At 39.8% G+C, this 121,896-nt stretch overlaps 7 protein-coding genes and 2 pseudogenes across 7 annotated transcripts; 6 read left to right on the plus strand and 3 right to left on the minus strand.

The window, feature by feature from the left end:
* Positions 1–5,588, plus strand: part of LOC124864140 — a 7,154-nt pseudogene extending 1,566 nt beyond the window's left edge.
* A 70-nt stretch (positions 5,589–5,658) lies between these two features.
* LOC124864394 (testis-expressed protein 2-like) lies at positions 5,659–20,930 on the minus strand. The gene is made up of 11 exons (XM_047359171.1): positions 19,665–20,930; positions 12,602–12,802; positions 11,973–12,252; positions 11,683–11,864; positions 10,798–10,998; positions 10,035–10,134; positions 6,932–7,064; positions 6,707–6,844; positions 6,405–6,614; positions 6,165–6,285; positions 5,659–6,070 (listed from the first exon to the last, which is right to left on the minus strand). The coding sequence occupies exons 1-11, from the start codon at positions 20,871–20,873 to the stop codon at positions 5,924–5,926; spliced, it is 2,922 nt and encodes a 973-aa protein (XP_047215127.1). The 5' UTR covers positions 20,874–20,930; the 3' UTR covers positions 5,659–5,923.
* A 6,371-nt stretch (positions 20,931–27,301) lies between these two features.
* Positions 27,302–31,048, plus strand: LOC124864392 (annotated as a pseudogene).
* Positions 31,049–37,872: 6,824 nt separating this feature from the next.
* LOC124864387 (40S ribosomal protein S2) lies at positions 37,873–40,361 on the plus strand. The gene is made up of 7 exons (XM_047359165.1): positions 37,873–37,976; positions 38,254–38,391; positions 38,464–38,553; positions 39,271–39,378; positions 39,458–39,791; positions 40,058–40,149; positions 40,237–40,361. Exons 2-7 carry the CDS (start codon positions 38,257–38,259, stop codon positions 40,315–40,317), a joined length of 840 nt encoding a protein of 279 aa, XP_047215121.1. The 5' UTR covers positions 37,873–37,976; positions 38,254–38,256; the 3' UTR covers positions 40,318–40,361.
* A 19,194-nt stretch (positions 40,362–59,555) lies between these two features.
* LOC124864381 (heparan sulfate glucosamine 3-O-sulfotransferase 6-like) lies at positions 59,556–79,093 on the plus strand. Its single transcript, XM_047359159.1, has 2 exons — positions 59,556–60,358; positions 77,910–79,093. The coding sequence occupies exons 1-2, from the start codon at positions 59,841–59,843 to the stop codon at positions 78,526–78,528; spliced, it is 1,137 nt and encodes a 378-aa protein (XP_047215115.1). The 5' UTR covers positions 59,556–59,840; the 3' UTR covers positions 78,529–79,093.
* A 13,592-nt stretch (positions 79,094–92,685) lies between these two features.
* LOC124864390 (acylpyruvase FAHD1, mitochondrial-like) lies at positions 92,686–93,752 on the minus strand. Its single transcript, XM_047359169.1, has one exon. It carries the CDS (start codon positions 93,659–93,661, stop codon positions 92,999–93,001), a length of 663 nt encoding a protein of 220 aa, XP_047215125.1. The 5' UTR covers positions 93,662–93,752; the 3' UTR covers positions 92,686–92,998.
* A 1,000-nt stretch (positions 93,753–94,752) lies between these two features.
* Positions 94,753–100,226, plus strand: LOC124864141 (hydroxyacylglutathione hydrolase, mitochondrial-like). The gene is made up of 9 exons (XM_047358811.1): positions 94,753–94,795; positions 95,255–95,439; positions 97,773–97,837; positions 97,914–98,031; positions 98,128–98,236; positions 98,328–98,431; positions 99,736–99,837; positions 99,940–100,019; positions 100,127–100,226. Exons 2-9 carry the CDS (start codon positions 95,335–95,337, stop codon positions 100,224–100,226), a joined length of 783 nt encoding a protein of 260 aa, XP_047214767.1. The 5' UTR covers positions 94,753–94,795; positions 95,255–95,334.
* Positions 100,227–103,806: 3,580 nt separating this feature from the next.
* Positions 103,807–108,148, plus strand: LOC124864388 (hydroxyacylglutathione hydrolase-like protein). Its single transcript, XM_047359166.1, has 8 exons — positions 103,807–104,108; positions 104,364–104,428; positions 105,140–105,257; positions 105,332–105,440; positions 105,579–105,682; positions 106,553–106,654; positions 107,666–107,745; positions 107,924–108,148. Exons 1-8 carry the CDS (start codon positions 104,004–104,006, stop codon positions 108,033–108,035), a joined length of 795 nt encoding a protein of 264 aa, XP_047215122.1. The 5' UTR covers positions 103,807–104,003; the 3' UTR covers positions 108,036–108,148.
* A 4,404-nt stretch (positions 108,149–112,552) lies between these two features.
* LOC124864377 (cytosolic Fe-S cluster assembly factor narfl-like) lies at positions 112,553–118,764 on the minus strand. Its single transcript, XM_047359150.1, has 11 exons — positions 118,689–118,764; positions 117,935–118,030; positions 117,502–117,645; positions 117,283–117,412; positions 117,065–117,199; positions 116,666–116,784; positions 115,517–115,646; positions 115,358–115,430; positions 115,134–115,271; positions 114,761–114,918; positions 112,553–113,008 (listed from the first exon to the last, which is right to left on the minus strand). Exons 1-11 carry the CDS (start codon positions 118,752–118,754, stop codon positions 112,767–112,769), a joined length of 1,431 nt encoding a protein of 476 aa, XP_047215106.1. The 5' UTR covers positions 118,755–118,764; the 3' UTR covers positions 112,553–112,766.
* Between the last annotated feature and the right edge of the window lie 3,132 nt (positions 118,765–121,896).

A 121,896-nucleotide genomic window follows, 5' to 3' on the forward strand; every position in this document is an offset into this window, starting at 1 on the left:
AAAAACACATTGGTATGAGGTAAAATCTTTATTCTCTAGGCTGGGATAAATCACTTTCTGGGTCCAATTAAACCTTGGTTTCATGACAGTTAAGTCTTCTTTATTCTCCCTCTCTCCTTTATTGGTTGTACGGTTCCCGCTGACTGGGCCTCCTGACCCGCCCCAAAGCTTTGACCCTTTTCTTTTTTTTACCCTTTTCCCCTCTAGCTGTTTTCTACTGTCAGGACTTGGCAATGATTTCCTTGTTTGAAAGCGAATACGTCTCTTGGACGGGGCCAAACACCAAATTAGAGTGCCTAGTCTGTGTATCACTTTATGTGTGACACTTGGACACTTGTAGCAGCACTAGTTAATTTCTCTTGCTATTCTTCGCCTGGACGGTTGCAGCATCATGGTCAGTATTGGGACGCAGTTTTGCTTACTTTGGGATTTTTTTGTTGTTGTTCTTGATTTCTGGTCTTGGTATTGTATTATGTCCTTGTCCTTCACATGAAAGCATTTAGAAGTAATAAACTAAATATAAATTGTAATTGCTGTCACTGAGGAGACCATGTGAAATTAGTGGCTGGTTATGTAAAGTGCTCTTCATTGTCTGAGTTTTACCTTGGTGTGAATTTCTGGTTCTGATTTGGACACAGATTTCATATGAGACCTCTAAAGCTAAAAGACGCCTTTGCATTATGACCTCTGGTTTTAATTCAAGATTACAACTTAGCACTACTTTTATTAAAAAATATCAGAATGTGAAAAAAAAAATTGTCAAGTAGTTTAAATAGTGTAAACTTTGCCTGGAAAAGAAATGTTTCAGAGCAAATTTTATCTGTCTTATGGATGTTCAGGATTTTTCCTGCTTCTATTCAGTGCTGTTGATGGTGTTTTTCAGTCTCATCGCAAGTTCCACGCCCCACGCCACGGGCACATGGGGTTCCTGCCCCGCAGGCGCAGCAAAAAGCACAGGGGTAGGGTACGCACGTGGCCCAGAGACGACCCCAGCCACCCCGTCCACCTCACTGCCTTCCTGGGATATAAGGCTGGCATGACCCACACTCTGAGGGAGGTGCACCGCCCTGGCCTAAGTACGTACAGCTACTTTAGGGAAACTACCATATGTATATTTCTACAAACATTACATTTAAATGGAATGTGTCAATAACAGTAGTGCATAAAAGTTGTTCAGCTTCTAGATTTACTTCCATGAAGTTCTATCACAAAAATGTAGTTACTGTGTGCTAATTTATGTCATATGCGTGGTCAAATTACCTTTTATCTTTTGTATTCCATATTGAATTCATAGTAAATATTACCATTTTGGTCAAAAACATACACAAAGTCATCATAAGCATGAATTTCAAAATAATTTTTGTCTTTTAGTAATGGATTTGAGCCATTATTTCCAAAGTGGGAAGTCAATAAACTTTTAAAATCTTTAAAAAGTGTAACTAGGTCCATACGTTTGAATCTATAGTAATTTTCTCTGAACCAAACAGAGTCATAATTAAACATATGGGTGTCCACATATAAAGCCCACAATTACTCATAACCCTTGTAGATTTAGGTTTAAATTAATCTTTTAATTTTCTCAACATGTTTCTTCTGACTGGGATTAATATTCACTTTTTGGAGTGGTCCAGCCAAAGTCCCGACTTGAATCTAATAGAGAATCTGTGGAAGAAGCTTAACATTGGGGTGATGGCAAGGAGGCCTTCCAATCTCAAAGGCTTAGAGCTCATCACAGATAAATTGTCAGAAAACCAGTTGAAACATGCAAAAATCTGCACATGAATTACAATAAAGGTACAAAAAGAACATTTAACACAATTTTTTGATGTGTATCTAAATTTCTGACTGGGACTGTGTATATGTCCAATAAAATCTTTTCCGTTTGTGTCTATATTACAGAGATATCAAAGCGAGAAGAAGTCGAGGCTGTCACCATTATTGAGACCCCTCCTGTAATTGTGGTGGGGGATTGTGGGTTACATTCAAACAGTCCGGGGCTTGCGTGCTCTGAAAACCATCTTTGCTGAGCATCTCAGTGACGAATGAAGGCATCGATTTTATAAAAACTGGTGCGTACAGTGGTTCGTTTATCACCTACACCAATGCTTAACTGAGAGACCAGCTAAAACCCGTCTCTTTCACATACCTACACTGAGGTTGTCTGTGTTTCAGGGTGAAGAGCAAGAAGAAGGCTTTCACCAAGTACAGCAAGAAGTGGCAGGACGAGACCGGAAAGAAACAGCTGGATAAGGATTTTAATCTGATGAAGAAGTACTGCTCAGTCATCAGGGTTATTGTTCACTCTCAGGTGGGCTAAATCCAACTGTTCCTCAGTGCCATAGTGTAATGATAGCTAGTCAACTCTCTTCCTTCTCATCCACTTCAAAAGGAGCATGCTGACCACATGAGATAGACAGAACAGCTTTTAAATCCTTAGCATGTTGGCTTGGACCACCGCAGTGAGTCTGAGGAGAACTTTGGAGTAACATTTCAAATATTAGTTTAAAAATATTTTTCAAGGTCAATCCTGGCACCTAAACCAGATTATTCAAAGCTTGGAAAATCCACAGATCTTACAAATGCTTCATGGGTCAATTTTTCGCAGTGTTGATAACACCTTATGCTTTGGAATATGACCTCTAATAACTCTAATTATAGCTGTTGGAAAGCAAGAGATCTCTCAAATGGACAGGTGACATAATAATCCGAGACTTCAAAGCTCGTTTTACTACTAATTCCTTTGTTTCCAGATGAGACTGCTGCCTATAAAGCAGAAGAAGGCTCACATCATGGAGGTGCAGCTGAATGGGGGCACAGTCCCAGATAAAGTGGACTGGGCCAAGGAGCACCTGGAGAAAGCTGTGCCCATTTCTGCTGTCTTTTACCAGGATGAGATGATTGATGTCATTGGAGTCACCAAAGGTCATGGCTTCAAAGGTAGGAACTGTGCTGTAAGTTGTTGCAGTAACAGGGCTGTCCATAGTATACAGGAGAAGATACTGTAGACTGTATCTCTGCCTTCTGCTTTTAGGAGTGACAAGTCACTGGCACGCAAAGAAGCTCCCCAGAAAGACCCACAAGGGGCTGAGAAAGGTGGCCTGCATTGGTGCCTGGCATCCTGCACGCGTGTGCTTCACTGTAGCTCGGGCCGGTCAGAAAGGCTATCAGCACCGTACTGAGATCAACAAGAAAGTAACCTGATACCTGATCACAATAGTTTATTTACATTTTCTCAAAATGATAAATATATCTCCAAATAGAGGTTCTCTATTGTGTCCTCAGATATTCCGTATTGGCAGAGGTGTTCACATCCAGGATTGAAAGGTGGTGCGAAACAACGCCTAACTACGACCTCAGCCAGAAAACCATCACTCCAATGGTACTCTCTGAATTCAAGTCACTGCTTAAGATAAAACTCATGTTTTTGTAGCACCCTCCCCCTTTATTGGCACTCCTGGTAAAGATGAGTAAAATGCCTTAAAATAAATCCAGTTGTCAGTTCACTAGTAAAATCTTACCTTACATAGGAAGATTTGCTGCAATTCTGTGATCGTGAGATTTGAACTTTGCTGTTTCTGTTTGGATTTTATGTGATAGGCCAAGACAAAGCATGGGATTATTGTGAAGTGAAAGCAACAGTATACATGGTTTTATTTAGAAATAAAAATCTGTAAATTGTGGCAGGCCTTTGTGTGCCCTTTACTCTGATTCACATAAATAAAAAAACCAACTGCTTTTAAAAGACATCTAATTAGTAAAACTAACACTGCACATCATCCTGAAAGGTGGCAGCATTATTTGGGCAAACTTTTCTTTATTAGTAGATGAAGGAACGAAATACAGGAAAACCTGTTAGAGGTGGCAAAAGACTTGGTTCTGGGGTGACGGTTCACCCTCCAGCAGGGCAGCAACCCTAAACATGCAGCCAGAGCTACAATGCTGTGGTTTACATGAAAGCATCTTCATGTGTTAAAATGGCCCAGTTAAACTGCAAATGAGAATCTCCAATAACACCTAAAAGTTGCTGCTCTCAACTCTCTTCCCAGTTTGACTGCACTCGAGCCGTTTTGCAAACAAGAATTGACAAAGAACTTCAGCCTCTAAAGGCACAAAGCTGGTAGAGACGTACACTTAAAGACTTACAGCTGTAATGGCAGTAAAAGGTGGTTTTGCAAATATTGACTTCGCTGCTGAATACCAAATGGATACCACATTTTCCAGTTTTCTTCTACTTTATAAATGTGCACTACTTTGTGTTAGTCTATCACTTTAAATCGCAATAAAATACACAACAAAAGAATAACAATTTGTGGTTGTAACATGACAAAATGCGAAAAAACAACCTTGCAAAAACATGGGTCCCATGTCTAGCCCTGTTCGTTTCATATGCGTACGTTTTTAAATATTGTTCTAACTCTAACAAATGGGATCATGTTTTTGTGGCCATTTTTTGACACAAAGATTAATACCTGCTTTACTGGAACTTAAACAGCATGTTCCTTTGTCTTTTTATTTTTAAAAATCAGCTAAGTAGGCCTCTTTGGTCTGCCATATTTGTAACTCAGGGAAACAGGAAGCCATGGATTACTGAGTCATGTTCCTTGGCACTAATAAAAATCTCTGAAATTGTAAAGCAGAAATTTAAAAATGCCTCAGGCTCCTATTTATGTAATTATTGGAGAGACCATGTGTGTTTTTTTTTTTTACCTAAAAAATCCTTTTTTATAATCAGTGAGAGAAGGATACTGCAATGAAAGATTTATTTATTAATTTCTTTACACAGATTTTTACCAGAGATACCAATAAATGTGGGCGGTGGTGTTTAATCTGATTCTCCCCAGATAATTTTTGCATGTAGTAACTTATTATTCCTACTTGACATTTAATGAAAAATGTATGTCTTTTTTTAACATATCCTACGTTTCTTAATCATACAACAGATAATAAAGATAAATTAGTTTATTAATAAAGGTAGTTGAGGTGTTTTTTTAGTTTTCTTCCTAATAAAATGCAATATATGTCCTGAGCTGTCCTGATAAAAATATTTTTCTCCATTGTCTTCTTTTCTGGATTTTCTTTCTTTAGGGGAGTTTTCCCCGCTATGGTGAAGTAAATAATGATTTTGTGATGGTGAAAGGTTGCGTTGTTGGCCCTAAGAAACGTGTCCTCACACTCAGAAAGGTGGGAAGACTTAGTTTTACACAAAACGTACAGAGGAGTACGCTGTTAAACCTTTCTCTGATTTTAAATACTTAATAAACACTTAAGTTAAAATTGTATTTTAACCCATTTAAGTATGCGTGTCCTCCCACAGTCTTTGCTCACACAGACATCACGCAGGGCCAACGAAGCCATTGAGCTCAAGTTCATCGACACCACTTCCAAATTCAGCCAGGGGCGCTTCCAGACAGACCAGGAGAAAAGAGCCTTTATGGTGAGAGGAAGAAAACTTGTGTTCACACTTAAATCTAACAACTACAATGCAAGAAGCAAATGTGTCATATGAATATTGAATATATATGAATATATTTGCACTTTAGGGGTCTGAAGTTTTATTTTTAACACTATAACCTCCGCTTTATTCATAGGGGCCACTGAAAAAAAATCCTCTAAAGGCAATGCCTTTAGAGGAGGCCTGAAAGAAGGGCTAAAATTCTTACAGAATAATAAATTTATTTTACTTATTCACAATGTGGTCTTTTTAAGGGGGCAGTCATCCTGGTCACTAGCAATTCTGACGGTCCCAAGGTCACAGTTTCACTTCAGCATGGATTCAGGAAGCATCTTTCCTGCGCTAATTACCAGGTCATTTAGTATGACCACCAATCTGCTGCATCCTAACGCTCTTTCAAACATTCATCACAATAGATGCACAACATCTAGTTTTCTTCAACATAACATGCTCTGCAGCCACGAGGTAGTGCTATTCTGACAAGTATTCCTGAGACTCCATGGAAGATTGGTGAGAAGATGAAATCACAGAAGAATCGCTGGATGCAGGCGGTTTTTCCAGGCCGGAGGTCATCAGGGGCAGATATAAATCATCCATGTTGGGCATGACGAATACTTTCTGTTCGGATACAGAAAGTATCAACATTTACTAATTAGTGAAGACATTATGAAATCATCTCACGGCAACACAGATGCTGAATTGAAGGACTGACCTGGAACTTACACTGCAGTTTTTTCTCAATCCACTCTGTCACATGAGTGAAGGTGACTTCCCTCTCTCCAAGCATGGGGCGCACATGGAGGTCTAACCTTGGAGGCTCCCGGAAACTGTACCTGAAACCAGACAAATGTTAGTGAGGAACGTGACAGAAGGAAAAACCAAACATGCAGTTTGTAGTAAATTTATGCATATGAAAAGTTTAAAAAGAAGTCAAGGCTGGGAAGGTAAGTACCATATCCTATCAGTAGGAGGAGGAGGTATGTTTATAGTAAGCGTTCCAGAAAGCTCCAGGACCTCCACACTGAGCATTAGAGGCATGTTGGAGACCTCAGCTATTTTCTTCTTGATGTACTCATTTTCTGTGGCCTTTTGGAAGTATTTGGATTTTGCTATCTTGTCCACAAATCTCAGGATTTTTCTGCCTGTGCTACCGCCTGTGTGCCTGTAACGCATCAAAATGGCACAGATCCATACTTTTACACAGCTGAGCTGCTGTTCATATATGATTTATTCATGTTTATAGCAAAAATTTACCCATCAGCTGCTGCAGGAGTATTTTTATCAACTAGTGAACTCTGTGGATCAGATGGGGGTATTTTGTCTTCATCAGAAGACCCAGCACTGGAGGACTCTTCATCGCTATCTGCCAATATACACCGCCTCGGCTTAGAGCTGAAAAACAGTTGCGTGGGTTGCTGTGAATCTCTTTTCTTCATTCAACCCAAGCATGTGAAATAGGCATTTTTCTTGGAGGCTCACCCCATTTGCAGGTTCTCAGGAATGCTGTGAGCTTCACCTTCTCCCTCTTTGCCAAGCTTACACAGGTTCATCTTAGTCTCCAGGGTCATCTGAAGGCAGCCTGTGTACACTAACTCCACGTCCAGCCACAAACCTGATGATAAAACAGGAGGAGGGAGTTAAGCAGCAGGGATACATGAGGTTTCTTGGAGCATGAGTCAAAAGATCCTCTTGATCTAATCTGGCTGGAGAGATGTTAGATCAGTAACGCGTGGGTTCAACATGTCATGGAAACCTTGATTAAGAGGATTGCAAATCACTTCACTAAAGGAGACAATGAGAGGCCGCAATTCTATTTGTTACACAACAAATAAGATTATGACCTGAACCAAGGGAGTGTGCTTGTTTAGCTTGCCAATGGTGGTCCTTGTACTGCCTTTAGTGGTACTAAGAATCCATTTTTCATCCATCCATCCATCCATCCATCCAGGGTTCCACCCCGGACAGGTCACCAGTCTATCACAGGGTAACACACAAACAACCATGCACACACTCATTCATACACCTAAGGGCAATTTAGAGAGACCAATTAACCTAACAGGCATGTCTTTGGACTGTGGGAGGAAGCCAGAGTACCCAGTGAGAACCCACGCATGCACGGGGAGAACATGCAAACTCCATGCAGAAAGACCCCCCGGTCGGGAATCGACACCAGGACCTTCTTGCTGCAAGGCAACAGTGCTACCAACTGCGCCACCGTGCAGCCTAGTTATGTAGACAGGTCCTTCTCAAAAAATTAGCATATTGTGATAAAGTTCATTATTTTCCATAATGTCATGATGAAAATGTAACATTCATATATTTTAGATTCATTGCACACTAACTGAAATATTTCAGGTCTTTTATTGTCTTAATACGGATGATTTTGGCATACAGCTCATGAAAACCCAAAATTCCTATCTCACAAAATTAGCATATTTCATCCGACCAATAAAAGAAAAGTGTTTTTAATACAAAAAACGTCAACCTTCCAATAATCATGTACAGTTATGCACTCAATACTTGGTCGGGAATCCTTTCGCAGAAATGACTGCTTCAATGCGGCGTGGCATGGAGGCAATCAGCCTGTGGCACTGCTGAGGTTTTATGGAGGCCCAGGATGCTTCGATAGCGGCCTTTAGCTCATCCAGAGTGTTGGGTCTTGAGTCTCTCAACGTTCTCTTCACAATATCCCACAGATTCTCTATGGGGTTCAGGTCAGGAGAGTTGGCAGGCCAATTGAGCACAGTGATACCATGGTCAGTAAACCATTTACCAGTGGTTCTGGCACTGTGAGCAGGTGCCAGGTCGTGCTGAAAAATGAAATCTTCATCTCCATAAAGCTTTTCAGCAGATGGAAGCACGAAGTGCTCCAAAATCTCCTGATAGCTAGCTGCATTGACCCTGCCCTTGATAAAACACAGTGGACCAACACCAGCAGCTGACACGGCACCCCAGACCATCACTGACTGTGGGTACTTGACACTGGACTTCTGGCATTTTGGCATTTCCTTCTCCCCAGTCTTCCTCCAGACTCTGGCACCTTGATTTCCAAATGACATGCAGAATTTGCTTTCATCCGAAAAAAGTACTTTGGACCACTGAGCAACAGTCCAGTGCTGCTTCTCTGTAGCCCAGGTCAGGCGCTTCTGCCGCTGTTTCTGGTTCAAAAGTGGCTTGACCTGGGGAATGCGGCACCTGTAGCCCATTTCCTGCACACGCCTGTGCACGGTGGCTCTGGATGTTTCTACTCCAGACTCAGTCCACTGCTTCCGCAGGTCCCCCAAGGTCTGGAATCGGCCCTTCTCCACAATCTTCCTCAGGGTCCGGTCACCTCTTCTCGTTGTGCAGCGTTTTCTGCCACACTTTTTCCTTCCCACAGACTTCCCACTGAGGTGCCTTGATACAGCACTCTGGGAACAGCCTATTCGTTCAGAAATTTCTTTCTGTGTCTTACCCTCTTGCTTGAGGGTGTCAATAGTGGCCTTCTGGACAGCAGTCAGGTCGGCAGTCTTACCCATGATTGGGGTTTTGAGTGATGAACCAGGCTGGGAGTTTTAAAGGCCTCAGGAATCTTTTGCAGGTGTTTAGAGTTAACTCGTTGATTCAGATGATTAGGTTCATAGCTCGTTTAGAGACCCTTTTAATGATATGCTAATTTTGTGAGATAGGAATTTTGGGTTTTCATGAGCTGTATGCCAAAATCATCCGTATTAAGACAATAAAAGACCTGAAATATTTCAGTTAGTGTGCAATGAATCTAAAATATATGAATGTTAAATTTTCATCATGACATTATGGAAAATAATGAACTTTATCACAATATGCAAATGTTTTGAGAAGGACCTGTATATATATATATATATATATATGTAACTTATATATATATCCAAATGACATTGGAGATGTCCTCAGTTTCCCTCTTTGAAAGGTTTCTAGATCACTATGTCTTGGCTCCTCCTTCTTTCTAATGAACTTATCTGTATCGTCTCACTCTATCATCAGTCGTACTTAAGCTTGTCTTTTTCTGCAACACTCTGCCAGATTTTTGTCTGCCAAGTTTGGATTAATCAGGCTCACAAACAAGCAGATGTTTTCCGTGTCTGAACTTTAAGTTCTGGTAAGGATGCGTTCTGACCCCAGGAACTGTTGTCCTTGCTTTGCATAGGTTTCGTTTGGAGGTAAAACATTCACCTTACTGTTAGCCATTTAATTTTCTGCTTTCAAGTAAGGTAAATGTATGATGATCTTCCTTCTGAAAAGTTCACCAAGACAATATCTGACCTAAACTTTCTACATGTCTACAGTTAAAGCAACAATTACAAATATTGGCACCTTAGGGTCACGAAGTCCTCATTGCAACAATCTATTTTGAGGGGTTTTTGTACACTTTATCAAATATGCAACTATTTTCGCATTGGTTTGAGTATAACAGAATATTAATGTTGTGTGTTGTCCTATCTAACCCACGTCACACTGGGCCAGACAATTTAGTTTTCCTAATGTATCTTGTACCTGAAACACAGAGAACCAGGGTTGAAATAAATGTTCAAAGTTCCTTGTGCTGGTATAAAGCATACTTTACCTCTGCGGTCCAGTGTAGGTTTTGATGTGGTTAAGACCTGAGGAAGGCAGCTTCCCATGTCCAGATCAGCCAGCGTCAACTCGTTCATGAAGTAAGGAAACTGTATGAGGCAGGAGAATTTCATCTGTAAACATAGTGTTTTAATTTCAAAGTAAAAAAAAAAAAATTAAAGAGGTAGGTATGTTCCTCTAACACAAACCAATGAGCTGGAAGAGATAGCTGTAGTGTGGATGAATGTGTGCATGTGGGAGACTAAAAGGGATAATGTGAGTCAAAAAGAAGAGGGAATGAGTAATGGGGGATGCAGCGTCATCATTTCTCTTTTGTGAAATAGAAGGTCTCCACCTGCCTTGGAAACCTGGAAGAGCACATTTTCAGCAAAGGCTTTCTCTTCCATGTAAACAAAGAGCTGAAGAGTATATGTGAATATTGTAAAGTCGTATTACCTTGACCAAAAATAATGCTTACAAGAAAGTGTTTGCTGCTTGCATGATATTAAAAATAGTTGAGAATCTCGTTTTGACTTCAGCCATCTATGTATTCTGGATCAACCTGAAAATCCTTGAACATTTAATGTGCATTGACTGCACTGTATCATTGTATCACTGTGTCATTGTAATGTTTTTCCTCGTGTACAGCGCTTTGAGTGCTTTGTTGCTGAAAAGCGCTATATAAATAAACTTGACTTGACTGGTTGATGGATCACATATTTAAAAACAACTGCCAAAAACACCACCGTTACCATCCATGACATGTGCTTCACCTTGATCTTGCTGAGTTTCTTCTGGATTTTGTGAGCCACCTGATCGGCCCAGTATTTCTCTCTAAGAAAGTCCCAGAAAATCCTCCCCACCAGGGAATTTATCCAGGCGGGCTGGCCGTCTGCAGAGCATCCACCTGGCTCAGTAATTGCCCCGGAGTCACCTCCAGCTTCACTCCCAGAAGCACGATCTTCAGTGGAGATCTGCAGAAAATACCAAGAAAATTGTTCCTATATAGGGTGACAGAAATAGCTGTTCAATCTGGTACTTGGTTTAATCACCAATTCCCATCACAGTGCATTGCAAAATAACTCCTAGCCCTTGAACGTTTTCACATGTTCCCATGTTACATCAGCAAACTTGTATTTCATTGGGATTTTATGAGATGCCAACACAAAGTTGCACATAATTGTGGGCCCCTTTAATGTAATACCCCTGAATAAAATTTTGAGCAACCAATTGCCTCAGAAATCACCAAATTAGTAAATAGAGTGTACCTTTGTATAATACAGGTGGACTTTCAGAGGCTTGCTAGAAAACAGCCTCCAAAGCTTTCAACATCTCTTAGAGCACCTTTCAAGCCACAATCTTGGCACAGCTCTAGACTTACCAAGACATTGCCATCCACCTAAACTGACTTTAGACTTTTAAAGGCCAACCTTCAATGTTTTAAATTCCAGCTTTATTCCTTTTAATTCTAATTAATACCTGCAAATTCCCATAAATCCTAAGGGTAAGTTTGGAACTTGGAACCCAAGGTTTAATACATCAATGTTTGTGGTTGTGTTGACAAAATGTTAAAAAGTTTATGTGGTATGAGGTGGTTTTGCAAGGCACTACTTTTGTAATTTTGGCGCTAAAGCTAAGTACAAATGTAGTTTGTGAACCTTTTTGCCAGCTGAGGGGCTTCCTTTGGCACTGCAGCTGGGGCTGGGCATGGGACTGTATCTATCTGAGTCAATCGGCTGCATCATGTAGGTGCTGTAGTCCAACAGCGTTCTTGTTTTAATCGATAAGTCAGGAATCTCTTCTGTGCCTTCCTTTACAGCCTCTCCTCCACTCTGTGCTTCTGAGTGACAGACAAAAGGTGACAGTTGGTTGATAAATCCCTGATTGTTTGCATGCACCTTCAGCAAAGTAAGATAAAGTGCTCACTAGCTAAATATGTTCTTATTACCTGCGTTCTCCTCTGTGTTCGATTCACTTTGGACTGCAGCCTTCGAGGCAGATAGAAGGTGCTGAAACCACTCCTCTTTCTCTCTTCCTGTGCGGCCAAACAGATACAGAGTGACAGAGGACTGATGGCTGGGGATGGTGGACCTCTCTACTGTTTCACCCTCCTCCTGCTCTTCCAATAGGCTGTCCACCCCCAGCTCCCCCTCAGCCAGAGTGATGCAGATGGGGTACTTCTTGTTCCAAATCCTCTTGCGAGCTAAACCAGGAGGCACCAGAGACACCTGGGAGAACACATTTGCATCAGGCACTGACAAATAGGAGTCATTTCCATTTTATTTTCCATCTCCTAAACCTTCATTGTGCACGTTAAAGGGATGGCATGCAAAAACTTAATTCGGTCATTAAGCTGAAAGGGTTTATACCCTCTTCCGGGCAGGGAGGTCAAGTGTATTCAGTGCATCATCACTCAGTCCTGTAGGTCTTTCACCTCCGTGTTAGGTGACAAAGTGGACGCAGACAGGTCAGTGTGAAAAGTTCAATTCAGAGGTCACCTCAGCTTTGTCACTTACCTCACACTGTGGCCTGTTCTTCTGAAGTGAATAGGTTAGATTTAATTGTTAAAACATTCACCTTACTGTTAGTCAGCTGGTAAGTACGGGAGTGCAAAAACACGGACTTGTGGAGTGGCTCATTGAAAGTTGCCCACCGGGGGATGTTGGCATGGGGTTCTGCCAAGCGCAGCCGGCTGCTATCCAGCGTCACATACACTGAAAGCATTATGGAGGGGTGAAAGGTATCAGGATCGTAGCTGTGCGCCTCATTCATCCAGCCCTGGAAGTAAGCAAACAGGCCTTTAAATCTCAAATAATACACAACAATGCAAGGAAGAAGAAAGAAACTGTGAATTGGTTTTAAAGTGTCAACAATGGAGCAAAATGTAACAGAACAGCTCAGCAGGAGGGGAAACATGAGACCCAGCGGAATGCATTCATATCCGATCACAGTGGATGTATCTGAAATGTCACTTTGTTTATCTCAATAGCTCTGTGTTCATTATGACCTTCTCGATGCTGCTGAACCTGCAGAGCCTGCAGGCAGTTTGTTAGACAGAAATAACCACAAAAATATTCTATGAAGGACTGCTTGTGCATTACAGCATCTCACATATCTGCTATTGTGCAGACTGTCCCTCATGCAAAGATCATTATATAGCTGCAGGCTTATTTTCATGTAGGCAAATAGTTAATGTGACAAAAAGACAGCCTTTAAGATGATCATGCGCAGAGATAACAGAATATATAGCCACAGTAATGTCTTTTTAGAGGTTGTGCATGACCTATTGTAGGTCAGTAGGTTAACTGAAACAATATTAAGATGGAGATATTTTGCAGTTAGTTATATTTTATACATTACTTTTTCTGCTTGCAGGATGAAAGTCAATATTAACTCACTGTTTCACAATAATGTGTGCACTCTGACCAATGTAAAAAAGTGAAGTATAAGGAAAGAAATGCTTCAATTATACTGTATTTATTTTGAAAAGATTGGTTGGGGCACTTAAAAACATAAATTTTTTAGTGTGAGATTATCTTATTGCAATTTTACACACCTTTACTGGAAGAACCAATCCATATTGTTAGGACTGTATTTGTTGTATTTGTTGCATTTATTTGGCATCCTGGAATCTCCGCTGCAAGACCCAAAACTCTCCAAACTGACCACTTTCAGAGATTTAAAACAGCTTTTAAAGAAAGTGTCTAATGGATGTTTGTTGCTGTTGCTTTTATTGCTTTAGATATATCTGCCAGGTTCTGGGAGTTGCTGACTTTATTTTGTGCCTGCTATTAACTGTGCTTCACCCCTAGGTGCCGCCTGTGCTCTGTTGGGTTAAGGACATGTGTTTCCATCTCCGTGATCAGCTGGGAGGTTTTAAAAGGAGCATGCTGCCAGCACTTTGACGCCTGAGTGTTTTGCCTCTGTGGTACATTCAATTGGCCAAAGTAAACGAACTCCATGTTTATGCTAAGCCTAGACTTATTGATCTTGTCCTTACTTGTTTCCAGGTTCAGTTTTGGACACAGCTCAAGTTCCTTTGAAGAACCTACCCGCCTTCGCCTTTTCATGCCAAGAATTCAAGTTTGGATATTCGGTCAAGCTCCGCTGGCAGCAACCGGACTCCATAACCTCAGCTTCCTCCAAGCGAACCCTGTCCACCCTCCAATGAGCGGCACCTCTGGACTCCATCTGAAAGAACGCACCGAACCTAAGTTCTGATCCTTGGGAAGGATCAGTCAAACCTACGTAACCAGGCTTATCAAGCTTACCAAACCCGGAACCTTAACAGTAAGATACATTACACAGCAAATCCTAACTGTTACAATCCACCACTTACCTGTTACCTCTCCATGCAGCCAAGGAGTTCCTGTCCTGGACCACGCCTTCCATGATCCTGTGATAAAATAAACGCTTTAAACTTTTTGAGTGGTTTCTGCATGTGGGCCAAATCGGCAACAAACAAAGTGACAGAACACTCAGGCCAAGCCGACCCAGCAGAGACACTTAAAAGAACTATTTCCGAACATAGTCACCAAATTCAGGCTCAAGGTTCATCTCTCCGCTCACTCCACGAACAACAGAAACAAGCTAACCAGCAGCTTGAACAAATCTCCTCTCTCTTGCAGCATATCCTCAGTACCAAGGACTCCTCTTCGCCTGGTGGTGCTACCGAAAGTCCGCTGTCTCAACAATTACTTCTTGGACGTGACGTAACTTCCCCTAATCCGGAGTAATTTTCTGGAGAAATCAGAGACTATGGAGGGTTTCTGCTACAGTGTAAGCTGGTGTTCAACTGGTCACCTCAATCTTTTCCTCACGATGATGTCAAGATTTCATATGTCCTAGGGTTATTAACTGGAAAAGCACTTCGGTGTACAGAATCTAGATTTACTGATTGTAATCAGTTTGGATGCACCTATGATGAATTTATCAAAGAGTTTAAACAAACATCTGCTCAAGAGACTGATCAGACTCACATTTCACGCCGTCTGTGGAGCTACAACAACAGAAAAAACCTTTAACTGAGTTCTCCATAGATTTCCGCACATTCGCAGCAGCTTCAGGTTGGAATCAGTCGGCTCTTAAAGCCATATTTTTTCAGTCGTTGGATGAGGCCGTAAAGGACGAGTTAGTCCTGTTGGATGAGCCTAAAGAATTAAACGATTTCATTGCCCTAGCTATAACAATCAATGCACAAATGAGAGAGAGAAAAATAATCTGGTCTGGGCGTCTGGTAAATAAACCACAATCACCCTCAGGCTCTAGATCTACTTCCGCAGCACCTCAGCCGCTCTGTTCCGCAGAACCAGAACCCATGCAACTAGGGAGGACCAGACTTGTGGTTCAGCTGATTTTGTGTTTACCTGCCGACTTCGGCCAAAAGGGGGGGTCCGTTGACTGTGAAGGGGAAGGCGGTGCACTAACTTTGTAGCTCCAAGACCCCTAGATTTACCTTGCCTGCCACCTTGTTATTTAATAATGAACTTATCAGCCTGTCAGCCCTAATCGATTCTGGTAGCGATCAAAATTTAATTGATCAAATCCTAGTCAGTAAATATCAAATTGAAACGGAACCTCTCCCTACGCCATGTCAAGTCCAAGCTCTGGATGGAAATTCTCTCTACGGCATTACCCACCAGACCAAACCGCTCAAACTGATAATATGAGGTAATCACAGAAAATATATTTCGCTTCTTGTTTTTCCCATTTCTCAGAATTCTGTAGTCCTAGGCTTTCCCTGGCTGCAGATTCATAATCCTCATCTCAACCGGGCAGAAGTTCGAGTCAAATCCTGGTCATCTAAATGTTTTTCTCTTTGTTTACAGTCAGCTGTTTCACCTAACATCCCGGTTATGGACCATAAGGGGGAGGAGCCTTCAGATCTCACTCAAGTTCCCTCTGAATATCATGACCTGAAAATGGTTTTCAGCAAATTCAGGGCCTTCTCTCGCCCTCCTCACCAACCCTATGACTGTGCAATTGATCTTCTTCCTCGAGCACCTTTACCATCAAGTCGGCTATATAATATTTCTCAGCCTGAATGGATTACCATGGAGAAATATATTTCTGAGTCTCTGGCAGCTGGAATCATCCATCCATCATCCGCTCCACTTGGTGCTGGTTTTGTCTTCGTCGGCAAAAAGGATGGATCATTACGCCCATGTATTGATTACCGTGGACTTAATCAAATCACAGTTAAGAATAAATATCCCTTACCATTACTCTCATCTGCTTTTGAACCAGTCCATGGTTCCACTGTGTTCACTAAGTTGGACTTACGAAATGCTTACCACCTCGTCTGGATTCGCAAGGGAGACGAGTGGAAGATAGCATTTAAGATGCCCCTAGGGCATTTTGAATATTTGGTTATGCCATTTGGACTTAGCAATGCACCTGTAGTGTTTCAGGCGTTAGTGAACGATGTGCTGAGAGATTTTTTGAATATATTTGTTTTCGTTTACTTAGATGACATTCTCAACTATTCTAAGAACATCATCGAACATCGCCATCATGTCCGTCAAGTCCTGCAACGTCTCTTGGAAAATCGGCTTTTCATTAAAGCAGAAACATGCGACTTCCATAAGAGTTCAGTCACCTTCCTGCGGTTCATTCTAGAGGGTGGACAGGTACGCTCAGATCCGGACAAAATCAAAGCAGTCCTGGAATGGCCACTCCCAGCTTAACGCAAACAGCTCCAGAGATTCCTTGGATTTGCACATTTCTATCGGAGATTTATCCGCAACTATAGCCAAACTGCTGCTCCTCTAATTGCATTAACTTCTTCCAAAATTCAGTTCAAGTGGAATCCGGAGGCCGATCGAGCTTTTCATCTATTGAAGCAAAAATTCTCTCAAGCGCCCATTCTGATCCACCCTAACCCAGCCAAGCAGTTCACATTAGAAGTAGATGCCTCAGACATGGGAATGGGGGCGGTACTCTCTCAAAACTCTGACCTTGATAAACGGCTTCATCCTTGTGCATTTTTCTCCTGCAGATTATCAAACGCTGAACAAAACTATGATGTGGGGGACAGAGAACTACTAGCCATCAAACTGGCACTGGAGGAGTGGCGACATTGGCTGGAGGGTGCCGAGCATCCTATTTTGGTATGGACGGATCACAAAAATGTATCCTATCTGCAATCAGCTAAGCGGCTTAATTCATGTCAGTTCCGTTGGTCTCTTTTTTTTTCCCGATTTAACCTCTGCCTTTCTTACAGACCTGGCTCTAAGAATCAGAAGCCTGATGCCCTTTTCCGTCAGTTTTTGTCTGATGAGTCCGAAAAACAACCTGCACCCATCTTACCTCCCAGCTGCCTTGTAGGTTCACTTGGGAGATTGAGAGTATAGTCCAACAAGCTCAACAACATGAACCTGACCCTAAGACCGGACCACTTAACCGTACTTTTGTTCCCACCTCTGTTCGAGCGCAACTTATCCACTGGTTCCATTCAACTAACTTTTCAGCTCACCCCGGAATCAGTCGGACAGTGGCTTTGATCTCCAGGAGATTCTGGGTGCCGTCACTACACAAGGACGTGACTGAATACGTCAAAGCGTGCGCCACATGCGCTCAAAATAAGCCAACTAACCAGCCCCCAGCAGGTTTGCTCCAGCCCCTCAGTATCCCTGCACGCCCTCGGTCTCACATTGCCCTAGATATTGTTACTGGACTGCCTAACTCTCATGGAATGACCACAATCCTCACTATCATAGACCGCTTCTCCAAGGCCTGTCACCTCATTCCTTTAAATAAATTACCCTCTGAATTACAAACTGCAAACCTACTAGTTAAACATGTATTTCGGCTTCATGGGATACCACAAGAAATCCTCTCTGATCGTGGTCCCCAATTCACCTCCCAAGTGTGGAGACAATTTTGTGCGGCTTTAAAAACCAAAGTTTCCCTGACTACAGGTGACCACCCACAGTCCAACGGTCAAACAGAGCGCATGAATCAGGAACTAGAGAGCATCCTTAAATGTTTGACTTCCTCTAACCCCATAGACTGGAGCAATTTTTTACCTTGGGTGGAGTACTCACATAATGCATATATCTCATCTGCAAACGGTCGTTCCCCATTTGAGGTTTCGCTGGGCTATCATCCACCATTGTTCCCCGCCAACCAGAAGGAGATAGCTGATCCATCCATCAGACATCACATTTGCTGCTGTAAGCGGGTTTGGGATTCCACGGTCAGGGCCCTGCAAAGAACCGCACTCCAAAACAAACACTTTGCTGATAGACGGCGCCGGCCGGCGCTTCTATATCAACCTGGTCAAAAGGTCTGGCTCTCATCCCGGGACATCCCACTTAAGTCTTCTTCATGAAACTCTCTCCTAGATTCATTGGTCCTTAGGAGATATTGTCTGTTATTAGTCCCACCACTGTTCGCCTCCGTCTCCTGCCCAGTTTCCGGATTCATCCCACTTTTCATGTGTCCCAGCTCAAACCTGTGGCCACCAGCAGGTTTTGCCCTCCGGCCAAACCCCCTCCACCCGCCTGGGACTTTCAGGGGCATCCTGTTTATTCGGTTCGCCGCATAGTGGACTCCCATCGGCGGGGTAAGGGCTGGCAATACCTCGTAGATTGGGATGGTTATGGTCCTGAGGACCGTTCTTGGGTGCCTTGGTCATTTATCTGCGACCCTTTTTTAATTAGTGACTATCCTGCTTCTCTTGGCTTATCTGGGCTGCCAGGTGGCGGCCGTTGAGGGGGGGATGATGTCGGGTTCTGGGAGTGGCTGACTTTATTTTGTGCCTGCTATTAACTGTGCTTCACCCCTAGGTGTCGCCTGTGCTCTGTTAGGTTAAGGACAGGTGTTTTCCATCTCTGTGATCAGCTGGGAGGTTAAAAAGGAGCATGCTGCCAGCACTTCGACGCCTGAGTGTTTTGCCTCTGTGGTACATTCAATTGGCCAAAGTAAACGAACTCCATGTTTATGCTAAGCCTAGACTTATTGATCTTGTCCTTACTTGTTTCCAGGTTCAGTTTTGGACACAGCTCAAGTTCCTTTGAAGAACCTACCCGCCTTCGCCTTTTCATGCCAAGAATTCAAGTTTGGATATTCGGTCAAGCTCCGCTGGCAGCAACCAGACTCCATAACCTCAGCTTCCTCCAAGCGAACCCTGTCCACCCTCCAATGAGCGGCACCTCTGGACTCCATCTGAAAGAACGCACCGAACCTAAGTTCTGATCCTTGGGAAGGATCAGTCAAACCTACGTAACCAGGCTTATCAAGCTTACCAAACCCGGAACCTTAACAGTAAGATACATTACACAGCAAATCCTAACTGTTACCACTTACCTGTTACCTCTCCATGCAGCCGAGGAGTTCTTGCCCTGGACCACGCCTTCCACAATCCTGTAATAAAATAAACTCTTTAAACTTTATAATCTTTTTGAGTGGTTTCTGCATGTGGGTCATATCGGCAACAAACAAAATGACAATTTCGCCTCATTTGTGTAGGTTTATTAGGTTTGTTTTAGTGTCACTGTTTGTGTGAATAAATTCCTCTCAGAAAGGAGAGCACAGGTCTTAATGAGTTTAACTTGTATAAATAAACTTGCACAAATTAAATAACTAAATAAAAAAAAAGAAATAGTAACATTTACTACAAGTGTCTCCCAGGAATTACCTCAATGATCTCTGTATCCATGAGCTTTCCATCCAGCGGATCCACGTTCATGTGTCTGGACCTGCTTTGACACCCCTGTTTGCCTCTACTGCCGGCGCATCGTGGGGCAAACACAAAGTCCACCACCAAGCCCAATATGAAGCCGTATGCAATCCCCATGGACAGACCGGACAAGTACGGAGGCAGAGGAAGAACGAAGAGCCCGTAAGCCAGTAGACTTACGGGGATGAGCCAGTAAAAAGGCAATGATGATCCTGAAAACGAAACTTGAGGATAGGAGTAACTTTTATGATGTCTCTCTAGGGATCTGTTCTGAAGCTCCACCACTTGGATCACATCCCCAAAAGTGCAGATTTCCAGATGCTTCTCTCTGCTTTGGGTGTTTTGTTTTGAGAACATTGAAGATTGCATCAGTGACTCTTTTTGAAATCTTTTGAGTGGAGCATCACACACAGTTATGTGCTCACTGTCCATTCTCTTTCTACATCTGAGGTCTGAATCTTCACTGCTCCCGTCTCTTTCACAGCTGCCCTGGGAGGCTGGCGAGTCTCCTGTACCAGACCCTCTACCCTGCTTGGGGTTTCCAGAGCTCTCGTCCCCCATGATCTTACTCAGCATGCTCAATGGATCTTGCATGGCCTCTGAAAACCTTCTCCTGGTGTCCTCCAGCTCAGCAATCAGGGAACTGCCCCGTGGTTCAGTAGGAGACACGCTGCCGGCGGACAAAGGAGATACCCAGTCTTCATTTTCACTCAGCATCCCTGATACAGCCCCATAGTCTGGCAACTTTGGATGAGTAGCCTGCTTCCAGAGATGTAAATGCAGCTTGGAGTCTGACTTTGAGAGATTGTCGTCAGGCTCACCCCGGCGGGAGATCTCTGTACTGAGGGACTTGACCAGGCTGAGGAGGGGTTTATCTCTCAGGGTGCTGCTCTCCGTCGGTTTTAGGTCTGTGGAGGAGGATTTGACCAAGCCAGTTGAGATGAGGAGGTCTGCTGATGATGCTGTCAAATCAGATAAGGATCCTGGAGATGAAGGAGGGTGGGGCAGGTAGAGGGGCTGAGTGCGGGGGTTTTGGTTCAGCTCTAGATTCATTCTTAGACTGAGGTCATGCTGACACTCCAGAGTTAGTGGTTTGTCTTTGGAAAAGACGACTGAGGGACCTTCATCAAGGTGGTCCAGGCTGAAGATAAGCTTGCTCTCCTCCATGATGAATACAAACCAGAAACTGTAGGTCTAGCTGCTTATAATTGGTAGTTTATTGAGACATACTCTGCAGATGGAGTGGAAAAAGGACAACATGTTAAACTGTGACTAAAGTCTGTGCTTCAACACATTCACTTTATATCACTTCATATTGACCTTCCCTTTTAACCCTACAGCCATTGTTTCCAAGCCCCTTGGATATATTTCCTTTATTTTAAATAATTCCTCTGCAGGCATTCAGGGCACCAGAGCCAGGCCAAGGTAAGTGGACTAAGCTGCTTCTAAGTGCCTCCAGACCAGCGGGGGGCACCTGCGAGCCCTTGAGTTCCCCTATAGTGTGTATCTCAGAACTTGTTTTGTTATTGCTTGTAATAATGATAAGCTGTTTGTGATTTTGGACCCTCACAATTTTGAACCTCTATACTTTTCGTACCCGAAAGGTCGCATTTGGGTGAAACAATCAATAAATGCAGCCTGTTTTTTTATCGACTTACACCAATTGGTAACCTCCATGTTTTGCTTCATAGTTGCTTTGACAACCAGTGATTTAAAGAAATTTTCTAAAATATTGACTCCATGTCTTCCCCTCCTTCCAAAACTGTTCCCCTGCAGAAATTCTGGAAAACCAAAACCGAAGAATAAGTAAATAATCTGCTACTTAGGTCCTCAAGGCTAGTAGGGGGGCCCAATAACTTTGACATTTTCTCACAGTATGTGTCTCAGAACTTGTTTTAATGTCTTTTTTTTGCAGTCAAATTAAAGTGCTGGTCATTTTGCACCTTTGTCAATTCGTACTTTTGATAATTTGATAGGTTTCGTCCCAGAATTTGTTTGGGTATGAAACATCATGTGGTTGTCTGTCAGATGACTTTTGGACACAATATGACAATTTACTACATTGTAATTATAATCTACCTAAATGAAATGTGGTTAAACGACAAATAGATAATATCTAGCAGCAGGAAGTCACATAGTTATATTTGATTTGATTGGGGATTGTAATATTGTATATTTCATAACAGCAACCTGTCCAAAATAAGGATCAGAACCATAATAAATGTAAAACGCAAAAACAAACTCTTCAGAAAACAAGTAAATTAAATTATACGTGAGATTTCAGCAGTATCATGACTTTATATCTCTATGATTAAGGAAAATATTTAACTACAAAGAAAAATAATCTGATAGTTCAAATATATCAGAATGAAATGGAAGTAGGAAGGGACAAAATTTTGTAAGCAAGGATATGAAATGAGGGGATGAACTGTGAAAAGGGTGAATTAACCAGGAGCTATTAAAGTAATCATGAATAAGCTGACTTTTAAATTTGCTCCATTGTTTTTTTTAAAAAACAGCAGAAAACCTCTACTTGAACCACAACCTTAACGTGGTGGAGGGGTTTGAGTGCTCGCATGATCCTAGATGTTGTCTGGGGCTTAAATGCTTCTGGTAGGGTCTCCCATGGCAAACAGGCTCTGGGTGAGGGGTCAGACAAAGAGCGGTTCAAGACGCTTTCATAAGGACCACAAAATCGAGGTATGTGATGTCGCCCGGTATGGCGGAGCCGGGGTCCCACTGTGGAGCCAGGCCTAGGGTCGGGACTTGTCAGAGAGCACCCGGCGGCCGGGTTGCTCCTCGCGGGACCTGGCCAGAACAAGAGATGTGAGGCCATCCCCCGGTGGGCCCACCACCTGCAGGGGAAACCATGAGGGACCGGTGCAAAAGGATCGGGCAGCGGACGAAGGTGGAGAACTCGATGGCCCGATCTCTGTATGCTTAGGCAGGCTCTAGGGACGTGGAATGTCACCTCGCTGGGGGGGAGGAGCCTGAGCTTGTGCGGGAGGTCGAGAGATATCAACTAGAAATAGTCAAGCTCACCTCTTGAGAGAGGTTGGACTCTCTTCTACTCTGGAGTGGCCCACTGGGGAAAGGCGATGGGCTGGGGTGGGTTTGCTTGTTGCCCCCCAGCTCAGCCGTCTCGTGATGGGGTTAACTTCGGTGGATGAGAGGGTTACATCCCTGCATCTTCGGGTCGGGGACAGGTCTCTGACTGTCGTTTCGGCAAAAGGGCTGAGCGGTACTGCGGAGTACCTGGCCTTCTTGGAGTCCTTGTCGAGGGTGCTGCATAGTGCCCCTCCTGGGGACTCTGTTATTCTGCTGGGGGACTTCAACGCCCACGTGGGAAATGACAGTGACACCTGGAGAGGCGTGATTGGAAGGAATGGCCTCCCCGATTTGAATTTGAGTAGTCTTTCATTATTGGACTTCTATGCTAGTCTCAGATTGTCCATAATGAACACCATGTTAAAGCATATGGGTGTTCCTCAGTGCTCTTGGCACAAAGACTTGCTTGGAGTGGAGCCGCTGCTCCTCCACATCGAGAGGAGCCAGTTGAGGTGGCTGGGGCATCTATATCGGATGCCTCCTGGACGCCTCCCTCGGGAGGTGTTCCAGGCATGTCCCACTGGGAGGGGGCCCAGAGGACGGCCCCGGAAACACGCTGGAGGGACTATGTCTCTCGGCTGGCCTGGGAACGCATTGGGCTTTTTTTTTTTATTTGTCTCGTGTAATATTAAACGTTTCTGAGAACATTTTCATTGGCTGTAAGCTATAATATTTAAAATTAACAAAAGTCAGTATTTAAAATATGTTACTTAAATTTGTGAAATTATATGAATTTTCTCTTGTAAATTCAATTACTTAAAAAAAGAGAACTTTTTGATGATATTCTACTTTATTGAGATGGACCTGTATTTACATCGATGCCAATTAAAATTTGCCATTTACATCAAAGTGGGACCAAAACTTCACTTTGTTATGAACGTCAAAGTAAATCTAGCTTTTAGCAACTATGGCCCATTAAAGCTTTGAAAGCACAGCAATTAGACCCGTCCCTTGAGAACATGCTGATCTATAGCAAGCCTTTTAAAAATCTGTTTACACTCAACTTCCACAGACATACACTATGTCAGGCAGACTGGACAGTCTTATAAACTGAGTATACAAAGCCACATGATCCAGGCTAAGAGTGGCTTAACTGTGAACTTCAAAACATGCAATTAACCAGAACCTTTGTGGAAAAATAAACTCAGTACTTCTTATCTCAGAACTAAGATTTTAAATAATTCATCATATTTTTAAGTTGTGCAAAAGAAGCCTCGCTCCAATACATCAGAGTGGGAATCTGTTAACAACCTCGTTAGCTGCATTTAGATTCCCACAATATGTCCCCAACTTCATAAACTTCATTAGGAAATCAATTTCAGCACAAAATCCGATGGGCTTTTTGTTTTCAATCTAATTCACCAAAAGTGTTGCTCTGCTGGCTTCTGCAGATGGTCCTGCATCAGCCTAATCAATTCCGACTTAGGAGTCAATTTGAAAAAGTTCGTGCTGACATAAGGAGCAAAACCTTAAATACCTTTGCTGCTGAGTGGAGGAAAGAGTCAGCAGAGGCCTGGCAGCTTTCCAATGAGGACTCAAATCTATTTTCTACTCAAATAAGACGAGACAGGGAATACCTCAAGACTGAACATGAATAATAAAATTTACTTTTTTTTAATTAAAAAGGGATATTTGATGTAAGGAATTATTTGCTGTGTTTTCAAGCAGTGGCTCCCAGATTTTCCAGTTAAAAGTGGAAAAGACTATTGACCCAGAAAAATGGCAAAACAAAAAGCATCAAGAGCAAATACACCACTTTTATCCTCAGTTGGATCCATATATTTACATACACTGTATAAAAACTACACATAACATTTATTTCATAATTAAATCAGACTAAGCTTTTCCTGTTTTAGGTCAGTTCAGATAAGCAAATTTCTATTTGCTGAATCCTAGAAAAAACAAGACCTTTCTTTAAGTTCAGACGTTTACATACACTTCTGTAAGTCTGCCCCAGGGCAGCAGTGTAGCTCACCACTGTCAGTGTGTGAATGTGTGTATGAATGGGTGGTTGACTGATTGTAGTGAAGAGCGCTTTGGGGTCTCTGGGTCTCTTGATAAAGCACTATACAAGTTCAGGCCATTTACCATTTACTAAGATAACTATACCTTCAAATAATTTGGGAAAGTGGCTTTGTAAGCTTCAGTTAATTTAGTTTCCAACATCTGAGGAATATCTTTGAATGAAGTGTAAGGCAACATCTTAAACACACTGCTTCTATGTGTAATATCATGGAAAATCCAATGAAATCAGACAAGATATCAGAAAGAACATTGTAGACCTCTGAAAATCTCATTTCTGCTTGAGTGCAATTTCCAGATGTCTGAACGTGCCAAGTTATCTGTTCAAACATTTATAGTCAAGTAAAAACATCCCTGGAATGTATAGCTATCAAAACATGCCCGTAGGAGACAGGTTCTGCATCCCAGAGATGAACGTGTTTTGATGTAAGACGTGAAAGAGCTTGTGAAGATGCTGTCCACAGTGAAACGACTCTTGCACCAAAATGGACTGAAAAGCCTCTCAAAACTGTTTCTAAACGCAGTCAGGGAATAAGACCTTAAATTTAGGAGACATTTCTGATTAAACTAAAGTTTAAGTGTTTTGCAATAATGACTTGAGGAAAAAGTAAAACTTTGTCACAGAGGACATTAAAGTCAACAAAGTCAAGGTTTTGGAGTTGTCTTCACAAAGCTCTGATCTCAGTCCCATAGAAAATTTGTTGGAAAAGCTAAAAAAACTGAACCTGACTCAGCTACACCACATCTGTCTAGAGGAATGAGCCAAAATACCAGCAAACTATTGCAAGAAGCGTGGGGAAGGTTACCCTCTATTCCTCTGGAATAACATAACGATTGCAGCCTAAAATATACAGAACATATATTCCAAGACCTTCAGGCTCAACGTTGTCAGAGGGGCAAATCATGCCTGCAACAGAATTTTAGATGCCTGCATTCTTTTATTGTTTGCTTCATGAGCATATTTTACCACCATATGGCACCTGTTTCTCAGTAGAAAGTCAAATTGAAAGACATTTAAATTGCGATTAAGTACGAGATTTTTCACATTTAAACAATTCTACTACTTTAATAATAATAAAAAAATACTAGCGCTATAATGCAAATACCCTATTATTGTTCTCGTCATTAACAGTAGTAGGAGCTACTCACCTGATTGTGGCATGTTTAAAAGATGGCCTTGTTTATTCGTGAACGGCGCTTTCATCGTTAAATGCAGAAGCGTGCATGAAACGCGGGCTGCAGTGTTCAGTCTGCCTGCTGCTGCAGAGCGCAGTATGTTGCTGCTGCTGGTGCTCACCGGTTTCCATCCATCTGTGTGGCAGCAATTACCCAACACAACTTTACCGCCCCTGCACTACAGCTCCTCCTTGTCAGGAAAATTCACCCAAACTTGACAAAAACCATTCAACCTGCTGCTGTTTAAACGTCGCTGCTCGCTGCAGCCCAGTTCAGTTAATCATAATGCCATTACAGGGAATCCTGACCGCAGAGATGACTCTTTAATCCAGATTAGATGCAACTCCTCTTCCACTCTGCTGCTTCAGCGTCAAAACACTGACGGAGTTCAACTCTACCGACACCGCAGTCTTGTACGCAGATTTATGTAAATACACGACCTCGAAAATCCAGGCCAGGTCGCGCAAAAATCGCTGAAACCACAAGGCCTCTGCAGCCAGACGTGTTACCTATGAAAATGCTTTTAAAATGACAATCAGGGAGCTCAAACAACTCCCCTTTGCTTTTCGCAAAATGATGATTGTTATTATTTTAGAATTTGTTCCAAGTGCATTTCAGCATTGTAGCCGCAAGGAGGCAACTTCGTGCCTGTCTGTATATAAAATAACTAATTGCATTTTTACAAAAATAATGAAATGGGAAACATGTTTATTTCAGTCCAGGTGGCCACATATGCACCTATAAATTAAATGACCAAAACCCGAGTTTAATACTGCCAGAAACGTATTTGATCTTTAAAGTTATAGTTAAGCCAAAATTATTCATACCGCTGGCAGATTTAGATATAAAGTTTGTTTCTGATTGAAAATGGCACAGGCATTTTTAAATGGCCTATCAGTTTATTTTCATGCTTCATGTACATTTTAGTAAAAAAAATAAAGTTGGCGCAAAGTATTCATACCCCTCTCAGTAATAAATAGAAATATCTCTAGAACAGCCAAACCCTTGCTATAATTGCTGACGAGCGTTTTGCCTGTCTCCACCAGTGATAAACTCCAAGAAGTGACAGTCGTGGTCATTTGTTTCTTGGTAGACAATAGCTGCACATTGGTAAAGTAACCTAATGAAAGGTAGTGGCACATATATTTGGAGAAAGTGACGGCAAATGGGTTATCATTTGTTTAGGACTAACGGCTTAAGTTAAAATTATCCGTGTGTAATTATTTAACTCTGTGATGGGCCAAAACTTAATCGAAAGGTTTTATTTTGAAATTCAGGCCAAACCGGAAGTCGCGTTTCTTGTGTCAGTGAGACACAGCGCGAGGGATTAAATAAAACAGCGATGTCGTTTTGCTCTTTTTTCGGCGGAGAGGTCTTTAAAGACCACTTTAAACCAGGTATCTTCTTCGTTACATTTACTTCTGATGACGTTTTTACATTTTCGGATCAATGTTCGCTGTCTGTCGGTATTTATGTCACTGCTTGCGTCATGCGATATGTAATTTCTAAAGTGTGTGCGACATAAATAGTTGTTTCTGTGTTTTAAAACCTAATGGGGGGCGTTAGCATTCTGCTTGTAGTAACATGTTCCTCCAGTTGTAGACACAAACGTTTTTTTTTGTTTTTTTTAGCTGGTTTAGATGTTTTGCATCCATTCTTTATGTTAAACAAAAACTGTTACAAAACAAGATAATTATTACAGTTGGTTAGTTCCGCCAGAGGAGACATCCTTTCTTAAATGTTGAAAACTTGTATGTGCCTTGGTCTGGTGAATATATTCACCTGAACAAGGCATATATATATCCTACAAGTAGGTGAAACGTAATAGGAACTTATTACACTAAAGGAATAATAATATTTCATGTTTTGGCACATAACAGCAGGAGTTTGTTTCTACCAGCTTTGCCCATCCAGACACTGAAATATTTGCCCATTGTTATTTGCAATATAGCTCAAACTCAGACAGACTGAACGGGGAGCATGTGTTGACGTATTCGTCGGCGGTTTTCCATTGGATTTGGATCAGACTTTGACTAGGCCATTGATCAAAGTAACCTTGCCCTGGCTATGGGTGTTTGTGAAGGGTCACTATCCTGCTGGAAGGTGAACCTTTGTTCCAATCTCCAGTCTTTTGCAGCCTCTAATAAGTTTTTTTTTTCTAGGATTGCCTTTTATTTAGCTCTGTCCATCTTCCTATCATCAATGAGCAGCTTCCCTGTTTCTGTGGACGAAACGCATTCCCACAGCATCATGCTGCCACCACCACCTTTCACAATGTGGATAGTGCATTCATGGTTTCTGTTAGGATTATAGTTATTGATTAATTAATATTTATCAAGAATTATAATTTAAAACCGTAATTTGAGAAAATTAATTTCTTAACCAAAAATCCTTATTTATGAATCGAAACCAGAGATGTCTTCTGGTGTTGTAATTGTGGCTCAAAGCTCTTGATAATTACAACCGTTAAATACTAGTACTAGTAATAATTAATAACTATTACTAGATGTCACTGTTTAATTGACCGTTTCTGCCAAAACGTGGGGAACTTTAACCTTATTTTGACTGACAAATCACTCTTGCACAAAATAAACACAAACGCCTTCTCTTTATCTACGTAAATATTTATTAAATCAGCAGCCCTGATACAACTCGCTCTTCCGATTCAATAATCTTCACCTAATCAAACATGCAAAGTCCTACTCAAAGGGGGAAAAATGATCTAACTAAACACAATAAAACAGCCTTGAGTGTGGATGAAATCAAACCAGCAGTTATGACAGTTATGGCAAAATACAAGAGAAAATATGGCGCTAAGCAAAGCTTTGAGTGTAACTCCCCACCAGGCGTCAAGGGTCGTAAAACTTCCCCCAACGTTGGGAGCTCAGCGCGCACAAAGAGTTATAAAACTTTTGGCGGCAACCAATAAAACATGAAGTTGAAGACAAAGAAAATGGTTGATTTTCACCATAAGGTTATTATAGCAGTCCAGTTTTACAGCGCACCTGCGCTCAGGTGTTCACACAGTAAAAACACAACTTGCGAAGCTCGGCGGCTTCAGAGTCCAGCGATCATCAAAATTCAATAACACTTGGCATGCAAATACACTTCAAACACGTTAGACTATAAGTGGTGATTCTAAGTCGCCCTAAAGTCCTACTCTATCCTGCCCAAGCTATTTCTAATAGAAATAAAAAAAAAAAATAGAATGGGATTACTTGATGTAGTCTCCCTTGTAGCAGAGAGAGAGAGAAGGGGAAGGAGTTTCCACGCGTCCGTGGATAACTCAGGAGAGCGGTCAGTTTTCATCCTCTGGCCTCCTTGGCACAAAGGTGAAAAAATATAACGGACCGTCACTAGTCGACTGGAACAAAAAAAATCAAGGATGAAAATTTCTTCTCCTTGAAACCTCCGTGGTTTTTTGGTTACGTGTTAAATCCACGTCTTCGATTGGGAAAGTAAAACATACAAGCCTTCCTATTCTTGCAACCTTAATTCGCTGAGTTTTCTGGCCAGTGGGAGAATGAATGAAAGTCCACGTGGGATTTTCTTCTCCAGAATGATGCTCCAGTTGCTTGGTAACCGCGTCTCGGTTCCCAGCGTGGAAAAAGCACAGGTGGGAGGGAGCTCATTTGTTATATAGCCCACTGTGACATCAGCGCTGCGACGCCCCCGTCCTATCAGCCGCGGTGCCCGCTGGGATTTGTAGTAGCGGAATGGCTGATGACGCCGGAAGGCATGGTGGCGTCCAGCATCGTACAAATGGTCCAATATTCAGCAAACAAATGGTCCAACATTTCATTATAGATTGACCAGAGCACCTTCTTCCACATGTTTGCCGTGTCCCCCACATGGCTTAAGGCAAACTTTAAAGAAGACCTCTCATTGCTTTCTTCTTGCCAGATTTGTGGGATGCACGATTGGTATTTGTCTTGTTAACACATTCTGCCTCCTGCATGTTGATGGGGTGTGAATACATTTGTAATCATTGAAACCGCACCTTTTCTTTCCCTACAATTATTTATCCTTTTTTTCTCAGGGATTTACGTTTGCTCCAAGTGTGACCATGAACTGTTCTCCAGTCGCTCCAAGTACGAGCACTTGTCCCTCTGGCCGGCCTTCACAGAGACTATCCATGAAAACAGTGTATCCAAATATAAGGAGAGGCCCGGGGCTTATAAGGTACCTACAGAACAGGCTTTTGGGTTATTAACTGGCTACTGCAAAACCAATAATTTCTCCAAAAAAAAAAAAAAAAAGACATGATTTACATGTTGTTTTCAGACTGTGTGCCGTGTTGTTCCAGGTGAAGTGTGGAAAGTGTGGAAACGGACTGGGGCATGAATTTGTGAACGATGGTCCATCCAAGGGGGTTTCTCGCTTCTGAATATTCAGCAACTCACTGAAGTTCGTCCCTAAAGGTATAATCTTGACAACTTGGTTTAAGCAACTAATAATAACCAAACCAGGTAACCTCAGTGTAGCAATGCAGTGTCTGCCGAACGTCTTTCTGATTGTCTTTTAGCTAGAATATTAAGTCATTTCTTGAATGAAAACTTCTCGTCCTTATTTTTATCTTCATCCTCAGATAAAGTTGATGGACACTAAGGTGAGCTGTGAAGAAGGAAAGTTGAATGATTAGAAGCTCCTCTGTGCTGCTGAAGGTGTGGACAGTGAATGAAGTGTTCTGGGACAAAGTCCTCTCAGGGAGCACCGGGACTCGGATGAATAATGGCCTCACTGAAGAGCAAGGACAGAGCAGCGGAGGAAACCCTTAAATTATGCAATTATCACAGATTAAACTGCTAGATTGACAGCACAAATCACATCATACACGCACAGACTATTTATATCAAGTTGGTGCTTTTTATTAGCCTGAAAAAGTCTTTTCTGGAAGTTAATCAGTAAGTTTGGAAAGCATATGACATACATGTAATATTCATTCGTTTATTCTATCAAATAAGCATTTAATGCAAATTGTGCACAATGATTTCTATGTTTGAAATAAAATTCAAATAAATATGTTTTTCATCATATTTGTGTGTGCTTAGTGTAACGCATTTTAAAAATACCAGAATGTAAAAAATAAAAAGCTGCTATTGCGGTTAGATGCAAAATACTGCCACTAGGTGGAAGTAGGGATACTAAGATCAGGCGTTACACCAGCATGTCAGAGCTGTTGATACTTGATCTGGAAATACCAGCTGGGTCAGCTTCTCCAAACGTAAAGTGACATCTGAATGGAAGAAAGGTCATATCGCTCTTTTTCTGTGGGAGAGGATTTATAGATATGACTTCCAGCCAGGTGGGTGTCAGAGAGCTGCTTTGCTGAAATTTGTGAGATGTTCCTATCTTTTACATTTTAATCTACTGTTTCCTCTCATTTTAACCTCAGTCTGTTCTGGAGAACAACTACGAGCTTGTGCTCAGCCTTTGTTAAAAAAATGAGAAAAAGTTTTAATTGGAGTAGAAAAGTTAGGCCATAAAACTCTTAATTTCATGGTTAGTAGCTGAAAACTCATAGAAACAAGACAGAAAGGGAAGCATCATCCATCAGTTGATTATTGACTTTGTACCAACTTTTTAGCTGAACTTGTGTCAATTCAATTCAGTGCCTCTAAACTGTTTTGTTTGGTAAATATACATTTTGGTAAAATTTGAAAGAAATTGCATATTTATGACAGGTCAAAGTACCTAAAGGTAGAATACAAAGTAATTTTTTTCCTAAGTGTTTTGCGTGGATACAACATGGCTCACATTTGGAGTCTCAGGTTCAGGTTGGGTGACTTTACTGACCGATTAGGCATAGCTACACCATGGTCATTAAAGCAGGCTTGTCTACCTTTGGCAGTGTGTTCAGGTGGCCTGACAGACAGCTGTGCTGATTGGGTTCAATAAAATACAGTGGACCAACACCAGAAGATGACACCCCAAATCATCACCGACTGTGGAAACGTCTCCCTGGACCTTAGGCAACGTGGATTTTGTGCCTCTCCACTCTTCCTCCAGACTCTTGGACCTTGATTTCTAAACAAACTGCAAAATGTACTTTCATCTAAAAAGAAGACATTGAAGAACTGTGACCAGTCTAGTCTTTTTTCCTTTAGCCCAGATAAGATAAGGTTCAAGAGTGGCTTAAAACAATGAATGTGATGGTTGTAGGCCACTGTTCTGTATTTGGTGGCTTTTCAGGCATCGACTCTAGCTGCAATTCATGCCAGGTTTCCATGCCTTTGTCACCTTTTTCTATCACATTTTTTTCTTCCACATAATTTTCCAAAAATATGCAGAACAATATGAACAGTCAGCTTTTATGTCATTGACCTTTTGTGGCATATCATCCTTAAAGGGTGTCAATTGCTGTCTGCTCCATAGTTATTTGGCCATAACATGGTCGTAACATTAAACGCATGTAAAACTCTTTTTATGGGTCTCATGTATTATACATATCTTGGGGTTTTATTAGTCTAAGCTGTAATTTTCAATAAAAGTTATAGAAAGCGTAGTTTCTCCAGGAATCTCTGACTTGATGCAATCTGCTGGGTTTCCTTAGATAAAAAAACTTTTTATCCAATTTGAATAAATAGCTGAACCTGACTGCACTGTTCAATGGTTAGGATTGATTGGAATGTATGTACCTGACTTTTGTGAAGTGCCTTGAGACATCGTGTTGTGAATTAGCGCTATATAAATAAACTGAATTGAACTGAATTGAATCCATCAATTTAATTACCGAAATAAATGAAATTTTTTAAAGATGTCCTGATTTATTGAGATCCACCTGTAGATAAAATGTGAACAAGTTCATACTTTTGCATGGTGCTGCACATATAATAAGCTTGAAAACCCTACACTTGAATGAGCAATCTTGTAGTAATGCCAATGGTATTTTTTCTGAAAGCAGATAATCAAATATATGGCAACATCTTCCTGTTTTGGACCTCTTCTCTTGTTTTGCCATAATTATTCAGACTAGACCTCTTTTCGGAGCAATTTTGCAATCATGATGTGATATCCTATTTCCTAAACATATCAGTAGCTTGCTGAGAGTTAATAACAGATGTAAAGTTGATGTTCTCAGTTTTTCTGTTTTTTTGTGGTGCTTTTTGGCTTTTATTCATTAGTAGTTTGAAGGAAAAAGGTAGCGAGAGAAGATACGCAGTAAATGTTCCCAGGTTGAGAATTAAACCCAGAACAGATAGGTCGAGGACTACTTCCTCTCTGCCATTGAGCCACAAGGCACGCCACAAACCAGATTTGTAATTCCTTAACTTTTCACTGCCCTTTTCCTTTCCTTTTTGTTTGTCCTTATATATGTTTTTAAACTAAAACACTGAACAAAACTATGAGCAGACGTTACAATGTTGCATATCTCCACTGCACGGTGCTGTTTCTCTGCATTGTTCTGTTTCAGGATGAGCTGTAGATGTAAAATATCTGGAAAACACCCAGATATTCAACTCTTATGCGTCCATCACAAACATGAAGGAATCCCGTTTTTTCCATACAGTGAGCGTCTGGAATTTCAAACAAAGCGGGGATGTGTGGGCATGCTCAGTGGCTTTCATGCAGTTTTTAGGTGTCTGGGATGAGCAGGTGTGGGGCTGCTTGTTTCAAAGGTCAGAAGATCAGAGCAGGAGATGAAAGTGTTGGCCTCAGACAGAGGATTAGGACAGGAAGTGCAAACATTCATATGGAACAACGCTTAGATGTCTAAAGCAAAGTCTGTGCATTTGATTTTGGATGATTTTGTCTGTAAGGTGTGCAATCAAAACAACTCAGCTGACTTTGAAGGCAATACTTGAGGAATAAAGTCTTTATTTTAAGTGCATCCTTTTCTGAGCCAAATCCCACAAGACTATCAGTTCCAGTCATGATGCCTCTGACCTCACCTCAAGCCCCCCCATTAATCAACCAATAATTTCCAAGTGACTGATTAGGCATCTTTGTTGTGTCTTCTGTAAATGTGGCCAGCTGGAACACACACTACCTCTGTGGCATCTTTGGGAGTGGGAATGTTTCAGAAAGGAAAGAGTGATATCCTCACAAACAGAGACTAAAGGAAGAAAAAGAACCCACATGTGAGATTTAGGGATGAAGATGGAGGAAAAGGATGTGGTGTCGTAATTAGCATTTGCTATCTCTGAGAGCAGTCCTTCTGGATGGCATTGGAGCACAGCTGTTTGGCCAAGAGGAAGCAAACAGGAAGGAGGAAGTGGTAATCCTCTGATAGCATCGCTCTTCCCCTGACCTCTGGGGCTCATCCGTCTTTAAACCAAATGGGATCTTTAATTACATCAAAACCGCTGCTCCTCCAGAGTCTCCCCCTGCTCCCACAGGCCGACAGCCCCGAGGCCTGACTAAACACACTGACTCATGGGCAGGACATCTTGTTTTAATTGGGACATATAGGAGCTTGTTGCTTAATTTTAGATGTTTATGGGAACCGCACCTGCTTCTGTTTTGCAGCGTGTCATCGAGCGTCCACACGCCATGTCATCATATCCAGGTTCATCCAGAACATCTGTCCAGCCTCGCTGAGCTCAACACCAGGGCTGTGATTACTTTGTTAGAAGAATAAGGCTCTTTAATGCGAAATTATAACAAAAATACAAAAATCTCATTTCATCAGATACTAATATGTAGGCTCCGTAGGATGCCTTCATGCATGCACAGAGGGGGCTGCTCTCCACATGTTTCAGTATTGCTGTACATATGCTGGCCAAACGTCTGTGTTCCTCTTTCTGAGGACTCAAGGAGTAAATAAGCTATTATAAATGAAACTGGAATGGCTTCAATGGAACAGACTGGGAGTTCAAAACTTATTGTTTTGTTTTGTGTCAAGGCAAAAATAAATGTGCTCATCCTTTCTCCAAATGTAGTTTACTGAGTTAATATGCTGTGAGGGAAGTACACATAATTTATCACAAAACACCAAGAAAGTTTAGAAAAAGGCATCAGTTTCAGGAAACATGAACAAAAACACAAAAGCTGTTTTGTTAAACATGTCAAAATAGAAAATTGACAAATACATAATAGAAAAACATTTTCAAAATGGCAACAAATTAAAAAACAGAAAAAAGTTTCAGCACGTTTTGAAAGGAAAAAAGGGAAGAAAATAATCAATTCAATAAACACCAAACAGCCGAAAAACAAATAAACATTTAAAAAATACTCTTTGAAATGATCACAATTATTTACATTATATGGCCAATAAACACATTTCCACAAAGTTTTATATGGTAATGTATAATATATTTTGATATTTTGAAACTTTGAAGTCATAAAGTACAGAAGATTTGAATTTCAACTTTAAATGAGAACATGGTTTTACAAAAAGATCGTGTTTTCTGAAGAAGACTCGAATACAGTTATTGTAAACATAAATTCATTAGGAGCCCAGGTGATATTTGTTTTCCATAAGTGTTGTTCCCCTCCATCCATTTTAAAGTGCAGTCTAGCTTATATTAACCAATCAGTGTTACTCTGACTGAAAATGACACAGGCAGCTCCTAAAAGATACTAAGCCAATGTACAGGAGTCCGTTTTTGTTGAAACCAACAAACACAAAAAAACTTTTTCTTCTCTGTGATTCACAAAAGAATGGCCTGTTGAGAAATATTTGTACCTTTCCCAGAAATAGTTACTGTGACACAACCAGAAAAAAATTGCTTTGTGATAGTATTTATTTTTGTAATCATGGGATTGGTCATATGACTTTCCAGAACAATTCTGTGCTGTTGTCCCTTCTTTTATGCTAAGAAACTGTTGTGGGGAACTGTGGGGCACAGTGTACATTTGCTGTACAGAAATCACACTGTTTCATATATAAATGTCCTCCTCAGTTGTCTCAGTTTTGGCTTAAAATCCCTCTGCTCCATAACCAAAAAATATTCAACAAAATCTATCTTGCAATACACTTTTGAAATATATATACTGCACATATCTAGGCTGACCCAGACGTTTCAACACAGAGTGGGGGCTATGATGTGGAGCTGTTTGTGGACCCTCCAGACTACGATTTGATCTGCACCATTTGTCAGGGGGTCTTCAGATGTCCAGTGAGAAGTGCGTGCCACCACATCTTCTGCAAGAAATGCATCTTACAGTGGCTAAAAAGGTCCAGAATGCTGTGCATCTGATCAGTACTGTAAATGAACTTTAATTTGTCTTTCAAGTCAAGAAAAAAGGACTAAAAGACATTTGTCTTGTGTAGACAGGAGACCTGCCCCTGCTGCAGGAAACCAGTAAATTCAAGCTTGATCTTTGTCATGTTCAAGCTGAGCAAATCGATTGGACGCATGAAAATAAAGGTAGGAAATGTAACTAGTTTAAATGTATTTGTAAGCTGTCGTTTCCTTTAATATCTAATTGAATAAACAGTATTTGTTTTGTTTTTTTAAATTTCAAATGACTGACTAATCGCTCAACCAAACTTGGCATTGCAAATGTAATATTTAGTTCCAGAATTTCTTTTAATTAATTAATAAAAGTTGTAGTAACCCTGCCGAATTTGAATTATGTAATTATTAAAGATATCCAGGGTATACCCTGCCTCTCGCCCATAGACTGCTGGAGATAGGCACCAGCTCCCCCGCGACCCACTATGGAATAAGCGGTAGAAAATGACTGACTGACTGACTAATTATTAAAGATCTGTGTGTATGTGCCTCTGTCACAGTGTAAAAACCAGATTCGTGGATGTACAGAAACCTTCACCCTCTCAGAGCAGTACTGTCACAGCATGGGCTGTCTGTATGAGCTTATCCCCTGCCCGTACCAGGGCTGCAGAGCGCAGCTTCTCCGCAGGGACCTGGAAACCCACGCACGCCACTGCGAGCATTGGCGGCAGCCCTGCCACATGGGTTGTGGGACAATACTCACTCACAGCACCCAGGCTCAGCACAACTGCTACAAACAGCTGAGGCAGGAGTATGAGACCAGGCAGAGGAACCACAGAGCTATTGCTACGACCCTACAGAGGAAGATGAGGAGAATGCAAAGCACCATGGCCCACATGAGGAGGCAAATAGGATTAATATATGAAAGCCTGGAGGTAATGGATGATTTGCATGAGGTGGAGGAGGAGGTGGACCTTGGAGAGAGCAGCAGCAGCAGCTCCAGTGGGACTTCAAGCAGCAACAGCAACTGTTAAGGGAGCACATTGCTCTTGTGTTCTCCTGCTTGTGTTTGTTTCCTGCAGGTGATGTGCTTAAAAAAAATGATTATTTGACAATTTTGTACTGTAGTTTTAATTATTTTTAAATAAATTATTCAACATTGAATTGTCCGCGCATTTTGCTTGGAGGAGTAGAGAATAAATCGAAACTTGAATGATATTGACAATTATAATAAATTCAAAATCTTTAATACTTTCGATTACTTTCACTTGTGAGCCAAACAATACAGGAGTAATTATATTTTATTTTCAGGAAGATTCATTAATTAATAGGATATAAATAATTGTATATTGTAAGGAATGATCAAAAAGAAAGTAGGAATTGTGATATTATTGCAATTATATGACAATTCTTATACTTGAAAAAAATAGTTATTAAAAGGGAACTTGAAAATAAGGCCAATAATGTGACTGATAATTATAATGAAAATATTATTTTCTTTGAATTGTTCAAACCAAGCAGGGCATTGGAAAGCGAACAAGTACACGTTCGCAGCATTTATCAAAGCAATTTTGTAAATTTACGTTTTTATAATTTTAAAATTAGATACAAAAGCATAAATTCGGAGGGTGTCATATTTGGAAGCTACCAATAGAGACAGCAGAGTGGAAGGTGGCGGTAATGCACCTAAAAGTTGTTTGCAAACCGCCATAAAAAAAAGAAAGAAGAAGAAGAAGAACCCGCAGAGAGCATATTCTCTCATTACGGAAACATCGCGATAACACGTTTCAGATAAAACCCGGCGGAACTTCCTCATGGGCCTTCTTCCTGTCATACTGATCACGTAAGTGGATATGTCCGCTTTTGTATTGAAATCTTTAATTATTTCGTACATCGTTCAGCGAAACACGTTAATTTAACATCTAATCCAACACGTACACATTTTCTCTTAATTATCTGCTGATATTTAAAGGTAAATGTGAGCTAAAATTATACTTTAAAAGGAAAGATAAAATCTAAACATGGAGGCGATGCTCATGTCTGCTGTCCATAATTAGACTCATAATTTATCCCTGTTAAGTAATTGACCTAATGTTTGATTTTATTTTTGACATGTACAGCAAATGGCGGACGACGCCGGTGGTAGAGGAGGTTTTCGCGGAGGTTTTGGCGCAGGTGGCCGCGGTCGTGGCCGTGGACGCGGCAGAGGTCGTGGAAGGGGCCGCGGTGCTCGGGGTGGCAAGTCCGAAGACAAGGAGGTAGGTTTTATTTTATTTAAGTTAAACTTAATTGAATTTATTTTAGAAATTAATGCTCTCTCCTCCTCGTAGTGGTTCCCCGTCACCAAGCTGGGCCGCCTTGTTAAGGACATGAAGATCAAGACCCTGGAGGAAATCTATCTGTACTCTCTGCCCATCAAGGTAAGATGCTTAACAGATGCCTCGGTTTAACATCAGTGGGACAGTAAAGATTGCTACTTGGTGTGAAATTTACGAATTGTTCAGAAATATACATTTCTGTGAGGGGAATCAAGGGCTTACATGGTCTGGAGAAGATTAAATTAATTTTATTCTGTGCTACGTTATCCACATGACAAGCTTTCTAAAATGTTCTGCCAGTGTTAGAAAAATAATGCTAATATGTGCCATAACTATTGTTCCATCTGCCCCAGCTGGAATTTATTCTAGAAAGTTATGAAGCTGTCCATCATTTTAAAAGTTCTGTCTTTGTCCTTTCTTCCCTTTGTCCATCTCGCCTTGGACATGTCCCTTAATCTCTACATCCTTCCTTCATTTGTTCTCCCAGTCCATCTTTTCCTTCAAGAGGTCAATGTGTTGATCTATCAATTGCATCCTTTGATGGATTCATCTACCATTTGTCATCTTTTTTCCATCCTTCCACCCATGTCTCCGGTCTCTCATCTTTCCCTACATCGGTCAATCCTATCACTTTCACTCTAATAAATCCCTCTGTCATTGTCCACCCTTCAAGCTGCCTCTATTTTGTGATCGTACTACATTTTGACCTAAAGTTGACATGGAAATCTAAGAATCAGAACCTTGAAAGTACCTGATTTTGAACATTAACATGTGTAGGACTCCAGATGATAAAGTGTAATGTCTGTTTTTCTTTTTTAGGAGTCTGAGATCATTGACTTCTTCCTGGGTTCAGGTCTGAAAGATGAGGTCCTTAAGATCATGCCTGTCCAAAAGCAGACTAGGGCTGGTCAGCGCACAAGGTTTAAGGTAAATGTCGAGCCTGAATGTTTGTGTAACTCATTTTGTTGCATGGTTACCCTTCAATGTGGTCCCTTTTTGTCTTCAGGCCTTTGTTGCCATTGGTGATTACAACGGCCATGTTGGTCTGGGGGTGAAGTGCTCCAAGGAGGTAGCCACAGCCATCCGCGGAGCCATCATCCTGGCCAAGCTGTCAATCGTTCCAGTCAGAAGGGGTTACTGGGGTAACAAGATTGGCAAACCCCACACTGTGCCCTGCAAGGTGACGGGCCGCTGTGGCTCTGTACTGGTGCGTCTTATCCCGGCTCCCCGCGGTACTGGAATCGTGTCCGCCCCTGTGCCCAAAAAGCTTCTCATGATGGCTGGTATTGATGACTGCTACACCTCTGCCAGGGGCTGCACCGCCACCCTCGGCAACTTTGGTAAGATTCCTCTTTGGGTTTCAGAGTGCGAATGCAGAACAGTGTCTTTGAGTTTCTCCTTGCTCTGCTCAGCTTCACCTCCTCAGTGGTGCTGCTGTCGTCTTTATCAGGAGAGAAAAGAACGAATAACGCACGGCAGGAAGATGTTTCAGTCGTCTTCGCTGTTCCCAAAATTATTGTATTCAACATTTTTTTTTTCTTTCTCCCTACAAGAGTTTTGTTTGTTACTCCTTTTCTTTGCATCTACTAATTGTTATCACCCACAGCTAAGGCCACCTTTGATGCCATCTCAAAGACCTACAGCTACCTGACCCCTGATTTGTGGAAAGAGACAATTTTCACAAAGTCTCCATACCAGGTCAGTACAACAAATGCCTTGATTTCTTAAACAAAATCATGTATGAACAGTTTGATTAAAATGATTTATTTTTTTGTTTTATTTCAGGAGTTCACTGACCATCTGGCCAAGACTCACACCAAGGTGTCTGTGCAGAGGGGCCAGACTGTGCCAGCTCCTACCTCCTAAATGTTTTGTACAGAACATTGTTGAATAAACGTTCTGACAGACCACTTGATGCATTATGGGTTTTTTGTGTAGTGGACAGGTTTTCTTTGCAGTCTGGCAGATGATGGAATTTGAATTTAGTTTTCTAGGTCTGGAAAAATATGGGGGAAACGTGTGTTTCTGGACTTCAATTTTTATGTAGATCTTTATATTAAAGTGACACATCCCAAACATTTCACCCATAAGTGGTTTGAGTTACTAAAAAAGCACATGTTACTCTAGAAATGTAAGCATGAGTTTAAGAAAGGATATTTGTGGGAACCCTTTATATAGGAACTGTTACTAAAAAGTTAGTGAAATATGGATCCCATTCTTAACACCTGGTTTTATTGCTTTGATAGCTGAAGCAATAAAGAAAAGTGGTGCTGCTGATTGTAAGATTAAAGAATCCCATCTGTTAGGAGGGGGTAACATGAATAAAGACAGTGTTTCACCTTCAAGTAGGATTCATGGGTCTATTTCATGGACAGAATACTGGGCTGGTTTAATGAGGAAGTGTAGTGCTGAATTTTTTATTTTATTTTGAAAAAATGGGACTTCAAACTCTTCAATCTAGACATTAAATGGGTTAAAACTGAAAATAAGCCTAGAAAAAGGTTAAATTTGCATAAAAACATCAGGCCAAAAAGCAGCTTAAACTACAATTGAAAGGCCATCTACTAGAAAATCAAATTTGGCCATAATGTTTATTAGCCTTGTGTATGACCAATAAATGTATGGCCAAATGAGACGTTAAACATACAGTTACCAGTTTACTGTTTTTTTCTTACTCTGTACAGTTAATGTGGATGTTAGGTTAAGTGATGTGAAATTAGCAGTGGTACTTTTTTTTTTTTTTTTTTACAAAAACCTGTACATATGAACAGAATAGGTTTCCAGACTTTCTGTATTATGGAAAAATAAATCAAGATGTATTTTAGTGTTGATTTGGCCCAACCCAAGTCCAGCTAATTGATCCATTTGGTATCCGAGTTCCCTTATCACAATCTGAACTGGTTTACAGAGGATAGTTTGGCTATTTAAAAAAACAGCCTTTATATAGGAGCTTGTTGCTTAATTTTAGATGTTTAGATGGAACAGACTGGGAGTTCAAAACGTATTGTTTTGTTTTGTGTCAAGGCAAAAATAAATGTGCTCATCCTTTCTCCAAAGTGTAGTTTACTGAGTTAATATGCTGTGAGGGAAGTACACATAATTTATCACAAAACACCAAGAAAGTTTTGAAAAAGGCATCAGTTTCAGGAAACATGAACAAAAACACAAAAGCTGTTTTGTTAAACACGTCAAAATAGAAAATAGACAAATACATAATAGAAAAACATTTTCAAAATGGCAACAAATTAAAAAACAGATAAAAGTTTCAGCACATTTTGAAAGGAAGAAAGGGAAGAAAATAATCAATTCAATAAACACCAAACAGCCGAAAAACAGTGGCAGTATCATGCTGTGGGGATTGTTTTTTTTCTTCAACAGGGACAGGGTGGTAAAAAGAAATTATAATCAGGTCAAATAAAATAATTTTAAATCATCAGTTGTTGAAGCAGGTACATATTAACACATGGTCAATATGTAGCATGAAAGACATTTTGGTTGCGTATTGGAAAAAGTTAGTTGTTAAACAATCAAAACTTTTAAAGTACAGAATGACACATTGTCAAAATGACTACCTCCCCCTTAAATCACCTAAAACATCCTGTTTTGCTTTGGTTGTTTTCAGATTTTCTCATTTTACACACTGAACTAATAGAGAATCAAAAAAGACAACATTAAAAAGAATAACCTTCAAACTCATGTTTGAATGGCAAAGTGCCACTAGCTTAAAAATGTGTTAGACAGTGCAGAATGTAAACTTAGACCCTCTCCAAAAAGTCCTCTCTGAAAGCATGAGGGCTACTAGTCACAGAAAATAAACAAAATATAAAATTCAATGACTTCTACCTCTGTATTGTCAGTTTTATCACACCATCACCTTCCTGCTTCTGAGTGCTGGCAGCTTCAATAACACAGGCGGCCTTTAGACATACATCTGTCGGCAAACATAATTTACTATCTGCACTCTGATCAGTTTACAGGGAGATAGGCCCCTGCAGACGGCGACACAGCTTTGTCTCAAAGTTTCAAAGGAGTACTTGAGATGTGTGGCAATGTTGTTGTTCGCTATCATCATCTGAGAGAGGGGGTCCTTGTTTTACTTGGACCCTGGAGAGAGTGAGGGATCAGTTAAAAGATGGAGAATAAGGTGGCCGATTGTCTCGAATGTTTAATAAACGTTAATCTTTCATGAACTATTCCTCCAACTTTGAGTTTGAGTTAGACACCATGGTTACCAAACACATTTGCAGAGGCGTGTGGCACTTTGAGAACAATTTATCTTTTTTCTTTTGGGCAAACCAAGACTGAATGTGTTGCGGTTCTGCAAACTGCCCGTCAAACAACCTTCCCCTCAAACTCATAACTTATATTATAAGTTCTTCATCATAACTTAACTCATCCTCTCTTGAGATCGTATTTGATTCGGCTAGAGATACGTTGGTCTGCAAAAGCATTCATATCTCTTGAACTTTTTCAGATTTTGTCACATTAAAAAAACAAATTTAAACACTGTGCATCAACTTGAACGCACCATCTCCAGCACAACATGGTGGTAATAGTACCATGATGTGGGGATGCTTTGTAAGAGTTGATTTGAAGATGGATGTAGTTGAATACAGGATTATACTAAAGGAAAACCTATTAAAGACTGCAGATGACTTTTGACTGGGGTACAGGTCCGCCTTCCAGCAGGAGAAGTACCCTCATCCAGGGCCTCAATAGAATGGCTTAGATCAAAGCATATTCAAGTGTTAGAATGTCTCAGTCAAAGTCTAGAAATAAATCCTAATTAAAGCTGCAAGCAGCCTTGAAGGCCCTCGCACCTCCGCGCAACTCGGCCTGTGCAGCGACCGCGGGAGCCTGGCATCGCCTACTCCACGCCACCGACAATCACGCCGCTCAGTTGTGCACATCAACAGTAGGGGGCAGTGTAAGCAGGCTGTCATACAATCTTCGGTGAAGCCAAGTACTGCTCTGGTGAGAAGCATTAAAAATGGGGCTGAAATCTCACCCTCCTGATGAAAGCTGCACTCATTTGTTTGTTAGTGGGCGGCCCTGAAATGATGTCTGAAACTGACTGTGGCAACATGTTCAGCATTGATCCCTGATGATGTATATTACATTTTAAGTGGATCTGATGATGTATGAGGGAGATAGAGCACTTGAAATGTCATAGGGGGCGCTGTTGATCTAAATTTCAATGTAATCCAAAAGAGCTGTTTAGGGGCTGACAAAGATCAAGCATATTTAGTTTGGAGTCAATTGGACCTTCCACGTGGAAGCTACACTCATTTGTTTCTTAGTGGGCGGGGCTAAAGTGATGTCATCAATTGACCATGTCAACATGTCCATCATTAACTCACGATCATGTATACTACATTTCAAGTGGGTCCGATGATGTATGAGGGAGATAGAGCAGTTGAAATATCCTAGGGGGCGCCGTTGATCCAAATTCCAATGTAATCCAATAGAGCTGTTTGGGGTCTGACAAAGATCAAGCATATTCAGTTTGGAGCAAATCAGACGATGCATGTGTAATTTAGAGGCACCCTCCAGCCAAACCTGTCAGTACTAGAGACTAAGTTAGACCATTGTGTTATCTGTCAATGGAGACAGTTTCATGTTGATTAGGTGAAGGAGATCACATATGGCCCACACTAAGTGAAACATTACACTTCCTGTTCTCAGGGGGCGGGGCTTCGATGATGTCAGCATTTGACCATTGAATATTGATCAGGGTGTCATCTGAATCAATCCCAGAAAGTTTCATGTGTCTGTGATTTTCCTTGTAGGAGCTATATCAATTTCGTCTTTTATGGCGAGAAGTCATATTTTGAGGCGTGGCCACGCCCACACGCTTTCATGTATCAAAAACCTTTTGATAACTTTTGATCCCCAATTCCTTTAGAGTATACTGAGTGATTTTTAAGTCTCCAAGTCAAAAGCTGTAGGAGGAGTTCGCTCAGATATGTGGGCTAGAGACGCCCAAAACAGGGTCAAAATGGCAACTTCAATCCAAAATGGCCGACTTCCTGTTGAGTTTGGACCAATGCTCCAAGAGATTTTTTTGTAGGTCCTGACAAGTTACATATGTGTACCAAATTTCAGGTTCCTCGGTCAAAGCATGGCTAGGGGCTGTGTTTTTTTTTTTTTCTAGGGGGCGCTGTGTACAAATTAGGCCACGCCCACCAAATATGTCATCAGATCTCTGTTGGGGACTGGACAAGGATCAATCACATTGAATTTGGTGCAGATCAGATGATGTATGTGGAAATTAGAGCGAAACATATGGCCATGGTGTGACAACTGACTTCGCCGCGCCAACACGGCCACGCCCTTTTATGAAACGTCACTGTGCTTCAAACGAAGTTAGACCCACTAGTTATCTGTCACCTGACACAGTCTGAAGTGGATTGAATGTAGATAGGCAGATAGCCACCTTTCCAAGTAAAAAAAGTGACTTCCTGTTCCCAGGGGGCGTGGCTTTGATTTTGTCGGCATATGACCCCATAGGATCTTCGGGAACCCAAAGGTCCTCCTTCATGCCAACTTTGGAGCGATTTCGCATTTCTTTGGTAAAGTTATTGAATTTTTTCACTTTGGGCGCAGACGCTGTTTTTGTGCCCCGGCCACGCCCCCCTAAACATGGCCGAAAACTCACGATTTTTATATCTTTTAATCCCCCATGCCTTCACTGCATATTGACCAAATATGAAGCTGATAGCTCAAAATCCCTAGGAGGAGTTCGTTAAAGTTCGAGGTGAGTAAAAGTGAAAATTGGCAAAAATTGGCCTTTGACCCAAAATGGCTGACTTCCTGTGCATTTTAGGGCATACTCCCAAGGGACTTTTTTTCTTGGTTTGAGGAGCTCTACCTGTGTGCCAAATTTCAGATCTCTACAACTTACGGTTCGGCCTGTCTCACTTTAGGGGGCGATGTAGAGCCGTTTGGCCACACCCACTGACAACGACATTAAGGAACAAGAATTTCACGCGGGGAACAATTTTGGGTAAAATCTGGTGAGTTTTTGTGGATGGCAAAGTCCCCAAATTGCCCCGCAAAGACGCAACGGAAAAAAGAAGAAAGAAAGAATAAGAAATCCTACGATTACAATAGGCCATTGCAGTTTTCCTGCTCGGGCCTAATTAGATTCTGTGACTTAAAAACCCTGTTCATAGAAGCTCTCCATACAGTTTGACTGAGATCGAGCTATTTGTACATGAACAATAGGCATAAATTTCAGTCTCTTGATGTCCAAAACTGCCGAAGACATACCTCAAAATACTTGCAGTTGGAACTGCAGCATATTGTTGTCCAAGGTTTTGACACAGAAGATCTGAAAACAAATGTAGCTACACTTTTGAGATTTTTGATTAAAAAAATGAATTCCTTCTATTACACCTTTCTTTGGTCTGTCACATCAAATCTAATTAAAATTCATTCAGGTTTATGGTTGTAATGTGGTAAATAGTGAAATAATTTGATGGGTGTGAATACTTTTGCAAGGCATTTATAAAGAAGTCAGGAAATGCTCCTACCCTGTTTCATTTTACATTTTCCACTTAGTGTCTGTGCAAACCTGCATCTCACACATAAACATGGAGCTGTGCAGACCTCGTGACCCCTCCAAATCCCCACAGACACCCATCGATGGGTTGTCTTGATAGCAGAAATTGCTCCTTTGGTTCATATTGATTGCTAACTTCTGTGCAGAAAAAACTGTCTGGAGGTGCTTGAGCTTTTTAAACTGCTCAGTGATTACGAGCCAATCGCTGCCTTATAATCTACATCACTCCCGGTGTTCAATGAGGGTTAAGGAGGTGCTCTGACTCTGTGTTTCACACTGCATGATGTCAAAGTTTCAGAAGAAAGACAATGTTTTAAACTCCACCTGCTTAGGGACTAAAAAAAAATAGATAAATAACAGAATCTGACTGCACTGTTCAATGATTAGGATTAATTGGAATGCATGTACCTGACCTTTGTGAAGTGCCTTGAGACGACATGTGTTGTGAATTGGCGCTATATAAATAAACTGAATTTAATTTAATTGAATTTCACTTTAAATGAACATGCATTTTGTTAAATAGTAAATTCAGAAGCAAGAAAACATTTGCTGTGACATATGTGGATGCTTGTTAAATCAGGGGATTTCCACATATCCTTTGAGTTTTATGGCCTTCAGCAATTACATTGTGCAAATGAGAGACGCACATTCGGTTTCTAAAGAAACTCAACAGCATTAAATCATTCATCTTCCTCCCTATCAAAAATAATCATCATCGCAATTTCTTTATATCCTTCCAAATAAATCAAATACCCCATAATCTTACCTGTCATTCAGTGCACAGTGACTCTATTTGCTTATCAAGCAGAGAACACTGCCAGCATTAAACACATTGAAGTCAATCCCTTTCATTGCCTATCTGCAACAATTACTGCAGGAAGTGAATCCGTATTAACTTTGAAACAGTTTTGGGCTCGCCTTCAGAAAAGCTTCCCTTCTCTCATGTGGACCAGCAGCTCTGTTGTGTCCCCAAAAATCACAGACCTCATAAGTCTTAAAGTGAGACCAGATGAGCGTGTCTTTGAGTGCTGCGCTTCCACTGGCATGAAGGTTGAAAAGGAAGACGACTCAGAAGATGTTCCCACAAGAATGAAGCCCTCTGACAACCTTTTATGATTATTAGGCCAACAACAAAATGAGGTTGTGGTAACGCTTTGAAGAGAGACGACCGGATATGTGATATTATATTACCACAACTAAAGAAACGATGAACCTGCGTTAACTTGTGAAATTACATTTGGATCCAAGTTGGCACAAATACCTAGCAATTCAGTCAAATACAATACAGCTCAGGTAATACATATGGATTTATCTTTTACATTGCTGTGGAGAAACATTGGCCATTTCTTCTTTGCAGAATTCTTTTAATTCAGCCACATTGGAGGGTGTTTGTGCATGAATGACCTATTTAAGCTCATTCCACAGGACCTCAATCGAATTTAAATAAAGACTTTGAATAGGCCGCACAAAAACCTTAATATTTATTTTAATTAGTTTTTTCTGAGCCATCCAAAGGTGGACTTGCTGGTGTGGTTCAGATAATTGTCCTGTTGTATAGCTCTGACTGAAACAGCCAGAACATCTCACCACCACCACCACTATGTTTGACTCTAGGTATGTTTTTTTCTAAAATGCCTCATTAGTTTTACATCAAATGTAATGAGAAACACACCTTCCAAAGAGTTCCACTTTTGTTTTATCAGTCCAAGCAAAGTTTTTTCCAAAAGTCTTTGGGAGCATCAAGCTATTTGTGGAATATATTTTTTTTGGCCAGCAGTGGTTTTGCCGCTCTCCTACGGTCTCATTCTTGTTATTGAATCATGAACACTGACCGAAACCAAGGCCAATGAGGTCTGCTGTGCTTTAGATGTTTTGGGTTCTTTTGATAAAAATTCCTGTTTCTTATCTGTTCTTGAATTTCTTCAAATAGACACAAAGTCTTGCTTTTTGCAATCTTTTTAGCCTACTTCATGCTGGGAGAAGGGTTCTATTTAATTTTCTTTTAAAATATAAAAGTTACTGCTTTTTTACAATTATAGGTTTTTTGTCTTAACTGTATCTGCTACTTGCACTGTAGTTGTTAGGAAGAACATTTTCTTCACCTCTGACTGTATTTACACGTTTCGAGAGAACAAACGGTGATGAATTTATGTTGACCTGTGAGTGTCAAAGCAATTAAAGTTTTTATCACTTTTGAATCATCTTACTCAAAATAATCAGCAGGCCAACCTTAAAGTGAAATATCCCACTTTAACGCCTCATTTATCTCACAGCAGGTCTGTTTCCCCCTGTTAAGTCAAATATTTGGTTCGCTCTTGTCCCTCTCGGCCAAAACAACCTCCACCACCCGAGCTGCTGGTTTGCTCAACTGGGTCTCACACAAATTCACATTCCTTTGAAAGATCCCACAGGGTAGAGGCCTATCTCTTGTTTCTGCTGCACACACACTGACTCCCTCTGGCCTGCAGTATCTAACAGGACAGGTGATCCTATTTTAGCACAACTGACTCAACTGTGAGCCCATGGACAGGAGAAATGTTTCCCTCCTCCTCCTCTTTTCTTTTTTAAAAATGACAGCTCTCTTTTCTCACAGTTACAGTGACAGATTGGAATTCGAAAAACATGGGAAACTCCAAAGAGCGGACAGACAAAATGCTGTGGTTTTACACCAGTAATTACGCTCTGTTAACACCCATCTGATGGCTGTTTGTGTTTTTATTTACAGAAACCAGGCTGGACTTATTTACATTAATGAATACGTAGGACCCAGTGAAATCACGCAGCATTCTGCCAACATTGTACACACAAATCTTGGCTCATTTTAGTCGTTGTACACATGTTGGGAGAGTGTAAAAACTATCATGCGTCCCTACTTGGGTGGAGACTCTGGCCCAAGTAACAGAAGCTCTGTGTTCAATGTGAGGGTTCGCGTTGGGGATTCACAGCAATGGAAAGAAAGTTGTTTTTTGCTCGCCGGGCGGAAATAGATGGTGACAGCGACACATAAAAGGCAGGACTGAGGTTTTCAGCTGACGTCACGGCAATCAACATTTAAGACGACGAGGAGTTTCAATGAAAGGAAGCCATACGGAGCAGCCCACAGGCTTGTCACTTAAAAACCATATATAGGATTGCAGGATGGAAGAATAGACCCCTGTAATCACATGCATATTTGTACAGAACTGTGCAAAGGTTTTAAATCACACCTAGTGACTTCATGTTTTCATTTCAAAGAGCCTAGCTTTCTTGTTTTCTTTCACATTGGTCTTGATAGTTCATCAAGCTTTCTGAAGGCCATTCAAAGTTCTACTCTCGACTTTGGCTAATTGTTTATATGTTCAGTCCAGTAACTTTGTTTTTGTTTTTGCTGATAACCCTAAACTGTCCTTTTCTAATTGATGCATGGAATATGTTGCTAAATTCTTGACAAGGAATGAACCATTACTGTGTCTATATGTTTTTATTTTTTAAATAGAGTGTGGCCTGAGTAAATACTTTGCAGAACTACCTTTTGCTGCAAATATAGCTGAAAGTCTTTTTGGTATATGTCTCTACCAGCTTTATACATCCAGAGACTGACATTTGTCAATTTGTCTTTGTGAAATAGCTCAAGCTCAGTCAGATTAGACAGAAAGCAATTGTAAACATCAATTTTCAAGACTTGTCACTGGTTCTCAATTGGATTTAGGTCTGGACTTTGACTAGGCCATTCCTACACATGGATATGCTATGATCTAAAGCATTCCATTGTATGACTATATGTTTGGAGTTGTCATTTGAGAAGGTAAACGTCTGCCCCAGTCCTAAGTTTGTTGCAGTCTCTAACAAGTTTTCATCCATGATTGCCCTAGTTCCCTTAGTTGCCATTAGCTCCATCCATCTTCCCGTCAACTCTGACCAGCTTCAATGTCCCTGATGCTGAAAAGCATTCCTATGGCCACCACCATGTTCAGGGTGATGTGCAGTATCCGTTTTCTTCCATACATGGCTTTCCTCTTGCCATGGTAAGATTTGTAGAAGATATTGAGTAATTGTTGTCCTGTTGACATATTCTCACCTGTGCTTGGGACCCCCACAGATCCTCCAGAGCTTGTTCACTAATGTTCTCTAACAAACCTCTGAGGTCTTCAGAACAGCTGGATTTCTACTGAGATTCAATTCCACACAGGTGGAGTCTATTTACTAATTAGGCAACTTCTGAATGCAATTGGTTGTACTGGTTTTATTTAGGGGCGTCAGAGTAATGGGACGGGATACAAATATGCGCCACGCTATTAAGATTTGCCCTGTATTTCCCAATTATGTACCAGTTTTTTGTTGGTCTATAACATTAACCCCCAATAAAAGATGTTAGTTTGTGGATATAATGTGGAAAAAGTTCAAAGTGCCAATGCACTGTAGGCTCCCAAAGTCATGGCTGTCAGATGCTTGCTTCAGTTTGAGATGCCTGCTCCACCTTTGCACCTTTTGTCAGACCAACATCTACATGATTAAAATGCTCCCTAACTGAGCTCGGAGGCATGAAATTGTATACTTAGCTAATGACAAGAGCCTCCTCTTGAACATCTCGTCCTCAACTTTGCTTCTCTCTCTCTCCCACTTATCACGCAGGCACAAACACATACAAGCCCCCCTTCCTCTGCTCTCCCCCCTCACCCCTGCCCTCACTCCTCCACCCTTCCTAACACACCCAACGCCACTTTGGAGCCAACCACCAGATCCCTCACTTTTCATCGCAGAGCTGCGGATTAGAAAAGAAGGCATTTCCCAAACGGTCTGCGGCTTATGCGAGGACATGATTGTCATTGACTTTAATTCCTTTTGGATTCCATCTTGCCCTTCTGCTACGATAAAGCAAAGGGAAACAGTAAACACTTTTGAAAAAATCCGATGCTCCTGTATAGACATGCTCTCTGGAAAGGTATTTAGGTTTTTATTGTTAAGATGAAAGACATATTGAAAACTGTTCTCAGCAGCTGGTTATTTACTGCTGGAGAATGAAGATTTTTTTTGTTTATATAAAAGAAATACTTTTTAAATAAAACCAAAATAAAATTCAAACAGCTAAAATTAAAGCCAGCAAACTCTTCCACATATATAAATTACTTCCATGTTGCACTCTGAGGCATGATGTCGGTCTGCTTTGAAGGCCACTCAGAGTGTTGCACAAACTCTGTGCATGTCTTTTCTGTTCTCAGCTGTACTGATCCTTTCAGTGATGTCTTCATGGAGCTGCAGGGCAAGCATAAGAGTATAAAAGTTAAGATGTAGATGAAGCCTTCAATGCACCTGTGGCAGGGCGCAAGTGACTGAGAGTGGGAAGAGAACAGGAAGCGGCTTTGTGTGTGTGGATGGAGAGATCAGAGCGATGTTTTTCAGCCCTTCATCTATCTGTCTTTATAACTGAGTTTGTTGAGAAAAGTTGGGGAGGTGGGGTTTTGCAGCCGCTTTGTTGTGCACCTTTGTCCTCTGAGATCCTCCCTACCTGAGGGCCTGGCTGTTAAACAACTTTCATGTCTGAGAGAGAGAGCGTGGCATATGTTCTTTCTTCAAAGAGCCAAAGCTGAGACACAACAATATGAGGGTTAATATGTTTTTCTGTGTGTTTAACCTCCTTTAGATAATCTGCTAAAGGTGAGGAAATCCACAAAAAGTTACAGGGCTTTGCAAAAGTATTTATTCTCCTTTAACCTTTTTGTTTCTAGGTTTTAGAATAAAAACAACAAACCTCTCTAAAAAGAGAACAGTTACCTCTTCTTGAATTTCATACTAACAAAAAAGGACAAAAAAAACATATAACCTAATGGGAATAAAGCTAAATATGTTTAAAGTAAAAGTTACTTCTCACATCTTTTAGTCTTGCAGTGGAGATGCTGTGCAGGTATTGCAAGGGAAAACAACAAAATGGCTATTTTTATCCTCTGAAGTTAAATAGACATTGTGAAAGGGCTAAAGGGCCACATGCAGCCCTGCAGGCTGAAGACCCCTTGTTTAGATAAAGCATATGCATGTGTTAGAATGGCCCAGTCAAAGTCTGGACCTTAATCCAATTGCAAATCTGTGGCAAGAGCTAATTTGCAAATACAAATGAGCAAAACTGTCCATCTCAAGATGTGTAAAGGTGATTGAGACAGATATACCAAGAGACCTGCTGCTGTATTTGCCACAGAATGTAGTTCCAGGGTTGACTTATGTGATGTTTCTGATTTTTGTTTGTAAATAATTGTTTTTAAAATATCCTTTATCTTCCACTTTTCAAATTTGTATTGGAGTTTGTGTTTGTAACATTGCAAGAAGTACTATACGAAGACTTCTGCAAAGCACTATCATGTATTTATTTGTCATATTTGATACAAGTCAGTTGGAATCTACTTGATTTTTAATTCTAGATGTTTAATGTATTGTAATAATGTTATAGGAAAGTGCAGCCTTGGATCTGCAAAATTACTTTCTCTTGTGCAGTGATTTTAAAGAGCTGCTACAGTGGCTCCAAGGGTTCTGTAGGTAATTACAAATAGGTGACAGCTTCTCCTTCATCCTGGAGATTACAAAATAGGAGTGGAACATTCATCCATGGCTGCAAAGGATTTCTAATTTGCCGTAATGGCTGACACATGTATGCGCCATCGGCAGGCCTCTGGCCATGGAAATCTCTATTTTCTGGCGCACACAGCAGGGATACAGCACCAGAACAAACCTACGGGCAGGACGGCTGGAAACATCGCTTGGATTGCACACACGCATGCATAAACGCCTGAACATGAGTGTGAACTCACCCATGTGGGATCCAGCTTCACTCCTGCATACACCCAGCCGCAGCTCATAGCTTGCATATTTGTTTTCCACAGCCCTGTCTGTGTGCTTCTTTAATCTCTGTGTTTACACTCCAAGGTCCAAACCTGTCAGCATGGCTCCAAATGGAGCAATTATCACAAAGGGAAAGAAATTCATACTTCTAATGAAAGCAAGCCCGAGATCGTGTCCTTGTTCACACTGACTTTGCAAAACGTGGAATTATTGTTAATTTGCCTTCACAGAGAGCTTTATTTGAGCAGGATTAAACAATCACTGATATTTTAATGTTTAACTTGAAAACTTAAGATGTTCTCCAGTTGAAAGGTTTGACATTTATGAGATTAATTTCGATAGAGAGCTTGATACCACTCTGAAGATACTGAGAGTGAAATGCTCCCCCTTAAGACTAGGGGGGAAAGCAAGACTGGCTCTGTCCACCGGTAACATAATACACCTACAAGGATCTCTATAGCTCTCTAATTAACATTCTCATGCCTTGTTTGTTTAGTTTGTACAGAGCCTGAAGTGAAAACAGTACTTTCATTTCAAGTAAGGGGGTTTCCTGATATTTCAGTCATAAGGACAGTTTTATCATTTTGATTTTATTATAATATTACACTTAGTGCATTTTTATTGATCCAATATTAAATTTCTGTTAGTGAAAAAACCTTGAGTGTGGTTCCTATACATTTACAATTTTAAAAATTCTAACATTTTCCAGGCAGAAATTCCTAGACATTTTCAGGTTTCATAAAATTATTGACATTTCAGTAGAAAATACTTACCTCACAAGGCTTGCAACACCGACCTTTCATGTAGTTGTTGAGGATGGAGCATTGTGTGTCTCCAGTCACTTTGAGATCATGTCTAAAAAAAATAGAAAAATTTCAAAAGCTCAAAAATTCATGGAGATTCACAAAAACAAGGGTTGTTCAAATACTGAGCTCTAAGTTTGATCCACTGAATTATGTCTCATGCTCTATTACATCTATCCTATGTCTAAAAATTAGCACAAGTTTAAAAACAGAACAAAGTAATGAACAAAAATGAAAATATGAAACACTGAATATCAATAAAATAAATGGGTAAATTAAAGAACTAAGTAGAAAGACCTGATAAAATAATATGGATGAATGAAGACAGACATTGAAGTAGTATCATGGCGTGAACCTGTGTGCTGCATTTTAGTCAAGAAAACCAACCAGTCAGTCAGTCAGTCAGTCAGTCAACCAATAATGCAAAAACGTTCCATAAACTCTATCTCTTTCTTCTCTTGTTCTTAAATAATTTTTGACCATCAGTCCTTTGCAAGAACCGTTGCTAGGTATAAATTTATTTGTCTATTACATTTCTTCGTTGTCTGAAAAATATTTAATCTCATTACTTTTTATCAGCCAGGTTAAAATCCCAAATTTAATCCCGCTATCAAATTTGTAAATGGACCGTTTGGCCATTTCTAACATTTCATACATGTGGAACTTTGATAAACTCCTAGGAATTTTAAGCTATCGTCTTCGAATTCGGTCAGTATGCCCTTGAGGCATGGTGTTATTATATTCGAAATAGCTCTGACCCACATACAGAGAACACTCAGGAGGAGGAAGTAAAATAAAAACTGTTTTATTGATGATGTAATCAGGAACGAAACGGATGAAAATCTCACTGTAGGGAGAGAAGTGGAGACCACTGGTTTGATCTGGGAGACATGGAAGGTAGGATGGATACCATGATTTGCAAGTAGGCAAAGACGAACAGCAGACGGATTAATTACTGTCTCGATCTCATAGGGACCAATGAAACGAGACGAAAGCTTCCTTGACATGGACTTAAGGGGCACATCACGTGCCGACAACCAAACCTTTTGACCAGGCTGATACTCCGGTGCAGGTCTGCGTTTGCGATCAGCGAAATGCTTGTTTTGATCTGCAGTGCGATGGAGGCTCTGGACAGTTGAGTTCCAAATGATCTTTCAGTGGCGGACATGTTGGATGGATGACACAGTGATTTCTCTTTCATCAGCAGAAAACAGGGGTGGCTGATAGCCCAGTGAGACCTCAAAAGGTGAACGTCCAGTGGCAGAGGAAATGTGTGAACTTGAGGCATACTCCACCCAAGGTATATATGCGCACCAGTCAGAAACACAAACACAGCCCAGACCCTGACACATGCTTGATTAAAAGATCAAAATCGTGAGTTTTTGAACAGGTCTAGGGGGCGTGGCCAAACCTCACACTTTTAGTTCTTGCCAAAAAGTTTAAAACACTATAATTTTCACATAGAAAGACAGAACTATACCAGCGTCGGTATAATTAATCCACTCTGGGTTCCCAATGATACTATGTGGTCATACAGTGACATCATCAAAGCCCCCTCCTGAGAACAAGGAGTCACTTTTTTCACTTTGAAAGGTCCCTTTCTGACCCTCCTAACCTAATCTACTTGAACTTGTGCCAGAAGACCCATAACAAACTGGTCTCACATCGTTTCCCACACAGAGACTTTTCACTGGATGGTTTGGCTTGCAGGGACATGGAGGCGGCAACGTAGGACACCCGCGGTCACGACACAGGCCGAAGCGGCGCTGACCAAATGCTGCTTGTTCATTTTTTAAGTTAATGCTCATGCAGGCATAAATGATATGCTCTCAATACAACAATCATGTCATACACTGCTACACAATGAAATACATGATAATGCAGTAAAGTAAAACTAAGTATATCCACTTTAAATTCTCAAATTTGATTTTTTTTTATGTCCACAGATCTGGGGTGAAAATTTCGTTCTTTCCGATTTTTCCAAGTTGACCTCTTCAAAGAAATGGGGTTCTTCCTCTTCAATGAATATTATGTGTAGTTTTGTGGTTTGTACAGTTGAGGCAGGATTTGAATAAGTTCAGCACTTTGTTTAGAGTGCAGAGATTATAGATTGAAACCTTGAAATCATCAGAGGGTGTAACTTTTTTTTTGCCCTGACTATAACAGCTAGTAAGCAGACTGTGTTCTGTTTTGTTCTCTGAAATTCTACAAATCTACAGTACAAATAAAACAATGTTATCAAATAAAGGAACGTTGTCATGATCTGCCTATGTTTGGGGTTGTGAGTTTGAGTTCTGTTTCCTTTTTCTACATTGCCATAGTCTTCACTTTTATGTCACTTCATTCATGTTTATAAGTTTCTGTTGTTTAGGTATTTGTTACTTTCCTGGATTCCTCGATTAGATGTTTTAGTTTGTATTTTCTTATAGATTTGTTTTCTCCCTGTTTTTACTTTTGGTAGTCTCATTGTTTACTTGTTTCTGTTCACTTAGATATTTTCTTTTACACGCCCATCTCATCAGTGTTAATTTGTCACTCTCTTGCAGTTATCTTCAGTCTCTCTCACACTAGCTGCACCAGGTTCTCTCCTTGCTTAAATCCCTCAGTTCGTTGGTCCATTCTCCTCTTCCCTCTGCATTTATTCTCTCTGGTTTTCTGTCCTCGCCACTGGATCCTACTGTTTGCTACCCGTCCGGTCCCTGTTGTGTTTCCTAACCAAGCTTTTGTTTCCTGCCTGCAACTCTATCAGAGAATCTTGTAAGTGATTGTTTAGCTCAAAATAAACTTGTCACTATGCTGCTTCCTCGCTCTGATCTGCAAATTGGTCCAATAAAACTCCAACACACTGTGACAAACGTATTTAAACATTCTCCTTCAAGTTTTCTTCCTCAAACCATCCAATCTCTGTTTTCTCAAATAATATGATCTAATGCAGCTGAATGAGGATTAAAAACATACAATGTTCCAAATTTACAGTGAGACTGCCAAGTGTATTCCTGATCTTTCTCTGAGCATACATTGCTCAAGGGCTGAGTTGTTCACCTCTTCTTTAGATAGATTATCCAGCCTTTACCACTCCACCCTCTTCTTTATCCTCTTATTCTTCAAACCAGATTCCCCACAATCAGTTCAAAGTGTGAGCTTCATCTCTCTGTCAGAAGAAACCTTATACCTGCTCCAACTTTACAAAGTCAGAGAAACATCCCAGCGCTGACCCCTCCTGTACATACCCCGAAGGTGACTCTCTCAACCTGTCTTACTGTGCAGGTGAGCCATTCCTGTGCTCTCCTGAGCCTCTTTGTTTTAAAGGTGGGTTTCAGGGGAATTGATTTCTGTGTTTTGGTTTAGTGTTGTGTCTCAAGGTGTAATTGTCGTATAACAGGAGGTGGGCACCCTCGGGGATGTCTGTTATTTGCTGAGAATCGTGTCGATCAAGACGCAAAGAGGATTTTACTTTCTGTGTTAATTCTAAATTTAACCTAAAATACCTTAAAAAAGAATTCCAGCCTCTAAAACATTTTTGGATTTGTTCACATCGCAATTCAAAGATTTTTAATTGGATTTTATGTGATAAACCAACTCAAAAGTGTAATTGTTGTGAGAGAAAAATTTGCTTTTCAACTTTCAACAAGTAAAAATCCAAAAAGTCATGGTAGGGATTTGTAATCATCCCCGTTACTCTGAAACATTTAGATAAAATCCTGTGCTTTTAACAGACTCTTATTTAGTAAAGACTGTACACCTGTGTGTTCTTTAATCTCAGTATAAATACAGCTGTTCTGTGAAGGCCTCAGAGGATTGTTAGACATTAGTGAACAAACAGGATCACGAAGACCAAGAAACACAGCAGACAATCCAATGATAAAGTTGTGGAGTTTAAAGCAAAGTTAGATTATAAAAGTGAAGTGCCTTGAGACAACATGTGTTGTGAATTGGCGCTATATAAATAAACTGAATTGAATTGAAAACATCCACCATAGCTTTGAACATCTCACAAAGCACTCTTCAATCCATCATCTAAAAAGAATATGGGACCGCTGCAAACTTATGGCCGTCCACATAAACTGACAGAGAGCATTAATCGAAATATCCAATAATCTCCACGATAACTCTGAAGAATCTGCAGAGATCCAGAGCTTGGGATATAGGACGTGTCTACTGAAAGATTTATCAGCTGTCTATACCACAAGTCCAGGATGTATGGAAGATTGGCAACAAGAAGGCCATTGTTGAAAGGAAGATGTCACAACTCTGCTAAACGTTTGCCACAATCTTTGCAAGAACCACAGCCAGCATCCAAAACAAGGTGCTCTGGTAAGATGAAACCAAACTCAAACTTTCTGGATTTCATGCAGAATGTGTGATGTGGTGCAAAACCATTGCACATCACTCTGATCAGAGTATCTAAAACATGGTAAGGGCAGCATTATGCTGTGGGGACGTTTTTCTTAAAAGTTTACAGAGGATCGACAGAGTTGATGGGAAAGTGAATGGAGCTAAATACATGGTGATCTCGAAAGAAAGGACTTTAAATGATTTGGTTTACCTTCCAGTACAATGGTCCCAAACATCCAGCCAGATCTACTGTACAATGGTTTAGATCAAAACATTTAGATTATAGTTTAGATCAAGCAACTGAAAATCTGTGGCAAGACTTCAAAATGTATGTTTCAAGATACTCTCCAATACGATTGAGCTTGACTGTTATGATCCTTAGGTATTTGGGTTTCTTTTGTGTCTCTGTTTCATGATTTCTCTGTTGTTTATGTTCTCCAAGGTGTTGCCACATTAGTTACTTTGTGTTTAGTTTCTTAGTCTATATCTGTGTTTTGTTCTTTGTGCATTTGGATTTATTTCTGTTAAATCTCTGTTAAACTTTGCCCTTTGGTTTGGCAGTTACTTTGTGTCTTAGTTTAGCTCCAGCCATGTTAATTAGTTTCCCTGCCTTTAACCGTCCTGCTTTCTTTCTGCCTCAGGTGCTCCACACAATCCCCTGATTAACAAACCTGCATCCTATGTCATTCTTCACTCTTCCCTCAGTATATAACCTTTCTTGTTGTCATTGTTCATTGCTGGATTCTTCAGTTATCCTGTCACTCCGTTACTATTTATTTGCCTGTCTGTTTCGCTGCCCGTGCTCCTTGTCCTGTTCTCCTTGTGCTCCCCTGTGAGCTTTCTATTTTATTATTAACAAACATTTCACCAGGCTTATCCCATGTTCCTGTCTGCACTTTGGTCCAACTCAAAACACGCACTACCTGACGTTGACCTGTTTTGCAAAAGAGAATTTTATTAAACTTTTGTCTCTAGATTTGCAAAACTTGTTTAAACACACCTAAAAGACCTGCGGCTGTAATTTTATAATGTGGGTGTGAAAAAGTATTGACTTAGAGGTGCTGAATCCATGCCACACTTTAAGGACTTTCTTACTTTTTCTACCTGTTTTCATGCTGCTGCCTTTTTTCTTTTGGAGTATCAGAATAAAGAAGCTTGTATAGAAATGGATCCCGAACTTTTTACATTTTTGTTTGTGAAATCAATACCATGTATAATTTTCCTTTTGCTACACAATTATGCCCCACTTTTTGTTAATGAATAACAAAAAACCCTGACAAATGCAATGAGGGTTGTGGATGCAGCATCATAAAATTTGAAAAAGTTCAAGGGGTGTGTAAACCCTTTTGTAAGGAGCTGTGAGTGCTTAAGGCTTTATACAGATTTTTGTTCATGAGCATGTTATAATGTCCAACAGTTTTGTGTTTCTTGCAAAACCAAATAACATAAAAAACAAGCACTTTTAAAATGCAAAAACTTAAAAAAAAATAAAAAAAAGTCTTTCTTTTGCACGGTGAACTGTAAAGGCCTGCCATCTGCCATCAGGAGTGAAGGGTGGAGACTTGCAAGAGCGCTGACGAGGAGGAGAGAACGCCTCAGAGCGCACCAGAGGCTGGAAGGTCTCATCATAAAAACAAGCCTTGTTCAAGACCAAATGATTTCCAATTAAAAGTGATTTTTGTGTGCAAGTTTCAGTTTTAGTTGACAATTATTGTTAACTTCACTTTGACAAATCGTCGCTGCCAAATGGACTGCTGAGGGAAGTTCTCCTTATTTGCGCAACAGGTTCGGTCGCATACAGATCTTACTACGATCCATGTAGGAGGAAGAAGCATGTTGTCAAGGTTTCGGTCTTTTAGCGTCCAGCAGGAGATCCACTCATGGGATGTGGCGGCTGCAGAGTCAGGTTTAACTTTGGAAAGGTGCTCTCCAAAGCCTCCGTGTTTTTTACCATTGTCCTAATATTCACTTATTTCTTCTACTGTCTCACTGGTTTATGCGATTTGGCTCCGAGGACTTTATACAGCCAGAAAGCTGCAGACGGGGGCTATGACAACCTGGACAAACGCAGCCAGGTGCTGGTGGACCAGAGACCTCCTCCGCCTCTCCACCCGGGCGCGCAGCTCCATAACCGGACAGCCTACCTGGACGCGCCGCAGGTGGACGCGGAGGAGCAGCTGCAGCAGTACGAGCAGGGCAGCGAGAAGGAGGCAAACATCATTCCCGTTTCCAACACCTACGGGACTAAAAGGCTTCCAAATGCGATAATAATCGGCGTGAAGAAAGGAGGAACCCGCGCCTTGCTGGAGTTTCTGCGCATCCATCCGGACGTGAGGGCGTTTGGTGCCGAGCCTCATTTCTTTGACAGGTTTTATGACCGAGGTCTGGAGTGGTACAGGTAGGCTGCTTTCAGATGCGAACGGGTTGTTTGTTTACAACTAAGTTTCAAAAGAATAATAAAAGCAGAGGGAACTTATTGGGGACATCTTATAATGGCACGACTGTAAAAGTTGATTTGGACCATTATGCAAACAGCTTTTAAAAGAGCAGATGTGTCAGCTATAAAATCTCTTCTGTCAGCTCATAACATCTTAGAGTAAAGCTGCATTTGATGAAAAGACTAGTTTTGTGTGTGATTCTATTATTATTGTTATTATTTAAAATTCCAATTTATAATATTAAGAATATTTTAAAATAATTAATATATATAATAAAAGCCATCTCAAATAAATTTAAAATGAGGCACAAGAAACTTACTTTTTCACAACATTTCTTTTTTTTAATACACTGTAGGTAACATTCAGTATGTATTCTTCCAGTCCCCAAATATACTGTATACTATGTATTTACTTTCCCTCCAAATGGCAGCAGATAGAAATTAACCTATAGTTCTAATACAAGAAGTCTCCTTTCATCTATAAATTGTATTTAAGTCAGAGCAGCATTACCTAAAAATGATATTACTCAAGAAGAAGTTGAAAGTATGGTGTATTAAAACTACTATACAAGTTACAAGCCGTTACTACCGACCTCTGGTTACAAAACACGTATTGAAAAAGTTCATGAAACTGAGAAAGACATGAAATATTCAAATCTGTGCAAACAGTCGCTATAAACAAGAGACAACGATTAGGCAACCAGCTGTTAGATACAATCCAGTGTTGGATTTTGTTCACTAACAAATATACACTGAGAGTAAAAATGTGGAGGAGTAATACAGTATGGATTTCCTCTTCAGGATTTTACTACATTTTTAGTATTTTAAAAGCTCAATGAGGATTAAAAACAACCGATTCTCTTTTTGTGTTTGGGTCAATGGCCTTGACATTATGGTAGACAAGTGACTTTTGATAGACTTCAACATTGATTCAGAACCATTTGAGGTGGGCTTCAACCCTACGTATTTGAGCCGTAGACTCTGATGACCCTCAAGTCATTATGGATGCTGCTGTAAATGATGAAGCTGAGCCGAACATTGACAGGGTTGAGATTCAGAAACGTAACTTTTTACCAATTTGTGTATATGACTGCGTGAAGTTTACCATCTCATTGGTTTCTGCGTATGCAGTATTCATGGAGTGTGTAAATGCTGTATTCTGCTTGCATCACCTTTAATAGTTCAATGATTAGCCTGTACTGTAGCATTGCATGCTGTCTGAACACCTAATTCCTCTGTTTCTTACCGCTGAGTGATGGGATTTTTTTCTCCTGCTTCCTTCTGATGTTTCCTGGAATAATGGTGATACTGCAGGTGAATGTATGGTGAGGCTTGCTCGTTGAACTGGTGCCCTAGTCCTCTTCACCAGCCACTTCCGTAAATTTTACCGTAACTAAGTCCCTGAAATCCATGCAAATGTTACTCAAACGTACAAAATGCAAGTAAAGACGAAAATGAACAAGGAAAATACAAATAGGACTACTCAAAATAACCCTGATCAGTTGCATTATTCCTCATGCGATGTCATTAGCGACATCAGGAAGACGAAAGCTTGTCTTGGACAGGGTACATTTTATCATATTCAATTAATGATTCACAACAAAATAGCAAAACGAACAGGAAAGCCAAGCATAACATTCTAATAAACAGGTTATAACTGTATCTAAAGGGAATTTGGTTGATTTTATAGAAAAATCCTTGCTAGTAGCTTTAAGATACATATGCTTTTGGAGGTGAATTCACTTGTGGCTTCTTGAATACATTAAATCAGCACAGACATTGAGATATAAAATAAATAAAATATTGGAAAAGGTTAAAAGAAAACTGTGGAGGGGTCTGAGTTTACATAAGGGCTAAGCAGACCTTGGAGCGCAAAGTAAAATGATGAAAAACGGGTTCAAGACTTTTTACAGAACCTCGGTGCTATGTGGTAGTTTGGAAAATTTAGGCATCACAATGATCCAGGAGACATAAAGGTGATAGCGACAAATCAAGGTCTCCAAACTATAAACTGTGAACAAAGTCCCTGCTGAAGTTGAGTGCAGATGTTCGGGTGTATACTGTCAATAAATGAGCCAGAACACAGGAAGACCGATGTACTCGGATCAGCTTCATGCAGTACGTTCCCTGTGTGCTGCGCTATAGATCAAAGGGCCTTTGAGGTCCTAAAGGAGCTGTTTGTTCATCATCTTGACGCCCATTTATAAACCATTTACATCCCACACTTCCACCTGTCACCCTGTGTTTACTCTGATTGTGCTCTGCAGATAAAGTCAACTATGATCACTCTGCTATGTCAAAAAGAGAAGAGCTAACTTGGCTTTTATCTTCAGCTCATGTAGATGTGATGATTTTGATTACACTGGATCATTTCTGGCTTCCTAATTAGTTTCTGTTGTAGTGGCAGCAGCTGATTATAGATCGACCGGTTTGACCAAAACTATCATTTCTATCTGAGTTCAGATAGAAATTGGTTCAGGATGAAGCTGTTCTTGATCATCTCCAGATGTTCTGCAAGCCTCTGAACCTGGTCTCGACTGAGCTCTCTTTAGGTTGACAGGACGATAGTATTTGGAGGCCTCTTAGCTAGAAAGGTGCCATGATGAGTGACGGAGGTTATGACAGGATGAGGAGCATTGATAAACACGGACCTCAGAAACGTCTTCGATGTAATTCCACCCTGTCTTGCCATTCTTCCTACCCTGTTCGCTCTGCTTTAACGGGGAACATTTGGCCACATGGAAACAGTTTCACCCCTGATAATTTTAACATGCTGAAAGATTTTTTTCCGCTTCTTTCTCTATACTCACCATATGAATTTGGGCTATTTTCTCCCCCTTATCCTACTCATTTACACATAGGTTTTCTCCTGTTTCTCATTACCGAATTTGCATCCCAGCTTTCACAAATTTGTTCCATATTTTATTTACTCCCCCCTCGCCACCTTCTGATGCTCTTCTTTCTTTTCCCAGCTCGCTTCTCTGTATTCCTCTCAGAAGAAAGTCTTATGTGGGAATACCTGTGGCAGATCTGGTGCTTCCAGAGCGGGTTTTATATGTGTTTTTGTGTGTTTAAATTTGCCTGACTGGTCCTGTAAACCCTTTAAAAATGCTGTTTTGTTGGTCCACTAATTTTGCAGCAACACCAGCAAGGGTTGTGAAATAGATTTGTCATACAGTGAAATTTTAAACAGTACAAAACAAATAAAATATGGTTGAATAACATCTTTTATTTTCTTAAACTGTGTCAAGCTGAATTTGTAACATCTGTGTTAGAGTAAAAAAAAGACGTACTCTGCATTAACTCTGGCTTTATTTTGCTGGATGAATATTAATAAAATACTACAATTGTAAAAAACATGAATCTCTAGTTGTCAGTACATGCCAGATATTGGTGAGATGAGTTTGCAGCCATATACAGCGAGAGTGCTTACCTGTTTTTCTGCTTTTAAGGTTTCAAATAAATTAATGTTACCTGTTTGTTCAGGTCTCACATCACTGTAATGACCAAAATGCAGGACCTCACCAGTTACAAATCTAAATACGAACATGTCTTTAAAGATTTGGAACTGGTTTAAAAGAACATGTTTTCGCAAACCTTCACAAGAAGGAAATATTTGTGTGCGTGATTTATACATATAATGCGTCTATGTTGATAAGTAAGCTTTTGTTTATTACTTTCTCAGAAAAACAATTGGACACTTTATTCTGCTTGTAGATACTCAGAAAGTGTTTTATTCTATTCCTTTAGTGGCTCTCAGATAGATTGCATGCTCAGATAGAGTGCCTTGAAAAAGTTTTCCTTCCTCTAAATCTTTCTACATTATCTCATGTTACAACCACAAAATTCAATACATGTTGAGATTGACTGTGACAGGCTAATACACGGGTTAAAGCATACTCAGCATAATTGAAATAAAATGATGCATAGTTAAGCATTTTCAACCGCTAAAAATCTGACAAGCCCACCTTTCACCTTAAGTCTTTTATAGTTTGTTTGATTTTATTTTTATTTTTATCAGATTTTTAAAAATAGCATCAGTCAGATTGGATGGAAAGTGCCTGTAAACAGATTTTCCGTTGGCTTTAGGACTGGACTTTGACTAAGCCACTTTAGCATATGTCCATGATGGCTGCCTGTTTAGGGTTGTTGTCCAGCTTCAAGGTGAACCTCCACTTCAGTCTCAAGCATTTTGCAACCTCTTACAGGTTTTCCTCCAGGATTGTCATCATTAGTATTTTAATATATAACATTGTAATGTATGCAAGAAGAGGCTTATATTATTATTGGCTTGTATTACTAATACTAACTATCCTGGTCCTTAGGAACAACAATTGGCATATCTTGGTTTTTTTCTGAATTGGAATTAGTTCTGCTGAAATGTTGCTACAGTATCCTGTCTTTTGCAGCCTCTCAAAGCTTTGCTTCCAGGTTTGCCCTGTATTTAGCGTCTTCCTTCTTCATATCAACCCCTACTAACGTCTTGTCCCTAAAGAAATGAATCCCCCAGCACAGTGTGTTTATATGCAGTGTTTGTATGCCAAAAAGTGAAGTTGTGGTCTCATCTGACCAGAGCACCTTCTTCTATGTGTTTATTGTGTCACCTACATGGCATGTAGCAAACTGCCAACACGATATCCTACAGCTTCCTTTCAAATGAGGTTTTCTTCTTGCCACTCTTCCATAAAAGCCAAATTCATGGATTGCACGACTAATAGTTGTCTTGTCAATAGATCTCTTCTTTCACCTCTGCAGCTCCTTCAGAGTTACCTTGGATCTCTTGGCTGCCTCTATGATTAATTCCATTTTTGCTTTACCTGTCAGTTTAAGTGTATGGTTTTATGTGTCTTGGTAGGTGTGCAGTAGTGCCTTATTTTTTTTCTTTTTAATCTGATGGATTGAACAGGGAAATATTCAAAGCTTTAAACATCTACACAGAGGTAGACTGGATTTAATGTATTAATTACTGAAGATTTTGCTTCAAGTTGTCCTGAAGAAAGAAGCACAAATTATAGATGGGTTTAACAGATGGTTTAAATTTGTAAGCTGTCATTTTTGCTGAGTTTGGTGTCAGTTGCTGAATGTATCTGAGTAAGTTGCACTGGGGAAGACATGTCATAGACTCTTCAGTCCACTGCCATGACTATGTTAGAGCTCATTCATAAATGTTTGTCATTGCTTTCATCTTCTTTGTGTGCTATGTCTGTATTTCCATCCATTCTCTTGTGTGCATGTGAATACTTAGCTCACCACAGGAACAAAAACCCACAGACACTGCATTTAAAATGAGGAAAAGATTTAAAGATTTTGTGCCGTTGTATAGCTTACATATGTGATTTGTCAGCAACTACAAAGAGCTAAGAATCCACAACTTTTCATGAGACAATGACTGCCATTGTAACAGTTTGAGTAATTTTTTTAGTGTGTGGTGGGTGTGTGTGTGTGTGTGTGTGTGTGTGTGTGTGTTTGGGGGTGGGGGGTGGGGTGGGTTGTGTGTTTGTTATTTAGAAAACCTGTTTTTCCAAAAGTAAAATGAGCCTTTTTCTTTAAACGTATTGCGTGGATGATCCACAGTCTCTACATCTAAGGCTATAACCATTTGGATTGTTGCTAAAGAATAGGGCAGCCAGAAATGCTGTACCAGTTTAAAATGACAACAGTGTTAAATATAGAATAAAGATTTATGCAAATGTGATGACTAAAGTTGATCACCTGAGAATGTCTTTAAAGGATTCTCTTTCTCTCTGTCTCTCTCTCTCTCTATATATATATGTATGTATAATATATATATATATAGTGCCATAATTATGAATAAACTTCAAAATAATTTTCCATTTTGCTATCTGGGATGTCATGTTCAAATACTTATCCTGCTAGTCTTGATTTTTGACAGCTGAGGTTTTAGAAGTGGACTTTTATGCTCAGGAGCAACATTTTCCCAAGTGAGGGCAATTTTCCCAATGCCTCCTTCAACATTAAGCCCTACGGCCATTAGTGAAGGAGATTCAGTGCCCTTGATTGGCATAGCAGACCTGGAAGTGGCTTCCAGAGTGTAGAGCTGTAATGTGTTTTAACGATGGTGGGTATTGGCCGTAGTTGGGTTTAGGTGGTGTTATACGGTTTGGGAAAAGCCCACACTCAAACCCCATATGGTGAAAATTAAAATAATTTAAGGCACATTGCAGTTCATTTTGGGGTGCTTGTTAAAAATTTTTGGAAAAGTGTCAGTTGAATCGTTTTAGGTCTGTGAGAAAAATAGTGAAAGAAATTATGGTTCTGGTTCAGCGGATGCCTCAGATGCTTGGTAGTCATATTCGGTTGACCTGCAATTTCCAGTAAAAACTAGCATGAGCCACTAAACAAAACAAAAACAAACTAAAGACAATAATTTCTCAGTTGGCATGTCCAGATTTAAAAGAATGTCAGGATCAACTAATTTTTTTAACTAGACTGACATCAGAGTATACTTGAAAAAGAAACTTAATAACATTGCTGTATTCACTTGAGCATGCATTAGCATTTTCGTGACATCTAGCTTCATTGTCAAAATAATGTTTTTTCCTCTTTCATCCCCTCACCTTATTTATGTCCTCTGCTGATTGGGTGAAACTCATAATTTATAGATAGACGGAGGAAACTAATAACATTTATTTTTGGCATGCTAGCACACCAACTCATCATTATCCATTAGGTTTCTAATATGCGAAATGGAGGATAAAAGTAAAGTATAAGCAAGACTTTTCAGTAAAATCAGTCAAACCTACTTTAAATGTAGTTTGTCACCTTTGAAAGACTATGCAATGGTCAGTTTTACAGTTTGTTTTGTAGTTTCGTTGTTCATAATTATTTCATCAGGATAAAATCTGCCCTTCCAAAGACAGGCTTCCAGATGCAAATGCACATGGACAAACATGCCCATGTTGTTTTTCCAACAACATTTAACAGAGAAAAATGATCTTTTAAATTAAGACAATAACAAAAAGAGGTGTTTAGAGATCATGCTAAAAACATATAACTTACGTTTACTTAGTAGTTGTGAACTACAGCATGAAAGTAATCAAAATTTAGACTTATTTATTTTTAGAAAATTAGATGATGGCATTAAAGGAAATATTCTGTTATCAACAACGTTACATCTGCTGAAGAGGTTATAAATGTGTGTTGTAAATTTCTGAGCACAGTGGGATACTCAAAGTAAACTTCACACCCCTTAATTAAATACCAGAGAATAAACATCATGATTAGGGTAAAACCTTAGGGGACCTTTGATATCTGCATTTTGTGGCAGTCAATTAAATAGTATTTCTGTCTAGATCAAAATGGACTGATATTGTCATATTTATATGTATGAAGATTGGCCATCGATGTCTCCGCCATGTTTTCTGCTCTACTTGGAGCTTTTCCTGGATGATTATTAAACCCCTAAAACTAGTTTCTGTCCTATTATGTTAAAAATACACGTTTTTGCTTTTAAAGAATGCTTTTACTCATGGATTTGTGAATACTCAGCCTCTAAACACACATACTGTATGCAGCTAAATCACAAGCTCTGGAAGGTCAGAATCACCATGCAGGTTAGATGGATCTTTTTCTCAGATTTCAGACATTAAACAACCATTTTGAATTTGTGGTTTGAAACACTGGTTCAGCAGCCCTAAGGCAGAAATAATAAGTTTTTCTCACCACCCGCTGTCAACCACTATGCTAACAATTAAAACTCAACTGTTTGTGGAGTCTTTCACAAAAATATCTAAAGACTGTCATTCATAATAAATGTAGTTGGTACATATTCTGCTACAGACATTATTGAACCTCCCTGGAAGGTATCATAGACTTTTCATCTTCTAAAGACTCCTAATAATAATAACCACTTATAGTCACTAAGTTGGCATCAACAAGTCTAAAGTACCAACATAAATTATTTAATTCCTTCATACACAGCTACTTTAAGTAATTTCTATGAAATTGCATCACTTTAGCTGACCTCCAATTGAGAAAACCTTTCACTTAGTCCATTACTGCATTATTAATTATGAGGGTAAGCATCCTCTAATGCATCTGATATGAGCTATTGACAATATTCTTACTTGTAGTCAACTTCCCAGATGGACTAAATCATCCACTTAGGGCTATAATGAGATTTATACGCAGCATCTAGAAAAGTATTTAAACTCCTTTAACTTGTTCCAATGTTTATCACATTACAATCACATATTTTAATGTATTTTATTGAGATTTTATGTGATAGACCAATAAAAGTAGAGCATAAATGTAAAGTGGTAGGAAAATGTAACGGTGTTGTCAACATTTATTTGTACATAGATATCTGAAATGTTGGCAGGCTTTTGTATTTAACCCTCCTTAGTCAATATATTGCAGAACCACATTTTTCTGCAGTCATAGCTGCAAGTCTTTTGAGGTATGTCTCTACAATCTTTACATATCTAGACACTGTAAGGTTTACCATTTTTTCTTTCCTAAAAAGTTCAAGTTCAGTCAGATTGGATGGACATCATCTGTGAGCAAAAACTTTCACATCTTGCCACAGATTTTAAGATTTAAAACATGAGCATGTTTTCCATTGTTACAGGTTCTCTTGTCCTTGTATCCGTCTTATGAGGCGACTGTGGCTCAGAGGGAAGAGTAGTCATCTTGCAGTCTGAAAGTTGTGGGTAACATTGCAGCTTCCTCCTGCCACATGTCAATGTGCCCCTGGGCAAGGCACTTAACTTTAAGTTGCCTACAGAACTGCATATCTTTGTATGAATGTATGCACGTTTGTGAGTGGAATTGGGTGAATTTTGCCCTAGTGTACAGCACTTTGAATGGTCAGTATGACTGGAAAAGCACTGTATAAATTCAGTCCATTTACCATATTTCTATTGACACTTACCAGCTTCGATGTCCTTGCTAAAGAAAAGCAACCTCACAGCATGATGGTGCCACCACCAGGTTTCAAAGTGGAGATAGTGAGATAGTGAGAAAATAAATGGAAACCATGTATCATTTTCCTTCCACTTCAATTATGTCCTAATTTGTGTTAGACTATCCCACAAAATCCCAATAAAATGTATTCAAGTTTGTGGTTTTAACATGACGAATTGTGAAGATAGTCAAGAACTATGAATACTTTTGCAAGCCACTGTAAAATAAACGAGTGGGCAAACTCTGTACTTTAAAGGCTTTGCTTTTAATTTTAATTTGAACAGGAGCAAGCAGACTGTTCCTCCGTCTATCTATAAATTATGCAACAATAAATGCAGACATAAGCTAATGAGTGACTAACTGTAACCAGAATGGATGGAGGATCACCAAAAGTCCCAGCAGGAGAACAAACAACCACGTTTTTAAAAAATGTCAGATTATTCCTGTCACTTCACTAAATTTCCAATATTTTTATGCCTTTCCCTCTCTTGTCAGAGGTGATGTGAAGGAGTATTTAATTTAGACATGGAAGTTCCCACTTATCCTTTCAGGCAGTCTGTTGCCCCAAGGTTTCCTCTTTCACCCTTTGAGCACAACTCTGCTGGGAAATGTTTTCCTCTCACATTGTTTTTCAGACTTTCTTAGTTTTATTGCCTCTATTTTCCACCAGCTTTTTTAATTGGGTCCTTGCTGAGAAAAATATTTTTGGATAAAATGATGCCTGTCACAGCAAAATAACTTTCAGGAAAAAAGTATGTTTTTGTGTAAATGAGCCATTAAATGACTTTAATATAAGCCCTAAAGTTCCAGGCCTGTTCTTGACAGGACAGATTTAGATTCCTTTGAATCTTTTCTCTAATCAGACTCACTTGGTGTGCAGGGTGCCTTTTATTAAGATGCTGCAGAGGGGTGTAGCTGCTGCACTTCAGCGGGAGAACCCGTAATCTGAGGGGCAGGAAGTCTGTTGGCCACATCCTCGCAGCAAAGGTTTTTTTTTTATTTAATTGTGCGATCCAGACTGCCTCCAAGATATCAGCGGTGTAATCAGTTCTGTGGCACTCCAGGGAGGGAAGGTGTTACATCCTTGTAACAGCAGGGAGTTCCAGACTCATATTGTTGTCAGCAAGGCTTTTTATGATGGGCTAAATAGAAAACATATTTGTACCCTGAGCTCACGTTTTGGTATAAACCAAGATTTAGCCGTTGTTCTTGAATTAAACTAGAGTTTTAAGTAGCACATGCTCTATTTTAAATTAATCATCTTTGAAAGATTTATGGTACATCTTGTCACCATATGCAGACAGATTTATTACAGAAATTGCTCCTTATTGATTCTCTGTTAATGAGACTGACTGATCAATAGGGCATGGGCACTTGGAGAGTGAGGAATAAAAGCAACATCTCATTAACTATGCAAGAGTATGGAAAGAAAACTAATGGTCATTATCTGAAGTGTCACTCAACTGAAGCAGTGAAGGACAAATTTAAACCCTTTCACGACGAACCAGAGGCCAGAGAGAAGGGCAGACGCAAGTTCACTTATCAGTAAACACTGTTACCTATGTGCTCTCGTGTGTGCAAAGGGAAAACCACACTCGTGCATGCAAGCACAAGCGCTGAGCACAATCTGTCACACAGAGACAGACATATTGATCAGACTCAGATAAACAGAGAAAATCCAGGCAGCGGATAGGCTACTTGCAGCTCTTGCAATTGGATAGTAATCAATTAATGGCCTTTTATTATGAGGATCTGTTAATGAGAGTGGGTTGAAATGGTTCACCTTGACGTAAACACAAAAGACTTTAAACTTTTTTTAAAAGCCCTTAATTAGCAATATGCCCCACAAGACTTTCTTCACATGTATTTACCTCCTCAACCTCCTCAGTCGACATAACATTTTATTCGTGTTTCCCTTTAAAACTACTTCAATTGGCTTTGATTACAAGCTATAAATTAAATTAGTGCCCTGTAAAAGTTTCCTAAAGCGTTATGAAGATCACTCTAAAACAAAAGAAGATAAAGACCTCTCTTACATTACTCTGAGTATGCAGTGAAGCCCACATTTTTGGCACTGCATTTAGGAAGAACTGTTTTAAATAAATTTAATAGTTCCACCATTACTGGCACTGGTGCGGGTAACGCTTTACAAAACCTCATTTGATCAGTTCTTCTTGTTCTGTTGCATTTCACAAGGTTGGAGCAAACAGACAGAGAGATATTTAACTTTTCTTCTTTCCATAATCTCTCTAGATCGTCCAAATACCTGAATCTTCTCTTCTTTTTAGGTCACTCCAATGGTTTTCAACAGCATGCAAGTCTGGATAGTGAAATGGCCATGGATGAAAGCTGATTTGGTGTCTGGTGGACCATTTCTGTGTTGATTTAGCCATGATGATTCGGGTTATTATATAGTCAAAAAAGGGTCCTCTTTTCAGTTTACTAGTAGGGTGCGCTAGACTAGATTTACATTTAAAATATCCAGCTTTTGTTGCAGAAAATCCCAATCTTAGTCTCATGTGACCCAAGCACACAGTTTTAGTTAAAGTCCTGGTTGAGTTCATTAATTTCCGCATATTTATCTTTATGATGGTGGGACATAAAGTACATTACTCCCAAACAAGCACTTGGTATGGAGATAGTGTCTACTTTTTGTTATAAAAACTTAAACAAGTCACTAGTTAAAAGATCTTAGATGCATAAATACATTTTCTTTTACATTTATTTTAAATGAATTGTTAGGGCCACCAATAATTGTACCAAAGATGATAAAGCAAATACATTTTTTACACATCTTTACCAAAATGCAAGTAAAGGTTACCGGCAAAGTAGAGTTTTTTTCTGTTTTAAAAATGTTTTTGTCAGTAAAAAAATATAAACGTTCTAAAAAGCACTGAAGTCCCCATGCTAGATCAATAGGTGGCCATTATATCCACATTAACAACAGCATGGTAGTGATTTGACTAAATCAACTGGGTAGCATTACATAATCCCCCCAGGACTGTCTCAGAACTTAGAGGTTATTTTCCAGAACCTTTATGGAACTAGCTGGAGGTGACTTGCATTAAAGCACTTTCACAGAACTTGCCAGGTACTTCCTACAACTTTCTCAGTACTGACTTGCTATCTTTTGGAGCATTCAAGGAATTTTCCCAGAGGTTACCAGATGCTTTTCCAGAAATTCGATTAAACTCTCTTCAAACCTACCTGGAAAGTATCTTGTAAGCTCCACGAAAGTACAGGTCCTTCTCAAAATATTAGCATATTGTGATAAAGTTCATTATTTTCCATAATGTAATGATGAAAATTTAACATTCATATATTTTAGATTCATTGCACACTAACTGAAATATTTCAGGTCTTTTATTGTCTTAATACAGATGATTGTGGCATACAGCTCATGAAAACCCAAAATTCCTATCTCACAAAATTAGCATATCATTAAAAGGGTCTCTAAACGAGCTATGAACCTAATCATCTGAATCAACGAGTTAACTCTAAACACCTGCAAAAGATTCTTGAGGCCTTTAAAACTCCCAGCCTGGTTTATCACTCAAAACCCCAATCATGGGTAAGACTGCCGACCTGACTGCTGTCCAGAAGGCCACTATTGACACCCTCAAGCAAGAGGGTAAGTCACAGAAAGAAATTTCTGTACAAATAGGCTGTTCCCAGAGTGCTGTATCAAGGCACTTCAGTGGGACGTCTGTGGGAAGGAAAAAGTGTGGCAGAAAACGCTGCACAACGAGAAGAGGTGACCGGACCCTGAGGAAGATTGTGGAGAAGGGCCGATTCCAGACCTTGGGGGACCTGCGGAAGCAGTGGACTGAGTCTGGAGTAGAAACATCCAGAGCCACCGTGCACAGGCGTGTGCAGGAAATGAGCTACAGGTGCCGCATTCCCAAGACCTGGGCTACAGAGAAGCAGCACTGGACTGTTGCTCAGTGGTCCAAAGTACTTTTATCGGATGAAAGCAAATTCTGCATGTCATTCAGAAATCAAGGTGCCAGAGTCTGGAGGAAGACTGGGGAGAAGGAAATGCCAAAATGCCAGAAGTCCAGTGTCAAGTACCCACAGTCAGTGATGGTCTGGGGTGCCGTGTCAGCTGCTGGTGTTGGTCCACTGTGTTTTATCAAGGGCAGGGTCAATGCAGCTAGCTATCAGGAGATTTTGGAGCACTTCATGCTTCCATCTGCTGAAAAGCTTTATGGAGATGAAGATTTCATTTTTCAGCACGACCTGGCACCTGCTCACAGTGCCAAAACCACTGGTAAATGGTTTACTGACCATGGTATCACTGTGCTCAATTGGCCTGCCAACTCTCCTGACCTGAACCCCATAGAGAATCTGTGGGATATTGTGAAGAGAACGTTGAGAGACTCAAGACCCAACACTCTGGATGAGCTAAAGGCCGCTATCGAAGCATCCTGGGCCTCCATAAGACCTCAGCAGTGCCACAGGCTGATAACCTCCATGCCACGCCGCATTTAAGCAGTCATTTCTGCAAAAGGATTCCCGACCAAGTATTGAGTGTATAACTGTACATGATTATTTGAAGGTTGACGTTTTTTGTATTAAAAACACTTTTCTTTTATTGGTCGGATAAAATATGCCAATTTTGTGAGATAGGAATTTTGGGTTTTCATGAGCTGTATGCCACAATCATCCGTATTAAGACAATAAAAGACCTGAAATATTTCAGTTAGTGTGCAATGAATCTAAAATATATGAATATTAAATTTTCATCATTACATTATAGAAAATAATGAACTTTATCACAATATGCTAATATTTTGAGAAGGACCTGTACATGGTAAGTTTTGGGAACACCAAAGGTACCCAGTAAGTTTCATTAAAGTTACCTCATAGAAAGTTGCTAGAAAGGTCTGGTAAAGCAACCAGTAAATAATTTGAAAGCCCTGGGAAAGCACTTGGTTAGTTTCAGAAAATGTCTGGTGAGTGCCAAAATCTCACATTTAAGTTCAGGAAAGTACCTGGTAGGTCTCGGGAAGGTTCCTGGAAGGTACGTCTAAGTTCTGGGAAAGTAGGATCTGTATTATGTAGGGGTACCAACAACAGTAGTTTTTTTTTTTTGTACATTTATTTCCTTTCAGTTATCAAACTGTTCTGCACATGATTCTGCGTATGTCTCCTTTTGTCAAGGACATTTTTTTGATTGTCAAAATATCTATTAAACCAGCATTATTCTTGTTTTTCCATCTTGACACCATAAAGCAACACTGTTTAAAGGAAGCTTTTTATTGTTTGCATATGGATGCAATAAAAATAAATCTCAGTTTATCACCAACAAAATTGCTGTTTTCCTGTGGATGAGAGTTGCCAACATGGCTAAAAGAGTCTGTTATAGAAACGACATCCAGGTTGGTGTGGACAGGTCCTTAAATATCATTACTAAATCCACTCTAAGTGATGATAAGCCATATTTTATGCCATATTTGAAGTGATAAAATCTAATGCATTTACTCCCATAGTTGATACTCTCCCACCATATGTTTGTCAGTGGATTTGCTTGATCCACTTCTATTCTGAAACTTTCAAGATGCTTGCTTTTCACATTCATAAGTCTACACTCATATACTCATTATTCATCCTGACTAATGCTGCTTTTGACTATTTGATCCCGACTGATGCTGACAACTGCTTATATGAGCAATTTATAACCATAATTAGGACGTCTAAGTGATGTCTCCCAGTATAAAAGCAAAATAGGTATTTCTACCTTTTTTTGAGCTCAAACAAATAAAATAAATCTTTCTTTAATTAGTTATCTTTCTTATGCAAACATATGAAAGCAAGCTACATTTATGCAACAAAGATTGGGTTTGCTTTTCACTAATCATCAAATCAGACTTTGATCGTGAAAAGTTTCACTAGGAAAATAAATTCCCCTCAAAACTCATCTGCATTCCTGAATGACCTCCTTCTGTGGCCATTTGGTCTCAATTGAGGCTTCCAAAGTGAAATAAATAAAACCCAAATGCTCCGTTACTTGTTTATTTTATGGGAAACCACTTTAATGCTCTCCGTTTCCAGTAACACAATAAGATGTATGTAGCCAAAATAGATTACAGACAGTTCCTTCTCCGTTTTAATCATCACTCATTGTCCATTTGTCAGGCAAACAGATTTGCTTCTGAAATCTAAGTCTGCCACAAGTCTGGCTCGCACAGTTTTCCTGTCAATCAGGATCACATCAGAAACCTGAATGGTGCCCACAATGTCTGTTTGATAGAAGGACCACAAATCAAACCACAGAGGAATAAACAATGTGCTCAAACGACTCCACACATATGTGGTTTGTGAAGTACCCATTAAACAAAATAAATATATAAATCTATTCATTGTTCCATGGACACAGATTACTTTACATAAATGAGAACATATCACATATTTTAGCACATACAGTATTTGTATTGGTCTATTGTACACAGTGTTTCTCCCCCTTAGAGAAATATGTTTAACACACTAGCTGAGCTCCACAGCTGGACAGCCTGGTCACACTTCCTGCAGACATATTGGACTCTTTAAATACATGCAGGAACCGGCAGGGGAGGTGGGGATGAAGCGGGGTGGGCGCTTTGCTCTTGCAGGAAGAAGAGGGGGTAGAAATCTGTAGGAAATTGCTGTTAAGTGGTTCTTGGGGTTTTGTGGTTTCAGACTCATCAGATCCAAAGTGAGTGGATGGTCCTGCTGTGCAGACCTTAGAGTGAGACTTGGAGGGGCTGCAAACAATAGTACCATCCTGGATTTGAACCTTTTAATCATGTATGATTTGAAGTGATTTAATGAAAGAAGGGTTAGAGTAACTAAAATAAGCTTGTGATTAAACTGGCAAGTGTGACTGTAGGTTTACTCCTTCAGGTCATTGAGGATAAAAGCAAATTCTTACCCCTTGAACTTTTTTACAGTTTTTCACATTAAATTCACAAATATCAATGTATTTCTGGGGTATTTTATGTGATAAACCAACAAAAAGCAGTGCATCGTAGCTAAGTGTGAAGAAAGAGACATGTGGCTTTCAAACATTTTTACAAATAAATTAGAAAAAGTGTGTTGTGCTTTTGAAGTACCCCACCCTTCCCTCTAATACCATTAAGTAAAATCTAGCGGTGCAGTACAGTTGAAACCGTGATCTAAAAATTAAAAGTGTGTAGTACAATTGCAATCAATGATGACATGGTTTTCCACCTAAAATGACAGACCTGGGTAGCATCAATCAGAGAAGCTCCTAAAACATCAAGGTCAGCTCTAGAGCAGCTGCAGAGATGCACAGCTTGGTGAGAGAATCTTTGCACAGGAAAACTAAGATTTGTACACTCCACAAATCTGACCTTCATTAAAGAGTGTCAAAAAGAAAGCAATCGATGGAAGAAAACCATAAGTCCTGCCGCAAGTCATTTTGGGGACACTATAAACATATGGAAGAAGGAGCTCAGTTCAGTTTAGACCAAATTTCTACAAACATTTTGACTTACATGAACAATTTTATGTTGGGCACAAGATTAACAACATGTACAGACTATCTAGACAATGAAACGCAGTGGCGGCATCATACAGTGGGACTGCTCTTTTTCAGCAGGGACAGGAAAGCTGGTCAGAATTGATGTGAAAATGAATGCAGCTAAATACAAGAAAATGGAAGAAAATCTGTCAGAGGTTGCCAAAAGTATAGGACTGGAGTGGAGGTTTAACTTCCAGCAGAACAATGACTCTAAACATATAGCCAGAGACACAATGGAAAGCATAATCATGTGTAAAAATGGTACAGTCAAAGTCCACATGTAAAGCCAACTGAGAATCTGTGGCATGCCATAAAAGTGACGTTCAGAGATGCTCTCCATCAAAAAAAAAGAAAAATAGGCAAAAACCTCAGCTGTAACTGCAGCTACAAGGTATTAACTTAGAGGTAGCTGAATATATTTTAGAATTTCTATTTGTAATTCATCTATTGTGTCAATTTGCTTCAAAATCATGCACTACGCTGCTCAGTGGCGCAGTTGGTAGCACTGTTGCCTTCCAGCAAGAAGGTCCTGGGGTCAATTCCCAGCCTGGGGTCTTTCTGCATGGAGTTTGCATGTTCTCCCTGTGCATGCATAGGTTCTCACTGGGAACTCCGGCTTCCTCCCACAGTCCAAAGACATGCATGTTAGGTTAATTGGTCTCTCTAAATTGCCCTTAGGTGTGTGTGTGGTTGTTTGTGTGATGCCCTGCGATGGACTGGCGATCTGTCCAGGGTGTACCCCGCCTCTTGCCCATAGACTGCTGGGGATAGGCACCAGCTCCCCGCAACCCACTATGGAACAAGCGGTAGAAAATGACTGACTGAATCATGCACTACCTTGATCTGCTCTGTCACATAAACCCAAATAAAATAAACGGAAGTTTGTGGTTGTAATGTGAAAATAAGGAAAAGATAAAAAAGAAATGAATACTTTTGCTTGGCAACAGAAGAAAATAAAAACATCTGTAGTGGAGATCAAAGTTGTTAGACCTGTTGATGAAACATTCCTATGACTGCATTGGCTGGTTCAAAATATCTAATTAGAAATTTCTTGTTTCCATCCAGAAACTTGATGCCCCGAACTCTGGATGGGCAGATCACTATGGAGAAGACACCCAGCTACTTTGTAACCAAGGAGGCTCCCAGCCGTGTCTGCACAATGAACTGTGAAACCAAGCTAATCGTTGTAGTGAGAGACCCAGTGATGCGTGCTGTGTCCGACTACACTCAGACACTCACCAAGAACCCTGGACTCCCATCCTTCCAGAGTCTTGCCTTGAAGAACTCCTCCACAGGACTGGTCGACACCACTTGGAGCGCTGTGCGCATCAGCCTCTACGCCAATCATCTGGAGAACTGGCTCCAGTATTTCCCCCTGTCTCACTTTCTGTTTGTCAGCGGTGAGCGACTTGTTTCCGATCCCGCTGGGGAGATGGGACAGGTTCAAGACTTCCTGGGTCTGAAAAGGGTCATCTCAGAGAAACATTTCTACTTCAACCAGACTAAAGGTTTTCCCTGCTTGAAGAAGCCAGAAGGGAGCAGCAGACCTCGCTGCCTTGGAAAGTCGAAGGGTAGACCTCATCCACAGATCCCATCTGAGGTTCTGCAGAGACTCAGGGACTTCTACAGACCATTTAACCAACGTTTCTATCAAATGAGTGGACAAGACTTTGGCTGGGACTGATAAACGAGGTTCGAGTCTGCCTTAAGAAAAGCCTCTTAATGTTTTTGTTTTACAGTTTTCACAGATCAAAGATTCTCAGGGAGGGATAAAGGCAAAGATAATTTAGCCTGTGGATGCAACATGGCATGCAGCACTCATAAACTGCAACCGTTTAGCTCTAGAGGTGAAGCTGAGACTCACCCAGTGCTGCTAATATGCAAAAACACACCTTGAGGACACAAAACCACTTTCTAATGTTTCAATTTGGTTTGAAGGTTTCATTTTCCTTCCTTTTATCCTGATTTTTGTTTATGTCATATTTATAGTTTATGTTGATGAATAGTACATTTTTGTAAAATACACATTTTATTTATTACCGTGTACTGTTTATTACATGGCAAAGAAAGACATAAAAATTACATACTAACTGACAGGAAATTGGGGATAATGTCATACTGTGCAATGCTTTGACACTATTATAGTTTTGTTCCATTTTCTGTTTCACACACAAAAAAGACGTTCAAATCATTTGTTTGACATTGCAGAAATTTATTATCATTGCAGTTGATGTACAATTTATACCTCAAATGTAAATATTTAAATAAAAACACACGTATAAATTTTGTATATGGTGTTTATTGTGGATATTTCCCTTTAAAACAGCAGTAAGTTCTAAGTTTTAGCCGTCTTGCAGAGAACCAACTTAATCTGGTCTTATTTGTTCATCATAAATGGTTATACACCTGTCAGTTGTAAGGATGCATAAAAGGAAGTAATTCTGGCTTTAGTGCTTGGATTTTTTGCAGTTTGTGTACCATATTGTGATTCTCAGATTTTTCTGCATGTTGAGAAGAGGTGTGTTACATAACAGTTTACTGAGCCATATTGGTTTTTAAATTATATGTTTTTTGCCTAATTTTAAAAGATTATCATTAATGTGGTGTGAAAAAAGTATTTGCTTCCTTAATGTTTTGTTTGGCCTCAATGTTTTGTCACATTGAAGAGTTTCGGATCATGAAACAAAGTTTAATATTAGACAGATCTGTCCTGGGTAAATATAAAAAAGATGTTTTCAAATTATGGTTTTATTTATGAAGCAAAGAAACTATTACCTGTGATTAATGCTTGGAAAACAGAGTTCAGGTTCTCTACACAGGCCCGCAGAATTAAGAAATAACATACTAATTTAAACAGAACCTGTCTGACAGTATGAAGTGGGCCAAAAAATCCCCAAAAGCAACACATAATGCTTTAATCTCACAAAATTCAAGAACAAAGAAAGACACTCACAGACATCTATCAGTCTGGAAAGGGTTACAAATCCATTTCTAAGGCTGTGGGATAGTGAGCCACAGTGAGAGCCATAATCTAGACATGGAGACAACATACAACAGCGGTGAAACTTCCCAATCAGAAATAGGTGGACTGCCCCCTCTGGATTGGGGGTCAGTCTCTGAGTTTAAGTATCTTGGTGTCTTGTTTGTGAGTGATGGTAGGATGAACAGGAGATGGACAGACGGATTGGGGCTTCATCTGCAGTTATGCCGGCGATGCTGTTGTGAAAGAAATAATTGAGACAAATAGCAAAGTTCACGGTTTACCAGTCCACCTATGGCCATAAGATAATGATCATAACCAAAAGAACGAGATCCCTGATAATAGCGGCCAAAATGAGCTTTCTCTGGAGGATGGCTGGCTCAGCCTTAGAGATAGGCTGAGGGGCTCCTTCATTCAGGGGGAAATTGGAGACGCTGCTTCTCTGCATCAAGATGAGTCAGTTGAGGTGGTTTGGCCCCCTGGGTGCCTTCCTTTGGAGGTTTTTTGGGCACATCCCACTGGGTGGTAACCCCGGGGCAGACCTAGAACTCGCTGGAGGGCCTGTATATCCCGTTTGGCCAGGGAACATCTTAGAATCTTCCAGAATAAGCTGGGGGACGTCACTGAGAAAAGGAATATTTGGGATTTACTCCTGGACCTGTTGCCCCCACGACCCAATCTCATATAAACTGAAGACAATGGATGGTTGGATAAAAAAACAGCTTTTTGTATTTACTCAGGTTAAGCTGTGTCTGATTAAAATCTTAAAACATTTAAGTGTGACAAAAAAGCTAACAAAAAAGAAATCTGTGCTTTTTAACAGCACACAAGGCTATACACACTTCTTTTTTATCAATAATACAATCAAAAACATTGTTTTTATTGTAAGAATCAAGACCAACAGCGCACAGTATTTTTCCCCACAGTTAGTTTAATCAGTCTGCGCTGTTACATTTCACTCCTGTGAAATTATGTATTCTTTGTGTTTTCAGATTTCTTATCATGCCGGCGGTGCTGTCATGGTGAAAAAGTGTGATCACTTGTCACACTTCTTATTAGAAAGTTGGTGACTTGTCAACCCAGTAGCGCAACATCAAGAGTCAAAAACTGATAAAAATAGAATCAATTCATCAGAAATCAGGGAGATGGAAACAGAACACCTTTAAGCTGTGAAGAATTAGAGTCATTCTCTTTCTTTCACATAACAATCATACTGTATCTTTAGAAAAACAAGGGGAGTGCTATAATGCTTAGAGTTTCTCATCAAGCTGGTGGAGATTTATCCCAATACAGATGGCCTTCCTATAGAGTGATATATTTTCTTTGTGTGTGCTTTAATATGCATTTGCCTTTTCCTCTTTTAAAACATCTACTGTTGGACACCCTCTACAAGACCTTTTCCACTACAAAAACCAGGTGTAGTACTTATTTGATAAGCAAAGATCACACGATGTCATCTGTTATCCATACTGGCTTCACATGAGTGCCTAATACGTAGGAATCTAAGGATCCTGAAAAATAATTCATTTTTAGTGAGCGGCTGGTGACTCTGAAAAATAAAATGAAAGCTCTAATCCAAAGAGCACCGTAGTGTTCAGATGCATTTTTTAGATGACAAAGACTGTAAAGCAAAGGGTAATGTTTGCCAAAACTATCTAACTCAAGTAAGGGTGAACATATAATTTCCATCACGATTTAAAAATACTGTAATTGATCCAAATCTTACCCTATTATTGGTTTCTGTGGATGATATTAAGTTACCCTAGGTTGGCTTCTTAAAAATGACCAAACAGAAGAAAGAACCAGTCTTAATTTAATACCTCTTTGAAAGCACTAAATCAACAAGATCTGTCTCCTATAATCCCACCTCTAACTTCCATACATCACATCTTTACCTCAGTCAGATATTGGGAAAATGAGAGCTACCCTTTTCTGATGAGTAAACACTGGACGTATTTTACTGTGATGGCAAAAGGTTTTAAAGTAAGTTTCTGTTCTGCTTGTTTAAGCCTGAAATTCTGTAACAATGAATGTCGCATAGCAGGGGCCCAGTTAGACATAAAGGCCTACAAGGGCAGGGGCCCTTCTGTAATCACATCACAGGATCTCTGCATTAAGACATGGTACACGAACCTCTCTTGTCAACCCAGCTGTTCCTGCATGCCAACACTGCACAGCTGTCACTGAAACAGAAAGGTGAAATGAGGGTGAAATATTTCAAAAAACAAGAATTTAATGCCTGTTCCTATCAATAACAAAAACCATGTAGAAAAGAATGGGTTTATAGATCAATACTTTGACATATTGTCTATGTTAATTTAAAGTCTACTTTAAAAATCCTATTTTAATACCAGAATGGCAGAATGTGCAGGAAATGCACAACAGAGCCAGAGAGTTAACATCAATCATCTCTAAGTTGATATTCTATGTTGCTACTTATATTCCTGTTACCTGCTATAGTTTTTATCATGCTACAATCAACAAATTTTATCCCCAGACTACATCTGAAGATCTATGTCTTTCCTTACTACACTTCTGGTGCGCAAAACAAAACAGCTACCAGCAGAAATTTCCACTTTGATGTTAACAAGGCTGTGGAGAATTACACTAAAGCTTACTTCAGCTGTTTTTTTTAGTCAGTCAGTCATTTTCTAAACCTTTTCTTGGTGGGTCGCGGGGAAGCTGGTGCCTATCTCCAGCAGTCTATGGGCGGGAGGCGAGGTACACCCCGGACCAGTCGCCAGTCCATTGCAGGACAACACACAAACAACCAAGCACACACTCATTCACACACACCTAAGGACAATTTAGAGAGACCAATTAACCTAAGAGGCATGTCTTTGGACTGTGGGAGGAAGCTGGAGTACCCGAAGAGAACCCACGCATGCACGCGGAGAACATGCAAACTCCATGCAGAAAGACCCCTGGCTGGGAGTCAAACCCAGGACCTTATTGTAAGGTAATAGTGCTACCACCTGCGCCACCGTGCAGCCCACAGTTTTTTAATAAATAGTTTAAAAAAAAACTACTTATTACACAATAATTACTTTTCTGGACAGAAGAAAAATCCAACTTTGCATTTTAATGCTGCTGATTTTATTAAATTTTCTGTGGTTTAGCCGAAGCCTTTTACCCGTTTTGGAGCTTGCTTTGTTGATTTTTTTTAGTGGAAATACAATGTATTTTAAGATTTAATCTATCTGTTAATCCCAGCATAACATCACCATCATTTAACAAGTCTTATCAGCTATCCCCTGTATCAGTTTTATACGTTTATTCATTTTTAACAAAACCAGCAGACTAAATGTTCAATAAGTGTCTTGTTATTTTATGGCCAAAATGCTCAGCACATTGTCCAGGGGCCAATGCTCAGATCTGGACATTAAGCATCTCTTCTGGTTTTTGTCTGTCTATTCTGCAACTTTTTAATTTATACTCAGTAATTTTGTTTATTCTCATGTCGATTTCTTTACTTTGTGACTGTTTCCTTAAAGAGAAATCACACAGTCCTCCTCACTGTCTCCAAAATGGAGGCCACATGTACAGTCAAAGGTCTTCATGTGTTATGGCCTTTAATTATAGATGTGCGCTCTAACAGGAACCCCCACTTCTTTCTCTGTGGGCTCAGAATTAACAACAGAGCTCTTTTCTTTCATGATGTACTGCTCTGTAAGGTTAAAAAAACAACAAACATCTTCAGTGGTGAAACAACCAAGGATAGGAACCCATTAGAGAAATGAAACATACCCCAAGTTCCATGATGAATGGAAATTTAAATAAAAAAAGACAAAAAATGTTATCAAACACATTAAGACTGAGTTTTATTTGTGGAAATGTTTGTGGGTCGTGAGTAAAATGGCTCCACTCAGTGTGTATTTATGAGTTTCATAAAGCCCACACACACACTTCGTTCACACACTCAGCACCTCCTGCCTCCACTAATTTCAGTCCAGATTTCTGTTTCCTGTTATCCCTGGCATTAGTTTTTAAAGACCACTCTGAAATTTTAAATATCCAAGACCAACTTCATCCTTGAAATATTTTATGACTCTGTATTAATACTCTTGGTGGTAGAAGGATTTCTGTGCCAGCCCAGCAGCTGGCATTAACAGATACATTTATTCTAGCATCTGGGAAAGTAATTAATGTCCTTAGAGGACAATCCCAGAGGTAAACTTTCCCTACATCAGCATGACATCATACTTCAGATAATTTACAGCTTTCTTTGAACACTTGTAATTATGTGAGAAAATCAAATGAGTTTAAGAAGGACTGGCAAGCAGTGGCCTGTTATGATACAGGTAATGTGGCTCACTGCTCAGAGCGCTATCCTGTCATTAGGCGGCTCAAACCCTTGCGTGAAAGGAAACATTTGTCTGGGGTCTTCCTGGATGAGTTTTCCATTGCCGTTGTCAAGTAGTTAGTAGGGACTGGGCATTCCCAGTTGGGCTGCCCCATCCCAGTTGTTCACAGTGTGAGCACTGTGAGAATATAGAGCTGTTAATCATAGCATGTTTGGCCAAAGATGTTGAAATCTGTATTAGATTTGCCGATTCTTTTTAGGGGCAAATTTAAAAGGGTGTTTCACTGTTTTCTAAGGAATCAAGACTTTATTTGACCTTCTCCTTTTCAGTCTAAAACATAAAGACCCACCTGCTCTTGTAGCCACCAAAGCAAACTGTGTAGGCCATTAGCATTTTGTCAAATTTTATGACTCACTATCACAGCTTGTGTAGCGGAGGACTCCGGAATGCAGACGGACAGGCAGCATGGCGGTAGGTGAATTTATTTAATGAACAAAAAACTTACTTCAGAGGGTGACGGCAAAAACAGACATGGGCAGGCTGGCAAGACAGGCTTGGCATGAGCAAAAGGACAAGACAAGAACAGTGAGTGAATTATCCAAAATGTTTCTGCGAGGAATGAACAGAACAGTTGTGTATATATGAAGCAAGAACCAGGTGAAACGAGGAGACTGAATGCTAGGTGCAGGTGAACCGAATGAAGATGATTGAAAACAGACAGGAGAGAACAAAACGTGGCTGGAGCAGAACAGAGATTCTTGAATACAAACTAATAGAAACACAAATAGTAAACTATGAAATTAAAGCATAACCAGATCCAAAAACCTAACTTGACAAAACATGAACTAGAACACAAAAACTAAAGTATGGCCAGGAAAATAATAAACAGAAGCATGATTCAAAACCAATTAAGAATAATAAGAACCCAAAAACACCCACATATCATGACACTCACATCTAAATTTAGCCAAACTTCATTTTATAGACCTTATGGTCTGATTTGATCCTAATATATACCTTTTTCAAACTATTCAATTTTTTATTTTATTTTATGATTTTAATGTTCTAAAGCTTAATGCTGCATAATATTTTTTTAATTTAATATATAATGAAATATGCCATTAATGTTGAGAATATAAAATGGACGGTGATTTTACACTGCATGCTCATTCTTGTCATTTATAAAAATCACTGCACAGCTGAAGTCACACTTACACAGGAACACACACATTTTTACCACATGATTATTCCAGCCTTAATGAGATTTTTCTCACACACACATACATGAGATAAAGTTTAGAACTGATTTTCTGGTTAGAAAATAATGTACTCAATGAACTCAGCCTTTCTACTGCAAAAACAAAGAAGATGACTGTATCCAGATGACATCCATTAGTTTTCTGTAGGGGTTTGATTCTGTTCTCCAGACCACATTAGTGGGCTCTGCAGATGCAGAGGTATTTTTCAGCTGGTAAGTAACATTAAGGTAATTCCCATAAATCCATTGTGATTTCATAGCTCTGATTTGTTTTTAACACCTGAAATGGGGGAAAATGGTACAAAATCAACCAAAGGCAATAAAAGCTAAAGTTTAAAAGTGAGTATAAAAAATGGATTTCCTGAAAGACAGCTCCGTTCATTCAAAGAGAGATTTAGTATAAGGCATTTGTCTCTTTCTGGTCAGGCATTAATACAATCTTGTTAAATCCTAGGGAATTGTGACTCCCAACTTTAATTGATGAGAGTGATATAAGCTGGAAAGATTTTGGTCACAGGAACTGTTACACAAATATAGGCTTGGGAATTTTATTGCATTTCATAAAGTTGTTTTTCTGGACACACATGCTTCTGCAAAGGCTTCTACAGTTGTTTTTTTTAGCTTTTAAAATACCAACTCTTGTCTACTTATAGGGCCTTGATTGGAAAAGATGGAGGATGAAAATTCATACATGCTTGCAGTCATTTTACGAGGTACAAATGGAGACACTGCTGCCAAATAGAGGGAAAACTTTCATACTAAAAATAAAAATCTGTAGAAATGCTTTTGGAAAGCCATTCATTTTCATTTGACTGGGGCCACATTTGTCCTTTAAGTAAAGTGTTTTATATTTAGCCAATAAAACCAGAAAGGTTTCTCCTGAAATAATTCAGCTACAGCTCTGTTAACTAAACCAAAGAGGTTATTCACCAGTGCTTTTTAAATCATTTTATTTATCAAAGCTCCCATTTATGCTTCTGTAACAATTACAGAGCCACAGTTTTGAATGACTAGTAAAATGCCTACAGCACCTTGCAAAGCTATTCTTGCTCCTTAAACATTTCAGAATGTTGTCAAGTTACAACCACAATCATTGATGTACTTTATTAAAGATAAAGTCCAATTATTTACCTTTAGAGGTCATCTAATTAGTAAATAAAGTCCTTCCGTGTGTAGATTGATCTCAATTGCAGCTGTTTTGCCTCAGATGTCTGTTGGGGAACAGTATTAAACCTACAGCATCATTAAGATCATCAAGGAGCACTGTGAGACATTTTGGTGGCAGCATCATGCTGTGGGGATGCTTTCGGCTTTTTCAGCAGGGCCGCGGAAACTGGTCAGAGTTAATGGGAAGATGGATGGAGCTCCATGCAGGACAATCCTGGAGGAAAAGCTTTTACCCAACAATGCAGCCAGAGCTACAAAGGAATGACCTGAGATATTTTGCAAAGGATGGGTTGGTCTCTATAGATGTTCAAAATTGGTAGACATATGGCTGCAACATGTGGCTATAATTGCAGCAGAAGGTTGTTCCTCAAGGTATTGACTCATGGAGAGTGAATACAAATCCAAACCACACCGTTCAGTTTTTTTTATTTATACAAAAATGCAATGAGGTTTGTCACTACAACACGATAAAAGAAATCTTTGGTGAGTCACTATATAAACTAGAACAATGGGCAAAAAAAATGTCAGTGTGTTTAGATGTTTAATTGTTACACTTAACATACTTGCAGCTGTAAGAGTGAAAGGTGGATCTAAATCCTGATAGTGCTTTTGAATGTGTGGTTTGTAGAATGACAGTCATTTTATTTGAAATAGATCTGACCCACATACAGAGAATAGAATGAGAAAAAAGGTTGTTTATTTGAAAGATGATTGTTAGGTATTATTTAGTCAACTCAGAGGTAAGAACGATACAGTCAGAGTTACTTGCAGCAAGGGTAGCCCACTTTGCAGTGCAACTACAAAGTTTTGACACCCTATCTCTTTATTTATATACACAATTCAACAAACAGTTCAGACAGGGTGTATGTGTGTGAGACAGAAAGGAGGCTGGTTCACACAGAGATAACAATAATTCACACACACAGGGAGGAAGGCATAGTGCAGGTGCCTTGCAACACAAAGTTTTTACATGAGTGATAACAAGTTTTTGCACCCATCCAACAATGATAATCAGGAACGTGATGGTCGAAAATCTCATTGTATGGAGAGAGGGGAAAAGGTTGAGTGAATACAGGGAAACGGAAAGTAAACAAAACTAAGAACAATAAACTAAAATGATTGTGAGTTCAGCTTACTAAGTAACTGTGGTCAGGACGCCAGGGGTAGAGAGATTCAGGATCCAGGTTTAACGAAGGCAAGTACGTAGAAGGTTTCTTGGGTGCTATTCAGTGTGAGCTTGGAGCGGACAGGAATGAGTTCGGTGTGCAGATGCTTACGTTGGAGGGTGGACAGGTTATGCTTACGGCTTAGTCCAGGAGACGATGGGAGCAGGAAACTGCCAGCTTAATGCAAATCCAAACGAAGACAGGAGATAGGATATGAAATCCACAGAGCGTAGATAGGCTTGATCATCCAGAGTAACTTCTGGAGATGTAGTCAGTACACAGTGACATAGATCCAAAGCTTAGGGTTTCTAAATCTGCAAAAGGAGCAAAGACAAAGTTACACGAGGTCGAAGAACAAAGCATATACTTTGTGTTTGGCTCGAGCTTGTACCACTGGTGGCAAAACACTCTGGCATCGAAGTGCTGGCAGCCTCCTGCTTAAGTACTCCTCAGAGTAATCAGTGGAAATAAGTCGTACCTGTCACCCAGCACACCTGGGAGCTCCAGCACCGTCTGAAAATGAGCACATGTAGCAAGCACAAAAACACAAACACAACCCAGATCCTGACAGACAAAATGTTAAAAGGATATGGATATTTGTGCAAAGCATGACAATTACATATGCCTGAGTATCAGTCAAAATTTATCAAGATCTTGGGATTTATTAGAGGAAGACACTTCACAGTGGGCATGAGGTTAACGTGCAAGAATAACACGCTTGGAGTCCTGACATGCAAGATAGCCCCTCTGTGTGTCCAAAAATATCAAATTAAATCAATTTGCCAACCTTGTGAGCGTGTTTTACAGTGATGTTCCACGTCTCCTGCATCCTCTCTGACTCAGAGCCTCCAAAGTTTCTGAGTGTTAGTGGTTGTTTCCTTAGAATAGCCACACCACAGGCCCGTCTGGTGGCAGTCAGTACAGCACGCGAAGCCGGGCATCACGAATACCCATTTTTCTGAAAATGCAGATAGGAAAAGATGCAGACAGTCAGGCTGCAAAATTCTTTCACATGATGGACCTTCTGTCTTCCAGGAGAAAAGGCCTTATTCAGCCAAAGAATGAACGGTATAAAGCCTCACCAAAGTTATATGGTGTGTGATCAAACTGACATTGAGTTAGGTATCTTTGTCAGGGATTTTGAGTTAAATTAGGTGAATCTTCACATAGGTACTAAATCAACTGTAAAAGAACTATACCTCAAATTACTTTCATCTGTAACTTATTTATATTTTGGTTTAATAAACCAGAGTTCTTTTCACAATCCTTAAAAGTATATTTATTTTTATCTTTTTTTCTGTAAAGTTCCTGTTTGGGCTGCTTTTCACTTATTCTCTGTGCCTGCCTTTGGGCCTAAACATGATAGCATGACAAAGCTGGACAGATGGAGGACAAAAGAATTTTGAGCACCATTTACAGCACATTACTAGTGATTTAAATGTAATCATTAATAGTTAATATATTTTCTTTATCCACTTAACTGAAGGCATAGAAACAGACAAGCCTGCATGCACGCACTCACTCAACCCAACATTCATCTTGGGGAAACACGGAAACTCCACTCTGAAACAACCAAAGTCTTTTGTGCTGTGGGTGAATTGTGTTAACAGCTGTTAAGCAGGAGCCTGTTGTTAGGGGAAAGAAATCCACCCAACACCTTACACAGGACCTGAGACATGTATTGTACTTCAATTAATCATCTATTGTTTTTCACCTAGTAGGCCGTAGGGAATCTCCCCGATGAGGCTAAAATACAGCACTCTCCACATTTATGAGCAAAACAGGTAAAAAATGTGTAAAAAGGCATACAATTTTTATTTAATTTCACTCGCATAATCTCACTCTGTCCTGCAATGGACTAGTGATGCAGGTATGAGCAAAATATAAACAGGGACTTGGCTTGGCTTCACTTGACAAAAGCACACAATCATAAACAGGCTTGGCATGAACGGAGCAAAATAATCCAGTAAGGAGTAAACAGAATAGAAGGGTATATAAAGGGCAAGACAGGTGAAAACATAAACTGAATGGCATGAACAGGGGGACCAGATGAAGCTGATTGCTTTGGCAAAGGCAGAGAGTGAAAACAAAACATGGCAGGACCAAAACAGAAGTCCAAGGACACAAACTAACCAAGGGGAAATCTTACAGATAGAGAACATAAACCAGAATGGCTGGTTTAAATCTTATTTGTCTGACAGACTCCAGTTTGTTCATGTAAATGATAAATCATCTTTAAACTCTGATCTCTTCAGCTCACACAACATTGCCCTTAAAGCTCCACCGTTTGGCTACGTTTTCATGTCCCGACTGACATCACTGCTGGTTTGTGTTAGATCGGAAACCTGTGGTCTCCTTGTAATCCACGCTCCCCTCAGAAGAGTCAAATATACCTTCTCAGGCTGGGCCTTGGTGACAACATCGCCAGTTAATGTGGTGAGCGTTAAATCAGAGCTGAGGTCAGGCTTTGATGCCTTTGTTAATAGCTGGGAGAAGGTAATACTTACCAGTCACACAAAAGAAGAGGAGTTGTATGATTCATATCTCATAAAAGACGACATCTGCTGCGAACATACATGATACAAAGCTCCACTTTGACCTTGTGGTGGGGGAAACTGGTCTATGAATGCACTTCCCAGCTCTTATTAAATTTGTGATAAATGTTAGAATGATGGAGACATGGGTTCCCTGAGCACCTGGTTAGGTGAGGTTTACAGATAACCTGCCCTACAGGTGAGGCATGATGATGTAGTCTGACTCAGGTTGCAGCAGAGGAGCTTGGGACAGGTTGATGGAGACTTTGTTTGAAGTTGAAAAGAGAGAAGCCCGTGGGAGAACAACACCCGAACCTGGAAAAGATGTTACAAAAAAACTCTAAACAATGTGGCTATGTTAAAGATACACATCCTGGAACTCATTATTACAATTTAACCATGAGTGATTTTTTTTATAATATATTACAATGTTTTTCTTATATTGTATTGTAATACCGAGCAGAGGATTGAGTGTGAGCATCCAACTGTTGAAGGGAAACAATCCAAAATGTATAAAAAGAACCATTTCCAAAACAGGGAACCATGGTGGCACACGTTGTAGCACAGTTGCCTTGCAGTTATTAGGTCCTAGGTTCAAATCCCAGCCTGAAGTCTTTCTGCATGGAGTTTGCATGTTCTCACCATGCATGTGTGGGTTCTCTCCGGGTACTCTGGTTTCCTCCGACAGTCCAAAAACATGACCGTTAAATGGTCTCTCTAAATTTCCCTGAGGTATGAAAGGGTGTGTGATTGGTTGTTGTTCCACATTTGTCAATGTGCTGCCCTGTGAAGAACCGGTGACCTGTCCATGGTGTAATCTGCCTCGCGCCCATAGACCACTGGAGAAAGGTGCCAGCTCCCCCGCGACCCAGTTTGGAAGAAGTGGGTATAGAAAATGGATGGATTTCAAAACCTAAGCACAACCAAAGGAAGTCTGTTCATGGGCCCCTCAATGCAATGAAGTCATCCTGGAAAGTCCCAGAACTATGCTTGATTGTGGTGATGGTGTCCTTTGCCAATATCAGTACTTCTTCTTCTTTCAAAACCAGCAGGTTAAATCGATGCCAAAGAGCTTGATGTTGATCTCATCCAACCACAGAACTTTGTCAACTTGAAATTTATGATATAATGAGAAAACAACTAGAACATAGATTCCAAGATCAATTTAGAACCACTAACCTATTTTTTCACATTCCTGGAATCTGGTGTGCAGGACTCCTGTGCTTGGGTTGAAAATTCAATGTGCACATAAAGAACACCCAGAGCCAAGATTTAATTTAGAAAACTACTCAATACAAGAAAATGTTACCTTCTTGATCAGTCAGACAGAGAGAGGTACCCCCAAACCTTGTAGTTTTTAGTATAACAATGTGGGCTCTAGATGGACAAACCTTGTCAGTTTATTATTTTACTTAGTACCCCTACACATAGCCCATTCTAAAATGGCCAAACTCTAACTCTCAGTAGTTTATTCTAACCTCCCCAACAACCCTACACCATTCCAAACCCTTTGTGAAGTGCCTTGAGACATGTGTTGTGAATTGGCGCTATATAAATAAAACTGAATTTAATTGATTTGATTGTACTGAAAGGACTAATATTGAAAACATTCTAACAAAAAATGTTTTTCAAAGAATGTTGGATTTAATCAGCAACAAACCTATAAAATAAAGGAATCTATAGTTCTCTGGATGTGACAAAGCTGATTATGAATGCAACCCTTCTAAGCGTCAAAAACAAAACTTTTAAAATCAAATTTGACATTAAAGTAATTTAGGAGTTTCAGCATTAAACACAAGATGTTTAAAATATTCTGAATTATACACAGAATTTACCCATTTAAAAATCTGTATTTTTTCTTTATATTTTCTATGAATTTAACCCCCCAATACTTGAACAAATGGAAATGTATTGAAGAGTGAATTTCTGGAATCCCTAAAACGCAATTTAGTTTCTTGATATGCCACAAACTACCCCTGCAACTAACAATTATTTTGCTAATTGATTAATAGTTGACTATTATTTTGATTAACTGAATAATAGTTGGATAGCTAAAGGTGCTTAATAAGAGATCTTTTACAGAATTTGAACCAGGTAAGGCTAAAACTATGCCACATGAGGGGTTCTGGACATATTTATGAGCATATTAAATATGAAGCATATTTAGACAAAATAGGTTTTTCATTTTAAATGCAAAATCTCTATATTTTTTGTACAGTTTTGGCCTAATAATTGCTCTGAGTGGGCTGTTTTTCAGCAAATGGCATGTTATCGAGTGTGCACACTCTGGTAACAATTATTCAATTAATAAATTAGTTGCCTTTGAATCGATTAATCATGATTAATCCTATTAGTTGTTTCAGCCCTACCACAAACTCAATTCTTCAAAGAACATAAAAAACAAAACTCTGGGAAACAATGGGAACCATGTGTGAACAGAATTATTCATTTTACTTGGAATTTAATTTTAGATGTTGACGCTTTGTAATAAAACACCTTAACAACTGTTTATTAAAATGTTTACGTCTGCGGTTTAAGTCAGAAACATTGTCCACTACAAAAGGTTTTTACATCCCTGATCCGCATTGGAGTTCCATTTACAGTACAACTGATAATTAAATGCAGCTTAGATTGACCTGATCACACAATAATCTTTAAATTAATCAAATCCTGATTAATGCAAATAATAAGATAGTTGGTGGCTCCGTACTGCCATCTGCTGGTTGCTCTCAGGTTTTTTTCTTCCTAGTGGTCTGGTCTCTCCACTTTGAAGTTCATCATAACTATGTCCTCGATGCCAGCCTGCAGCTCATCGTGCTCCTGCACGGCGGAGACTCCTTTAGGAGTCCCGGTCAGAATTAGGTCCCCCTCCTCCAGACTGATGAAGTCGCTGATGTAGCTGATCAGATAGGGGACCGAGAAGATCATCTGCGAGGTGCAGCCGCTCTGCCGCAGCTGGTCGTTCACCTTCAACCAGAGCTTGACGTTCCCCGGGTCAGGGATGCGCTCTTTGGGGATGAAGTCGCTGACAGGACAGGAGGTGTTAAAGGCCTTGGCCAGGGTCCAGGGAAGACCCTTGGACTTGCACTCGTCCTGGATGTCCCGGGCTGTCATGTCCAAGCACAGAGCGTAGCCCGCCACATGATCCATGGCGGTGGACTGGGGGATGACTGTGCCCCCTTTGCCGATGACCACCCCTATCTCCACCTCGTGGTGCAGGTTGCTGCTGTACAGAGGCACCAGGATGGGGGAGCCCTCTCTCACATACACAGACGGGGGTTTCAAGAACAGGACAGGCTCTGTGGGAATGGCATTTTTCAGCTCTTTAGCGTGGTCTGCATAGTTTCTCCCGACGCAAATTATCTTCCGTCCCCACTCCCAGAACCGAGATATATTCCGCGCTGTCATTGTGGATAAACTTTAGCTTAGTAAGTATGTGTTGAGGCGCTGTGAGAGGATCAGCACTGGATACTTTGACCGACCGGAAATAAAACCATAGACATAAAGGAGTTTAGATGCCGCTTTAGCTTCGTTGATCCGTAGAAACGATACGTCAGCGCGTCCGCCATATTACGAGTGGCAGGTTTGTCTTTTGAAACATAGAATTATTGGAAACTAGAAGAGTTGACGTTCAGTGAATGGAAAATTCAATAATACACACACATTTTAGAACTACTAATGGGGATCATAAAGACAAAGAACAATACCTGCAAATCAAAAATATTTAACATCTGAAAATATATCCACAGATTTGCCCTTCCGTTCGCACATCAGTCCATTTATCTCCCTCTCTCTCTGTTCATCCATCAATCCTTTATTACCTTCTATACCTGCTTTTCCATGCAGGGTTTTCTACAGTACATTTAAAAGTAACACTGATGACCAAAGTGGATTACAAGGGAATGAAAAAACAGAAAAAAAAACTAAGAAATCAGTAAAAAGGTACAATAAATCAAGAACAAAACTAATTAAATGGAATAGGACAAAAACAAGCACGCTGACATTATTGTTGTTGTGAAATAAGATTAATAATAATAATAATAATAACAAATTGTATTAGTAATAGTATAATCAACCTATTATTATAATTATATTGTCAACTCTGACACTCACAATATGGCGGGGAAGTCCGAGCCGGGTTAATGCAACGTTTGATACCTCTATATCTATGCCTAAGAACTTGCTCATTAACCTACGGCAAGTCAGAGGATACGTGTACGTAAATACAACTTGAGATCAAAAACATAACTTTTTAATGTCTGACCCGTTTATCAAGTTAATTCTTCGTATAAAATAAATCGCACGTGTTGATCAAATGCACATCTACTGACCGACGATCATTATTTAGATAAAATGCGATCAGATTTGATTGGTAATGCCTAGAAGGATGGAGTTCAAAAGGGAGGCGGAGGCGGAACTGGACCAAAACCAAACTTTTCTGGTTTGTTCAGCCGTGATAAGACTGCAGTCACTGTAATGTTAATCAAGTCACTATAGGGGGTGCCTGCACTCTGATAGGAGCAGCTACAGCGCTAAAGTTTGGCACGTCCGCATTGTTTTATTCCGCAGTTTGCTAATATGTAGCATGGTAGCCTGCTTTAGGTCGACCTCACGTACTTTAATGCTGATGATGTGTTTATGTTTGCGTCGCCAGTGAGGTGAGGACTCCGGAGTAAACACACCTGGCCTGTCTGGTTTATTATTGTTACTGTTTTTATTTGTGAATAGAACAAAGTTGAGACTGATGTTCAAATATTGATAGGAAAAAAACGTGTTTTAAGTGTGTTTTATAAGGCGGAGGTTTAAGCTAACGTTTACTTTTACGATCGTAGCGCTGATGTACACACGTCATCACGTCGTCCAGTTCGTTCATTTTGATAGCATAAAATGAGTTATAATTACCAGTTCTCGACCATAGAAACAAAACAACCGAAACAAAGTTATAAAGACAACCTCAGAGTGCTTTTATCAACACACTCCGTCTTGTCTCCTTCTATGAAGCACCTGTGGAAGTGAAGGCCCAGGCAGCCGCTCGTCTTCACAGCACGGTGAGGAAATCCCACCTGGTCCAACAAGCCAACATGAGGGTCGAACTTGTGCCAGCGCTCAGTGACAACTACATGTACCTGCTGATTGATGAAGACTCTAAAGAAGCTGCCATTGTTGACCCCGTGGAGCCCATAAAGGTCCGTTTTTATATCGCAGGGATTAAGACAGCTGTCATATTTCCAAAATAAAGTGTAGTTACTCTGATATTTAGTTACAGAGCCAAACTTTCTAATCAATGAATCTGCTCTTCAAGTTTATCTGCAAGTTTTCTGAGGGTGGTACACAACTTTTCTTTATATATCAGTTTACTCTTTTTGTATTCATTTTGGAGGATTCATTTTTTTTTTTTTTTTTTTTTGCTGTCTTGTTTACTGTTTATCCACCTCTCTCTGTGACCTTTGCACCTTTGTATTTGTCCCTATAACTTGTATCAAGTGTGAGTATCTAATACGGACACCTCCTGGAATGTAATGGCCAAAAGATATTCAGTTCAAGGAGTCTTTAGTATGTATAGGGGGTTCCTATAATCAGGTATATTTCCAAAATATTTAAATGATTTGGGAAGAACATAAAAGTCACCTGAACGAGCCCAAAGAGAATATTTTGATACTAAGATTTAAAGGTAAAGAATTAAGGCGGTTAAAGGATTTTAAAAGGTGAAATTAAAACAAAATATGTCTTAATTTAAAAAAACAAACAACATTTTGCCAGGAAGTTTTCAATAAACTATCCCTTTTTAGTGACTTTGACATAAACATCAGTTAAGAGCCACTTTAGTCAACCCAAAGGTCATGGTCATTACTGTAAGGTTTAATTTTTACATTTTTTCACTACTGAAAACTTGAAACAGACATTTAGCTTTGCATTTTTTTTCAGATGAAACATTATATTCAAATCCTCAACATAGAAAGCAAGTTATTTTCTCCGGACTTATATACAGATATAACAACACCAGTTTTTAATGCATCAGGAAATATACCATCTCTAATGGACCAATTTATTATTTTTGTCAGGACTGGGATCAGACTTTCTGCATGGGTTTTTAAAAACAAAATATCCAACCCATGCAGGTCTTTAGCTTTGCTGTTATTAAGTTGTTCAATAATCTTTTCCACCTTTGCGTCGATAACAGGTGTCAGACTAAAGGTTGATGTATCACAGAATAATGAGTGGCAAGAGCAATGTGTTGGGAACAACTGGGCTAGCCTCTCAACAGAATTAATAAAATATTCATTAAAATATATTGCTAAAATTTCAGTATTTTCAATATTGTCATTTATTTTTGAGCTGTATGTCATAACTGGTGTTTTTCTCTTTTCTAAGTAATTTATCAATATTTTTCTATAACAATTTACTATTTCCTTTTGCATCTTTAAGTTGAGGAAAAAGTTTGCCTTTGTTTTTTTTTAAGCAATGTCATGACCTTATTTCTCAAACTTTGATATATCGAATAATCAGTTAATCTGGTTTTGCTAAACTTTCTTAGTGAGGCATCTCTTTTCTTCATTAATTCTTCATTAATTCTGTTCAGCATTACACCATGGTAAACTCTGTTTTTTAAGTTTTTTTTTTTTTTGTCTTTTTTAAACATTTTTATTGTGCATAATATGTACAAGAACCGAACAGAAAATAAATAGGAAAACATCCAAAGTCCAAAAAAAAAAGTTTGACCTGCCTTCAGAGAACTTTGAGAACCATTAATCAAGATGAAGCCCCTCTGTCCAGCTGCAGGGTAGAGCATGCATGTTGAGTAAAGATCTGGTTTCAAATTAACCTTCGAAGGGGGTGTGATTGGTTGTTTACTTTGTGTTTCTGTGTTTGCCCCATGACTGTCTGGCAGCTTGTCCGCCTCTCACCCAATGACAGTAGAGACTGGCTCTGGGCCGGACCCTCTGCCGGACCCTCTGTAAACTGTAGGGTGTTTTTTAGCATACATTTCAATTATATACATGGTTTAAATATTAGTCTATGACAAAAAGTTGAAAATTATTACTCAACCATATTAGTGTGTCCAACTCCATTCCTCAAGAACCAGTCCTGCAGGTTTTGTATATGTTCCTGCTTACACACTGCTTCATTAATGACTCAATAACATTTCCAGTGTGTCACCAAGTTCTACAGAGTCCTATTCATGAACCATTCATTTGGTACAGATTAGCTTTTTTTCCCTATTTTATTTCCTCTTTTTTTTTTTTATGTAGATGTGTTAGACAAGGAGAACATCTAGGACATGAAAACTGGAGCTAACCACCCTGGTCTGGGCAGCGGCTACATTTAGTAATCTATTGTCTCATATTCCCTTAACTTAAAGTGTTCTTCACATCCTGTGACTCAACCTGACGTGGAAAGCCTCCTCAGTCTTGATTCACGTCTTGAGTACCTTCCTTTTTATTCTGTCTCCATTTATCCTTGCCTCTAGTAGCATAACGTCACTTTGAGTCTTTTTTTTTTTTTTCTGTGCCTTAAACAGGTTGTGGAAGCTGTCAGAAAACACGGCGTTAAACTCACAACCGTTCTGACCACTCATCACCACTGGTATGCTTGAACCCAGCTGCAAACACATACCAGCCTTACAGAATTCAGACCTTATTCATCCGAGCATGTTTTATAGGGATCATGCAGGGGGAAATGAGAAGATGGTGAAGCTGATGCCTGGGTTAAAGGTCTATGGAGGAGATGACAGAGTTGATGCTATCACAAAGAAAGTTTCCCACTCCAACAGCTTCAAGGTAAAACCGTAGCATTGTTCTTTCCTCATTATAACACTACAGTGAGCTCCACACAACTTATGAGGTCACATTTATATTATTTTTCTTATTTTTAAGCTTGGATCACTCAATGTGAAATGCCTGTTCACGCCTTGTCACACAACCGGTCACATCTGTTACTATGTGACTAATGAAAACAGCTCTGAGCCACCTGCTGTTTTCACTGGTTTGTAAATCTCGTTACCTTAACCTTTTTCATTTGCCATCTTTCAGTGTGCTACAGCGAGTTGCATCTTTTATTTTTCTTCTACATGCAGGTGACACGTTATTTGTGGCTGGCTGTGGTAAATTCTTCGAGGGTACAGCAGAGCAGATGTACAGAGCCTTGATAGAGATTCTGGGACGTCTTCCTCCTGAAACAGTAAATGCAATGTTCATATCTCTTAAAAGTCTCCATATTTTTTCTCAATACAGCCATAAACGTTTGTGTGATTGGCCTGGGTTTTATATGATAAACTAACCCAAAGTAGTGCACGATTGTGACTGACTTCCTGAGTCTAGTAATAAGGAAAAAAGCCCATCTATCTGTATTTTAATCTCTGCACCTTGAACACACCATCCCTACGGTGAAGCACGGTGGAGGCAGCATTATGCTGTGGGAATGTTCTTCTTCAGCAGTAACAGGGAAGCTGGTCAGAGCTGACGGAGGGTAAATCTGAGGAAAAGCTGTTAGAGGCTGCAGGAAACTTGAGACTGGGGCAGAGATTAATCTTCCAGCAGAACAGTGACCCTAAACATACAGCCAGAGCTCCAATAAAATGGATTAGATCAACGCAATGACCCAGTCACAATGCAGACCTAAATCCAACTGAGAATTTGTTGGGAATGTCCAATCTGACTGAGCTGCAGCTATTTGGCAAAGAAGAAGGGACAAAAATTTCAGTCTCTGCAGCAAATACTGGCCTGCAAAGTATTGTCTCACCTGGGCTGAATACTTATTTGTAAAACAGATTTGATAACCACATAATATTCCCTTCATAGTTATTTATTGCTTGGTGTTGGTCTATGACATAAAACACATGGATGTTTATGATTATGAGACAAAATCTGGAAAAGTCCAAGGGGTATAATTTTTATTTTTGTAAGGTGACCTTGTGTGTCCTGAAAGGCGCCTTTAAATAAAATCTGTTATAAGTATTATGTTATGGCTCTTGTGCAGTTTTCCAATCAAAGATAAGTATGGAAAAATATTGGATCACAGATTTTATTCCTTATTTCATGACCTAAAGAAGAAAAATCTAGGTTTAAAACAAAAATGGGCTTTTTATATGGATGCAGATGATGTTCTTTGCTACATAAAAACTTTAGGTTTTTGTCCAACTAACTGATCAACAGACACCGGCCTTTTAACTGGGCATTTGGTTTTTACACACAGATGTACCTCCAAAAGTAATAAAATGTCCTGCTGTCAAAGTGGCTGCTTTACTACATTATGCTAAACTCTACTGCTAATAAGTACACAATAATTGCATTCAGTCATATTTTAAAAACAGAAATGCAGCATTTGTTGATTTCATAGATCCAACAAGGAAAAACTAGTTGAAACAATAAAAGCAAAAATTATAATCACACTGTCAGTTTTTGGGGTTTGCAAACATAATCTGATAGGTACCTTCTTTCATAACAATGAAAAACTAACTTCTGTTTTTCTGTTTGTTTTTCAAGCGTGTTTACTGCGGCCATGAGTACACGGTCAGCAATCTGAAATTTGCACGCCATGTTGAACCGCACAACGAAGTCATTCAGAAGAAGCTTGCATGGGCAAAGGTATTGGACTTTTTGTGCCACTGCTGCAGTCTGATGTCTAAAACGAAGTCAAGTTGTTGTAAAGATGAACAACATCCTGTGTGTCCGTTTGTTTTTCTGCAGGAGAAGTGCAGCAAGGAAGAGCCTACTATTCCATCCACTTTGGCAGATGAATTCACATTTAATCCATTCATGAGAGTGAAGTATGTACAGCATCACTGAACTTAGTTCAAATAGAGGATCAGACTTTATTTAGAGCTAAACAAAACGCTTTCTGGCTCACTGTTTTTGATTTTGATGGTTGTTTTAGAGAGAAGTCTGTTCAAGACCACGTGAAGCAGACAGATCCGATTGAAACCATGAGAAGCCTTCGGAAAGAAAAAGACAGCTTCCGGGTTCCTAAGGAGTGAAGTCCAGTGTGTTCTTGTTTTCGTCTCCTTCAAGCACTGCGAGTTCTTCATCATATTAAAGAATAACTACAACTCAACCTGAAAGCCATTTAAATAAATCCACTACATTTACCCCTTACTGAATGTACTTACTTTCACCACTAGATGTATCAAAGCTCTAAATGTTTTCATCATTTTGTTATATTTGGTTTGTTTGGCTGATTTGATGGGACTGGTTTCTTATGGCTTTAAGAGAAGAATTTATTTTCATTTGTAAATGCCTAAAAAGATGTTAATATATTGACGTTCTGTTTCATTCAGTTTTTAAATTTCACCCATTTCACAAAACGAGCCGTATGAGGAACAATCAGTCATTTATGTCCACAGTTTCTGAGTGGATTTAATATGAAGTAGTAATTTTGTTTAAGATTAACATTAATGTTATATTCTTATTGTCTCTCTGTGTCAGTTCTATATTTGCTTAAAGCCTCATTTAAGTAAAACACAGCAGAACTACTTTTTAATTTCTACTTTTTGTCATGACTGATTGGTGTCAGCATTACTGGTTAGATCTGAAGGTTTCTAAAGCACATCTTAAAAGAGCACTGCATGATGTTCTTTGGAAATTGCAATAAAACACATTCATTTTGAAGCAAGTCAATGGAAAGATTCACTTTTATTTGAAGTATCATAAGTGATATTGCACTATTATGGTACCACCTATCCATCAGTACCTGAACAATGGATCAACTGGTACGGCTTTGTCCTCACCATGCCTGCAGTTTGACAATTTTATATAGTCTATTATTTCCCATCATACTTTTTGAACTGCTGAACTGGTTTTGAAGGGCTGCATGGTGGTGCAGTTGGTAGCACTGTTGCCTTGCAGCAAGAAGGTCATGGGTTCAATTCCCAGCTGGGTGTCTTTCTGCATGGAGTTTGCATGTTCTTCCCATGCATGCGTCCAAAGACTGTTAGGTTAATTGGTAACTCTAAATTGCCCTTAGGTGTATGAATGAGTGTGTGCATGGTTGTTTGTGTGTTGCCCTGTGATGGACTGGCAACCTGTCCAGGGTGTTCCCCGCCTCTCGCCCATAGACTGCTGGAGATAGGCACCGGCTTCCCTGCAACCCACTATCAAATAAGTGGTAGAAAATGACTGACTGACTTTTTGAACTAACAAACTTAAAATACATTTTGAAAAAAAAAGCCACATTTTAGTTAGCTCAGTCCAACTCCTTGAGCCACATTTGGAAATAAAGTTTGCTTCCTAAAGTGATCTATCCAGTTAGAGACCCACGAGGAGAAGTGAATATACAGGTCCTTCTCAAAATATTAGCATATTGTGATAAAGTTCATTATTTTCCATAATGTCATGATGAAAATTTAACATTCATATATTTTAGATTCATTGCACAATAACTGAAATATTTCAGGTCTTTTATTGTCTTAATACAGATGATTTTGGCATACAGCTCATGAAAACCCAAAATTCCTATCTCACAAAATTAGCATATCATTAAAAGGGTCTCTAAACGAGCTATGAACCTAATCATCTGAATCAACGAGTTAACTCTAAACACCTGCAAAAGATTCCTGAGGCCTTTAAAACTCCCAGCCTGGTTCATCACTCAAAACCCCAATCATGGGTAAGACTGCCGACCTGACTGCTGTCCAGAAGGCCACTATTGACACCCTCAAGCAAGAGGGTAAGACACAGAAAGAAATTTCTGAACGAATAGGCTGTTCCCAGAGTGCTGTATCAAGGCACCTCAGTGGGAAGTCTGTGGGAAGGAAAAAGTGCGGCAGAAAACGCTGCACAACGAGAAGAGGTGACCGGACCCTGAGGAAGATTGTGGAGAAGGGCCGATTCCAGACCTTGGGGGACCTGCGGAAGCAGTGGACTGAGTCTGGAGTAGAAACATCCAGAGCCACCGTGCACAGGCGTGTGCAGGAAATGGGCTACAGGTGCCGCATTCCCCAGGTCAAGCCACTTTTGAACCAGAAACAGCGGCAGAAGCGCCTGACCTGGGCTACAGAGAAGCAGCACTGGACTGTTGCTCAGTGGTCCAAAGTACTTTTTTCGGATGAAAGCAAATTCTGCATGTCATTCGGAAATCAAGGTGCCAGAGTCTGGAGGAAGACTGGGGAGATGGAAATGCCAAAATGCCAGAAGTCCAGTGTCAAGTACCCACAGTCAGTGATGGTCTGGGGTGCCGTGTCAGCTGCTGGTGTTGGTCCACTGTGTTTTATCAAGGGCAGGGTCAATGCAGCTAGCTATCAGGAGATTTTGGAGCACTTCATGCTTCCATTTGCTGAAAAGCTTTATGGAGATGAAGATTTCATTTTTCAGCACGACCTGGCACCTGCTCACAGTGCCAAAACCACTGGTAAATGGTTTACTGACCATGGTGTCACTGTGCTCAATTGGCCTGCCAACTCTCCTGACCTGAACCCCATAGAGAATCTGTGGGATATTGTGAAGAGAACGTTGAGAGACTCAAGACCCAACACTCTGGATGAGCTAAACGCCGCTATCGAAGCATCCTGGGCCTCCATAAGACCTCAGCAGTGCCACAGGCTGATTGCCTCCATGCCAAGCCGCATTGAAGCAGTCATTTCTGCAAAAGGATTCCCGACCAAGTATTGAGTGCATAACTGTACATGATTATTTGAAGGTTGACGTTTTTTGTATTAAAAACACTTTTCTTTTATTGGTTGGATTAAATATGCTAATTTTGTGAGATAGGAATTTTGGGTTTTCATGAGCTGTATGCCAAAATCATCCGTATTAAGACAATAAAAGACCTGAAATATTTCAGTTAGTGTGCAATGAATCTAAAATATATGAATGTTAAATTTTCATCATGACATTATGGAAAATAATGAACTTTATCACGATATGCTAATATTTTGAGAAGGACCTGTAAATCAACTTTTTAAGTTTGATCGAAGTGCCAAGTCCCTCTCGTTATTCATTTATCTGGTGAGATTCAGGTGGGGGCTCAATCAGCATGTATTCGACAGAGCAATATTTTTTTACTTGTAGGGATTTTTCGTGGGGAATTTCAATAGGGATGTCCCTGTGTCATTCCATTTTAGTATACATATAATTTGATTTATGGAGTAATTTGTGTTGATTTCTTTCTTTATGTAAATTACTACCAACATTTATTGTGAATTTTATATCAACAACCCTATTAAAACGTTTACTGGAATAAACACGTTCACTACCAATTATTATGCAAACTAAATTTGATTCAAGCAATACTTATCTCATTGTAAGATAAATTACTAGTATATATTATGCCGTGCGGGTGATATTGCTTCCCGCTAGTAAAATATAAAAATGATCATGTCATGAATTTTCAATCATTCATATTTGTTGAACTGAGGTGACTGATTGTGTTTTGGGCCCCATACAGCCTTGAATCTCTGACTGACATCATACGAAAAGAAATTATCTATTTTTTTAAAGCCTCATAAATACACTCGACAACCTTCCAAGCTGATCTGTATTAAACATTCCTGTAATTCTTACCAAAATGATATTTCCGGAGAGAGTTGAATTTGTCTGACTCGATTAAAAGGCCTGCGCTATGACGCAATGACCTGATTAGGTCACCATAACTTCCTGGTCTTAATGAAGTCTCTTGCAAATCGATGCGCTTTGATTGCATTTTAATCACACAAGCTAATGACAGGCGGTTAACTGGTTTGTAGCCAGTTAGCACAGGTATTCCAAGAGGTGTGTTGTCTTCAGGTAGCGTGGCGTGCGTGCATGCGTGCGTGGGAGCCATGAAGGTGAAGGTGATCTCCATCCTGGAGGACAACTACATGTACCTGGTGATAGAGGAGCAGAGCAAGCAGGCCATAGCTGTGGACCCCGCTGTCCCCCACCGGGTGAGACATCACTGGGATTCAAACTGGGAGATAAAATACTGGGACTTTTTTTTTTTTTTTTCCTGTTTCACCAAATTTGAAATAAATTTTGAATTGAGGACATTTTAACGCTGGGAAAACACACTTAAATGAAAGAATTAGAGAAACGAAACCCGCTACCTGAATATTAAACAGCAGTTTGATCATTTAATCAGTGATATATTAATTATATAGTGCTTCACTGATGATCTGTTTGTTTTTTGTTTTTTTTGGCAGCTGCTGGAAATAGTCAAAAGAGAAGGCTTGTCTCTCATTGCCGTTCTCACAACGCATTATCACTGGTAAGATCTGTGTTCGGGTCCAAACAAACCTTAGTCCATTATTATGTTCATTTTGCCTCTAGCTGGTTTTATTCATTCTTTTAATGAAATATTTAGGCATTTTTATACAGATAACCCCCAGTTGTGTCTTTTGAACCACACCGGTTTAAAAAGTTATCTAAATTGATCCAATGCCTAACACATAATTGCCTTTTTTCAAGACTTGAGGTAATATTCTATTCTATTGGAGAACAAATATCTATTCTATTCATTTGATTTGGTTTAATAGATTTAAACAAATTACACAACAAACACCTGCTAAATTTAGCTGTAGTTTTCAAAGCTTTATCATTCAGAATATTTTACCTTTTTGCAGTTCTGTTCTTTAAAGATTAACACAACTACAAGATTATCTTAACAAGACTAACTGGTGGTGCTTTTTTAGTTTCAAAACAGTGACTGTCTGTGTTTTTTGCATCTGGAAATATTTCCAAATAACCAAATTTCTTGTAAGCGAGGGAAAAGCACAGTTGCCAGCTGACTGGCAGTGCGCAGCAACAAATGAGAGAGAGCCATCATGCAGAACCCTATGCTCCATACAGCCGAGAACACTCCAGGTCACTCCAGTGCTGTCTGTGATATCTCATGAAAGCCTCAATTTACCCTGATACGGGTAACCGGATCATGCCTACATGCAACTGAGCTGTTTTGATTTTCTCTCCGTGTCTGCAGGGATCACGCCCGTGGGAATGAGGCTCTGGTGAAGGAGGTCCCTGGCCTCAAGGTTTACGGGGCAGATAATCGAATAAAGGGGCTGACAGATAAAGTCACAGACTCTCAGGAACTGAAGGTAAGCAGACTTTAGCACTAATAACTCTCACCAGCTATGGTTACAGTTTGTGATGGTATTTTCTCCAATTGCAGTTTAACTCCATTAATGTCAGGTGCCTGTTTACTCCTTGCCACACCTCTGGTGATATGTGCTACTACATTTGGGAGGATGAGTGTACAGATGCCCCCGCTGTGTTCACAGGTAAATGTAGAGAGCTGGAGAACCAGTTAAATACATTTTTGCATGGAGAAATGAAGCCATAACCAGCTGTTTCTGTTTGCTGCAAGGGGTTTTTGACCAGTTCTGTGTAACATCTCACTCTTGTCTTTTGGCTTTCAGGAGACACGCTGTTTATTGGTGGATGTGGGAGGTTCTTTGAGGGTACAGCAGAACAGATGCACTACAACCTCACCAAAGTTCTTGCTTCCTTACCTCAAGAAACGGTGAGTTGGCCAAACAATACAATATTTGTCCTGCAATGGTCAGTCAAGCATAATCTTTCCAACTTCATAGTGTTAGGCCATTTTTACACCAAATTAGGATTGGCACACTGTCTCCAGAACCACCATGACCGTTTGATTATGGATTGAGGAAAATCTAATTCCAGTGCAAAGTGGATCACGATGTTACTCTTGGTCTTAGTGCTCATCAAATACTTTATTTATTGCTGCGTTCATGGCCATATACCTACCTAGGCACCTTTGTTTGCTTTTTTTTCATTCCTTATTGCTAAATATGATACAGGACTTTTCTTTGGGAGCTTGACGGGTACACTCTGCATTTGAACTGCTGCCAGAAAAATCACAACTTCCTTTGGTCAACTAGCCTATGCACAATTTGGAGGAGTGAGCGCTTTTCCCCAGCTAGGATCCCTGTTCCACGGGGAGCCCAGTGCAAACCGATATCCGTGTACAGAGGGTCTGATCATGGCCTTGTATTTATTGACTGTTTCAGCTGCTTATTTATAGCCTTTCAGTTGCAGCGATTCCTGTGACAGGAAGCAACGTGCAAAGCAACTCTGTTGCAAATAGTGGTATTTTAAATTATTTGGTAGCACTGCCAACCTGATATGGGTATGAGTGTGAGTAAGTTGTTGCCTTGGCCCGTCCCCAGCAAAGCCAGTTCTGCTTCAGATTATCTGATGACCAGCTACCACTGCTGCACCCTCCAAGACCCTGCAGAGACCAACTGTGTCATGTCTGATTTTTATTGTTGTGGCGCAGTCTAGGTCAGTTGTGAAAGGGATTTTGATGCCAAAATACTGATGCCGTAATATGAATATTTTTAAATGAGAGTTTCCTTTTGATCTGTAGAAGGTGTTCTGTGGACATGAGAACACCATCAAGAACCTAAAGTTTGCCGTGTTGGTGGAACCAGAAAATGAAAAGGTTAAAGAGATGCTGAGCTGGGCCAGGGTAAGTAAAAGGCATTAAAACGACTAAAGAACAATGCTGTCTACATACCTTCACTGCATGTGCAATCAGATAAATAACTTAAAGTAATTAAAGGGGTCAATAGAGGTCAATACCAGGTAATCACTGTAATTCTTATCAGGCATTGGTTAAATCAAAGGAAAACAAGGATTTCTGCCACATAAAAAGCTGTAAAAAAAACTACAGATTACTTCTAGAATTACAAATTTTCCTTTACTTTTGCTTTTTTGTTACCCTTAAATTTTCAGATCATCAAACAAATTTAATTTTCAGACAAAGATAACCTGACTGCAGTCAAAATCAGCACCTGAAACCTTTAATTTAGTCAGGTTATCTTTGACATTGTACAATTGTTGTCATGTGGCTGGGTTTTATTGGAACCAGTGAAAATACAGTTGCTCTCCTGTGTTAAGTAATACACATGATGATATGAAGAAATACATGAGAAATGAAATACAGATTTAGATTTAGTCAATTGTTTAACATTACATGCAGGCAAGAAAAAAATAAATTACACATGGGCCACTTTTTTTAATTAAATTTACAGCATTTTGAGAAAAAAAACTGATCTAAAGAGAATACAGCTGATATTTCCAGTTATTTTGAAAGTAAATGAAATGAAAGAAAATATAATCATATAATATGTGTATAACGGCTCAAACTGGACTCAAGAACTTGTTTTATAAATAAAATCTTCAGATTAAGAGAATTTGCCCTCTAATTGCATGTCTTTTAAAAGGAAAAACAAATTCAGACAAAATTCATAGGATGACCGACTCTTTTAAAGACTTTATGAACAAGTTTACATTTCAGATAATCAATACTTAAGTCTTAAATGTTTATTTATTCATAGTAGGTCAAATACTACGCAGTATTACAGCGAGTCATTTGTTAATAGTTTATGGCATAAGAAAAACTCCGGCAACTGGAATTTAGCCTTTTTTATTTAGTTTTCACCGCATGGATTCTTTACTCTCCTTCTTGGCCCTCTAGGCGAGAGACGACGATGACAAACCAACCGTGCCATCCACACTAAAGGAGGAGTTTGATTACAACCCTTTTCTCCGCCTCTCGCGAGTTTTGATGTTTAGCTTGTATACAGTATGTATGGAACGAGGAAGGGATGCCTAGATGAAAATAATTCGACTGTGTGTCTTCATTTCATGAAAGTATTTGAAACATTTCTTAAAATGTGTTTTTAATTTTACATTTCCAGTGTTATTAATTCTTATTTAATTATTTTTATTGCAGGGAGAAAGCCGTGCAGAAGTTCACAGGGAAGACAGACCCTGTGGAGGTGATGAGGGTCCTGAGAAAGGAGAAGGATAAATTCCAGAAGCCCAAAGACAGACTACCCCCTTAGGCCATGTTGGCTTTGCAGTGGGGGCTACTTATGAGCTCTAAGGATCATTTAAGTTCAGCGCTCAAAGAGAACAACTGAATGCTTTATTACATTAAAGACTGTGGCGCATTGTAGCTGTGTGTCTTAGCTTAAAGGCGGCCATATTGTGGGAATTTTATTTTTGTTATAAACAAGCATTTTTGCACACTTGACACCAGGCTGGCACACAGAATTGTGCTATTTAGTTTGACCCTCTCCCCATAAATCCCTTTATCTAAAGCAACACTGATAAATTTTGAAGGAATTATTTATTTTTAAACAGGGATTGAGCGGAACGTTGTAGGCTATGTGGAGCATAGGGTACCACACAATGCCTCTCCCTCACTTCTGAATTTTGAAGTACACCAGAGGGAGATCAAGTCAGAGAGGCCAGACTGAGATGGTTTGGTCCTGTACAGAGGAGGGGTGGTAAAGGATGCCGAGGCTGGAATTATGGATGGAGTGAAGGAGAACATGAATGTAGTGGGTAATGAGAGAAGATGTGATTAGATGGAGACTGATGACTCGCTGTGGCGACCCCTGAAACAGAAAAGCCGAAAGGAAAAAAAAAAGAGCATACCAAATACGAACAACGTATGACTGCGTATCTCAAAATTATACCAGTCCAAAAAATAAAAATGGTTTTTGCTCAAAGGCTTTATTAAAAGAGAGGCATATAGTTGTTTTCTACATTTGTGGCTCAGGAACAAGAACTGGATGCGGGTCACTCTTCAAAAAAGCTTGCTGTATTTAGCTGACTACTAATAAGTTTGCTCAAATCTGCTTCTGAGTAAAAGCAGCGGAAGGATTTTGGTCCTATTTACTATTAAATTAAAGTAAAAGCAAAAGGCGTGGTTAATAAAAGAAACATATTATATATTTATTGTCAGAAGAAAACTGAAGTGTGTCCTGCATCACAGCACTATTGTTTACAGACATGTAGACAGACAAAATCAAAAAGTACACATGGTAAGGTGAGCAGATGATTTTCCTACAATCTTAGAGCAATTTTTCTATTGATGAAGCAGATATTGCATTCTTTCAAAACAATTGTAACTGAGGTATAAAACAAAAGAACTTCATTGCATAGTATTATACCTAAAATTTTGCATTTCAAGAAGGTTTTAATTTCTCTGTAAAAAGTGTCCATCTGTATCAACCACCTGCACTGGCGAGCCACATTTGTGTCAACTATGGTGAGGGCCACACAAGAAAATTCCAGGAGCCAAAAATGACCCCGAACCACACTGAACGGTCAACGTGCCTCTGCAACACATGCACCTTTTTCCAGCCCACGATACCAGCGCTCACTCGCTACTAGAGCCATTAAATTGTGCAATGCAAGGTTTTGGGACTTTACTAATATTTTTGAAGCAAAAGCAAGAGTTAATGAACTGATTTGCTTTTAAAAACTCTGGAGATAGTGACACGATTACAGTGAGCGCTTCGAAGCAGTTAGTATACAGGTCCTTCTCAAAATATTAGCATATTGTGATAAAGTTCTTTTATTGTCTTAATACAGATGATTTTGGCATACAGCTCATGAAAACCCAAAATTCCTATCTCACAAAATTAGCATATCATTAAAAGGGTCTCTAAACGAGCGATGAACCTAATCATCTGAATCAACGAGTTAACTCTAAACACCTGCAAAAGATTCCTGAGGCCTTTAAAACTCCCAGCCTGGTTCATCACTCAAAACCCCAATCATGGGTAAGACTGCCGACCTGACTGCTGTCCAGAAGGCCACTATTGACACCCTCAAGCAAGAGGGTAAGACACAGAAAGAAATTTCTGAACGAATAGGCTGTTCCCAGAGTGCTGTATCAAGGCACCTCAGTGGGAAGTCTGTGGGAAGGAAAAAGTGTGGCAGAAAACGCTGCACAACGAGAAGAGGTGACCGGACCCTGAGGAAGATTGTGGAGAAGGGCCGATTCCAGACCTTGGGGGACCTGCGGAAGCAGTGGACTGAGTCTGGAGTAGAAACATCCAGAGCCACCGTGCACAGGCGTGTGCAGGAAATGGGCTACAGGTGCCGCATTCCCCAGACCTGGGCTACAGAGAAGCAGCACTGGACTGTTGCTCAGTGGTCCAAAGTACTTTTTTTGGATGAAAGCAAATTCTGCATGTCATTCGGAAATCAAGGTGCCAGAGTCTGGAGGAAGACTGGGGAGAAGGAAATGCCAAAATGCCAGAAGTCCAGTGTCAAGTACCCACAGTCAGTGATGGTCTGGGGTGCCGTGTCAGCTGCTGGTGTTGGTCCACTGTGTTTTATCAAGGGCAGGGTCAATGCAGCTAGCTATCAGGAGGTTTTGGAGCACTTCATGCTTCCATCTGCTGAAAAGCTTTATGGAGATGAAGATTTCATTTTTCAGCACGACCTGGCACCTGCTCACAGTGCCAAAACCACTGGTAAATGGTTTACTGACCATGGTATCACTGTGCTCAATTGGCCTGCCAACTCTCCTGATCTGAACCCATAGAGAATCTGTGGGATATTGTGAAGAGAACGTTGAGAGACTCAAGACCCAACACTCTGGATGAGCTAAAGGCCGCTATCGAAGCATCCTGGGCCTCCATAAGACCTCAGCAGTGCCACAGGCTGATTGCCTCCATGCCACGCCGCATTGAAGCAGTCATTTCTGCCAAAGGATTCCCGACCAAGTATTGAGTGCATAACTGTACATGATTATTTGAAGGTCGACGTTTTTTGTATTAAAAACACTTTTCTTTTATTGGTCGGATGAAATATGCTAATTTTGTGAGATAGGAATTTTGGGTTTTCATGAGCTGTATGCCAAAATCATCCGTATTAAGACAATAAAAGACCTGAAATATTTCAGTTAGTGTGCAATGAATCTAAAATATATGAATGTTAAATTTTCATCATGACATTATGGAAAATAATGAACTTTATCACAATATGCTAATATTTTGAGAAGGACCTGTAGAAATGTCTTGTTATTGGGTTTGGGCCCAGTGTAAAAAGGCTCCAAGATGGAAATCCCACCATGATTTATTTCATTTGTCTGTGCAAAAATGAAATAAAAATCTAAAAAAATTGATTTTAAAAAACCCTCTATATCACCTCCCTCATGCCAAACAGGTGGTTGTCCCAGATAAATTTATTATGCTTATGTTTCCATAATGTCCACATGCAATCCTTCTAGTAATGTAATGATGTAGGATTAATTGCTCTATCATGTTGGTAATGACTATAAAGTTTGTGTGCTGAGCGTGTTTTACCAGGGTGTGGGTGGAGGGTTCGAACAACGTATTTTAATTTCCATTATTTTAAAAATAATGTGTTTAGAAACAAACGTTTAAGATACGAATTGCCTGTTGGAATTTCTATTCAGAGGTTAAATCATGTTTTTTTTTTTTGTCATTCTGCTCTTACAGAGAAACACTGGGAATATAAGCTGATACTAGTAAGGCTGTCTGCTCGGGTAAAGCATGCAGTCTGCAGCTTCACACACTGAGCCTGCTAACTGCAGTTTGTTCTGACGGATGCCGCCCCGTTTGTTTCAGTGCCGTCCCTGATGGTTTTTCATGACCAGCAATTTTTACAGCTGAATTTTTTTCTTGTAAGCAAGAAAAAAAAAGAGCTTTCTTTCAGCCAGCTGACCAGCAGTGCTCACCAACAAGTGGGGTAGGAGCAGAGCTGAGAATAAAGCCTAAGTCAATCAGGAACTTTCTTCAGCATCTCATTTAAAAGTACCTACTGATCTGCAGGAGCATTATGTTATGATGGAAATTTTTACAATTTGTCAACATGTGGCTTTCTAAAATCTTAACAAAAACCGGCCTATTGCCTGCTCTAAATTCAGTAAATGCTCATGTTTGTTTCCATATTTCTAATGTAGAAATGTTTTGCACCCAGCAGTGTCTTCTGATTTCATTTTCCAAAGAAACTAACATTAAATCCTTTAATTATTTCTTGTGCCAATATTAACCCTGATCTATGATTCCTTTTTTAGATTTGCGTAAAATATTTTCTGCTGGTAGCCTTCCTAGAGCTCCTAGCTGCTCAGAATAGTTACTCTGTTGGTTAAGTTGTTTTTGACTTTAGCACTTAAACCTCCCGATGTATTGGTGTTGGCTGAAATTTCCAGATCTGATAGATAATATATGAGTTTGGTAAATATTTCTATTGACTGGATTTTATCGCACAGATTTAGGGAAACTTGACCTTTCTACCAAATGGGTAGAGAAAGGGCTCTGAAAATAAATGGTGGCTTTTCCACCCCAAGTTCACCTCTAAACTAACAAAGCCTCCAACTTCACACCCAAAATATATAAAAAAAATCAGTCTGAACCCACTTCCTGTGTTTCATTGATTAAATAACACTATTTAACATAATTAAATAGTTCATTTTTTTTTCAAACTGTATAAATATACATGTAATTAACAATGATGATATTTTACCCATTTACGATTTGAAATGACATGTTCAAAGTGTAACAGGTCCCCCAAAAAAGGCATTATTAGCCAGTTATGTGGACAATAAACAGTTAATTTATTCACAGTCCAAAAGCATTGGTATTTCATAGGAAAAAAGCTAAAAGAACAGTGCATACATGAACAATCTGCTCATAATTCTTATCTCTAGAGAAATAAATGTTCACCTTTGCTATGCTCCTTTGTCAGCACCAAATGTGAGTGCAAAATAAAAGTCTGCAAACATCATCTTGGCTTGACAAGAACATGGATCACCACTTTATAGTGAGCCCGTTGGTCATTTTCTCCACAGTGTGGTACTGTGTGTGCAGCAACTGTTTGGCTCTCTCCTCTCCCAGGGTGTGAAGCCAGGTTTCATACAACTCTGCGACGCGGGTGTCATTTTCTGGCAACAGGGGGCGCTCTGCCTTGTAGAGTTCCTCAACCAGGTGGAGAAGATCCTTTTGGTTTTGACTAGATGAGGGCTTCACCTGCCCACCACCATTTAGACAGCCTGCAAGACAATGCATGATATATGTTCAATTAGACAAGGAGTGCTTAATATATATGATTATGTTGGTCCTGTTTTTATGTTATTCATTAGATGATACAACCTCAGTGATTGTATTTAATGTATCTGTTTTTTTTACATGCATCTGACATGAAAACAACATTTTTAATTATGTCCTATGCATTTAATGAGGTACCAAAGTACTCAAATGAAATTAAATGTTAGTTGTATTGCTAATGAATTTAATTGTCTGATAATAAAAAGCCAATTTAAAGAAAATAAAAACCTTTCTTATAAAATTTGAAGAAAATGTGCCAAAAGCAGTACATTACAAGAATAAATACTTTAACAAATAAATAAAACCCTAACAATCTCCTTCCTGTTGATTGAACCACAGTTTGTTGTTTTTTGTTGGATGAACTTGATTCATACAACATGTAGCAAATATGCACATAATATGTAATTATGAATGCTATGGAAGTTCACATGTTAGTGTTAGAGCTGCAGAAACAAAAAACCTATGTAAAATTTGAATCACTTTAGCAATATCTTGTTAGTTGACAGCAAGTAAACAGACCTGACCTGCATGCTAAGGAGAAATCTAGACAATCTAGGTTTTATAGATCTATATCCTTCAGACATAGGCAAGCACGTGCTTAAATTATATCTGGGACATGCAGGACTCAGTGTACAGAGTCATTTTGTGTAGTGACATGACGTTCTGTACTTCGGCACAGATCAGTTATTCCTGCATTGAAACACCATCACAATTTGTCTGGCAAAGTTTAAAACATTATATTGTTTCTGTGGCTGTTTAAAGTTGTGCCTGAGTTAATTAGAAAGTTAATTAGAGCTGTTAATGAAATGAACTGTGTTCCCGCCTTTACATTTTCTCCAACTCAAAAACTAGGGCTTTCATTTTTTTATTTAAAGACATGGAAATTTGCTTGTTTTGAACTGTGATCATCTCCTGATTCCAATTCTTATTGAACATTTTATATTGTTGCAAAACAGAAAGTTTTGACTACCAAAGAATGGTAAAAAAAAATCCTTTGAGATGTAAACACAAACTTGTAACTATTATGAACTGTAAGGGGTAATAAAATATTGTGGAACGAGGGTGACTTAGTTATACGATACGAAACAAAGATGGCTGCAGAAGCAGCAGATATCCACGGTGCGCAGTGAAAGCTGAAGCAGGAGAAAGATGTTTCGGCAGCAGAAACTGATGCGGATAACATGTTCAGGATGGTTCGAAAGTGCTTATAGTAGCTCCACTACAGGAGCCATTAACTCTCAACATTTTGCTTTAACACAAGTACTTCTGTGTTTCTTTGTGTGTCTGCTCAGTCTTTTCTAGCTCAGTCTTTTCAAGCTCCTAATGGGCGGCGGCAAATGCGGGTTTCATCCTATTAAATGGGGGTTTTCCTTTCCACTGTTGCAACATGCATGCTCTGTATGAGGGATTGCCGCTAAGTTAATGACTCAGTGCTATCAACTGTCCACTGTCGCTACACCCTCATTGAAGTTGTACGATTCTGACTCAATGCAATCTGCTGGGTTTCCTTATATAGAAACCTTTTTCACTAATTTAAATAATAAACTGAACCTGACTGCACTGTTTAATAGCTACGATCAAGTTAGAATGCATTAAGTCGACTTTGAATCCGTCTGTACGAGTGGAACAAGAAGGCCAGTTCCTATCCCTTCTGACCCACTTTACAGCGCTTCAAGGCAGAAATTCTGCCCCTTTACCTGACGGGCAGGCCATAACTTCCACAAAATGGTAGGGCGACTTTCCCCTCTTGAGTTTCTGCACGAGGTTCTGAATGTTGCGGAAACCATATGTTGAGGCGAAACACAACAGGACGGTGCCATCTCTCTCCAGTCTCACCTCTTGGAAGTCTTTATTCCTGCACCACAGAGTAGGAAAAGAGAAATACACTCAATCATAAGTTTGTTTTTAAATTAAAAAAGATTAGCCTTTTATCTGAATGGGACATGTGACATTATAATTAATTGTGTGACAGTTCTTAGTTTCACAGGAATAAGTAATTCAACTGAGTCAGACCAAACTGATCTGTTGGACGTTTACCAAATGCTAGTTCATTCCTGAAGGCCCCCTCACCTGAGCGTCTTGTAGGTGAGCTCCTTCACCTCCTCTCCGAACAGCTGTTTAGCAGCATATGTGAACACATGATGGAGGTAACCTCCCGAGCCACTCCCAGCATGCCTCAGGAACTCATCCCCACACACGCTGCTGAACCTGCGTTAAATATACACAGTGTGTAGCTTGAACTGCTTTAGGTGAGAAGGAAGGAGAGCATCAAAACAAGATGGAATAAAACTTGCATTGTATCCAGGGCTACAGGCTCAACATCAGAAAGAGACACATTGTGCTCCTCCAACATTTTCTGAACCTCTCCTGCGGTAGAAAAGAGAGTCTATGAGAACAAGGACAGTGTTTTTCTTTCCATAAGCATTAGGACATAGTGAGGGCGGCTGAAGTACCCGAAGTGATGACACAATCCACCTCTTTGGTCTCAGATTTACTCAAGTAGAAGTCGGAGCGAGAAGCCTCGAGTTTCTTGTCAAAGCAGGGCATCACCGCCACGTGGTAGATCTGCTGTGGACTAAGGCCCTAACAAACAAGCAAACCCCAGATAGCTCAGCAACTCCTCCCTATTATGTCTACTTACAAGCCTCACAAAAGTATTCATAATAATCCATTCTTTGCCTAAATACCTAAAGCTTGGATGGAGAGTGTCTTTTAAAGTACAATTCCTAGACTTGATGTAGCTCTGGACTTTAACTAGGCCATTCTAACATATAAATATACTTTGTTCTAAGCCATTCTGTTTTAGCTTAGACTGTATGTGTGGGACAAATGTAATCCTGTCTTAAATTTATAATTTCTTTTTTTATGTATTTTGGCAGCACTAGTGACCTTTATTTTTCAGATTTCAGTAAGTTAACAGGAAAGGGGTGGAGAGAAGGGGAAGACAAGCGGCAAAAGTCACCTGGGCCAGGAGTCGAACCTATTATAGGCTATGTCGAGAACTGAAGCCTCTAAATATAGGTCGCACATTTTTACCTCTTAGCCACCATCTCAGGTTTCTACAAGCAGTTCTTCTAGGATTGCCCCTTATTCTTCTCTATTTATTATTTATTCTCATTAACTCTGACCACCTTTCCGTCTCTGCAGAAGGGAGCATCACCATAACATGATGCTGCCACCACCATGTTTCACAGGGCAGATGGGGTTTTCCAATAATGCCAGAAAGTTCAATTTTGGTCTCATCAGATTAGACCACCTTTGTAGATGTTGGATGTGTGTGTCCCTTACATGGCTTGTGGCAAACTCCAAACAAGACTTTCTCACAATGGCTTTTGTCTTCCCACTTCCATAAGGGTCAGATTTGTGGACTGCATGACTAATAGTTCTCCCACCTGAGCTTTGGATTTCTGCAACCCCTCCAGAGCTAGCATGGGCCTCTGATTACAACTTGCCTTTTTTTCTGTTACTTAAATTCTCACAACAATACAATGTACGTCGTGGTTGCAACATGAAAAAATCTGAAAAAGTTCAAGCGCTGGGAATACATTTGCGTGGCACTGTATATTCACAACTGTAACTATCAATATAGGTCCAAAGCATACCTGCTGTTCTGCAAAATAGCTTTTCACCAGAGAGCCCATCATCTGCTGTGGAGAGCGAGTGGTGCTGATATATGGAAGTATATACTCGCCATGTGTCTTCTCTGCATAACAGATCCAACCTGAACAACGAGTACAGGGATTGTCGGACATGCCGATGGTCAGTGAACAAACCAAAATAATTTTATGGCTCAACTTCATTATGAAAAGTGCTCCTTATCAAACACAGAACATACAAGTACAAAACATATCTTTGGTTATTTTCATTTTATTAATCTAGACAACAGAATCAGCTTCATTTTTTGCTTTGATTAGAAATATTTTAGCATTTGTTCCCCACAATTACTTTGAGATACTTTGTTGAGTTTTGGGCTCCTGCTGTGTTTGGCTTTCCTGCTGTACCTGGACAGGCAGATGTCAGCATGGGCAGGGCTTTGTTGTCCTGCTCCTTCCGACTGAAACGCTCCACAAACTCTCTCTCGCTCTCCAGCAGGCTGAACGACCGACTGAAGCTGGTGTCATACACATGATGAACACCTGGAAAACAACATTTCAGATAAAAAAACTAGTCTGCCTCAATCGTGAATAATTTAATAAAAGATTTTTAAAAAGGCACACACCAAGCCCTTTGAGGAAAGAAGCGAGCCTCCCGCCAGCCTCACTACTGCTGAGGTTGTAGTGTGCTGCAAGGGAGGCTCTGGACTGTGGCGATACTGACACCACTACAACCTTCTGCTCTGTCTCTTTGGTCTGTGGGGGAGGACGAAATGTTACTGACAAAAAGCAATAACACACTGAATCAAGGCTTAAAAGGGCTGCCAAACCCAACACAGCTGCACCTTATTATTCCGCAGCACTTTTAAAAGCTCCTCGTGACTTTGCTGCGTGATGAGGACGCTCTCGGCTGAGGTGATGCAGCCACTGCAGGCCAAACAGTCATTCAGAGTGATCTTGGCTCTCTCCAGCTTTTGTTTTCCTCCATCCTTCAACAACAAGTGGGATTAATTCAAAGGGCACAATAAGAGTTGAACAATTCCCCAAATAGTTTGAAGGGTAAGGTCCCTTCACACAGGATTAAGATTCCTCTATGTTTCAAACACTTCTGTGCACAGAGCACACACCTGCTCCGTTAAGGGTAACTGTGAGCAAACTGCAATACTGATGCAGCCTAGAAGACCCTGCAGAGACCATTCATGTTCTAGCTGATCTGATTTTTAATGACAAGGTGCAGTTTTAGTCTGGTGTAAAGGGGACATCAAGTCTGATACCAACCTGGATGATTTGTACGTAACTTCCATCATCCTCAATCTGTATTTTGGCCACAGATTTACCTTGTTTCTTCTCTACTTTGACCGGTTTGACACATTCCTATGAGACAAAACAAAACGAAACAAGTAAAAAAAGTCAACTAAACCTTGACTCACTTTTGGTTGGGTATTCATATAGTGGACACTGAACTTGCTACTGCAGATTTCTGACAAAAATATCAAGTAATTTAAATGTTTTGTGTGCATTTTCTTTCCCACAACTAAAACCATTCCTAACAGTTTGCTCTCACTGTATTTCTCCTCTGATTCCATCTCCTAAAGGTAGCAATCGCTACTTCTAAGCTGCTTTGTTTCCTACAATCTCATCTCTATCAGCAAGATGCTGGTTGGGAGCTATGAGAGAAATATGCATTTTTCTTTTGCATAGATATGATTTAAAGGTACGATTAGCAGGCTAACCCCGACTTACCGTCGGATTTTAAGACTTTATTTAGCATTTTGTAATCAGTAAAACCTCAACCAATTAGTAAACATCGATTTATGACGATTTTTAGACAATAATCGATTAATGTTGAACGTTATTTATGGGCCACTACTCAAAAAACTAGCACAGGCGACAAGAACTACACAGCCAACTGCTAGCTACTTCAGCATGTTTTTTCGCCATTGAAATCAGATACAAAAGGCAGACGAATAATTCATGTTTATCTCCTTCATCCTAAATTAATCTCGTTAAACGTCGTGTTAAAGTATCCGACCTGAGACGGGGTGATAAAATCGTCGAGATCTGTCAGCTGCAGGACACCGCTGAGGTGAGACGCCATATTTACTGCCGTAAAGTTGTTGTTTACATTTGTGTCGTGAGGTCTTGATTCAACTTTATCCACAACTGGACACAGCGCAGCAGATTACCTCTGCAAAAAATATACACAGAATTAAAGAACATGAGCTTGGCAGTTATTTATCCATCTTCTATGCTTATTAAATTTTTTTGTGCCTTTATTGTTTTATCTTAATGTATAATTGTGCACTTCTGTAAAGCACCTTGTGACATTTACAGGTCATTCTTAAAATATTAGCATATTGTGATAAAGTTCATTATTTTCCATAATGTCATGATGAAAATTTAACATTCATATATTTTAGATTCATTGCACACTAACTGAAATATTTCAGGTCATTTATTGTCTTAATACGGATGATTTTGGCATACAGCTCATGAAAACCCAAAATTCCTATCTCACAAAATTAGCATATTTCATCCGACCAATAAAAGAAAAGTGTTTTTAATACAAAAAACGTCAACCTTCAAATAATCATGTACAGTTATGCACTCAATACTTGGTCGGGAATCCTTTTGCAGAAATTACTGCTTCAATGCGGCGTGGCATGGAGGCAATCAGCCTGTGGCACTGCTGAGGTCTTATGGAGGCCCAGGATGCTTCGATAGCGGCCTTTAGCTCATCCAGAGTGTTGGGTCTTGAGTCTCTCAACGTTCTCTTCACAATATCCCACAGATTCTCTATGGGGTTCAGGTCAGGAGAATTAGCAGGCCAATTGAGCACAGTGATACCATGGTCAGTAAACCATTTACCAGTGGTTTTGGCACTGTGAGCAGGTGCCAGGTCGTGCTGAAAAATGAAATCTTCATCTCCATAAAGCTTTTCAGCAGATGGAAGCATGAAGTGCTCCAAAATCTCCTGATAGCTAGCTGCATTGACCCTGCCCTTGATAAAACACAGTGGACCAACACCAGCAGCTGACACGGCACCCCAGACCATCACTGACTGTGGGTACTTGACACTGGACTTCTGGCAATTTGGCATTTCCTTCTCCCCAGTCTTCCTTCAGACTCTGGCACCTAGATTTCCGAATGACATGCAGAATTTGCTTTCATCCGAAAAAAGTACTTTGGACCACTGAGCAACAGTCCAGTGCTGCTTCTCTGTAGCCCAGGTCTGGGGAATGCGGCACCTGTAGCCCATTTCCTGCACACGCCTGTGCACGGTGGCTCTGGATGTTTCTACTCCAGACTCAGTCCACTGCTTCCGCAGGTCCCCCAAGGTCTGGAATCGGCCCTTCTCCACAATCTTCCTCAGGGTCCGGTCACCTCTTCTCGTTGTGCAGCGTTTTCTGCCACACTTTTTCCTTCCCACAGACTTCCCACTGAGGTGCCTTGATACAGCACTCTGGGAACAGCCTATTCGTTCAGAAATGTCTTTCTGTGTCTTACCCTCTTGCTTGAGGGTGTCAATAGTGGCCTTCTGGACAGCAGTCAGGTCGGCAGTCTTACCCATGATTGGGGTTTTGAGTGATGAACCAGGCTGGGAGTTTTAAAGGCCTCAGGAATCTTTTGCAGGTGTTTAGAGTTAACTCGTTGATTCAGATGATTAGGTTCATAGCTCGTTTAGAGACCCTTTTAATGATATGCTAATTTTGTGAGATAGGAATTTTGGGTTTTCATGAGCTGTATGCCAAAATCATCCGTATTAAGACAATAAAAGACCTGAAATATTTCAGTTAGTGTGCAATGAATCTAAAATATATGAATGTTAAATTTTCATCATGACATTATGGAAAATAATGAACTTTATCACAATATGCTAATATTTTGAGAAGGACCTGTAATGTCTGTGAAAGGCGCTATATAAATAAACTTTTACTTACTTACTTACTTATCTTTAATGTGAAATATGAACCTTTAAGTGCTGAATAATATATAAAAAAAAACCATAAAAAAGCATCTCCAGAAAATTAGTTTGTACCCAAGTAAACAGTAACCAGTAGGACGACTTTATAGAACTTTCCCTAAAGCTTTTGTTGGAAAATATTCATGCTATGCTTATAGGATCTGTATTGCTATGCTCAAGTATGTTTAATAATGTGTGAAATAAAATGTATTGTGTAACTTAGGCCTGCAAACAGGCTTCTCTGTGTGTGCTGGACTTAGATATCATCTGCCCAGTATCAGAAGATATTTCTGTATGTAAGACTTCTGCCCTTCAACAAGAATATATTTGTATATTTGTAGATAAAGGTCAAAAGTGGAAAAAACAGGAAGTGCTGAAAAGGCAGCTGAATGTCAGAGTGCCAGACAGCTCCGGATAAGAAATCAGACATACATTTGTGTGTTTTTTCTTTGTAATGTATTTTTGTTCACGCTTTGCTTTTGAATAAAAACTGCTGTTCTGGGGGAAGTAATTAGAAGTTTCAGAAGTATTCGGACGAGCTTCTCCCTGTACAGGCATCTAAAGACTGCGCAGTCTCCGTGTTCTTTTTATTACTTTGTTTTTATTAGTAACAGTATAGGATGTCTTAGCTTTACCAAACAAACAAACACGCAGGAGTTCCTGGGATCAACTCCAACACTTTCCAAAATATATACAGTGTTGCCTGAAGGTTGTGTAGCTTTTAAAGATCCTTTAGGAAGCCTCTAATGAGATTTATATTGAATAAGATGCAACAGATGTTGGAGGACCCTGTATTAAATCTTTACAAAGCAAGGGTTCTAAACGGTGGGCTGAAAACTGTCTTGGTGTTGTGAATAGACAAAGGAGGAGTCTTGAGATGCTCTTAAATAATTAAACTAGAAAAACTAAGTATAGCATAAATATGCTCTAAATGTTAAATGAGATTTAAAAAAAACAAAAACAAAAAAACATTTTATTGGCTGTTAGTGCTTTGTGCTTTGTGTTGTTGCTGTAATGCTGTTTATTTGATTTAATGGAAATGTTTGTATTCTCACTTGATAGTTGGGGTTACTGTGTAATCTGTGAGTGAAAACAGAAAATTGACACAGCTCCATCATTAAAAATGGCATTTAAAAATCCTCCAAAACTCCCTTCTGTCAATTATTTAACAAAATAGCTGGGAGTATTAAATAGCACAAACATATTTTGTGCTATTTAGAATAGCAATTGCAAGTTTGGATGATTTCTTATACATGTTTTTTCCAGGCCAGGAGGG

This window comes from Girardinichthys multiradiatus, chromosome Y (assembly GCF_021462225.1).
Source record: "Girardinichthys multiradiatus isolate DD_20200921_A chromosome Y, DD_fGirMul_XY1, whole genome shotgun sequence".
Taxonomy (NCBI): domain Eukaryota; kingdom Metazoa; phylum Chordata; class Actinopteri; order Cyprinodontiformes; family Goodeidae; genus Girardinichthys; species Girardinichthys multiradiatus.

Bases quoted from the DNA above. Each gene is read 5' to 3' on its own strand.
- LOC124864394 (XM_047359171.1), bottom strand. From the start codon at position 20,873: ATGGAGGAGAGCAAGCTTATCTTCAGCCTGGACCACCTTGATGAAGGT. The intron at 11,865-11,972 runs GTAATAAGAACA...TCTGTCACTCAG, and splicing joins GAACACAGAGGAGAACGCAG to AAGCACAGAGTGGAGGAGAG. The intron at 10,999-11,682 runs GTTCACAAACTA...TATTTTCTGCAG, and splicing joins GCCCCTCAGCTGGCAAAAAG to ATCTCCACTGAAGATCGTGC.
- LOC124864387 (XM_047359165.1), top strand. From the start codon at position 38,257: ATGGCGGACGACGCCGGTGGTAGAGGAGGTTTTCGCGGAGGTTTTGGC. The intron at 39,792-40,057 runs GTAAGATTCCTC...TATCACCCACAG, and splicing joins CGCCACCCTCGGCAACTTTG to CTAAGGCCACCTTTGATGCC. The intron at 40,150-40,236 runs GTCAGTACAACA...GTTTTATTTCAG, and splicing joins TCACAAAGTCTCCATACCAG to GAGTTCACTGACCATCTGGC.
- LOC124864381 (XM_047359159.1), top strand. From the start codon at position 59,841: ATGGGATGTGGCGGCTGCAGAGTCAGGTTTAACTTTGGAAAGGTGCTC. The intron at 60,359-77,909 runs GTAGGCTGCTTT...GTTTCCATCCAG, and splicing joins CGAGGTCTGGAGTGGTACAG to AAACTTGATGCCCCGAACTC.
- LOC124864390 (XM_047359169.1), bottom strand. From the start codon at position 93,661: ATGACAGCGCGGAATATATCTCGGTTCTGGGAGTGGGGACGGAAGATA.
- LOC124864141 (XM_047358811.1), top strand. From the start codon at position 95,335: ATGAGGGTCGAACTTGTGCCAGCGCTCAGTGACAACTACATGTACCTG. The intron at 95,440-97,772 runs GTCCGTTTTTAT...TGCCTTAAACAG, and splicing joins ACCCCGTGGAGCCCATAAAG to GTTGTGGAAGCTGTCAGAAA. The intron at 98,432-99,735 runs GTAAATGCAATG...TTGTTTTTCAAG, and splicing joins GACGTCTTCCTCCTGAAACA to CGTGTTTACTGCGGCCATGA.
- LOC124864388 (XM_047359166.1), top strand. From the start codon at position 104,004: ATGAAGGTGAAGGTGATCTCCATCCTGGAGGACAACTACATGTACCTG. The intron at 105,258-105,331 runs GTAAGCAGACTT...CTCCAATTGCAG, and splicing joins CAGACTCTCAGGAACTGAAG to TTTAACTCCATTAATGTCAG. The intron at 105,441-105,578 runs GTAAATGTAGAG...TTTGGCTTTCAG, and splicing joins TGCCCCCGCTGTGTTCACAG to GAGACACGCTGTTTATTGGT.
- LOC124864377 (XM_047359150.1), bottom strand. From the start codon at position 118,754: ATGGCGTCTCACCTCAGCGGTGTCCTGCAGCTGACAGATCTCGACGAT. The intron at 118,031-118,688 runs GTCGGATACTTT...TTTGTCTCATAG, and splicing joins ATTTTATCACCCCGTCTCAG to GAATGTGTCAAACCGGTCAA. The intron at 115,647-116,665 runs GTATGCTTTGGA...CTTGTTTGTTAG, and splicing joins GCTATTTTGCAGAACAGCAG to GGCCTTAGTCCACAGCAGAT.